Source organism: Medicago truncatula, chromosome 7, assembly GCF_003473485.1.
Source record: "Medicago truncatula cultivar Jemalong A17 chromosome 7, MtrunA17r5.0-ANR, whole genome shotgun sequence".
In the NCBI taxonomy this organism is placed as follows: Eukaryota; Viridiplantae; Streptophyta; class Magnoliopsida; order Fabales; family Fabaceae; genus Medicago; species Medicago truncatula.
Window position 1 is genome coordinate 35003548 of NC_053048.1, and position 144179 is coordinate 35147726.

General features: G+C 32.9%; 12 protein-coding genes and 1 pseudogene across 21 annotated transcripts; 7 read left to right on the top strand and 6 right to left on the bottom strand.

The window, feature by feature from the left end:
- Positions 1 to 704: 704 nt before the first annotated feature.
- On the bottom strand, positions 705 to 2759 carry LOC11432591 (geraniol 8-hydroxylase-like; annotated as a pseudogene).
- A 1527-nt stretch (positions 2760 to 4286) lies between these two features.
- LOC11428720 (cytochrome P450 76T24) lies at positions 4287 to 8962 on the bottom strand. Its single transcript, XM_003623730.4, has 2 exons — positions 8038 to 8962; positions 4287 to 5441 (listed from the first exon to the last, which is right to left on the bottom strand). Exons 1-2 carry the CDS (start codon positions 8938 to 8940, stop codon positions 4833 to 4835), a joined length of 1512 nt encoding a protein of 503 aa, XP_003623778.1. The 5' UTR covers positions 8941 to 8962; the 3' UTR covers positions 4287 to 4832.
- Positions 8963 to 17224: 8262 nt separating this feature from the next.
- LOC11435864 (cytochrome P450 76T24) lies at positions 17225 to 19584 on the bottom strand. Its single transcript, XM_003623732.4, has 2 exons — positions 18611 to 19584; positions 17225 to 18275 (listed from the first exon to the last, which is right to left on the bottom strand). The coding sequence occupies exons 1-2, from the start codon at positions 19511 to 19513 to the stop codon at positions 17667 to 17669; spliced, it is 1512 nt and encodes a 503-aa protein (XP_003623780.1). The 5' UTR covers positions 19514 to 19584; the 3' UTR covers positions 17225 to 17666.
- A 6704-nt stretch (positions 19585 to 26288) lies between these two features.
- On the bottom strand, positions 26289 to 30085 carry LOC11435865 (cytochrome P450 76T24). The gene is made up of 2 exons (XM_003623733.4): positions 29088 to 30085; positions 26289 to 27122 (listed from the first exon to the last, which is right to left on the bottom strand). The coding sequence occupies exons 1-2, from the start codon at positions 29991 to 29993 to the stop codon at positions 26514 to 26516; spliced, it is 1515 nt and encodes a 504-aa protein (XP_003623781.1). The 5' UTR covers positions 29994 to 30085; the 3' UTR covers positions 26289 to 26513.
- A 6684-nt stretch (positions 30086 to 36769) lies between these two features.
- On the bottom strand, positions 36770 to 40100 carry LOC11436451 (glutamic acid-rich protein). 2 transcript variants are annotated; one of them, XM_024769618.2, is made up of 5 exons: positions 39883 to 40100; positions 39750 to 39802; positions 37932 to 38104; positions 37309 to 37435; positions 36770 to 37228 (listed from the first exon to the last, which is right to left on the bottom strand). In XM_024769618.2, exons 1-5 carry the CDS (start codon positions 40031 to 40033, stop codon positions 37094 to 37096), a joined length of 639 nt encoding a protein of 212 aa, XP_024625386.1. In that variant the 5' UTR covers positions 40034 to 40100; the 3' UTR covers positions 36770 to 37093. The 2 variants fall into 2 exon arrangements, with proteins under 2 accessions (XP_024625386.1, XP_003623784.1); XM_003623736.4 differs by having other exon boundaries at positions 37932 to 38113; positions 39883 to 40099.
- An 8847-nt stretch (positions 40101 to 48947) lies between these two features.
- On the bottom strand, positions 48948 to 79781 carry LOC11428722 (BEACH domain-containing protein C2). 3 transcript variants are annotated; one of them, XM_003623737.4, is made up of 32 exons: positions 79613 to 79779; positions 75782 to 77844; positions 74432 to 75219; positions 72817 to 73488; positions 71327 to 71461; positions 69823 to 69927; positions 69562 to 69675; positions 68659 to 68735; positions 67351 to 67432; positions 66731 to 67057; positions 65797 to 66362; positions 65548 to 65632; positions 65260 to 65454; positions 63466 to 64011; positions 63248 to 63391; positions 62450 to 62908; positions 61020 to 61171; positions 60342 to 60411; positions 59849 to 59932; positions 59585 to 59641; positions 59428 to 59496; positions 59241 to 59327; positions 59026 to 59142; positions 56695 to 56844; positions 56471 to 56555; positions 56263 to 56383; positions 55939 to 56035; positions 54157 to 54270; positions 51736 to 52102; positions 50350 to 51116; positions 49893 to 50015; positions 48948 to 49490 (listed from the first exon to the last, which is right to left on the bottom strand). In XM_003623737.4, the coding sequence occupies exons 2-32, from the start codon at positions 77784 to 77786 to the stop codon at positions 49413 to 49415; spliced, it is 8838 nt and encodes a 2945-aa protein (XP_003623785.2). In that variant the 5' UTR covers positions 77787 to 77844; positions 79613 to 79779; the 3' UTR covers positions 48948 to 49412. The 3 variants fall into 3 exon arrangements, with proteins under 3 accessions (XP_003623785.2, XP_024627000.1, XP_039684051.1); XM_024771232.2 differs by lacking the exons at positions 48948 to 49490; positions 49893 to 50015; positions 50350 to 51116; positions 51736 to 52102 and adding an exon at positions 53203 to 53354 and having other exon boundaries at positions 79613 to 79781; XM_039828117.1 differs by lacking the exons at positions 48948 to 49490; positions 49893 to 50015; positions 50350 to 51116; positions 51736 to 52102 and having other exon boundaries at positions 54157 to 54275; positions 79613 to 79781.
- A 15902-nt stretch (positions 79782 to 95683) lies between these two features.
- LOC11432099 (uncharacterized) lies at positions 95684 to 100021 on the top strand. The gene is made up of 7 exons (XM_024769464.2): positions 95684 to 95859; positions 97121 to 97166; positions 97344 to 97626; positions 97748 to 97820; positions 98660 to 98750; positions 98851 to 98930; positions 99695 to 100021. Exons 2-7 carry the CDS (start codon positions 97130 to 97132, stop codon positions 99827 to 99829), a joined length of 699 nt encoding a protein of 232 aa, XP_024625232.1. The 5' UTR covers positions 95684 to 95859; positions 97121 to 97129; the 3' UTR covers positions 99830 to 100021.
- Positions 100022 to 108562: 8541 nt separating this feature from the next.
- On the top strand, positions 108563 to 111877 carry LOC11432594 (E3 ubiquitin-protein ligase MARCHF8). 7 transcript variants are annotated; one of them, XM_039827301.1, is made up of 7 exons: positions 108563 to 108736; positions 109689 to 109727; positions 109914 to 110196; positions 110338 to 110410; positions 111050 to 111140; positions 111240 to 111319; positions 111521 to 111877. In XM_039827301.1, the coding sequence occupies exons 1-7, from the start codon at positions 108703 to 108705 to the stop codon at positions 111524 to 111526; spliced, it is 606 nt and encodes a 201-aa protein (XP_039683235.1). In that variant the 5' UTR covers positions 108563 to 108702; the 3' UTR covers positions 111527 to 111877. The 7 variants fall into 7 exon arrangements, with proteins under 7 accessions (XP_039683235.1, XP_024626094.1, XP_039683231.1 ...); XM_024770326.2 differs by having other exon boundaries at positions 108569 to 108736; positions 111481 to 111875; XM_039827297.1 differs by lacking the exon at positions 108563 to 108736 and adding an exon at positions 108745 to 109505.
- A 3441-nt stretch (positions 111878 to 115318) lies between these two features.
- LOC11428724 (phosphopantothenoylcysteine decarboxylase) lies at positions 115319 to 116523 on the top strand. The gene is given in 3 exon segments (XM_003623747.4): positions 115319 to 115655; positions 115657 to 115977; positions 116153 to 116523. Coding segments are annotated over 3 exon segments (630 nt in total). The 5' UTR covers positions 115319 to 115616; the 3' UTR covers positions 116423 to 116523.
- Positions 116524 to 118086: 1563 nt separating this feature from the next.
- On the top strand, positions 118087 to 118844 carry LOC11435867 (probable phosphopantothenoylcysteine decarboxylase). The gene is made up of 2 exons (XM_003623748.3): positions 118087 to 118425; positions 118548 to 118844. Exons 1-2 carry the CDS (start codon positions 118087 to 118089, stop codon positions 118842 to 118844), a joined length of 636 nt encoding a protein of 211 aa, XP_003623796.1.
- A 2093-nt stretch (positions 118845 to 120937) lies between these two features.
- LOC11435868 (cucumber peeling cupredoxin) lies at positions 120938 to 121986 on the top strand. Its single transcript, XM_003623749.4, has 2 exons — positions 120938 to 121257; positions 121411 to 121986. Exons 1-2 carry the CDS (start codon positions 121068 to 121070, stop codon positions 121845 to 121847), a joined length of 627 nt encoding a protein of 208 aa, XP_003623797.1. The 5' UTR covers positions 120938 to 121067; the 3' UTR covers positions 121848 to 121986.
- Positions 121987 to 125975: 3989 nt separating this feature from the next.
- Positions 125976 to 126463, top strand: LOC112416676 (uncharacterized). Its single transcript, XM_024770992.1, has 2 exons — positions 125976 to 126063; positions 126132 to 126463. Exons 1-2 carry the CDS (start codon positions 125976 to 125978, stop codon positions 126461 to 126463), a joined length of 420 nt encoding a protein of 139 aa, XP_024626760.1.
- A 1294-nt stretch (positions 126464 to 127757) lies between these two features.
- On the top strand, positions 127758 to 135474 carry LOC11435869 (calcium-dependent lipid-binding protein). Its single transcript, XM_003623750.4, has 11 exons — positions 127758 to 128160; positions 129359 to 129460; positions 129609 to 129659; positions 131138 to 131258; positions 132285 to 132403; positions 132488 to 132586; positions 133128 to 133208; positions 133302 to 133387; positions 133594 to 133819; positions 134359 to 134523; positions 134788 to 135474. The coding sequence occupies exons 1-11, from the start codon at positions 128056 to 128058 to the stop codon at positions 135175 to 135177; spliced, it is 1545 nt and encodes a 514-aa protein (XP_003623798.2). The 5' UTR covers positions 127758 to 128055; the 3' UTR covers positions 135178 to 135474.
- The last annotated feature ends 8705 nt before the right edge of the window (positions 135475 to 144179 follow it).

A 144179-nucleotide genomic window follows, 5' to 3' on the forward strand; every position in this document is an offset into this window, starting at 1 on the left:
GTACGGGAGTGAAACCAAGTTACAAAAAATATGATAAGGGAACATTGCAAAGAACAAATAGGGTTTCAGTTTAGCGAATGGATCGACCACCAACACGATATAAAAATCCATGTGCCAAACTCTCTGAACGCAACAACAAGCATAAAAGCTCTTTCAAGCATTAATACATCATGGTGGAGGTATACATGACGCCTTGAAGCATGCATATCTTAACAACTCTGAAAGATCAGAGAAACAAAGATGTCAGACCACCAAACACATGTTTTAATCAGATGCGTAAGAACACAGATCGAGGGATGAGTCCAATACGTTAGTAACCAAATAGACATTTTGTGGTTAATAGAACCACCAACAGAGAAGATCCATCAAACACGAACAAGACCAACAAATCTGCAAAAAGAAATAAAAAAACCCAAAGACCAGCCAAAATAAGTGATGATCCGAGGACCTCCAACGATGGAACTTGCACGAAACCTCTAGTAGACACAAACATAATCCAAAACAAACCAGCTCGAAACTAGCAGCTTTGGATCAACGAGCTATGATCCAGCACCAAAACTCAAACCTAGATCCGAGTTCCAAGATCTAGATTGAAATCAACAACCTCCTTGTTCCATACAAACGGCGGTGAAACTACAATAATTGTCTGCATTTTACCACAATATTATGTTTGTAGCGAAATTACAACTGATTCTGTAATTTCTCTAAGAGGTTGAAATAGCTTGAACTCGAAGAGGTTGAACCCTCTTTAATGTTAACCCAAATTGCTCTTCTATATTCATGTCTTCTGGTTTTAATCCATCAACAAATGTCCATTCAAAATTGCGTAGAAGGGATGTCACAATTAAATGCACTACCCTATGAGCCAATGGCAATCATGGAAAAATTCTTTTGCCTGCCCCAAAGGGTATAAGTTCAAAATTATTACCCTTATAATTAATGTCACACTCCAAAAATCTTTGAGGTATGAATACATTTGGATTTGCCCAAACGGTTGGGTCTCTTCCCATGGCCTACACATTGACTAATATTTGTGCATTTTTCGACACATTGAAACCTAATACTCCCTCCGGTCTCAAATGTAAGAAACAAAACAAAAAAATTGTTGGTCTCAAATGTAAGCAAAAGTATACAAAAGTCATCCTATTAAATGTTACTATTCCAATTTTAACCTCATTTACTTTATCCAATTTGTTTCACATTCTCATGTTTAACGCATTCCAAAGATTTTTCATTGGTGGAATTCAAAAGTCATGTTTCCAAGACAAGGGCATAACAGGAAAAATGATATTTTTTATAATGACTCAATCCACTTTCTTAATATGTGTGATATTTTTTTTGTTTCTTACATTTAAGACCGGAGGGAGTATGTTCACAATTTCATCACTTTATTGGGTACCAAAAATGGAGCTGGTGGGTGCAACCGAAGAGTTTCCTTCACAACCGCTTGTAAAAAAGGCAACTTAAATGTATGTGATTCTTCAATTGTTTCATCTTTACCAATTGCTTCACATAACTCTTTTCTTGGTTTTTTTTAATGTGTTTGGGTTACATAGTAGCTCTGCCATAACCCACTCAATCGTCCTTGATGATGTGTCAATCCCGGCAACAAATAAATCATAACAAAACACCAATTCACAAATTCAATTAAATTTATCCCACGGTATTAGCAAAAGGTGAGGATTAAAGATTAAATGATGCAAATAAAATAAGACAGTGAAAAATATGAAATAAAGTTTATTGATTCAAATTGCATATCAACGAATATATCACTAAACCACTTGAGTTAGCTTGATGGTGTTGTCTTAAGATATAAGAGTGTGCTACTCCTCAAGATTTCAGGTTCGATTCTTTCCGGTGTTAAGGTTCAATTCTTCCTGGTGTCAATTTGGGTTGTCCAATTTACCTTCTTTAGAAGAAAAAGAAAAGAATATATCAGTAACTTTTTGTGAGTAAACCAATTTTTTTTTTTTGTATGCAACCAAAGTTACCTCTCAATTGTTTATTGATGTACCACCTTGTATTAACGACTTATTATCTAATAAAATAAATCGAATTTATTTTCCTTATTATTATTTTTTTGTACCTTTTAAAGAGGTCTCAATAATCGGAGGTTAACCAAGAACCAAGTAAAGTCTACTAAATAATTGTTTTAATTAGAATTTAAATTCAATTTTACCAAACGATATTAAAAAAAAATGGCTTTGAGGTTAGATGTTGTATAACCCACTGATAGTGGAATGGAGAGATCATTCTCTCCTTAATAATAGATCATTGGAAATTGTAAATTGTAGGAACGAATATAATTAATTGTAAATTGTATAATACAAAAAAAATTACTCTAATAATATGTCAAAATTAAACTCTTATAATTTTTGGAAAAAAAATTAATCAGTGGAAAAAATAGTAATTACTCATTGGAAAACCAACACTAACCAGAAACAGACATAACATTTTATTGCGACTCAATTGCGAAGTAGTTTCGCCAATATTGTTGTTATTGAGAAGTGAATCTAACCCATCATTGCAAACCTCATCAGCTTTGGAAGCTCTTGAACAAATTCTTTCTTCAATAATTCCATAAAAAATATCACATAACTTCTTCATGTAACTGGTCATCTTTGCATGCACACCTTGTGGATCAAAGGGACGAAGAATTGGAAAGAAATCTGAAACATTAGGCTTACCAGCTTTTTCCATGATACCCCAAATAATGTTTTCAAACTCTTTAGACTTCATCATGTGTTAAATGAGCCAAATCAATAGAGAACAAAGTGTTTGAAATTGAATTAAAGAAAGTTGTAAAAACAGCATCACCAATATCAAAAACTTCACCTTTGTAGCCTTTTTCTTTCACATAATCCAATTAATTCTTTTAACTTTTGATTGGTCGGTTTGAATTCAAAATATTAATTTGACTGTAAGTTTTGGTTTGTAAGTCATATTTTATGGCCATAAAAATGATTTGGCAAAAACTCTAGTTAGTTTTTTTTATGCTTTTCACGGTAAAAAATATTGGTCAGTTTGAAATCAAAATATTTGGAATGTCTATTTTCAGAGTTCAAGTGCTGCTTGTAATAAGTATACTTTTCCAGTTTTTTCATGATCAATTTAATTTACTCTTGCCTTAGCTAAGTTTATTTTTTCTTTCTTTGTATGTATTTTATTTTTCTTAACATATATAATATATGGCCCCATAAATGTTAATATCATGTATTGTCAACATAATGAACTGTCTTGAATACAAAAGAAACAGGAACAGTCATTAGAAATAGAATACAATATTAAAGAATTTTGATAAACCATAGAAATAGAACAGAATACAATAATACATAGAATACATAGTAAATAGCCAATTGTCTTGCTAAATTCATTATTCCTATTTCTTTTGTCAACATAATGAATTTTTCTTAACCATATAAATCAAAATTCATAATTTTTCTTAATATATGGCCACATAAATGTTAATATCATGTATTTTTTTGAATACAAAAGAAACAGGAACGTGTTTCTGCTATATGATATACCATTTTGTAGCTCAATTTATCCTTCGTGGTTGAATATAGATTGTAGTACTCAACAACTACATAACATTTTTAGAGGTCTGAGTGACTACACTACAAATCATAATTGCAGTCACATAGATTGTAGCTGTGTGCATTTTACCACAGTATATAGATTTTAACTGTAAGTGCAACCCCAATTGTGTTGATAGTAGCCACAATTTAAATTCATGGTAGTGACACAATCACAAACATTAATTAATTATACTCGAATTTTCACTTCAAACATATCCTCAATCAGCACTGCCACGTGACCAAAGCCATCCCATGTTAGCAAAAAAGTGGAGCCAGAAACCTTTTTAAAACAAAAAAGAATTTGCAGGGATGTTTTTAATTTTTTTTTACAAAGACGAAAATCAAAACGCGTCCAAATTACAAAAACGGAATGCATATTTAAGCTTTTTACAAATAATTGACAAGTAGCAAAAAAAGAAATGATCACTTGATAGTAATTTCCCTTGCAATTCAATTTCTAAAGTCTATAGTAGATTAATTTAAAATAATAAGTGCTACAATACCACTACATGTTCAAATTGTCTCCTCCTTCACTAATTTGTGTCTATCCCTCTCTTAATTTTATTTTTTATTCTTCTCTCTTAATCTTCTCACTAAAATATAATAAGAGATAGATATAACTTGAAAGAGGAAAAAAAGAGAATGAGGGAAAGGAGAGATCTAAATTTGCAAATCTTGCAATTATATGGATTCTAGCTCTTCGTTATATTCAATTATTTATCATAGAAAGATGTTTATTACCCAAATCATTAGATGGCTATTACACCATCACTTATTAAGAAATTACAGGGACCACATGTTTAAATTGCAGTATACAACAACAATACAGTTTTAAAGGTCTTACAAACAGCTACATCCTTCGGTCACTATTATAACCAAAAATCTACATTTTAGATTCATTCATTTAATGATGCACATAATTTTTATTATAGACCATATACATCATTAAATGAATGAACTCAAAATATTTTTTTTTACTTATATTAGTGATCAGAGGGTGTACATTGCAACCACCACAACAATATATGCAATATATCGAATGCATATGTTTGCATTTTAGCACGACATAAAAGGTTTGAAATGTAATTGAAACCGTCCGCAACTTCATGGCAGATATGTCAGGATCACAAAGACGCATTGTTATTTTCCAAAAGCTATAATTTGTAACTTCAATAAAATCACGATGGGTCGCCGTGATTCTAACTTATCCACCATGATACAAAACGTTCACATTTATCCTTCAAACATATCTACCTATGCTGATGAAATAGCTTGAACTCGAAGAGATTGGACCCTCTTTAATGTTACCCCAAATCGCTCATCCATACTCATGTCTTCTGGATTTAACCCATCAGCAAGTGTCCATTCAAAATTGCGTAGAAGGGATGCCACAATTAAATGCACACTCCTATGAGCTAATGGCAATCCTGGGCAAATTCTTTTGCCAGCCCCAAATGGTATAAGCTCAAAATTGTTACCCTTATAATTAATGTCACGCTCCAAAAATCTTTCAGGCTCAAACTTATTTGGATTTTCCCAAATAGTTGGATCTCTTCCCATGGCCCACACATTGACTAATACTTGTGCATTTTTTGGCACATTGAAGCCTGATATGTTCAAATTTTCATCACATTTGTGGGGTAGCAATAATGGAGCTGCGGGGTGCAACCTAAAGGTTTCCTTCACCACTGCTTGTAAAAATGGTAACATGGAAATATGTGATTCTTCAATTGTTTCATCTTTACCAATTTCTTTACATAACTCTTTTCTTGCTTTTGCTAATTTTTCAGGATTACCTAATAGCTCTGCCATGACCCACTCAATGGTGCTTGATGTAGTGTCGGTACCAGCCGTAAATAAATCCTAATATGGAAAATTACTATTAGCAAAACCTTGAAAGAAAAATATGAAATTAATAAACAAATTTTATTGATGTAAATGAATATCTATAGATTCACTTGCTGATTTTTTCTAGAAAGTTAAAATTGAAATTTGTATCAAAATCGACTAATATCTATTGTGGTCTAAACCAAAAGGAAAAAGATAGGTAGACATCTTTTTTCATACACCTCTTATGTACACCCCCATATGTTAAGGGTATTTTAGTAATTTTACATCATATCATCACCCTTTTTCATCTCTTCTTTCAATGTTTTTGCCACGTGTCGCAAATGTGTGTGGGTGTAAAAGGGTGTATGCCACCTAAGGTAGTTTATGTATAAGAGCTCAAACCAAAAATATCCGGATATCAAATCAGTCATAATTGTTTTGGGAATTTTTTTTTTTATCTGTATAAGAAAAAACCAAAATCTGATTTCTGGTCCAAACTAAAAAATTGATTTTAATTCAACAGTCAAACTAAGGCATTATAGAAAAGAAAAAAATAAAACTCAACATCAAGGCTTAGTAGAAAAATCATGGGTCCACTACAGAGCAAAATATTCTATGACGATATATTATTTTAGGAAATTACACCCTCTTTTTTTTAGAGTTGCTTGAATTATCCTTCTCTTTTTTCTTATGTTAAAATATAGAGTAAATAACACTCTAATTCTCTCAAAGATGCTTGAATTACACTCCCCTCTCCTCTTATGTTAAAATATATACTTTTCTCCCCTCTTTTTCAAAACATATTAAAAAATATTTCGCTCCCCACCCCTAAGAGAAACATGAATTACATTCCCGTCCCCACTTATGTTAAAATCTACACTTTACTCCATCAATGTTTTTTTTTTTTATTTCTAATAATCTAGCAAAATAATAATAATCTAACACACTTCGGGAAAAAATAGAATTGCGGTTCTATTTTAATATAGTAAAAATTTGAATATATATTTTTTGCTATTTTTTATTCAAAATTTCATTAACATATACTTTTAACCCATATTATAATATATGAAACAACCCAAAATAAAATTAAAATATGTGAAAAATTACTAAATACAATAAATTATGGTTATTTAAAAGTTATTTTTATGCTTTAAATTATAAAGTTAATAGCGAAAAATTTAAATTTAATTATTATTGGCATTTAAATTATATATAAATGAATTTATTTTTCTTAAATGGTGGTTCAAAATTAGTATATATCATAAATATATTTATTTATGTTAAAATAGATTAAAGTGTAGTGCATATTTATTTATAAAGGGATGAGTTTGTAATTCAAGCATCGTATAAGGGAGGGGAGTATACATTTTAATTTTCAAGGGAGGGGAGTGTATATTTTAACATAAGAGGAGATGAGAGTGTAATTCAAGCATCTTTTAGAGGAGGGGGTTGTAGTTTACTCTAAAATATATACACTTTACTCTCTTGAAAAGTCAATACCGTGAGTAAATTATATCTTTCTTTCCTATGAGATGCCTGAATTGCAACCCTCTACCTTAATAATTAAAGATGCACTACACTTCATTTCTTTTTAACATCTTGAGAAGTCACATATTACATCTTTTTTACAAGAAGACATATATTATATCTTTATCTCTGGTGGTATATCCAAATACTCATGTTTGTATTTTATATTTGTCTGTTGTGTACTAAATGCTTTGGCATTTGCCAATCGATAAATACCAATATTTATTACTTTTATAGTATTAGGGCTTGACCTTTAAAATTTATGTTTCAAAACGAGAAAATTGTGTGCAATTCGTGCTAGGCATGGCAATGGGTGGGGTGCGGATGGGTTTTGCTTTTCTCATTCCCATTATACCCATATGGTCATATCCAACGGAAATGAGAAATTAAATCTCATCTCCGTCCTCAATGAGTTTGGATATTTCCGCCCCATCCCCGTCTCCATAGTGAATCAATTTTTTTTTTAATAAAAAAAGAATTTTATGAAGCTTCAATGGTAATGTTGTAATGCATTATGTAATCATTTGCGCTCATTTTAACATTTCCTTATCAAAAAATTTGGTTGCTCCTTCAACTATCAATGAATGTTCTTATATCATGACAATTATCAAACTAAATAACATGACATATCATTATCAACCCCTCAATAAAAACAAAAACATGACATTTCTACATTCGGGTAGGGTTTGGGTATGAGTTCGGGGTAGATACATATATTCCCGTTACCCGTCCCGTACCCGTATTTTGAAATCAGGGAGAACCCAAACCTAGACAAATCGAGGAAAACTCATCAAATCGGGGTTGGTTTGGGCGGATATCCATGGACACGGGTTTTGTTGCCATGCCTAATTCGTGCCATATAGCATTTCAAATAGTTAGAAAAGTCCCCTTGACAAAAAAAGAAGAAGAAGAAAGTCCAAATGTATGTAGTTTTTTTTGGTAGTGTAAATGTATGTAGTTGAATTCGACCACTAGTTGCCAACACAAATTTCTCTTCCCACTAACAAATTAACTATCATACGCCAATTTAAAAAAAAAAAAAAATAGAAAAATAACTAGATTGTGATTTATGTAATTCAGTTATTAAAAAACAAATACTAACCTGAAATAAATGCACCATTTCATTGCGGCTCAATTTATTAGTGGTTTCTTCAATATTGTAATTAAGAAGTGAATCTAACACATCATTGCACACCTTAGAATCAGAATTGGAATCTCTTGAACTAATTCTTTCTTCAATTATTCCATCAAAAATCTCACACAACTTTTTCATATGATTGGTAATCCTTGCGTGTATTCTTTGTGGATCAAAAGGACGAAGAATTGGAAAGAAATCTGAAACATTAGGCTTACCAGCTTCTTCCATGATACCCCACATAACGTTCTTAAATTCTTGAGACTTTTCATCAGGTGTTGAATGAGCCAAATCCATAGAACACAAAGTGTTTGAAATTGAATTAAGGATAGTTGTAAAAACAGCCGCACCAATATCAAAAATCTCACCTTTCTTACTTTTTTCATTCACATAATCTAATAATTCTTGCAACTTTTGTTGGCGAAGGATTTTTGTTGAGTCAAGTACTTTTGTAGAAAATACTTTTGTAGCACAAAATTTCCTTAGTTTCTTCCATGAAGCTAATGTTGGAAGCATCCCAATTGATAATTTGTCATGATCAAGTGCACAAAGTGCATGTGGGACAGTTCTATTAGAGAAGATTTGAGAATTTTCATGTAAAACTTGTTTGGCTAGTTGAGGTGATGAGATTACTATGGTTGTTAATGTTCCTAGTTTTAGTGTCATAATTGGTCCATAGATGTTTGAGAGATTTGTGAGTGTCCTGTGTGGATTTTTGCCAAGTTGTAAGATGTTTCCTATGATGGGAAGTGGTTTTGGCCCTGGTGGAAGTTTTGTAGAATTTTGAGTTTGGTTTAATTTTTTAAAAATGAAGATGAGAATGCTCGCACACAAAGAGGTAATCACCAGTAGAAGTGTTTGGTAGTCCATAGCTTATTGTTTTTGCCTTTTTCTTTTAACACATATATAAATAGTAGAGCACCGATAGATTCGGTTCCAACACCGTCAGAAGTACGTAACAACCGGACCAATGATATCTTAGGAAGAAAAAAAAATCATTGATTAAATCTCACATGAATACAAAATAGGTACGTAATAGTATTAAATATATTTACACCTCAGTCCTTAGAGAGAAAAAAATTCATTGACTAAATCTCACATGAATACAAAATAGATAGTGCTATTAAATATACTTACACCTCATTTCTTAAATATAGGGTTAATAGTGTTTTTCACCCCTGTAATATATGTTATTTCTGATTTTCGTCCCTATAAAATTTTCAGTTTGATTTGCACCTTCGTAATTTTTTTTCTTCGGAAAACACCCCTAATAAGCCATTTTCAGAATTTTTTTTCAAGAAATTATTGTTTTTGAATGGCCTATTAAGGGTGTTTTCCGGTAAATAAAATTTTTACGAGGGTGCAAATCAAACCGAAAATATTATTGGGGCGAAAACTGGAAATGACATATATTACAGGGGTGAAAAGCACTATTAACCCTTAAATATATATATAAAAAAATCATTGACTAAATCTCACATGAATAAAATATAGGTACGTTAAAAAATAGGTACGTAATAGTATTAAATATGGAGTAAATAGTCAATTCCCCCCTGAAATTGTAAGTTTCGTCAATTATCCCTCTGAAATTAACAAAACTTCAATCACCCCCCTGAAATTGCATAACGTTAATCAATTTACCCCTCCGTCAGATTTTTCTGTTAACTGTTTACGGTTATGATCAAATACACCCCCTGAAATTTTGCACTTATGTGCAAAATGCCCCATAAACTTAAAAATTTAGATTTTTTTTCTTACCAAAAATCATACATTTAGTTCTTCAAGTAGTATATTGTACCTATTGTCATAAAAATTCTATTCACAAGAAAATGAATGAATATATGTCAAAGAAATCATGGTTTTGTCATGTGCAGCCTTTTCATTCATATTTCATATTTATCAACAAGTCTTGTTTCTTCTTCCTTCTGCAGATATTAACCTATGAATTTTCTTGTTGGACACACAATTATCAAAGACTTGTGTACTTTATGACTGCATACTCTAACATAACTATCAACTTGTGTAAAAAAAAAAAAGTCTTTTATACATGTATATATTTAAAACACATGAGAGTAACATACCTTCCATAAAGATTTATCAGCAATGCTATATGGTACGAAAAAATGCACGTACGGAAATAGACGAATGCCCAACTTGTCCAATTTTTATGAAATTAAAAACTGATATAGTATGCTTTGACGGAAATCATGGGTAATGGCTAATAAAAAGCTTGGCAATTATAACATGAGAAGTATTGAAAACAACCAATTTACAGAATACATGGCTGAATGGCAAGCAATAACTACTTTCGTTAATTTTCGTGCTCACCGTCCCGTACTATTTATCATTATCCAAGATTTATATGACCAATAGTTGCATAAACATACATTCCATACATATTTATATGATCAATAATTGTTAATTTGTTTGTCTTTAATATCTTTTAAGTCAAGGATAAAAAAAATAAATTTTTAAAGTTTAGGGGGCATTTTGCACATAAGTGCAAAATTTCAGGGGGGGGTATTTGATCATAACCGTAAACAGTTAACAGAAAAATTTGACGGAGGGGGTAAATTGATTAACGTTATGCAATCTCAGGAGGGTAATTGAAGTTTTGTTAATTTCAGGAGGATAATTGACGAAACCTACAATTTCAGGGGAAAAATTGACTATTTACTCATTAAATATGCTAACAAGTGTATATGACTTCAACATATATGAGATTTAGTAACAATTCAAAATTGCAACTAAATCAAAAACAAATGTTACTATTTAGATCTTGTAACATTTCACAAATGTTAGGTAAAGCCCGTGTTACTAAATGATTTCAGTAACACTTGTGAGTTTACTTGTAACGCTTAAAATGTTACTTACTAAGTAGCTAATTTGTAGCAAATCTATAGCTAACAGTTTTAGGAGCAATTGTAGCAAATTTTGTTGCATAAATATTACTGAATGGTGAAGACTTTTCTTTTATTTTAAAATTTAAAAATATTATTCATCGTCGAGAGGATGAAAGATACACCAAAAACTCGCAGAAAGCAATAGAAAATTACATAAAGGCACCAAAAAAAGGCGTCACGCCTAAGCTCCTAAAGAATCATGAGCCGAGGTGGTATACACCAGCTGCCTAATTACAAAGACCAAATCCAGCAATGTACCAAGACAAACCAAGGTACTACCACCAAAAGAATACCCCTGCCTCCCAATTCCCAAAAGTATAGATTATCATTTCTGTGGCACTGTTTTGCGCGCAATTGATTGGAATTAGAATGTTAACAAAACCAAGGGTGTTTTATTAGTAGCTCAATTCAATACAATTATTATCATTTATATAATGGGTCGCCAAAAATAGCATAAATAATCCTACGATAAACCAGTTTTATTATTGCATGCATTAGCAGATTCACTTATAAGGTTTATAAAGTTCACTTTAGTTATACTTGTAGAATATTGGTCACTAGTTTATACGGTTCACTTTATTAAAAAAAAAAAGTTTAAAAGAATCACTTATTTATTTAGCAGTAGCAGCAGTAACTATTTGTTCAACATTATTTAGCAGTATATCTAACTCATTTATTTTATATGGCTTGTGAAAATGCTTTTTATTCCATCTTTTTCATGCAATTTCTTGTCGATTAGTTTCAGCGTGGATCAATCAACTTTTGGTTTTTCGAAACTTTTCAATCAAAATACCAATAAAAAATAACCGTGATATTGCTAAAACAAAACTTTGCTCTAAATAAATATTCCAAATCATGTGGGAAACTTCAGAATGCAACAGAAATATTAGAGTTTATACGTCTTACTACTTTATTTGAAACTTCCACTAACAAAGTTTCAAAGATAAGAATTCAGTTAACTCTCCATTTCACACCATGTACCAAACATTCTTAAATCTTAATCATTAGTTAGAAGAACTAATGCAGCCCTAGCTCAGGAGAAGTTCTAGGAAAGAGCTGGAAGTTGAAATACTTGTAAATTCATTCAAACCCTTATCTATGCCAACGAGAAAGAATGAGTGGTCACTTATTTAATCTCCAAAATCAAATTATTTTAGTTTGATTGCTTCCAATTATATATGCAAGTAGTTCAATTGAAACAATTACTTATGTTTGTTTCTTGTATTTTGATATTGTCTTATGTGTACAGGTAAGTTGGTTTTATTCTGGACGGAAAAATTTGTTTTTCACTATTTAATTTAATCAATAAATCTTATTTAATCTTATGTAATTTGGTTTCTACTTTCTAGTTTTAAGTTTTTACTCTTTTTGTTATTACATGCTTACCGTAAACATCAAATTAAGATTATGTATGACTAAAAATAAATGGTATTCGATTCATGAATTCGTTCAAATTGATAGAGTACATCGTTACAATACATATTTACTAAATATAAAAAGGATGAATATGCAAACAAACTCACAACATCCATGTGAATAGAATAAAATGTCAAAGTACATGAGCGTAGAAATACGACTATAATTAAGTGTCTAGAATGCCTATGTCTCTGAATGTGTAACGTTGAAGACACCATACTCATTGATTGGTTATGCACAAGATCGAAGCTGATCTGACAAGAACAAACATCGTAAATAGATGGAAAAGAAAAATAACATCACATAGAGACGGAAAAACAAACTAAGATCGCACTACGACGACAAAATCACGTAAGAAAAAACTAAATAGATGTGAAAATTATTTATTTAAATAAAAGAGAATGAGAAAAAATTATTTATTATTATAATTATTATTATTGTTATCATTCTTAGAGTTACTAACAGACATTTTACAATTGTCTCATATGTGATTTGAACTATTTCCTAAAAAATGTTTATTTGTGTTTTTCTATAATAGTAAAATTATTTGTTTTATGTAGTCTCTCGTTTACCACATTAATTAAAATCAGATATTTTGAAGAAAAAACATACTAAAAGCAACGTATCATTTTAATAAAAGTTTATTTTTTTTATTCATTTTCAAAAGCTTATTTTTTTACAATTTTTTTCAAAAAGAATGATATAATATATATATATGTGAAGTGAATATGTAGTAATTAATGTGACGATTTATATATAGCAATTTTAAATTAACTTTATACATTTTCATTAAATATTGTTGATAGGTCGAAAGAAAAAGAACACAAAATTTGAATACTTTATGAATTATAGCATTAAACTATTATTTATTTTTTTGTATATATATTAACTTCACAAACCATACAAAAATCACTGCATAGTCTCAAAATGGAAGAACTGAAGATGATGATTGATAGTCTCAAAATTCAAGAACTTAGATATGACGAATTAATAAAATTGAAAGCACTCTTATTGAAGCTCCGAAAGATAGTGATGGATGATATCTCAATCAGAAGAGGAGAGATTGCTTCACATGGTAAGGGATATGGTATTAGATATATATGTTATAGCTTTTATTTAGTAGTAGTAGGATATCAAATGATTTAATTCTTGCTTATTGTTCTTATTTTTATGAGTAGAAATCAAACTCAATCAGGATATGTTTGCAATACACAAATACACTGCATACTAATTGATCACTTTTGTTTGATCAAAATGGATGTTTATTTAGAGTGTGGAAGTTGTAAGATAATATGAAATACACACTATTGATCATGGAAAATATTTAGTAGTAACGTGATTTTGGACACAATTTGTACACACGCGTAAAAATGCATATGACATAATTATTTGAGAAATAAACAATTTTTTTTTTTATCTTTCTATCTTTTTATTTTATTTTTGTAAGTATGCCTAAAACTTGTGATCACATGTTTTTGAGAGATGATTTATAAGTAATGTTAGTTGCTCTCTCAAATGACCATGCTTAATCTATTTTCTCCTTTTCTTTACGTTGCATATCTTATCTCCTTGTTTTTTATACATTTGAATATTTTAATCATGTAGGCATGAAAGGAAAATATGTTGTTGCGGAGGATACCCCAGCGAATAACTCTCTTGTTTTGTTTTAGTCAATAATGTGGGTCCCATTGATGGGATTCAAACTATTATATGTTTTGGTTAAGTTGTGTTTGGTTATGTTTAATGTGTACCGGTACATTGGTTTTGTACTAAGGACGAACAAGTTTGATTTTTACTATTCAATTTAATCAATAAATCTCATTTAATTTATTTGTGAGATTTATTGATTTAATAGTAAAAATAAACTTGTGCGTAATGCAAAACATATCTCATATATACATCATAAAATAAATTTTTATTTGGTTATATTATGTGATTTGGTTTCTAGTTTTAAATTTTTAATATTTTTGTTATTATTTTGATGCTTACCATAATTAAACATCAAATCAAGATTATGTGTGATTAAAAACCTCCATCAAACATATTTTTCACAGACACGCAATACATTATATATGCATCATCACCGTAAGAGTAAATAGCTCCATTAAATAACAATTGATAAGCCACATCCACTAATAGACATAGTGCATTTGAGGCGTATAACTCAGTTAGTTAGGGTTTCTTGGATCATATGTTGAGACATTGATGATAAAATTGTGTCATTTCTTTATGAACAAATTAATGATATACATTTATTAAATGAAAATTTCATGAATAAAAATGAAAACTATGATATGATTGAAACACAGCCTGTTGTAGTGTCAATTCATATTAATCACTTCAAATGAATAATATTCCATATGCAATTTCACAAGTGTATATCCTCTAGAAAAATTGTAATTGAGTGCTTAGATATGGAGACATTGGGAGATTTATGATGAGTTGGAGATATCCAAACCATGGTGTATGAATCGAAGAGAAGAGGTAGCCAGATAAATGAAAGTTATTTTTTTTTTTTTTTGAGATAAATGAAAGTTATTGAAAATATAACTTTTGAATAAACATGAAAAGAATAATGATTATTGAGTGAAGGTGTTTTGAAGAAGCGAAACAGTAGCCACAAAGAAGAGGGAAATTAAAAGAGTTCATAGTAGTGTGAGTGAAAGTGTGAGAGTTAACATAGATATTTAATTCTTAGTGTTAAATTTAAAACTAGAGTTAGGGGTTGTTTTATTATCTATTAAAACCTTAAGGGAGGTTAGTGTAGTTTTCTCATCTTCTTTTATTGGGAAAGATGATGAAACCATTGAGGAATCTCATATTTACAAGTTACCTTTCTTACAAGCAATTGTGAAGAAAACTATTGGATTGCATCCACCACCAGGTCCATTATTGATAATGTGATGAAACTATGAACATTGTAGGCATCAATGTCTAGGCTATGGGAAGAGATCCCATCATTTGAAAAAAATCTAAATATATTCACGCCTGAAAGATTTTTGGAGGATGACATTAATTATTAGGGTATAAAATTTAATATATGAGAAAATGAATTGTGTATAAACTAGTTTTAAACTGATATTAGATAAGACCATGTATAATGGGTTATTGAATCCTACATTCAACATGTTGAAGCCATGCAATGAGGGGTGTTGAAAGAAGGAAAAATCTGAGTTGGAGGAGGGAAGTGTTGAATTGATTCAACTAGTTGAAAGCCTGGCCCAGAAGACACGTGGCGCGCTCGGATTTGGCCAAAAATGGCGCGTGCGTTACACGCGCCGACAGGGCGCGTGTGGGTTTGGTCCGCGGAGAGAGAAGACAGCAATGGATAGTGTAGTGGACACATGGCATTTTGTGATTGGCTGCTTGGATTTTTATCTTCTTAATAATTTGGACCCAATTATTTTATTGCAAATAATTTTATTTTTATTTTTTTTTTTACCAAAATTCGTAATTTTTTTTCTCTATAAATAGAGACTTGGATCATTTGATTTGGACACAGAAAAAAAATCAAGTTTTTCACTCTCTTAATCTTATTATTAGCTTTGTATTAGCCTTTCTTTTGAAGTTTTAGTGTTTATTTAGTGAAATGGGTCCCACTAACAATCAATTCAACACCCAAAATTCTTCTGTTAAGTGTTTCTTTATTTTAATTTAATTATAATCGTTAATTGTAATTTTATGTAATTATAAAAACAAAAATATAAAATTAAATAAGAATAAGAAATAAAAGGTGGTGGGGTAGGGTGTTGAATGAAAAAACTATTGAAGAGTTAAAATTAAAAGGGTGTTGAATTAAGAGAGAGAAAATGATGTGGAGTGTTGGGAATTAAAAAAGTGGATGTTAAAGGTTGTTGAATTTGGTTTACCATTATACATGGTCTAAGGATGAAATATTCGATAGTTACTTTTTACTGCAAAAAAATGATTATTAAATAGACATCTATAACAGGCTTTTACCCACAGATTTTGGAGGTCACTATAGCCTATAGTGCCGGAATTTCTCTGTAGAACAAAATTAAGTTTTACCTACGGATTTGGGACATAGGTTCAGTCCCTAATAGAACTACAAATTTTTATGCCTATGGATTTGAGACGTAGGTATAGAATCTGATGAGAACTACAACTGGTTATTATCTACACCTATTTCCGTCACTACAGACTTCAGCGACACTAATTATTTCGTTGGTATTTTATTTGTAATGTATACTAAAATAAAATTTATTTACAGTTGTGATCAAGTAAGTTTTCCTCCTCAATCAATCCAAGGTGTTGCGACTAAAAGACTGCATTTTCTTTCTAGTAGCATCATTCGTACATGTTCATAAATAAACAAAACTTTATCTTGAAACTAAATATGTCAAAGAAATACTATGGAAAGGGAAATAAACCCAAGGTGTGGTCAAAAGGCCACACTGTGGTCTTTTATTATGATAGGCAATGGTTTTGAGTTTGAAAATCAATTTTGGGGTAAGAAGAATGCCAAAGCAAGGAACAGATTGAAAACATCATACAATTTTATTATTAAACGCAAGAATATAAAATATATTAAGTCAAACATAACATAGAGATAGGTCACTTTGGTGTTAGTGGAGATAGATGCAGCCAAAATATTTGAAAATTCAAACATATTTAATTGACTTTAAATTGTACATATAATTATGTTCAGATTTATAAATGTTACTATATGCATATTTTGGTATAAATTAATTGTAAGATAGGACAAAGTGGCAAACCACAAGAAAGACATAGCTCTTCATTAAAAGTTTTCACGCTGCTACATTATAGCAACTAATTAAATTGAAAGAGACGCATATCATCACCATCAGACTCAGTTTATGCACATGTCAACATGTGAAAAATAAAATTCTTGTTATAAAAGCATAAGCATGTGGTTCATGCACAACTAATAATAATTGAAGTTGAAGTCCACGGAGAATCAAACATAACACTTCTACAATGTCACTTTATTATGTTTGGATTCTCTAGAGCGTCCAACACAGTTTTTGGATGAAGGTGCTCTTAGATCTGAATTTGAAAACTATGATTGTGCAACAATCACAGAAGATGTTGTTATATGACTATAACAACTGAATATAACAATTTTAGTGATCTCACCAATGATATCATGATCGCAACTGCAACGAAATCGATTGAATTTGTTTACATACCACAATATAAACTATTTTGGAGTGTAATTACAACCGCGATTGCAAGTGCAATTTACAACAACATTCGTGACCCAACCATAAACCATATACTCTTTTACCCTTCTCCTTAGGCTGATGAAATAGCTTGAACTCGAAGAGGTTGGACCCTCTTTAAGGTTAATCCAAATTGTTCGTCCATGTTCAATTGTTCCGGTATTAGCCCATCAGCAAGATTCCATTCAAAATTGTGTAGAAGGGATGCCACCATTAAATGCATAGTTCTATGAGCTAATGGCAATCCTGGACAAATTCTTTTGCCAGCTCCAAAGGGTATAAGCTCAAAATTATTACCTTTATAGTTAATGTCACACTCCAAAAATCTTTCAGGTGCAAACATATCTGGATTTTTCCAAATGGTTGGATCTCTCCCCATAGCCCACACATTGACTAGTACTTGTGCATTTTTTGGCACATTAAAGCCTAATATGTTCACAAGCTCATCACATTTGTGAGGTAACAATAATGGAATTGGTGGGTGCAACCTAAAGGTTTCTTTCACAACTGCTTGTAAGAAAGGTAACTTGAAAATGTGTGATTCTTCAATGGTTTCACCTTTGCCAATTGTTTGACATAACTCTTTTCTTACTTTTGTTAATTTGTCAGGATTACGTAGTAGCTCTGCAATAATCCATTCAATTATGCTTGATGTTGTGTCAATCCCAGCAACAAATAAGTCCTAACAAAACATGATTTCCAAATTTAATTATTAAATATAGCCTATGATATTAAAAAAACTGAGGATTAATGATTGAAAAATAAGAAAGTAGTAAAACTTATTGATTTAAATGTATATTCATAGAGTGGTCCAAACCAAAATTAACCGGATATCAAAATAGTCAAAACAATCATTGATTTAAATGCATATTCATTGAATAAGTTGCTAATTTTTGTGAGTAATCAAAATTGAAAGTGACATGTGCCAAACAATATGAGCTAGTGTCTAAAGTGGTCCAAACAAAAACTAACCAGATATCAAAAGTCAAAAAATGTTATGAAAAAATCAACACTAACCAGAAACAGATGCACCATCTCACTGCGGCTCAATTCCGAAGTTGCTTCTCCAATATTAATATTAAGAAGTGAATCTAACACATCATTGCAAACCTCAACAACTTTGGAGGATCTTGAACGAATTCTTTCTTCAATAATTCCATCAAAAATCTCACACAACTTCTTCATATGATTGGTCATCCTTGCATACAAACCTTGTGGATCTAAGGGACGAAGAATTGGAAAGAAATCTGAAATATTAGGCTTACCAGCTTCTTCCATGATACCCCAAATAATGGTCTTAAATTCTTGAGACTTCTCATCAGGTACTGTGGAATGTGCCAAATCCATAGAGAACAAAGTGTTTGAAATTGAATTAAGGACATTTGTAAAAACAGCTTCACCAATATCAAAAACCTCACCTTTGTTACTTTTTTCATTCACATAATCTAATAATTCTTGCAACTTTTGTTGGCGAAGGTTTCTTGTTGAGTCAAGCATTTTTGTAGAAAATACTTTTGTAGCACAACTTTTCCTTAGTTTCTTCCACAAATTTAATGTTGGAACCCACCCAACTGAGAATTTGTCATGATCAACTGCAGAGATTGCATGTGGGACAGTTCTATTTGAAAAGATTTGAGAATTGTCATGTAAAACTTGTTTGGCTACTTGTGGGGAAGAGATCACTATGGTTGTTATGCTTCCTAGTTTTAATGTCATGATTGGTCCATAGATTTTTGAGAGTTTTGTTAATGCCTTGTGTGGATTTTTGCCAAGTTCTAAGATGTTTCCAATGATGGGAAGTGGCTTTGGCCCTGGTGGAAGTTTAGTAGAATTTTGGGTTTGGTTTGATTTTCTAAGAATGAAGATGAGAATGGTTGCACTTACAAAGGAAATCACTAGTAGAAGTGTTTGATGGTCCATGACTTATTGCTTATGCTTTTCCTTTTTGTGATATATATATATATATATTCAATCCGGTGTGTGTAACTTATGGTAATCTTTGGAAGCATAAAAGTAACAACGATCTATAACCTTCGAGAGATTGGGATATCACGTCTCGACTAAAATCTTAAAACATTAAAAATTTACACTTCTGATCACTATTGTAAGCAAAAATTAACATTTTAGATTCATTCAATAAATTATGTATATGGTCATAATAAAGACTATATATATCATTAATTGAATAAATCTAAAATGTAGAATTTTATTTATGATAGTGATCGGAGGGTGTAGATCACAACTTTTATATCAGAAATTGAACTACTTATTTAGTCACATTTAAGCACACGTTTAGACTACACAATTAGAAGATTTTCAATACAATGATCTACTCCCTCTCTTATCAATTATAAACAAATTTCACTTTTTAAGTTCATTTAATTAGTGATGTATATGATCGAGAGTAATATACACAAGGACCTGATACACGAAGGTTCACCACCACTCCAACATAAATTAACGCATAAAAGCAATTGTTAAAGCATGAGGCAAGTACAAGTGCTTGGACTTTAGTGTTGATGCAATTAATGTAGAGGAATTCTGGGCATTCTTTACTGTAGTAGTATTAGTTACGTCTTATCTAAAAAAACAAAATTGAACAGGCTAAAGATAAACACATCGAAATAAGTAGGCACAAGAAATGTCAAAAGGGTTTATCCTTTCACATGTTTTTTTTTTAAAAAACTAGACTCTTGACCCCGCGCTGTCGCGCGGGTCTGTTATAGTTTATTGAGCAATATATTTTGATTACAATCAACTCAAGCAAATTGAAAAATAAGTCATTCTAGAATATCATGTATCATTGATCAATGTGACATACATGAATTTTTTTTATAAGATGTGGACATAGCTATCTTCCACTTCATCATCGATAATCAATATCTTAAAAGTTTTTCCTTGATGTAACTCTTGACAATGCAACATATAGCTACCCATGTCAAAAAATTGGTTGAGGCAAATACATACCTTTGGTTGCCATGGATGCGCTTAAAAAGAGCTCAAGATATCAAATGTTTTCTACTAAACTTTTGTATGCAGGTGAGCTAACTTGAGACAATGGCCAAACAAACCAAATGGTATCACCAATTTATAGGAATAACATGAGGTTCTTAGTTGGCGTGAACATAACATTCAGAAACACAAAAAAACCAAGAATTAAATTATGTCTCCTAGTTGTAGGTTCCAAAGGTGTGCAACTAAACACTTCTAGAGTCCCGCGTCTTGCACATTTTTTCATGTTTGCATTTATTATTGGCATGACTTTAAGTAGCAAAAAACGTGCATAATTAAATTGGTGAAGACAATGTTAAGTAGTAATTAGTTGCTCATTAATGTGATGATTTAGGAGGAAAATGATTTCATATTGAAGGTTAAATTTATCATTTTAGGATGTTAGGGCTGCATTAGGGTTAGGGATTTAGGGAAATCAGACCACCTTAGATTTATAGTAAGTAAGATGCTAACATGTGCCTTAAGGCACATGTTGATCTATTAAACATAAAAAATTTGTATTGTAAATTGTGTTAATTTAATTTGCAAAAAGGTAAACACTTTATGTGAATTAATTTTTTTAAATAAGTACTTATATTTTTCAGAATCATTAACATATGCTTCCGTAAGAAAAAAAAAACATATGTCCTAAGCGCACAATTAACAAAACTTTTTCTTTTTATCAATTTGTCCTTTCACGTGTTAGCAACTAAAACTAGCAAGTTTTTATTAAAAACAGCGATTTTTTATTAAAAAATTATATATTAAATATAAAATGTATAAGTTCTAATATAAAATTATTATTTTAAATTTTTTAACATGTGTAAATTTACACATGATAGAAAACACACATCACTTGATACAAAAAAAACACATATAAAAAATGCTAAAATTGTTATTTTTACTTGATAGTTAATATTTTATATAGATTTTTTTAACTCGCTTTGAATAAATCTGTTAAAAATATATTTTTAAAGAAACTTTGATTACGAATGAATCATTTGCTACAAAAATACAAGATAAAACACATTTAAATAATTTTTTGAAAGATAAAACACATTCAAAACACATTTAAATAATAAAAATGCATGTCACCGTGAGCTTAATTCAGTTGATAAGAACAATGCATAATATATCAGAGATACCAAAATACGTCTTCTTTAATGACCCATTCAAATCCTTTGCTAGTTGAGATTTTTTTATTGGCAGACTTCGGTACCAGACACGACTTTTGTGTTTTGAGTGTTCATGACAATTTATTTTATAAGGATTAGAGTCATAGAACAGCTCTTTCCGGTGTTATCATGTCCAAGAGAAAAAAAAATTATAAACTTTCAATCATTTTATATTGAATAACAACAAAATCCTTTGTATTTGTAATAAAAGCCAAAATACAGTGGGACATGGGGAGCCTCTTAAAAATTGTACATTGCTAATAAGTCGTTATATGACAATATAAGATACCAAGTTGTCGACTCTCTCATCTTAAAAAAGTCGTTTGAAAACAAAAAGTTTAGAGTGGCAAAAATTGAAAGGAAAATTTTAAAGGGACTAAAACTGAAATATAGTATATTTAAAGAGACTAAAAAATATTAGAAAATGTTAACGAGTGTCATAAGGGCACTCTTTAAGAGTTTAAAATAGTAAGATTTTATAAAAATGTGTGCATTTAATGCATTGAAAATTGAATTGTTTAACTTTTTAAATAAATGCATTGGAATAATTTTTTAATTTGGAATCCTTAAAGAGTGCCCTAAGGACACTCGTTAACGAGACTCAAAAATATTTAGTCCGGAATATTTTCTTTTTTAAAATAATATTTAGACATAAAGATAAAAATTGTAAAGTTTCTTCACCAACTTTTTTTTTTTTTTTTTTTTTGTGTATGTTGATGTTGGAAGAAGAAAAGAATATTAAAACTACATTTTAAATGTTAACACCAACTTGTAACCAAAAAAAAATGTTAACATCTATTTTCAATAATAACTATCGATGATATTTTCATTGCCTCTTACATTTTTACTAGACCAATAATAAGGGCAAATAATTGATTGACACATTCAATGGGGGATCAAACATTCAAAAAAATACATTTTTTTATAAAAAAAAAAAAGTTATGTTAACTTGTGTTTTAAGGACACATGTTAAACAATCCAAAAACAGCAATTTTGCATTGGAAAACATAATATATTAAGTTTTAATAAGTTGAATGGACGATTTTTCTCATGTTTTTATATACAAATGTAATTGGTACTCCCTCCGTTTCTAAATATAAGCAAAATTGAATTTTTATGTTCATTCATTTAATGATGTATGTGGTTCATATTATGGATCACATATATCATTAAATGAATGAACATAAAAATTCAATTTTGCTTATATTTAGAAACGGATGGAGTACCAATTACATTTGTATATAAAAACATGAGAAAATACTAACTTGTGTCTAAGAGTACAAGTTAAGAAATCAAAAGTAGAAATAAAATCTTTAAAATTGTGTATTTTTAATTTTGAAAACATTAAATTTTATTTTTTTAACTTGTACGTTTGTTGATTAATTTCTTTTTTAACATTTTAACCTTCATCCTTAAGACACAAGTTAAGGCTTAATACATCATTTGGTCCTTAACTTATTTTTGGTTTTAATTTTGGTCCCCTAACTTTAAAGTATCTCAATTTGGTCCCATAAGTATTCATTTGTTTATTAATGTGGTCCTTTTTGTTAGTTTTTAATCTTAAATGTCTAAGGTGGACCAACTTTGTAGGTGGTCTACCATAGACTTTATTAAAATTTTAAATTTAAACCGTTTGATCTTTTTTATTTAAAGGAGGATCATTGGATTGCGCAAGTCTATTTTATCTTACAGTGAGTCAACAACGGCTAACTTTATATCCCATTCTTCATCTTCTTTCGTCCTCTTATTGATCACTTTCATCAAGCTTCATAAAAAAATCCAGAAAAAATCAAGAGATTCATCAATAGTATCATCATCTCATCACTACACCTCCACCACCATCAACAATAGCAACTAAACTAATGACCATAGATTCATCAACCCATGAACAACATAAACTTTAATTCGTCAAAGACACCCAGATCAGTAACACGCCCAAACCGACAATTCCCATTTTAATAATCTCAAATGTTTTTTTTTTTTTTTAATAAGCAAATAAAAAGTGAATCATGAAATCAAGAGGGAGAGAAAGAATTACAATGGAATCAAATTATCAACCAAATTAATAAAAAAAAATCATTAAACAAGGAGAAAAAATTGAAATCAATAAGGAGAGAAAGTGTGTAACGGCCGCATCTTGAAACATATATACAAGATCTCAAGTATAGATGATGGATTCAGAGATGATTGAGTTGGAAATATCTAGATTTGGAAATCTAGATTTGGGTACAAATCCAAAACATTGAGCAACTCTCATGCGATCCTCTTTAGATTTTGTATCACTCAGCTTCTCCAATGCAAAATGTGATTGTGAAAACTGGTTTTATGGGAAAATTGGTTCAGAGTATAAAAATTGGTATTGAACCGGTTTTGAACCAAACCGAACCAGAATTCCAGAAGAAAAAAAAAACAGCTTTTTGCAGTATGAGGTTATATAAACAGAACCGAACTAAAAATTTGATTTCAATTTGGTTTAGTTCTTAAACTTGCACATCGTAGAGATAATGATGATAGTTTTGTTATTGATTGTTGTTGACGATTTATGGAATTTTCTGGGTTTTGTATAAAGATTGATGAAGTTGATGTTGAAGATAATGAAAAAGAGGAATGAAGAAGATGAAGATATGAGGAAGGAGAAGAGAGAAGATGAAAAATGAAAAAAATTAGGTGCCGACGGTTCACTATTAAATATAATGGACATGCAATCAAATGGTTAAAATCATATTAAAAAATTTAGACATTAAAAAACTAACGGAGAGGACCACAATAGTAAACGGAGGAAGACTTATAGAACCAAATTGAGACACTTTATAGTCAGGAGACCAAAATAAAACCAAAAATAAATTAAGGGATCAAATAATGTATTAAGCCCACAAATTAACATGACCCAAGAAGATGTTCCTATTTGTAGCCACTTACCGATTCTTATCATAAGAATCCCCAAAGACATTAATTTCTGATGTAAATGAATAAAAATTTGTACGAATAAAATTAGTTTTTGATATTGTCCTTGGTGCATATAAGAACCACTATTATTTATAGGTAAATTCTATCGTACATCCAATAATTTGAGTGTATTGGTACACCAAATCCTTAAATTAATAGTTAAATGAGTTATTTTTTGTAGGAAAAAAATATTTTCCATCACCTATAATTATAATAACTAAATCTTTTTTTTGAACAAGCCAAAATGGAATTATATACGAATAGGGTAGTTCCCAACGCACAAGGTGTGCCTTAGAGACTACCACAGAAACCAAGAGTTACAACGGTTACAAACAAAAAACAACAGAAAAACATTAGCCAATACCCAAACAAACAAGAGGGTTTGACCGCCACTGCTGAGTCCCAAAAACAAATATAGCTTTTTTAGCTTTCAACCAACCTAGAGACAGCAGCTTAATCTTATCTAGTAAACAAGGGATGGGGGTAACAACATGATTAAACATTCGGTTATTACGTTCATTCCAAACAACCCAAGCACAAAGAAGCCAAATAAGTTGCATAAAAGAACGTCTAGCAGCACCACCACCTATCAAATGAGTGAACTAAATCTTATTTACAAAAAACGTCAACACAATAAAATTCGATTTTTCTGAATTCATATTACTCATAATAGAGAATTTTGATTATTTTTTACAATAAAATATAGAAAAATTTAGTATGATTTTTCTAAAAAATGAAATGATGTTCTTTTTCATAAAATGATATTTTCTAAAATATATATGTCAACAAACACCAATTTTCTTTCATAAAAAATGATAGTTAATTTATAAAAATTGTAAGCGAGAGGACCGGTACAGCTTAATTTGCGGGTGTACCGTAGAAGTTCCCTTAATTATAACCAATATAAAATGAGATAATTGTTTATATAATAATATTCTCTTCGAGTTTCTCTTTGAACTTATCAATGTCCTTTATATATAGAAGATCAAACTTTTTTTTTTCTCTTTCAACTTATCAATGTCCTTTTTATATATAGAAGATCAAACTTTTTTTTTTGGACAAAATATAGAAGATCAAACTTTATTTTCCCACACAACAAAGAATAAAGCATTGTAATTTCAAATAAAAGAATAAAAAATAATAAAAATGTCAGTTGAACAATCAAATATATTTGGGTCCATTAAAATCAACTCTATACAAAAAGGTAGCTTTTTATTTTGTAAATCTTTTTTTAAGCCAAATTAATCAACCAAAATTAATACAAAATAACTGAATCTGAAACATCAAGAGTGGCACACTCCAAAGTCTCAGATAAACTTATTTTTAAAAATCTTTAACAACTTACAATGCACAACCCTTACACATTCATTAAAATTGAGTTGAGTTGTAAAAGAACTAATTCTAGAATCAAAAGCTATAAATAGTAGTATATTAAAGTATAATTAATTGCTTTTAGTCTTTATAATTGATATCTCAAAAAAATGGTAAACATGATTTTATAGAGTTAGAATTGCTTCTCACACTTGAAAAACAATTCTAAAACATTCAAACATGAAACCAATAGATAGAGACTTAGAAGAGAATTGAGGAGGAAAAAAAAAATGAGACGATCAAATTTCTTAACATTTTTAGAGGTTTTGGAAACGACACTACGGCAACCATAGTCGCAATTGCATCGACAATAATTGTCTACACATTATTACAACATAGACGTTTTCACCATAACTGCAACCTCAACCACATTTTAAACCATGGTGGTGACAAACAAATATTAATTACACTCAAAATTATTCTTAAAACATATCCACCTATGTTGAAGAAGTAGCTTGAACTCGAAGAGTTTGAATCCTCCTTAAGGTTAGCCCAAATTGTTCGTCCATATTCATGTCTTCTGGCTTTAGCCCATCAGCAAGTTTCCAATCAAAGTTGCATAGAAGGGATGCCACAATTAAGTGCACATTCCTATGAGCTAATGGCAATCCCGGACAAATTCTTTTACCTGCCCCAAAAGGTATGAGCTCAAAATTATTACCCTTATAATTAATGTCACATTCCAAAAATCTTTCAGGCTTGAACATATTTGAATTTTCCCATATGGTTGGATCTCTTCCCATGGCCCATAAATTGACTAGTATTTGTGCATTTTTTGGCACATTGAAGCCTGATATGTTCACATTTTCATCACATTTGCGGGGTATCGATAATGGAGCTGGTGGGTGCAATCGAAGGGTTTCCTTCACAACTGCTTGTAAGTAAGGTAACTTGGAAATATTTGATTCTTCTATTGCTTCATCTTTTCCCATTACTTGACATAATTCTTTTCTTGCTTTATCTAGTTTGCCAGGGTTACGTAATAGCTCTGCCATAGTCCATTCAATCGTGTTTGATGTTGTGTCAATCCCAGCAAAAAATAAATCCTGCCAAAATATAATTTCCAAATTAATTTAAAATTTAACCTATATATCGGTAAAAAGTGTGGAATATTAAATACTAAACCATATCTCAAAAAAAAAATATAATTACTAAATCATGCAGTGAAAATACGGAGGTGGAAAAATGGAATAGAGTTTATTTACTGATTTAAATGCATATTAATATTAAATATTTTTTAAGGAAATATTAAATTTATTTTAAGCCCCTGTAAAATTTTAAAATTTCATTGTTTTTCCCATATAACTTTTTTTACTTTTAATCCCATAAATTTTTTCAATAAGCCATTTTTGTTCCTGTTATTAAGTCGATCAACTTCCCTCAAAAATAATTAAGTCGATCAACTTGTGTGTATTGTTCAAATTTTTTACACACATGTTTATTTGTTTAATTTTTTGAGAGGTACACACATGTTTATAACATCATAAACATCCCTCTCACAAAAATTTAAACATTTTTTTACTATAGATGAATTAAATATAAATTTTTGAGGTCAAAATAACAAAAGTACCGATATAAAATTCAAATTTTAAACGAGAACGTTTGGTAAGACTTCTATTGTAACACATGCAGTTATCTACAATGCTTGGTAGCATTCCGATAAGTTCTCAATTCATTTTGATTTTATTGGCAGTGGGAAGCCATAATAGGGCTTGGATGGGCCACGACCTTCTCCATCAAAGAGCAAAATACACACCGAGAGACTAATCTCAGATCATGGGGACTTTAAGGACAGTTAATTATAAAAATGAAATATTCTAATGTTTTGTGACTGAAATGTCAACGCATTTGTAAAAATTTGACGATGTAATCTTAAAGAGATAAAGTTAAAACCTCATCTGCTAAAAAAAAATAAAAAAATCTCAAGATCATGAATGATTGATAGCAAAGAATATATAATTAATATTTTTGTCTTAGAGTAACTGCCGTATTTAAAAAAACAATTGTTAGATTCATTTTTCAATGTAGTTTGTGTTTTTTTATTAGTATGGATCCTGCCACAGTGCCACCGTCGTCGTTATTTTGTTAATTAAGTTGTTATTCTTAACAGTTGGGTTTGTTTATGAGATTCAACGGAAGTTTGTAGTTTTCTTTTTTTTTTTCTTCACAAATTCGTGTTTACGGTCACTCTTCGTTCCCTGGTCTTCAAGGATGTGAGTTTTTGGGTTATGTTGTGTGATGTTTGTGCTCGATCTGGTGTTTTAAACGCCGTGACAGTTTTGGTGGTCGTGATGCTGCCGGCGATTTGGGTAATAGACTAGATATGATTGTGGCTAAAAATGGTCGTGAGATTTCTGTTGTTTAGTATTGTTTGATAATATTCCTAAAATAAAATAAAAAAAGTATTGTTTGGTAGTAGATCGCATGTGTTTTGAATTTGTTACAATATTGACGCTCGAATCCACTCCTCATAATGAAGATCTGGATCTGATGCACAGGTCACCCACCTTTTTTTTTTTTTTTTGCAATTTGATTTCACATTTATGTGCGCATATATGGTGGGATTTGTGGCTTATATATATCCTCTTGGTTATTTTGTTTTATGCTTTTGGTTGTTTTTCTTTTATTTTATATTAGGTCAGATTTTTCGTCCCCCAGTTTTTTTTACTTTGTTTAATTTTAATTTAAATGTTATAGACTCATCTACACTCTATTGGCGTAAAAAAAATAATATGTATGTTATTTTCAAAGTAATTTTCACTTTTCATTTGTGATAATAAAAATACATCAATAGTCAATAAGGATAATTTAATAAATAAAAAATCTTTTATTTATCATTTTTTTTCTTAAGTTGTGTGAAATAGTTAAATGCGATTATTATTATTGTGAGAGATGAAGTATTTCAAAAATTATTGTAATTCGTTGACTCTACATTTTTTTTAAACTGAAAATGTATAAAAATGAATTTCTTATAGTTTATGAAATTTAATTATTTGAAAAGCAAAACTAACCAGAAACAGATGCACCATCTCATTGCGGGTCAATTCCAAAGTGGTTTCTCCAACATGGTTGTTGTTAAGAAGTGAATCTAACACATCATTGCACACCACATAATCAACTTTGGAAGATCTTGAACTAATTCTTTTTTCAATAATTCCATCAAAAATATCACATAACTTCTTCATGTAACTGGTCATCTTTGCATGCACACCTTGTGGATCAAAGGGACGAAGAATTGGAAAGAAATCTGAAACATTAGGCTTACCAGCTTCTTCCATGAAACTCCCAATAATTTTCTTAAACTCTTGAGACTTTTCATCGGGTGTGGAATGAGCCAAATCAATAGAGAACAAAGTATTTGAAATTGAATTAAGAACAGTGTTAAAAACAGCCTCACCAATATCAAAAACCTCTCCTTTGTTGCTTTTTTCATTCACATAATCTAATAATTCTTGCAACTTTTGTTGACGAAGGATTTTTGTTGAGTCAAGCATTTTTGTAGAAAATACTTGTGTAGCACAAATTTTCCTTAGTTTCTTCCACAAAGCTAATGTTGGAAGTGTTCCTATTGAGAATTTGTGATGATCAAGTGCACAAATTGCATCCGAGACTACTCTATTAGAGAATATTTGGGAATTTTCTTGTAACACTTGTTTGGCTAGTTGTGGTGATGAGATTACTATGGTTGTTAATGTTCCTAGTTTTAATGTCATGATTGGTCCATAGGTTTTTGAGAGTTTTGTGAGTGCCTTGTGTGGGTTTTTGCCAAGTTCTAAGATGTTTCCAATTATGGGAAATGGGTTTGGCCCTGGTGGAAGCTTGGTGGAATTTTGGGTTTGTTTAACTTTTCTAATAATAAAGATGAGAATGCTTGCACTTGCAAAGGTAACCACTAGTAGAAGTGTTTGGTGGTTCATGGCTATTTTGTTTTTGAGGGAGGTAGTTTATATCTTATCGCTTTTGCCCTTTCCATTGGTTATATATATTGTTGGGATCAAGGTGTAAGTCGTAGTCTCACATCATTATGAATTGAAAAAATGTTCAATATATAAAAGAGGCTCATGTATATCTATTAACAACTCCTATATTTAAACATTTATAAATTTCATATATCTATTAACCCATTATTTTCTTTTTATCTTTATCTTCTTTCGCATCAACAATATATATCTTCTATATTTTTTAAGGTGTAGATGAATTTTAGGTATTAACCGAACTATTTCCTTTCTTGAAAAACAACATAATCGTTCATATGCTTGTTTAGAAATGTTGTGAATGGGTTATATGGATTATGGAGTGAAAGAAATAATAGAATTTTCAAGAATAAGAAAAGCACCGTTGTTAAGTTACATTCTTCGTAATGGATGAAGACAACTAATATTAATGTTTGTTTAAATTCTCATTTGTGGTTGTCGAGCATGTTTGTTTGTTTGGGCATTGACTAATTTGTTTTGTTGTTGCTTCCTGATTACTTGTTCGGTTGTAGATTTGTAAACTTTTGAGGCCCTTACCGGCACACCTTGTGCTTCTAAGAAGTCTATTTTCATCGTAATATATTACATTTTTTATTGTTAAAAAAAAAACAAAATCGTTCATACTTGTTATAATAATAATAATAAATAAATAAATTCATGGTGGACCATATAACAAGTGGTTTAACAAGATATGCTCTTTAAATATCCCAGTTCAAGTTTTTTTTTTTTTTAAAGGAAGGAATCCCATCCCAGTTCAATATTAACGAAAAATATATGGTCATAGAAAGTTTAAAGATAAAATATTTGAAAATTTTAAAGATAAAATATTGAATATCCCAATCCGAATTGACTTTTTGAAAATTTTCTATTCAATATTTTATCTTTAAAGAAAGAGAATTGCTATATCCCACTAATATTCAATACACAAATTTTATCTTTACCAACCAACGAAAACAACAGGAGAATTGCTTGCTATATTCCACGAATATTGTAACATCTCAAAAATTATATTCAAAGTTGCAAGCACAACTCCATGTTCCAATTTTCCATAATAGTTTATAAAATAATTGCTAGCTTCATGATGCAATCCTACAATCATACACAGGTGATTATTTGTTAATTCAAAATAACACATACTCCCTCTGTTCCGTAATAACTGCCTCATTTGTCAAAAAATATTGTCCTCAAAAAAATTGATTCATTTCACTTTTCAATACAACAATAATTACTTTTTTCCAAATATAACTCTAATTAATATTACTTTCATCACTCCCAATTCAATATATTCTACTTTACATTTATGATAAGAAATAATGCATCAATACTTAACAAGTCACTCAAAACTATTTTTCTCTCTCTTTCATTTATGTGAAAATAAAAAAAGGTTCAGATAAAATTGGATGGGACGGGGAGTATAAGACAAAACATACATCACTTGGAAATCATACAAACAAAAAGTAATGGACGAGTTTTATACCATGCAATACCAATTAAAACAAAACAATGTCAGGTTACAAGATCATAGATGCTAAACTGTTTTAATATACCCCCTTGGGTCCTATTTTTTTATTTTTTTTTTAAAAAAAAAATTCTTGTGTAATTTGGTCTTATTATAAGTAAAGGATACTTATTTTAATACATTTATATAAATTGTTTGAAATAATCTAATTTTGATTTTTGAATGAAATAAATTTTGATAAGATTTTACTAATTTTTTATGGAACTTGTTGATTTAACACACACTAAATTATATTTATTGTTATAGTTCTTTTAATACTCTATTTAATGTGAGATATATGTTTGGGTTTTGCTAGAAGCCACTCATGAAGGTGTCTTTTAGCAACCAACACGTCAAGGTGTGATTTTCACTTTTTAGTTATAACTTTGCTAAAAGACACCTTCATACAAGGTGTCTTCTAGCAAAATCCTATATGTTTCTGAGATACTCGCATATAGACATGGCAATGGGTCGGGTTGAGGCGGGTTTTAGCATACCCGTCCCCGCTTCATTGTACCTGTCCTTGCCCCCGTCTCTAAATTCGTCGGGATAGAAAATTCACACCCAAACCTGCCCCCAGCGAGGACGGGTTTCCCAACCCCCCACTCGCGAAGCTGTAGCAAAAAAACATGTTTTTTTTCTTTCACATATTTAAAAAAAAAAATTATTTAGATATGTACTTGCTATGTTAAGAAGAGTATAGAAGTAATATGATTATCAAATATAAGGGTAAAAAATAATTTAAAATAAACGGGGCGGATGCGGGGATGGGTGCAGGGCGGGTTTGACTATCCCTCGACCCCGGCCCCGCCCCCGTACTAAAGAAACGGATTTTTCCTGCACCTGCATCCACACCCAATTAAATCGACTTTTCTCTGTTAAATACGGGGCGGGGGCGACCGGATCTAGACGGGGGTTCAAATGTCATGCCTACTCGCATAGTGGATATACTACAATTATGCTTGGAGTAGTTTAATTTTGAACATTAAATAAGTTTCTTGGTCTTGTGTTTTTTGATAAATTTTACTATTTTCTTATATTAAGAATAGAGAGAGCAAAATACATACTCAGTCTCAATTCATTAACAACGTTTGTTGCCGTTGACGTGTTTATTATGGACAAGTAAGTAGTAGTAGTAAACTTGTTCTTGTTCATCATACAAAAGTTGACTTTTAACTTCGTATAACGTATTAGGCTAATTATAGGGTGGAGAAGTAGCATACGGTAGATAGTAGTGACCAAAATATTTCCACCATAATCGTGGGATTTCTGAAGCAGCTGCTTGCAACCATACTAGTTACTTCAGGATCCCAAGTAATTTAAGAGCTATAACACTTTTCATATCAAGGGTCAAAGTAGCAAATAAGATAAAAAAAAAAAAATTACTATATACATAAAAGAAAAAAGTCAAATTACCTGTAACCTATCTAAAATATGGGAAGCATTCCTAAACTGTGAAATTGTCATTAAAAAAATATTCCTAAACTTTGAAGCTCATCCCACCAGAGCATTTGTTCAGGGCAAGGGCACAGTTGGACTCAAGAATGTCGGAGACACTAGTCAAAGGGCTATGAATGTCGTATTACATACCTCATTGACAAGAGCATGTCGAACTTGAAAGTTAGTAGGAGAATAAGTAAATAGTACTCAATTGTGATATCTTTTACACTTGAAATGATTGCACGTAGAAAGGGCTTTGCAGTTTGCCCTTCGGTTGTGATTTCCTTAACTCTTCTAAAGAATGTTATGTACGATGTTGAGTTTTTTGTGTGCTAAAATACTAACAATTGCATAAGTAAAGATAAAACAAAAAGATAAATATTAAATCTACGAAGATAGATTAATATGATTGATTGTTTGTGTCGTAAATGAAATGTACAAAGAGGTATTTATAGAGTTAATTTTACGGTCAAAACGTCATGGCCTACAAAATCTCGCCATGACTTCACCTCATTTGGATATTTTTGTGGGTTGTGTGTGTTTCTTCTTGTTGATGGGTGTATGCAGTGCCCCACTTTGGCTTGTTTTCCCCCATCATGCGGCATTTTTCGTTTTCCTTATCCATGTGTGCAATACAGCTCCAGATTATATCTCCATGAAAATAGTTTTTCCAATTATTAACACTTTAAACACAGAATAAAAGTAAAATGTTGAACTGTAAAGTTCATTGTGTCTTTGATTGATTCTGACACTCTCACGACCTTTGTGAACTTTAGTGGATTAAGAAAGATCTTCCTTTTTTGTAATCGACTGGTTTCAGTTCTACTATCATTTGTTCGGCTACCAGTTATTCTGTTAAACCTAAATTAACTATTTTTCGTGTTTGGCTATCAACTTAAATATTTTTAGATGTTGTTTATGGAAGTGTGAAATTAGCCTAGGTTCAGTTAAGTTTCCTCAATTGTGATTCTCTTTGATTCAAGTGTTTGACGTTGAGAGAGGAACTTTGTCTCACATATGTGGGTTTGCTAACTTCCACACTAGAGTGTTAGATACGGTTGTTTGAGTTTTTTAGCTACATGATAAAAGGATAAAAATGCAAAAATAGCTCGTTTGATTGATCGAGTGTGTCTATTATAGTGTATGAACCGAGTATTTTATAGCAAAAATTATGCAAATTAGCCGAACATTGTGGCCTAAAGTGACGAGCCCTCTCTCGACTAATTTTACATTGTACATGATAACTCCCTTGCTCAGAAGATCCTACACATTCAACTTCACCCTCCTCCTGCTCATAGTGGTCTGTTGATATGATCCTTAGTGCGCAGTTTAGTGGATATTGTGCCTTTTTTCTCGTTCCCCAAAATGGTTTGTGGTGCTATAAACAAAGAATTTGACTTTATGGTGCTGATTATGATATGCACTTGTGACATTTTTGTTGGCGCTATAAACAACCTCGCCAATATCTAAAACATCACCTTTGTAAAATTTTCCATTCACGTAATCCAATAATTCTTGCAACTTGTTTGGTTAGTTGTGGGGATGAGATTACTATGGATGTTATGTTGCCAAGTTTTAGTGTCATGATTGGTCCGTAGATTTTAGAGAGTTTTTTTGTGAGTGACTTGTGTGGGTTTTTCAAAGTTCTGAGATGTGTGTGGTCCTGGTGGAAATGGAAGCTTGCTAGAATTTTGGAGTTGGTTTAATTTTCTATGAATGAAAGTATTCTTGTACGGTTTGTTCTTCTTTTTATTGGCCTACACGATTTTTGAGTATTCATGAAAAGTCAGATTCTATTTATATAATTTTAGTTATAGTGATGTCACATGCATGAAAAGTGTGTTTTGATTTTAATTTATGGACACCTTTGTTATAGTTTTTTTTAAAATAGATTTTGGTAGTGTAATGTGATTTTGTTATAATTTTTTAACAAAAAAAAATTTAAAAAAACTTTAAATGAAAAATTTGTTTGAATAGTTTATCTTATCTTAAAATGTCATTCTAAGTATATCATCGTTTGGTTATAAAATTTTTTGATATTGAAATTTTGAAAGAATCTCTAAAAAAAAACTATTTCAAATAGCTTTTCATAAAAATTATTTTTCAAAGATGTCATTGTGAAAAAATATGTGATTTTTACTATGTAAAATCTTGAACAATGAATATTTAAGTTAGTGAATGTCAAAATCTCTTTTTTAACCTATATCAAATGAGTTTGAAATAACTTTTACTATTTTTGAGTAAATTTAAAAAAAAAATCATTTTTAAAAATACAAAGGAAAATCCAGTTTTTTAGAATATAAAACAAACGGGCCCTCAATCATTTTATTAAGGCACAAGTTATTATGCCCTCAAGGGCACATGTTAAGAAACTCATTATAGAAATATATGTATAAAAAATCGTGCAATCAACTTCTTAAAAGTTAAAATACTATATTTTTCAATGCAAAGTTGCTCTTTTTAGATTCCTTAACATGTACCTTTAGGGCATAATTTAACATGACCCTGTTAAATAACAACAAAAACCTTTCATATGATGAGATGAGGCTTATGTTACCCCCTCATGATTAGGGATAATTTACCGTTCATGATATCAACCAATCAAATTATGGTATATGTGTATAAGTATGCAACATTAAATGTCAAATATATCATTTCAAAAAAAAAAATGTTAATAAATTTTAGTACTTTTAATTTTTAATTAATTATATTTAGGTATTCAATCTTAATAAATTTACATTATAGGACTTATATCAAATTTCTTTCATCTAAATCAGTTACATTCATAGAACTTTTTTTTTCTAGAACATGAGTCTAAACACGGCCCCTTCATTCGAAAGTCATCTCCTTCAATTTATGATTCAATCCCGATTTGTTACCATTATTATATTGGAAAGATCAACCGATTCTGATTCCGTCACATCTCCATTATCAAAACAAAATATTAATAAAAAGTCTTTGGATGAAGAAAAGAATTTTTTTGCAGTAGTGATATTGGACAGGCCGTATACAATCTATTTCTTTATTTCATCAAATTGTTTGATAAAGTACTTATATAGTTTTTTGTGTGATATGATTTATAGTATCAAAGAAGCAGACCATCTGAAAAATGAATATTTTTCTGATTTTTCATCCTCATGTTAACATTTTTTTATTAAAATAAAAATAAAAATTATTACTACATGTTTCTATTACTATTATTCAAAAGAAACAATATCTTAGGTTTCTAGTTAAGACTAAAGGCACTCATACTCTTTCTTCTCCAAATGGCTCAACAAAACAACCATCTCAGTAAGCAACACAGGGAGAGCCGTTCATCTCTTTTAGCGTCTGAACGAGATCTAATTTGCTACGACTGCAACGCAAGTAAATTCTAGCTTGTCTGTACCTATATAAATCCGCCCGATTCACCAGCTACCTGATCCAACCACCAACCGACTTAACCAACCAAGGAAGTGGGCGGAAGTAGGTGACATTTTATGCTTCTCGATTTTGGTTGGATTTGGATGATTCTGTCCAAAACTGACCAATGCTCACACCTACATAGAACCTAATCCTCCGAGTTTAATCACACCACCAATTGGACATTGTGACTGCATTTTCTTTCCAGCGTGATGATTTAATTGAAGCATTTCCAAATACGTCATCTTCCACCAGTTTTTATCATTTTGATTGGTGTTTAAAATAATCAAAAATTCAAACAGTGAAATTCCGCTAGTAAATTTAGTTGACATGTCATATTCTTTACTTGAGATTATGAGTCTATAATTCAGATACAAAGTTTAGAGCAAACCAAGGAAAATATAGATTAAAGAATATTTAGAGACACAAAAATACAAATAGCAACGTCATATTGAGTCGATATTTCTCTCTATAGTTATACAAAAATTAATCATCCTAGTAGCTAAGCTATTGGCTTTTCATGGATCATACTTTTTATAACAACCTATCAGTTGCTTCTGAATGGAGAAAAATTCACCTCCCAGGGGGAAAATATGAAAAAACCATCTTTTGCGCAATCTGTTTTCTCTTATTTGTTCATGCAAGGCACAATCTGCTTACTAGTGCATGCTTCACAATACTCCCTTAGGTAAGCAGAGTATCCTTAAGATTCCGATGTAGTGACCGGAGGTGGACGGTGATTTCCTGGCCTCGATGCCCATGCTTTGCGACTCCTGTAATCCTCTATGGCTCGGAGTCTAAGTCTCTCATGAGAAGCATCCTGCGATATCTTGAACCCCTGTATACAAGCAAAACATTTTCCACGCAAATAAGTATAGCATGATACATTGGGTAAAGCTAAGAATTTAAAGTACTTACTTTTGGATTGAAAGATAACTTCGGTGGAGCTTGTACAATATCTCCAAATTTTATCTTTTCTTGCCCAGGAAATTCCAAAATTTCATCTTCTTCGACCTTTTTGTGCTTCTTCTTTTTCGCTTCATACCTGAAGAATTTACCATGAAAGATAAAAATAAGCTAATGTTACGACCTATGAGTTATGTTATTTATTCAGTAAAAAAAATTCACGAGCCCAACATCAAATGCCATATAAGGCACAGCAAAAACAAAGGTAGGTGACATATACTACAATAACAATCAAAGCATTTTCTAAGTAGGTGGCATATTTGTTCATATTCATAAACAATACAGATAACAAACATTGGTGTAATATCGATTTATGCTGACTCCGAATATCATCTGGACCGGTCGTCAAGCAAAGTAAATATTTAACATTAATATCTTCAAACTAAAAGGTTGTTTGTAATTGTTCCGTATTGCCATCAAATCCAAACTGAACAATAAAACCATAGTGCTTAATTTTAACTACATAATATCATGGATAAAAGTATAAACTGGTAATAAAAATCACGTAGAAAGTGCAAAGTGCATCCCTCTAAACTCATTAAAATGGACAAATAAGTAGGTTTTAATTCACTTACTTCTTTTTGCGCTCCTTTTTTTTTAGCTGGGAGTTTGTTTTATCCTCATCCAATGCAAACCTAAGATCTTTAACCTCTTTCCTCTTTCTTTTTTTCTTATTCTTATTATCATCATTTTCACTAAGCTGTTCATCACTGTGTTGTGGTGCCTTCAATTGTTCACTAGTATCACCCTGTTTCACCTGAGCAATTCCATCATTATCTTTGTCATGTAAAGGAAATTTGTGCACAAAAATATATATTCAATACAATGAACATCGGTAGAAAAAATTTAATAATTTATCACTTAAATTTTTCTTAATCTTGACATACCATCACATATACTCTTGTTAGAAGTTTCTTTTTTTTCATGGAGGCCATTTTTAATTTTTGTTAAATACATTGAGAAAATTATTTATATTTTCAGTTACAACTAGAGTCAAGAGTTAACATAGATTGGGAGGACTACATTTTAAACAAAATCAACATCAACATATGTGAAAAACCAAGAAATGCAAACACAGAATATGCAAAGCACAAAAAAGGGCCGGTTTGGATGGGCGTGTTTGAATTTACCAACTGGCATAAGCTCTTGTGAGACTGTTGGGAGAGCTTATGAAAACAACTTATGACATGTCCATAAGCTCTCCAGCATAGCTTCTGAAAACAACTTATAACTTACATGAAAACAGTTTGACTTTATTTTATTGTTTGTTGAAGAAATAGCTTATACATTAATACTTGTACGATAAACACTAATGCTATAAGCACTTAATTAAGCTGTATATCCAAACAGGGCCGAAATCCCATGATAAATCTTCACATGCCATGCTCACCCAAGACAATAATCATCAGTACAACAAAGAAGCCAATGAATGCATCATGTGCTCACACTAACATATCTAAAAACCCCTTTAAGCAACTCAAATTACAGCAAGCCAATGAAAGTGCAAAGTGCAAACACTGAATATGTAAAGCACAACGAGGGACTCTTTGGATGGACTGGGGCATATTAAAGCTTACCAACTGGCATAAGCACTTGTGAGGACATTTGAAAGAGCTGATGAAAAAAAATTATGACACGTAAATAAGCTCTCTAGGATAGCTTATGAAAACAGCTTATAGCTTATATGACAACAATTTGACTTCATTTCATCTTTTATTATAAAAATAGCATATAGATAAGCACTTATATTATTAGGGTCTGTTTGGATTGACTTATTTGAGCTTATCTTAGCATAAATGTGACTGTTTGGAAGAACTTATGACAATTTTCAAAAGCTTTTTCCAGCTTATTTCATAAGTTCTCTAATATAGTTTATACAAACAACTTATAGCATATATAACATAAATTTAACTTTGGTTTATCTTTTGCTATAGAAATAGTTTATACAAGCTTTTCCATAGGTGCTTATCATAAATTCATAATAAGCATGTGCGATGTAAGCTGCAAATAAGCTGTTTATCCAAACAGACCAGGTGTTAAACCATAAGCTCTTAATTCAGATGTTTATCCAAACAGGGCCCCAATCCCATAATAAATATTCACGTGACATGATCATCCAAAACAATAATCATCAAGTCATTCATAATTACATCAAAAAAGCCAATGAATTCATAATGTGCTCACACTAACGGAACAAATACAGCGCAAGCAAAACTATCAGAGGGCAGAAACAAACACAATTTTCCAGCACTCACAATTAAATCAACTACAATTTCATTTATCATTCACTCATACTAACTAAACATCACAAAAGCAATTTTTTATTTTAGAACAACAGTTATGAATATTAAAACCAAAAAATAAGAAGAAGAAAAAAATATGATAAAGCTTACATTTTTTACATGCCCATCATCAAATTTCTTGTCTTTTGATAAACCAGGAGAATCTGAAAACATGGGAAAGCAATGAGAAAGAGAAAGGTTAAAAATATTGAAGCAAAAAATGTGAAAGGGAAAGAGAAAGAACCATTTTGGTGTTTAGTGAAATTCATGATTTGGCGAAGTTTGAAGGGCAAAGCATCGAGTTGAGAAGATTTAGGCGGTGGAGGAAGGGCGGTGGAGCCACCGTGCGCAGCCCTGTAGTTCTTCTCTCTCCTTTTCCTCCCCTTACCTGCCATTCTCTCTCTCCTCTCTCTCACTCTACTGCTAAACCCTAATACTAATTCCTTGAGGTTCTTAGCAATTTTCTTTAACGACGTCGTTTTGAAATATTAGGTTTTTTTTACACAATTTTGAAATATTTCATGTACCTGTTAAATCGACTAATTTTTCTTTTTTGGTAATAGTTAAATCGACTAATTTATTTATAAATAAAATAAAATTATCAATTGGTTCGAAAATTGTATTATATTTGCATGAGTCAAGTTTGAAGTGTTGAAATAAAAATATTTTTTATGAATGTTTTAATGATAACAAACGGAATAAACACTAAGGGGGATGTATTGGATTAGGATTCTATGGGATTTTAAAAGACTTTTTAATTATGAAAAAGTCTTGTGGTATTCAATCAAGACTTTTTGCAATTTAAAAAAAGTCTTGTGGTATTCAATCAAGACTCTTTGTCATTTTAAAAAAGTCTTGAGGTATTCAATCGAGACTTTTCATCATTTAAAAAAAGTCTTGTGGTATTCAAAATCATTCAAATTTCGAAGGATTGTTTAATAAATTGAATTTTGATGGATTTTGTGGGATTTTGTAGTGTAATTTTAACAAGAAAAAGTCTTTCATGAAAAGATGAGATTTCTTGAGATTGTTTTTATTTTAAAAGTTACTATCTTTTTCTTCTCTCTCTCTCTCTCTCTCTCTCTCTCTCTCTCTCTCTCTCTCTCTCTCTCTCTCTCTCTCTCTCTCTCTCTCTCTTCTCTCTCTCTCTCTCTCTCTCTCTCTCTCTCTCTCTCTCTCTCTCTCTCTCTCTCTCTCTCTCTCTCTCTCTCTCTCTCTCTCTCTCTCTCCCTCCCTCCCTCCCTCCCTCCCTCCCTCCCTCCCTCCCTCCCTCCCTCCCTCCCTCCCTCCCTCCCTCCCTCCCTCCCTCCCTCCCTATTCTCTCTTCGTTTCTCTATCTCTCCATTCTCTCCCTCTCTCTATCTCATAAAGAAATAAAATAAAAAATTGTATTGAGAATATTATGATAGAGAGTATGTCGTAATCAATGTTTCGCAAATCGAGTGTTAAATCTCCGAGATTATCGAGTTTACATTTTTAGGTACAAAAATCGTGTTAACTCTGAGGTAAAACCGGTTTCTGGTAAAATTGGAAGGTTTAACGAGTTTGACTGAGTTAACACTCGGTAAACTCGTGTAACTCGACCGATTTGTAATGGCTGACACAATATTTTTTTTTGAAAGATTTGTAAGTGCTGACATAATTTTAAATATGTACAATTGAATTTTATGGGAATAACATTTTTAACAAATAAAAAATGTGTATTGAGAATAATTTGTTAGAGTGTTTTTTAATCCCTTAAAATCTTATAAATTCCATAAAATTCTTAAAATTTGAAAATCAATAGTAAAAGAATTTTTTATTGGTTTTATTTTTCTTTATTCAAACGCTAGAATTTATTTGTTCATTATTTTTATCATTCACGCTTGTAAGTTTGCTCTTTTTCCCCTAAAATTTATTGAATCTTTTGAAATTTTAAAATCACATGAAATCCTTTGAAATCCTTAAAAGTCTGTGTGATAAATCCTTTAAAATCTTGAGTGTATAAAGTCTTTTACATAAAAAGTCTTTTAAAATCTCACAGAATCAATACAATCTCACACAGTCTTTTAAAATCTTAAAGACTTTTTTTATTAAAATAGTCTTTTAAAATCCCAATCCAATACACCCCCCTAAGTTTTATGAATGGTGATTTAACTGATGTTTGCACTTGAGTATTTTCACAGAAGTTCACAAGAAAGACGTATATACTTATTGAAAGAATACTAAAACAGTAGTAACACAAGCCCAAAGAATATATAAAAAGAATATTGTTTCAATCAAATGAGTGTTGATCGAAGATTCAACAAGAAGATGAATTTTATGATCAATTGACTCATCCTCTTCACCACATGGTTTTCAACAAAGTCTTAAAGATTCGAGAAATAAAGGGTTAATATTTGAAATGAATGATCTTCAAATAGCTTCTAAAAGAGTTTAAGGAAAAGGCACAAAAGTTTCATTCAAAAAAATGATTGAACATACCTTCATGATTACATGGATGTCCCAACAACTCTTTTATTAAGTGGGCATCATTCCTATAAAGGAAGGCATTGAAATCTAAAACCAAGAGTTTTGATTTACAAAAGCTTTGATATCTCTTTCTCTCAAAGCTAAAGAAATCAATCCCTTCATAATCTTTTTCAATCACAAAGCAAAATCCATAATTTTTCACTATATTTATCATCTTTATCTCTCATTGAGAACATCTTTCTGAGTTTGTATTTGTAAAATGATAGTTTGTTGGAGACACAAAGATCCAAACAACATCCTACATTTTTTTGTTTGAGACGCTAGATCCAAACAACATCTTTCTTATTTTTGTTTGAGACATTAGATCCAAACAATCATCCTACAAAGTGATAACTAGATCTCAAGTCTATTGGGCTTAATAGTTTGAGATATAGGAAGAGTTCCAGCCTTTCTTGTGCAAAAGCAAATAATTGTAGAAGTCTGCTGAGGATAACTCTCCTGTGTTATTCTTCTTTCTCTCTCCCTGTCTTTTATTTTTACACGATATGCACACACTATCACACACATTAATATTTATTTATCTCCAGAATATTTTGATCTTAATTAATCACAACCAAATTAATCCAGAGTTCTCTGATACTTAAATAACCATTAATATTGTTTTATCATTCAGCTGAATAATTAATTATAACTGCTTTATATTTATCGAGAGTTCTCTGATCCTTAATTAACCATAATATTATTTTATCATTCAGTTTAAATAATTAATCTTATAACTGTTATCCAGAACATTCTGGTCCTAATATAACTGCTTAATATTTATATTCTTTCAGAGTTCTCTGGTCCTTGGTAATTATTAATATTGTTTTATTATTTTAGTCTCTTTATTAATTATATAATTAGTATCCAGAACATTCTGATCCTTCGTAAAACTGCTTAATTATTTAAACCTTACTCTATCCAGAACATTCTGGTCTTTGATAAAATAACTATTTAAATATCTAAATATTTTATAATTTTTTTTTTCTAACATTTACCAAGAATTTTCTTGAGTACATAAACTTGTTAAGTTTCAGGATTAAATTTAAAAATGGTCACAATTCAAACCCCTCCTTTCTTGTGACTATTTCTTCCACTTCATGAACAACTCCAAGTTATTCACCTTAAAAGTGAATTTCCAACCATTAAATTATTTCATAATGAATATAATAAAAATAAATTAGAGCCAAAGAACTAAATTGTCAAAGGAAAAACTAAATAAACCATCTAATTTAGAGGCAAGATAAATAAATAAATAAAACATCCAATGAATTTGAAATGAGCAAACCACAATTTTGATCATTGTCGAATTAGTCTCTAAATTTATCGAAATTACAAACACATTTAAAATTGTTTTTTTATTACTTCGGTCCTAGATTCTATTTGTAGATAGTCAATTTAATCCATAAAATTAATAACAAAAGAGATATTATAGATGTATTTGCAATTTTAATAAAGTTTGAGACGAAAGTCACAGTATCTTACATATTCAATAAACAAAATGTTTTTTATTTTATTTTTTATCGGTAATGATTTTCATTCATGTTCTTCCTAATTGCATTATGAATTTGTTTGGTACTATAACAAAGAATAAAAAGAAAATGCAGCTAACAATTAATATTTCTCCTATAACAAAGAAAATGAAGCTCCTTAATAATTAACATGAAGTTTATTAAATTCTCTCCAAAAAAAAAAATGAAGTTTATTAAATAACTAAAAAAAAAAAACTTGTAACAATAAAAAGAATTAAATATGTCTACGCCACTTTGTTTGGATTCAGATTCACTGCAGTCAAAAAAACAACCTCCATTAGATGTATCGGATGATAAAATTTTCCACATGTGTCCTCCAAATGAAAATTGTCTTTCCCTCTCATACTTGTCCACTTCTTATTTTTGTTCCTCTTTGCAACTTTTTCTATGTCAAAATTTTCATTTGTAACTTCCTCGTTTCAAGACTGATTTCATTTGTTGGTTGTGTTCATGATTAGAGATTTGTTTGAAAACATGTTAAATGTTTAGTTTTATAATTGTTGGTGGTTTATGGCTTCCCCTTGTGTTTGATTCAGTCCAATATCTCACATAATCAGTGTCTCCTTTGGGCAATTACTATGCAACTAAACAATGGATGATGTATAATAATCCATATATGAGTGGATGGAGCTTCATGAACACCGGGAACAAATAAGTAGAGTAGCAGAAGGCAATGATCTTTGAGTACTATTTTTCCCTCACTATAGGATTCTCGTGAGCCCTATTTTTTTTTTCTTCTAAAAATGCCTTTGAAGTTTCTGAATTTCATAATCTGGAATGATGTTTTCCTTTGTTAAAGAGAAAAAAATGAGTTACGGATGTTTCCGAATTTTGTAATCCAGAAACTTCAAAAAGTAGGGTTCACTACATGATTTTTTTCAATAAAATTGGGTGTTATTGCTAGGATTCTTGGTGTGATGCTTTGGTTGTTCCTATTTTGCACGAACAGGCATATGGTGTTCCTATTTTACACCACCAACAGGCATCAAGTAGCTATTACCTCTTGATACATGCTTTTTAAGAGTGGACAAATTTCCAACGTGATGTTTGATAGAGAACAGAAAATTATAGCTGTGAAATTGACCAATCATATGGTGTTCGTGACAAATAAAGCAGCACCAAGAATCCTAGCAATAACACTCTATTTTATTGAAAAAATCATGTGAATTTTTTTTTTTTCTGACCCTTTTTGCTAAAAAAAATTTCAGGTCTGACCCCCTTTGAAAAAAAAATTTCAAAATGACCCACTTTTGGTTTTTTTTTTTTTTTGTCTTTTAGCGCGTTCCCGCCATCTGAAATGGCGGGACTGGCCGCCGGTCTGACAGCCGTCGCGTCATGACTGGGCGCTGCTTTTTTTTTTTGTCGTTCCCGCCGTTTGATCTGGCGGGACTGATTTTTTTTTCTTTTCGTTTTTTCTTTTTTACAATTAAATAATGATGATATATATGATAAATAATAATAATAATGATAAATATTTAATACAAAAACTACTTTCTCCGCGGAAACCAATTACGCCAATGTAAACTATGACCTCCCGTAGCACATAATTTATCTTTTTTATTCCGTACGGGTCGTTGGTGTTGCTCTTCCTCTTCCTCTTCCTCGTGCTCTTCCTGTTCCACATCCTCGTCAAGAATTTCAACATCATCATTAGTTTCCATAGCGACTTCATTTTGCACTTGTGAAGCTGAGTTGGTCCAGATTTCATTAACGAAGGCATCGTCATTAAACCCTGCTGCCAGACTTTCTATGGGATTAGTTTGTGAATTTGGCCATTGAGGTGCGTAGGTTGTTTGGGGATAGTTTACAAAGTGTGGAGGGGTTGGTAGGTTGTACGAGGAGTATTGTGATTGGTCTGGATAACTGGTTTGTGTGGTGTGTTGAGTTGGATTGTAGTCATCAAATGAATAGTTTGATGTTCGAGAGCTTTCTCCATGATGACTTTGTTGAGAATAGCTTGGATATGGGATTGGGGTGTTATGTAAGATTTGGTTTGTGGGTTGTGGCGGTGATTGGTAAGTTTGGTTGTAGTTGTAGTTGGTGGATGGGTTAAAGGTTTGGTCAAAGTTAGTGGGTGGAGGTGTCATGAATTGGTTATAGGGTGGAGGTGTATTTGACCACATATTTTCATCTGGCACCGTATAATTTTGTGGGACTGCAGGATAGTCACGCGGCAATCCTGGTAAAATTGATGCACATGCTTGCCTTGGGTTTGGCAATAATACTTCTCTAGAAAGCCACAGATAATCTCCGAAAAATTTCCAATACCATGCAAAATATTGACGATTTGGATAAACCTGATGGTTATACCGAACGCCTTTGCGCTTGTCGAAGGTGAGACAAAGGAGGGCTGAAGTTTTTTTTTGAAAAATCTAAGAAGGCACGTCACAAAGGTAATATCTGTCTGCATGGTCTCCGACAGACATGAATCAATTAAAAGCGCATTCAATGACCCAAGGAATGGTTGGCAAACAACTGGTTCAGCTCATGTGTACTGCATTCGACACATTAAGCAGAATTTCATGAGGACAATCAAGGATGGAGATCTTAAGGATGTTGTCAATAATATGGGTAAGAATATTATGTTACAGTTTTTTTTATATCGTGCTATTATTAAATAGGTTCACTATCTAACTAATTGTTTTTTCTTAACATGCAGGATATGCCCTAAACGTACCCTTGTTCAATTACTATCGTGGTGTAATCCAGGAGGCAAATCAGCGTGCATTAGATTAGGTGGACAATATTCCGAAAGAAAAGTGGACTCAAGCATATGATGAGGGTCGACGATGGGGCCACATGACAAGCAACATCGTTGAGTCGTGGAACTCTGTGTTTAAGGGAACACGCAACCTACCTGTTACACCTATAGTTCAATCAACCTACTATAGGCTGGCATGTCTCTTTGTTGATAGGGCTCAAAAAGCGTTTGCAAGGGTAGGTTCCGGAGATTTGTTCAGTGAATATTGCCAAAATGCGATTCAGGATGACATTGTTAAGTCCAACACCCATCATGTCGAACAGTTTGACCGAGAAAGGTATACCTTCTCAGTCCGTGAGACCGTCAACTACAGGGAGGGAAGGCCAATGGGAACTTTCAAAGTGGACCTACGAGCGGGGTGGTGTGATTGTGCGAAATTTCAAGCTTTACATTTGCCATGTTCTCATGTCATAACCGCGTGTTCTTCATTTCGCCATGACTACACAACCCTTATTCCACCTGTGTTCAAAAACGAGAGTGTTTACTCCATCTACAACACAGCCTTCAAAGTAGTCCACGACAAGAGTTATTGGCTTCCATACGACGGTCCCGTGCTTTGCCATAATCCAAACATGCGAAGACTAAAGAAAGGTCGACCCAATAGTACCCGCATAAGGACTGAAATGGACGAGGAGGTGGTGGAGAGGACTCCGACACCGAGACGGTGTGGGTTGTGTCGGCATACCGGTCATATCAGGAGAAATTGTCCGAGTTTAAATAATCGGTAGTTAATAACGTTATGTATTATGTGTTCAAATAAATTAATATATTTTTATCTATCATTATTATTTGTTGTGTTTTATTTAATGTAAAAAAATGCAGCCAAAAAAAAGAAAAAACGAAAAAAAAAAAAAAAGGAGTCCAGCCATTTCAATTGGCGGGAATGAGAAAAAAATAATAAAAAAAAAAAGGACGGGCCAGTCATGACACGACGTGTGTCAGACCGACGGCCCAGTCCTTCCGTTTCAGGTGGCGGGAACGCCCGTAAAAGACAAAAAAAAAAAAAAAAAACCAAAAGTGGGTCATTTTGGAATTTTTTTTCAAAAGGGGGTAAGACTGGAATTTTTTTTCGAAAAGAGGGTCAGAAAAAAAAATTCAAATCATGTAGCACACCCTATTTTTGAAGTTTTCGAATTACAAAATCCGGAAAAATGAAGTTTTCGGATTACAAAATTCAGAAAAATTCGTAACTCATTTTTTCACCATTTAACAAAGAAAAACACCATTTCCGATTATGAAATCCGGAAACGTAAGGGTATTTTTGAAAAAAATAGGACGTGTGAGGAAAATCATAGGGTGGGAAAAGTAAAATTTATGATCTTTTTAGCATGAGGAAAAAAGAGTTGGCTAAATTGCATTTTTGATTCCTTAACTATTTAATTAGTATCACTTTGGTCCTCCCTCCTTACACATTTTGGTTCTTTCCATTAATTTTAATTCAAAAACGTTAGGTTTTTGTTCATTTTATTCTCTTTTTCATCTTCATATCATCTCTATCAACCTTCAACAACAAAAATCCGAGAAAAATTTCAAAAGAAAATGAAGAAAATCTAACGTTTTTGAATTAAAACTAACGAAAAGGACCAAAATGTGTAAAGAGAAAAGTTAAGATACCAAAATAAATTAAATTTTAATTAAGGGACCAAAACAATACTAATTAAATAGTTAAGGGACCAAAAACATAATTTAACCAAGAGTTTCAATAGGATTTTGACCGCTCAATCCATTTTGGGTTGCAACGGCCCCATCTGTTCTTTGAGCTTCCATGACTGTTGTAATTGTTGGAGAAATTGAAGGGATGGGAGAAGAGAAGGGTGGTAACTGGTGTGCACAATAGAGTTTTGATTACATGCGTGGTGTTACAGAAGATGACACTAAATGACAACCCTTTGATGAATTGAACGGTTTGATTTTAGCCGACTGCAGTGGCTGTGCCTGTTTACGCGACTCCGGTGAATCCAGATCCACTCTGTTTCCATTGTCTTTTTTTAATGCCTTTTTGTTTGATGTAACAGCTCATGTTCACCAATAATAACTTAAAGGCTTAATAGCAGTTTTAGCCCCCTAACTTTCACGAAGTTACGATTTTGGCCCCCTAAGAAAAAAAACTACAAAACCGCCCCCTAAGTTTTGCCCCTATGGCAGTTTTGGCCCCCAAGACCAATTTTGACTCGATCTACGCTGATGTGGCACTCACATCACTTAAGTGAGGTGCCACATGTCATTTTTTGAGGTGTCACGTTAGCGTAGACAGAGTCAAAATTGGCCTTGGGGCCAAAACTGCCACAGGTGCAAAACTTAGGGGCGGTTTTGTAGTTTTTTTCTTAGGGGGCCAAAGTCGCAACTTCGTGAAAGTTAGGGGCGATAACTTAAATCATGAAAGACCATCAACAAAATGCATTTCTCATAAAATAAAATAAACACCAACAAAGTAATTTGATATTACTGCCAGAGTCTATCGCTGTTTACAACATCAATGTTTATTCATGAAATGGTTCCTAATTAGAGAAAATGAGAAATAAGATATAAAACAATAAATCAACACTTTACAGCATTAACAACAAAAAAAAATACTTTACAGCAAACAATATAACATCTAATTTATTCATTACACTCAATATTGAACACTCAAAACTCAGCCAAATCTAATCGATCTAAACATCTGAAAATCCGTAGTATTACAAGAAAGAATGGCCACTATATTTTCATTCTCAAATAAAAAAAATATGGGACAAAAACGGCTCAAACCTCAGTAGGAACTCGGAAGCTTGTTCAATATCAACACTTTTACACAACTGGAGGAGCAAAGAACCCTCCACTAAATCTATGAACCTAACACTGGTTGTATTAATTGGAAGTGTCACATGACATCTCTGAACCATAAAGAGGCAACCAAAAATGCTTACAAACGAGTGTCACAACCTCAACCTAACTTTCCTAATTGATACTATGTATAGATGATCTGTAATCCACATATGTATAATCTAAAAGCTATGATTTTATAAGAGGCTGAAGTCCATTACCTTCCCAGCCAAGCTTGAGCATTTGATCTACCACTTTCAAGCTTAACTGCAAGAAAAGTTGCAGTGTTAATAGCCATGCAAAAGAGAAGGAATTAAAACAACATAGGCGTAATGAGGGATTGGAGGTACAATATTTTAGTTTAAATTCACTTCATACTCAAATTTTACAACTCATTTAGGAGACTGACTTCTTGTTAAGAACATAATACATTCTGCCAAACGGCATCAGTAAATTTTCGGCTCCAAATAATGCGCAACTTTATTTACAAAAGCAGACTACATGGTAAATACAAGAAGTTTATTCCTTCTACAAGTTAACAAAAATAAATAGTAGGGGGGATAGTCAGGAATGGGTGGAAGCCTTCACTTCAAGGACCATTGATATTTTACAAAGACTCTGTAACTTGTGATATTTCGGAAAGCACTTAACAAGAAAGATTTAACTTACAGATGGATCAGTGAAGATTATCAGTTGTTTATCCAATGTCGAAACCAAAAGATTTGTGTTATCCTGGTTTAGAGTCAGAGCTGTGATATCCTGTCCTTCTCCAAGTCTTAATATATGAAATACCTACAAAAATTAGAATGGAAGAATGATTAGTAAGTAGTGAAGAACAGCTTGCTAAAGATGATAATACAAGGTAATAGTTACTAAATATTGCCTAACAAGGCATGGGAAAATTGCTTTGTTTCATTATAATTCAATTATTATATTTGAAAGTTCAAATACGCAGAAGAATTTAATGACGATGCTCCCAATAAAAAAGGAAATATATCTTACTTATTGGTTTTTCCTGATATATTGCTTTCTCATGGTGTATAAACATGAGGAATATATAATCTAGAAATTTAATCCGAGATCAATGTAAAATGGTAATTTTATCTTTGGCATCTTAATCACGTACCTCCAAAGTGTGCATATCCAGGAAGCAAATTGATGGTGATGGAAGATCTGTTCTGCTGTTTTCGTCAGTTTCTTCTGATTCTGAATCAAAATCAACACCTGACTTATTCAACTGTGAATTTAAACTGCTTCCATTTTCTTGAGAATTAATTCCAATCAAAGCACTCATCCCATCATTAGAAATTTGCATGCAACTGATACTGCAAAAAAAGGAGAACTGTGCTCTTGCAATCGGAGTACCATTGAGAGTAAAGGTACTAAGACTATGCTGTGATTCATTCCAAGTCATCACAACCCCTTCAGATGAAAGACAGACAATATGGGCCTCCACACCATCCAATCTTCTTATTAAACGTCCTCTTCTAATGGAGTGCAAGAGGACATCTGATGAATGAGAGCAAGAAACAACTATTCCGAGATTTGAGTTAACACAACAACTGATTATTTCACTGCGGTGCCCCCGAAGTACCTGTATAGGACCCTCAATTCGACGTCTCCGATTCTTTTCAATCAAGTGTGATGAGCTATTGCTGGTTGGAGAGAGTGTGCCTGTCCCGGTGGAATGTTCCGATACGACATTTGAGTGAGACACAAGAGCTCTATGTATTCTCCAGAGTAATATTGTTGTATCTCGGGATCCTGTTACTAGGTAGTTACTATCAGGTGAAAGACCAAGGCAAGTTACAGGAGCACAGTGTCCATAAGCTGTTTCTAAGGTCTTGGCTCCATCTGATGATATTAGCCTAATGCTATTATCAGCATGCCCCCCTAATCAACAAATATTTCAAATTAGATGTCAAATACACAGCTCAGGAAGCAACTACTACAAGATGAACTACAAGTTTCTAAAATTCTGTGCAACAGATGAAAAGGTTTTACTAATTATACACATCCAATGCTTGGATGTATATCAATTCATGTTAGCAATGTTACACCAATCAATTTTAAGGCATTACAGTAAAGGCCAAGAAGAAAAGAAATGTAAAAACCAAATTATTCGGATTGTGAGTAATTGTTTTCTAATTTTCTATCCAATTCATATTATCCTCCTTATTCTAGCACATGCATTTTGTAATTATCAATTTTCCTTTTCCATTTCTATTGAACAAAAATGTTGCACATGCCTAAGTGCTCCAAGATATCCAGTTTTCCATCTGTTATTTTTCCTTCGCAAATAATGGAGCAAAAGCAAGTGCTACATAAGTAAATGTTATGACGTAAGTGTCTAAATCCCATGCTTAGGGGTCACGTCTAGGAGAGATTCCATATAATGGATAATTAACTACCAATGTTACAAAGCAAGAGTACAAATCAATCACAGGAACTCTTTTCATAAAATAAATACAAAGGCAGCATATGCAAATAATCTCGGGTCTTCTAGAATTACCAGTAATAATTTCTTTGTCACATGTTATAGAAACGATAGCTTGGCTTCTAATTCCAGAGGCAGAAAATGCTACAGCTTGTGGGAATCTCCATTCTTCACCTGATGAGACCGGTGCTTTGAACATCCGCATAAGTGCACCACCAGCAGAGCCTGCTGTAACCTTTCTATGTTGAAAAAGAAAAGGAGTTCCATGGCCATCAGGTGTGTTGGGTTGCCACTTATGTTGTGCAACATGTGCTGCTGGTGCATTCATATCAACAACCACAACAGCATCTGAAGATGCATGAATTGCAGCTGCAGGAAGATTGCAACGTTCAGGTGATGGAACAACATAGGGCTTGACTTCATTTGGGTTGCGGAATATTGTCTGATATGAAAAGAAATACATGCATCAACAATGAAGCAAACATGAAACAACTTCATATTGTATTGATATATATTCTACCATTGAACATGGCAAACTTTCATGAACAATGAAGCAAGTATGAAACAAGTCAAGGGCATCTTATCACAAGTTCATATTGTATTCGCATATATTTAACATGGCAACACTTTCATGAACAATAATATTTGCAACATTTCAAAGATTAATTGTAACAAATATTAGTTATATTGTTTTACCAAAATTGTTCATATTAGTTATATTGTTTTACCAAAATTGTTCATTTAGATCTCATGTCCCAATACCTCCAAAATCTCAAAACGATTATTGGGTAGGTTTGGTGATTAATATTAAGTGAAAGTTGTTGATGGAGGAGGGAAATTGAGAGAGGAACTGATAAGGAAATGTTTCTGAAAGAGTTACTTTTTGTATTATGAATCTCTAAGTTGTGAACTCAGGTTTATTTAGTACTTAAAAGTCAGTTACAAGCTCTAACTAACTTACAGTATAGTGTATTGTATGGATGTTACTTTATGTGTCAACCAGACATATAAAGTAACATCCATACAATACAGTATACTGCACAGAGTAGCGAGATGAAATTTTATTGAACTGTATGTATGTGGTGAGCAAGCTTCTCTCCTAACAAACTCAACAAACTTTCTTAATGCCTCACTCAGTAAATAGGCTTCCCTCTCTTTTATAATATAGCACTTAAAAGTCAGTTACACGCTCAAACTAACTTACAGTATACTGTATTGTATGGATGTTACTTTATGTGTCAACCAGACATATAAAGTAACATCCATACAATACAGTATACTGCACAGAGTAGCGAAATGAAATTTTATTGAACTGTATGTATGTGGTGAGCAAGCTTCTCTCCTAACAAACTCAACAAACTTTCTTAATGCCTCACTAAGTAAATAGGCTTCCCTCTCTTTTATAACCGAAATTATCCAAGATTTCAAAGAATATCCTAACTACTTTTACAAGCTTCTAGATACCATGCTTGTGGGTTGGGCCCAACGATCGGGTCATCAACCCTATTGGACCATGGCGTTCTATAATTGTGCATACCATAAACCATACAGCAGAAACTATGTACTTCAACATCCCCCCATCCCCACTCCTAAATCTCAGGGTGACTGATAACTGTTGTCAAACCTGAGTTTGCATCTGAAAGCGAAGAATCTGAGCTTGGATAATGTTTGGCAAGGATGTCTGCAAGCTAGTCCTGAGCAGGAACATTAGTAATAAACAAAGAGTGATCAAGCACCACCTAGACAGAGAAAATGTGCAATTCCAAATGTTTTGTGTATGAGTGTCACATGGGTTTTTGACTCAAAATAGACCGTGCTTTGGTTGTCACGATAAAAATCTAGTGTTAAGCACTCTATTTTAAGATCCTGAAGTAAATACCTAGTAGGGTTGACACAGCTCAATAGCAATTCCCTTGGAAAAATTTCGTGTTAACCCTACTTTGATAATAAAACCATAAAATGATGACACTTTAACAGGAATTTTTTTTAGGGAATTGCTATTGAGTTTAAACTATTAGGAAAGATTTATAGGTTAATGAGGTGGATCAAAATATGGTTTATGATAAAACATTATGGCGGAATTTGATCCACGTAGTCTGACCCCACTTAGTGGGATAAGGCTTGGTTGTTGTTGTTGAATTGCTATATTAAGGTCCTCATAATCGATTAATTTGTACTCTTGAAGCTAAGTTTACGGAAGTATCACTATTTAGGGAGAATATAATCCATTTAGTGCTGTATATATTTTGTTTTTATTTGAATAGATGTCATATATAATTAGTTTCCATATATTGCAGATTTACAGATTAGCCAGATGTTTTTGATATATAAGTTTCAGTCATTACATAAAACTAAGTAAAACAAAAGGATGAAAAACAAGTTGTGATGGGAAGAGGCAGAGCACACTCAAGCATACATGCATGCTCAGTGAAGAACTCAAGGGTCAAGATGTAATTTATCAATAAAAGCTTTTCAACCAAAAGTATCAACAGTTACCTGCAAATGCAGAACTTCTGCTAACGGCATTTTCTTCAAGTGGGGAACAGTCAAAAGTTGGGAGGGTGTTTGTCCAAAATATGCAATTTGATCTTGTGTGGCACACTGTTGAACCTTTACTTATCATGTACAAAAGTAAATAGTAAGTTACATAAACAATGAATAAAATTTGCAAATGTTTCCGAAAATTCAAATTTAAGATAAATCTCTGATGAATAAAGTTTCTGCATTTTTCCATAAAATTAGAAGACTAGAGTTGAGTGATAGTGAAGTTAGAAGACCAGAGTTGCTGCTAGGCTTGCATGAATCCATTCAGCTTATTGCCAACCCAGTCAGGAGTATTTAACACTTAAGTTAATTCCTGTAAATATTTTTCCTTATGATGATATATAGGACTAGCATATATGTCGCATGTTATACGAGGCGTCACAAGTCTTTCATCTTAAAGGTGTAATGTGTTGCTCTGGTTCTAAAAAAGGTTGGCATTTGTACGGACAGTATAAGGCAATGACTTTTTATTGCAACAACTTGTTGGAAGTACTTGGTAAATAATAAAGGTAGATAATCCAATATAATGAAAGAAAACATGAGAAAGTAGAGAAAGCAGAGAAATCCCTCCTGCCAAACTGCCAGATGGTGGTGGTTTCAGTCAATAAACTTGCCCAATTACTTTCCTGGTGGTGGCTAACAGTGGCCAGAAAGGTTTCAAATGCAGGAAGAATCATGGAGTTCAGGAAATCGGCGGTGGTGACTTGTGACCAAAGAAGATGGGTCAAGGAAAACGAAAATAAGAATCATGGTTAACATCAGTATGGTAGAATTTCAAAGTTAACAGAACTCAGTAGGATAATAGTTCTAGGACAAGTCACTGATACCATATTGAAGGTATGACAGGTTTTAAATAAAGGAGGGAAGAGAAACAAATAAATACTTTGAATAGTAACAGAAAAACGTGAAAACCAATCCTTAGAGATAATCTAAGATATTCTATGATAAAATTATGATACAATAAGATATTTTCTTATTGTTTAACAAATTAGTTATGCTGACTATCGCAAACATCGCTGAAGAAAATATTATTAATGTGAAATTTTTGCAGACTTGAAATCTCAGATTTGATCGTGCATAGATTTCTCACTTTATTTGAAGAAAATGTCTATTTATTATTAGGAAAAAAAAATATTCATGTTTCCTTTATTTTATCCAATCATTCCTGAACCCGTGGAATAGTCTTTATCGTAATTGTCCTATTTAAGCAGTACATATCCTGCTGAATAATATGTAATATTTGCCAGCTACTTTATACAATTAGAAAGCCACAAGGTTCGTAAGTTCAACCTGCCAGCACTTAATAAATTTGTTGTATGTCAATGAAGTGTTTTAGTTACTGTTTCATTCATGATAGGGCATTTTAGTGTTATTTGATTCATATGGTTGACCCCACTTAATAGTGTTGTAATGCAGGAATGTGGTGTAACAATAAACTAAGAGATTTTGCCTCTTAATTTTTCACCAACTCCATCTACAACTTGATTGATGATACAATAAGACCAATTATTTTTCTGAACATGGATTGCATTGCATCATTGATAGACTCATTGTAGGATACAGATATAAATTATGACTCAGTATAACTATCATGTGCTTCAACCCTTTGAGTGAAGGGAATCATCAAATCTTAACTAAGAAGAATATGTCATTTTTTAATGAGCTTTCTCAGGGATCGCATTTTACTCAAACGAAAAATTGAGTTGAAAATATGGATAAGAAAAGGAGACATACTGGGTCAGAGATTTTATCAATATCCACTGTCCCTTCATAGGTAATATAGAAGAAAACATTATTTGCAGCAACAGCTTCTTTGCCCCGTTGTTTATACCTGCATGGTCCAACTAATTAATGTAACAAGATGTACAATGTACAATACAAAGGAACTATTATAAAATGCATATTCATAAAAATAGTTCAAAAAAATATATAAATTGGTGTAGCAAACTTATGAAAAAGGGAAAAACAATACAATGAAAAGAGGAAGCAGTCTAGAACTGGGACAAACATCAATACCCGAAAAACAGAGGTAAAACTGAAAATAGTTAAAAAGCCTACCCAAATATAAGGTCAATCCATTCATGTAAATGAGAAGATACATATTCACTCTCCAGAGCCTTCCGATGCTTATGAATAAAATCAATCGGATTTTCAGCCCAAGCAGGAAGTTTTACAGTATCTGGTATGGCAGAAATAAGATTAACAATGACATGCATTGGAATATAAATTGAAGTCAAACTACCGCAGAAAATCATAATAAATATACCAAGCTTTCCTCCCAATTGAGTTGTGCCAAAATCAATTGAGTTTTCGTTTGTGAGGACTTCAGGTTGGTAAAATAGCTCAGGAACCTAAAAAAGAGAATTAAATAAACTCCTTATGATATAAGTTAAATAAAACCATAATAAGAATTAAATCTTGCTAACAATATTAAAAGAAGCTAGTCAAGGCGTATCAACCAGGCATTTCATTGTAAAGGAATATACATACCAACTCCTTAACATCACTCATGTCCTCAAGAACTCCATTCCAAGTACCAGAAATATCAGAAAACATCCGATCTGCATGGTCAAATTTTCCACCTTGCAGTTGAATAGCAAGGGTAGTGAATGGTTCGACCCTAACAAGATAATACAAAACCTATAAAAAAAGATAATAACACTAGTTATTGCAGAACCAGCAACTAAAAAATTAACCAATGACAGCAGCATTACATTACTGGACAATTACTTTTGCTGTTTAGAAATGAAAAAAATAAAAGTAAATATCAGGCATCAGATGTCATGGTGGTCCAAAACACAAAAAACAGGAGGTTTGAATGCAATAGCAAAAAGAAGCTAAACAGACAGAAAAATATAAAGAAAACGTAAGTTTAAAGATGATATTCTTTCAGATGTTAAGTTTTCGTTTTGGGCCTGATATATTCCACAAACCTCACTAAACCTAAATTTTGATAGTATTTGATCAAGTTGTTAACTGTTAGTCCACGTATGTGTAAGTAACTGTATTTAAGTTGCTTTAATGTTACCATCCGTATTGAACCATTATTATTAGCAAGTATATTTCTATACAGGATCAAAACCTGCTTTCCCTTTATTAGAAAAAAAAAATGAGCTCTACTGGAAATTCCGCATTCATTGTGGTCCGCCCCTAGTCATCTAATTGCGGCATTTGGGTTTCCTTCATTGCAGCCTCCAACACCTTCATTATTTTGGGTGTGAAATGGGTGGATTCAGTCCCACATTGCCTAGAGATATAGCCTGTGTAGTGTTTATAAAGCAAGGGCAGCCCTAACGTTAAAAGATGGTTTTGTAAGGATGAGTTAGGCCCAATATAAAAATCTAAGCAGCTCAATTCAAAAGGATGTAATGCTTATTCCTTTAGTGACAATTTTATGACAGCTCTTAAAATTTGGGTTTCGGCTAACTTTACCACAAAAACTAGCTTGTGGGTGAAAGTTGTAAATTGTCAGAAGGAAAGGCAGTAAGGAGAGTATATCAGATGGAGGGTAGTCAAATCACTTAGAGGTAGAGAAAGTCCTAGAAAAATTATAAGAGAAAATATTAAGATCTAGAGATTAATTAATTGGATAGAAAAATGGTATATGATAGAACATTATATGGTCGTTTGTCCATAAAGCCGACCCCAATTAGTGGGATAAGGCTAGGTTGTTGTTGTATGGTCAACTAAAAGGCCGTCATTATAATAGTCCGGTACAGTAGCGTTTTGAAAATCATTTTCCCCAAGGGCAACATATCTCAGTTAGGGGCCAGTTCATAACTGAATAATTTGTCTATGCAATTACAATAATATGTTGGATGAAGTAAGCCAGCAGCAACTGGACATACACTTCTAATATGTTGAAAATCAACATTATACTTTTTGAAAGTTAAAAAAGTGATATTTTCAATGCAAAATTTGACTTTTCTTTCTACTTTTAGTTCCTTAACCGATGCTCCGGGGGCACCGGTTAACAAGACCCGTATATGTGTTTAGATTTATTTACTAAAAAGACATCACGTGACACTCGCTCTGGAAATTTAATCTGTTTGGATTGTACTCTCTCATGACTCCTCCAATTTTCTTCTGAAAACTTGATGATGTCAATGCTTCTGTCTTGAATATTTGATACAGAACCAATATCCCATTTATGTCGATGCAAATAAAAAAGTAGAATCAGTGTGCCAACTACACAACCAATATCCCATTTATGTGAAATCAGAATTTTTGAATAAACAATAGGTCATCCCTTTGAAACAAATCAGGTTGAAGAAACTATGGAAGTCCAAACAAGATCACTGATTGTGACCGCAAAAATTGAAGATTTAACCACAAATTTATATGAAGAAAGGGGAAAAACAAAACAAAGGACTCTGTTGACGATGAACACGTGCTCTTGTTTTTAATTGATACTTCAATTTTGTGTGTAAAAGAAACAACTTCAAACAATTGTTCATCCTAATCAAAATGAATCCAGTAGAAAAAAATGCAGAGCGCAAGCAATTGTTCTATAAATTTGAAGGGCAAGTCGGCAACCAATATCTTTGACAAACGAGGGCGATGAAAATTGCAATGTGATTGTCACGTGATATTTTTAGTGGATAAATCTAAGCCTTTAGATTCAAAGAGATCAACGGTTATTAATTGGTGTCAAACTAAACTTTGACACCTGGTGTCAACGGATCCTATATATATATATATATATCAAACTATCTGCCTAGGACTCAAACATCATCGAAGATACCAAAAGAACCTAACAGCTAGAATGCTAACGAACTATAATGATTAAGAATGACTGCAGGTAAAGAAGAGGAGACCCACCGTTCCAGCACTCGAGTAGTGTGATCCGTAGTGGAATTTAGGTATGAGTGGATCATCGAAGCTGGCATATCTCTCTTGAAATCTTTTCAGACGATCTGGGTTCAGTGCCCCAACAGGCTGCATCATATCAAAAGGTTAAATTATGAACTTACATATAAATTAAATTTAACACACGTTTTTATTTAATCTGATTAAAGCAATGCAATACATAACACCTTTGAAAGGTCTCGAAAAGAAGAAGGATTAGAAATATCCAAGCTCTCTGAATTGTAATCGGAAAGAATCCAGGGGAACACTGGGTACTGCCAAGATTAGATAACAATAATGAATAAAAAATTATGTAGAATTAAAATGTTAAAAGAAGGTGTGTGTGTGTGTGTGTGTGAGAGAGAGAGAGATCACCTGGGTAATATCATTATAACTACGCCCAGCCAGTGTATTGAGTTGCATTAAATATTCAAAATTGCTGATCTGCATAAGGGAAGTACAAAACTCATACATAAGAAATGAGTGTGTTATATAATACAAACTATTTTTCTTCATCAATTAAGAATCTTACCTCCCACCTAGCCCAGCGCTCCATAAGTTGAGTTCTTTTCAAAAGTTGATCAGGTCTCTGCAACAAGGAGGTACTTCCTTTAGGTTTTTGAGCCACAACATACAGCATAAAAACTATACCACAAAATAAAAATATAGCAGGGACACAAGTGTAAAATAGCATTAACATGAAAATAAAATGTTTTCAACTTCATTAGTATTTACTTGTACCGTAAGCCCATGTGCAGAGAAATTAACACAAATTAACAGTCAGAACGTGTATTACCTGAGTAGCCAAATATATGTTGTTTAAATGAGGAGGCCGTGCTTGAACAATTGCTCGATATGCATTTCTTCGCCCTTCACTACTCTAAAGAGAAATTGAAAGGGAAATGTAAGATATATATTAAACCATTATTCAATCTCTACCTACCAGTTTAAGAATTTAGAGGACAATATATTTAGCATCTAACAAACTTAAGACCAAGTGGTCATGAATCAATCCTTGTCGGCCCCAATGGGCCTGTGCATTACCCATGCGTCGAGACTAAAAGGCTCTTGCCAGAAGGATCATGCAAGAAAAAAAAAATTGTTCTTGAGTCTCCAATAATAGCTTAAGCTTTTAAGGATGTGTTTGACAAGGATTATAAGAGTACAAGATTGATCAATCAGTGAAGTGTTCAAAATTAAGTCAGCATTGAGAATGGTCCCAGATCCAAATGGACTTTTACTTCCTTAAAAATAGAAGGAAAGAAACTAGCATATGTGAGAAATTATACCCCAAAATCAAAAAAGAAGTTTGAACGATCCACCATAAATAGCTCCAGTGCACTTCTTCTAAGGAGGTACCTGTAAAGGAACTAACATTTGTAAACCACTAATAGCGGGTATATTATTCAGAATTTGTACAATGCATATGAACAATAGCTTTACGGGCCGCCCGGTGCACAAAGCTCCCACATATGCAAGGTCTGGGAAGGGGTCCCACCATTTGGTGTATTGTACGCAGCCTTACCAAGTTTTTTACACAAGAGGCAGTTTCTAGGACTTGAACCTGTGACCTTTCAGCCACATGACAACAACTTTACCGTTGCGCCAAGGCTCCCCCTTATACGAACAATAGCTTTGACAGTAATAAAAACAATGAGGCAAAAAACTTAATGAAATTATACAAAAAGGGAAGATGGTGCTTCAAGAGAGACAGGTATTTAACTCTTTCAAAACTATAGTAAATAATAGTATGAATGAGATCAAAACAGCTCATAGGCAAATATCAACTACATCAATGGTACAATGCACGTCCAACATATAACAAGGGGGCAGCGGCCAACATCCACTCTCAAGATTCATATTAATCAATCCATCTCTGTGTCCAGCTCATGTATACTCAATCTTACCATACTCAAGATGACAACAGAATAATGTGGATAGTAACAAAATCAAGAAATTGAGCTCACCTCCGGCTATATATTTGATGGAGAGATGACATTAACCAGCTACGATCCTTTTCTTGGTTCCCTGCCTCAAAACTGGAATGAAAACCATCTGTTGCAGCACTGGTCTCATTGCTATTGTTATCAACTATAAAATTTATCCTCCTACTGGTGACCTATAACAAGAGTATACTGCTTCGTATGAGTGAAATTATCATACCTAAGACAAGAAAACTGTAGAAATTATCGGGTTTGGGAAGGGATGGTGATACAAAGAGAATAGAGTTACATAATATGATATAAAATCTATATGTAGTATTGTAATGTGCTGTGAAACAGAGTCAAAGTGTGTGAAAATCATCGTTTCCAGGGTTGCATTGGGACCCCTTGTCATATGGGTTTGAATGCTGATATCCATGATTATTTATTTTTTTCCTTTATTTCCTCGTTTATGAAAATTATTTTTTCTCTCTTTTTCCTTGTATCTAGGGGTGTTCGTATGTGGGTTTGGCCAAACCCAAGACCCGAACCATATAGGATACTCCGGTTTGGGTGAGATAAAACGTCCACCCGTTATATTAATTAGACTTGTTTTTTAATATAGAGGATTTGTTGTGTCAATTTTTGAAATTAGACTTGATTTATAACCAATTTTTTTTTAAAGAAAGATTATAACCATAACCTTTGATATTCTCCTTCGTCCCTATGAAAATGAAAATGAAAATAAAAATATGAACATTATTGGGTAAGTGGGTTTATTGGGTCTAGTTTTACCCAAAACCCGTTATTTTTTATGGGTTTATCATTTTTTAAAACCATATCCACCCAATCACCCAACCCGACCCACTTTTTTGTGTTTTTTTGGGTGGATTTGACGGGTATTTTTGGGTTGACCCAACCCATGAACACCCCTACTTGTACCACGCCCCATTGACCTTTCCGGTTATTCATGTGTTTATTTTGTGGTTGAAGAAAAAAGCAGCAAAACCATTTTCAAACCTCTGTTTCCATTAAACCAGCCAATAGTTCTAACTTTACTAAAATTAAACCCCTAATCAAAATTAAACAAGAGAAAAAATAACTTCCTAAATAGCATAAACTGTCCGCATGGATTGTGCATCGTTCTCTGCCTCAAAGGCCTAACCGTTATATATAAGCAAAAAATCATCATACATCTTTCCCACAATAAGAAACATTAAGTGAAAAATTCTTCATGCTTCATAAATTTTCTTGTATGTCAACTCATCCCCTCAGTATGCTCACATAATCACATTTTGCTAAGTGGATATGAAATGCAGAAGATATATGCCGATACAGTACACATTATCGACAACTCATATAAGAAATATCATCGCGGTAGTTTTTGCATCAATGGAGGCATTCCCATTCATAACTTGATACATACATTTTAGTAAAAATTATAATAATTTCAAATTTAGGCCCATAATACTTACTTGGAAGGTTCCCCGTATGACCTTAAGTGGTCGGACCATAGATGTCGGTAACTCGAGAACAATTCTTTCATCAAGTTCGCTAGGAACATACCCAGGTGCTATGGCTGAAGAACTCTGATCAATGTGTTCATCACTTGCATGTTGTGGACTGCTGGATTCTAAAGATGCCTGAACAGATTGCTCTGCTGATTCGGAAATGCTAAGCTGGTTGTCTCCTTTATTTTGAACATCATCAACCCTATCAACCAAATTCTCAGCATCAACCTGTTCTTCATCTTCATTGACTGCCTCCAATGAGATTGCTTCGGCAGATAAAATCGGAGTGCTTTGGTCTTTTTTCTCTTCAGAGTATTCCTCATAATCAGCTGCAGAACCTAAATGATCAGATCCTTGATAATTCCTCCTCAAACATCTTCTCATCCTGGAAGAACTTTCCATTAAATCTAGTTTCCAAAAAACCTACAAAATGAAGAGAAAAAAAATAAGCATGATAAAGTGAACTCATACTCTGTCGTTTGATTAAATTTTAGCAAGAGTAAAAGCTGGCCAGATAATATATCCTCCAAATATGAGCAAAAAACAAGGAAACAGATTAGTTGAACAATCATATTGTTCAGCAAAACCAAAAGCCCCACACAAATACCAGTGACACAATACAAAAAGCTGATTTTTCTGTCTTAAAATTCTCTGGTTTACTTCAAGAATAAACATGAAACAACAGCAAACAACTAAATGCACATCTCCCTGAAGACACAAAAATTTGTGGTTGATAATGACAATGTGAATATCATAACATACACGAAGCGGACTGTATAAATTATCTGCGGAAGGCCCAAAAAGACTTCTCATCTCTATTAGTTGGTGAATAAGTTTGCGCCATGCATGGACTCCGGTACTGATTCGATGTCGAGTAACTATGTCCACATAAGCACGCCTGTCAACCTGGCAAACATAAAATATTTAACAAGCAGCTTCTCAAATAATCTGCATGTCATAGAAACAATTAGCAAACGAACCTCAGACCGTTGCATATTCCTTGCTAGTGCAAAACTGGCTACAAGAACAGCAATATATTTATATGAAAAAGCATTAAAATCTTTCCCATACACTGACTTTGTGCCAACTGGCTGCAAACATTCCATCCAGGCAACTCCCATTGCTTCAGAAACATTCCACCTGTTGACCCTCTCCATATCACTAGCACTCCTTCGTTGTGCAGATGTAGCCATTGCAACAGCACTAAGACCCCTTCCAGAACCAATTTTTGCAAATCGCTCCAGATCACGAGCAGCTGCCAAAGCAGCAGCTTTCGCAGCTGCTTTGTCCTTGGGAAGAGGTGGAGTTTTGTTAGAGACTTCCAAAGGTCTTTGAAAGCTTGAAAATGTATGAAGTCTAGTTTGTTTGCGTTCAAGCAATGAAGTATCACGCCTAAGATGGGATGTTTGTGCAGGAGCTTGGCTTTCGCCACCTGACGCACCGGCTGCAATCATCGCCAATGCCATTGCAGCAGGTGGAGATGCAAAAGCAGCAGCCCAGGCAGGAGCTATCATTGCAAGAGCAGCCTGAAGAAAATAACAATTATCAATTACACATCTAAAATAATGCGGCAAAATCATGTCAATGAATACATGTGTCAAGCACATTTGTATAGGGTTTATTAGAATCAGAAAGATAGAGGATAGGGAATACTTCAGCTATAAAAACAAATTGATAGAAACAGGTTTAATAAGATCAATCGGTTTATAAGAGTTGTCTAATCCCTTTGCATATGGGAAATACTGATCCCCAGAAATAATCCATGTGGAAAGACCCAAGAGAAGACATACATAAAATTCTATCCAACGCAAATTTAAAGGCAACAACCACACCCTTGAAAGATATATTTCTTTTCAACAAAAAATATAATCCTGTACAAACAAACATTGGCCCGATGTATTGTTTTCCTTCTTGTTTATCTTCTTAATACCAAACCCTTACACTCCATTTGATTGGCAAAGAAAGTATTCTTTTCAGCGCAAAACGGCATGCATAAGCATCCCAATAATGACTGCAATTCCAACAAAGTTGCAACCCCAGCCATTACCTATCATTTCCAACACACCATAAATTTATTAAAAATAGAGAAAAGAGTAGGAAAAAATGAGCATCTGACCCATCACCAACTTATTTGAACCAAAAAATTGTAAGAGCAGGTCAAAGGAAGTAAAAGGAGAGAAAATTAAAAAATGAGGATAGAAAATGAGACGATTTTCTAGTTGTTTGGAAAGAGAAAAAAATGCAACTGTTCTTTTTCCTTGTTTAATTGGGTAGAGATTAGGAGAGAGAGGGGGGGGAGCATATTTTTGAAATGACAAAAATATCCATCGGTAAAAATGAAAAGAGGTAAAGAGAACAAAAAGAATAGAAAATTAAATATTTTTTAAACACTGAATAATATGTAATGAAAATTTACTATAAATTAAAAAACATAATCTATTCAACTAGGTTGTGGAATGCAGCGGACATGAAAGGACGCCCAAGAGTAACATAACACAATGTCAAAGTAGGAAACGGATCATGTAGCACATGCTATTTTCGTCATTTATGTTCCCTCATGGGCTGAACCGGAGAAAAATACCACCTTTTATGTTTCCTTTTTGCATACCAAAACAAAGGAAAATAACATATTTTTGCACTTCCTTTCCTTTGTTTTTCCATAAAACCAAGCATTGTGTTAACGTGAATGTGAAGGTATCGATATAAAATAAGCCAAACCATTCTTATTACATATGTTTTAACGTGTGTATTTAAAGGAATGGACAGTAAAGCACCTCAATCGGCAGGGAATCAGCAGCTAATGCACGGTCATCGGCAACAAGAGGATTCAAACCATCAGCAGTAGCAAGTTCATGAATGCTAGCCAAAAGAGGGCGCCACCTCCTTAAGACAGCAACAAATGGTGGTAATATAGCCTCAAGGTACTGTTTGCGAAGAGGCTTTTGGTCTCTGCTAACAGCATGGTAAACCTGACAAAGAGTAGTATTATGGTAACTACATCGTTGTATACAAAAAGAAGACAAACGAGAAAGAATGAAAATGGACTAGCTGAAAATACAAACCTCGGCATATAGCACGCAAGATGCAACCAATACTCTTTGCCTCTTAGAATCAGAAATTGGCATGTTGAGTACAGGAGAGAGAACACTGTTGAAATTATATAATAAAAATTAAAAGACAAGATCAACCCATCAAAAATCAGATAATGAAAATAAATATGGAATTATGCAATTAACATGCTAGGTTAATGAAATTTATCTGTTAGGACAGAAACATGCGCACACAATTTTAGATTGAAGGGATTGTTCTACCTCCATAAAAGAGCTGATCGCGGTTTTCTTCCTTCAGAAGCCGCATCGTCAATACTTGTATTTCTCATCAGCATATAATCTTCACCATTATCGTCTTCCCTCATTGATAGAAGAACCATTCTAAGCATGCATAAGAACGGTTGGTCACTGTCTAGTAGCTGGTACAGTGCAGCCATCCCTCCCATTCCGGTGCCTGATCCTCCACCTATACCAAGACCACCACCGAGTCCAGACTCATCTAGCAATAATGCTTGGAGCATTGCCACAGACTTTCTCACCAAAGGAAGCTCAATCCAGTTTCCATTGGCATCTTTCTCCAAAGTTGACTTCCAAAAATCCCATCCACTTCCCCCACCACCAAATGCAGCTGGATTCTGTGGAAGGCCAACACCATACCATAAACGGCTCCGATATTTCCAGCCATCAGCTAAATCCTTTGCACATGACCCATGTGACACAAAAGCACAAGATACAGATTCATAAGGCTCAGCTGCTGCTGCAGCCGCAATCTTTTCCATCACTGATGTAGGGATCTGACCGGTTCCATCAGCCATTGAAGAAAGGGCCTTCAAAAATCATGAAAGTGTGAGTTCCACCAATATAGAAATATATAGAACAAAAACGGCATGAGGAGGAATAGACAAATCAGACAGACAAGAATGCAAATGCAATGGCAATAAAGACAAAAATAAAGCTTGCACATATTTTCGTAAATCTGAAAGACAGATACAAAAGTTAAGAGATAGATAGTATAAAACAGGGAATGTTACAAGAATTAAAAGATATTTGGAGAATAGAACAGTATGTCGCCAATGCATTAAATTTTGGAGGAATAACAGAAGTGGCATTGGAGATACACAAAAATAAAAACAAAATACTTATCTATTTATGACAAGTAGCATGCATGTGTAGTTTTAGATTACTATAAGCATACATCTAAAGGGTTTCCCCCTGAGCCACCGGATAGAGAACTTCGGCTGTCCGCGACTTCTTCTGCTGACTCGTCAATTGTTGACAATGACGTTGAGTGATCACTTATTGGATACAAAGTAGTAAGTGGAGATGGAGATATATCTGCAGTTCGTGAAGAAGATTGTTTGCTCTGCAACCGTAAATGGTCTTCAACAAGCATAAGTATCACAATGGCATTCTCAACTAAGGCCACAGACAACTGGGCAGCATTATCAGCCTCAGCCTTAGCATCTGTTGGAGACAAACCCTCAGCAGCAACACCAGCCGCAGCTGCAGCAATAATTTGAGTCTGCAGCAAGGGAAAGCTGTATGTAGACGTCATTACTGTTTTTTCTTCCACTCTTAATAAAATTAGAAACATAGAAAATTGTACTTATCATTTTAGCATATGATTTTGGTATCTATGTGTGCTTTGGCATAGTTATAGAGTTTTTGTTTCCCAAGTGTGATATACATTTCAAAACAAAAATAATTTGGTGGAGGAGGTAACAAAAGCAAAAAGAATATCATTACCATGGCAAGTCATATCATGCACGGAACTTTTTATAAGGAAATCCTGTAAAAATAGAAAACATGATTTACCTGAACCTGCAATTCTCTAGCGGCAAAGTCCAACAAGACACCTAAGAGTCTCCTTTTAAATATAGGCAACGATTCTTCACGCCTATGAGGAAATTGACCCAAAAAAGAATGATTATATAAATAAAATGAAACTAAAAATTGTAAACTACTGCTCGATACTTTCAATCAAGATAAAAGAGTAATATGGTAGTATAAAAGAATTTATAAAACTCTTCTTCCTAAACTTTTATAATATGTTCAACAAACATAGACAGTGGCATTATGGCTCTTGTTAAAATTAAGAATCTTTAGATATTCCTTTAATTGTACAACTTCCTAGATTGATTGCCATTACTCCTAGAGTATACAACTTCCGAGGCTAGTGCTTACTAGTTAAGCACTCAATGTATTTATTGTAAAACCATTATAAATACAAGGTCTGTGATCTCATTAGACACAGAGTTTACATATTTTTACAGCTCTAAATGTTATCTTTGAGTATCTCTCAACGTAATTGTCCTCTTTGAATTACCGTCAACCAATGTAAAACATATACCTGCAAAGCTTCTTCATATTGCCTCATCAAGTTTACAACTTTCATCAACTTTTATCAAATTTCAAAATTTAGCAAAAGCTGATTCAATCAAACTCAATTGGAACATACAATTTTTCCTCGTGTATTTTTTCTTCGCTTCAAATTTTATAATCTCGAAGTTACGATATTATGAGCAGTTCAGTGTATACTTTTCCACATCACACCAGAATAGCTAATACTTCCTAAACAATTTAGAGAAAAGGTCACTTCAAAAAAAAATTGGTGATGTCAAAAATATTCTGTCAAGTAATGGAGATCAACTAAAAGCTTAAGTGGTCAAGTAAAAACTGATGAATCGTTATATACTTAGCAAAAACCCCTAACTCAAGGGAGATATAAGGTGGTTGGGGTGGGGGAGTTAAGGAGTGGGAGGATAAGGAGGTTGTGGGTTCAACCCCCACCCATAACAAAAAACTAACATTTGCCATTAAAAAAAAAAAATAATACTAACTCAAGCCCTTAGAACTTGAAGCATGGACAGTGGAATGGGCCACCAAACCTTATGCTGAGCAGTTAGAATTAAACTCCTAACCACTTGATCATAAACGCTCTGGTAGCATGTCAAGGACTAACTCTGCTAAAGACTTAGGCTGTTGGGTCAGAGCTCATGAATGATTTTAACTCAAACAATGCCAAACAGCATCAAAGTAAACCAAAACCAAAAAGAACAGAATACTCAGAGCAGAAGTGATAAGTAAATGCTTAAAGAGATCATAATGGATGTATAAACTTACCTTACTCGCTGTTCCCCTGTGCTAGATCCACCTACAATAGAAAGCCACTCTGCACAATGAATTGTTGCTTCAATATCCTGAACAGAAGGAGTAACATTAAGTAGCATGAATCAGCCTGATAAAACCAGAACTAATGCGAGCAAACAGATATGGACATTGACAACAGAAGTTAAATTCCAACAGAATGATGACTAATAAGTTACATAACATTTCAGCAGTCAATTGTGGCTTCACATATAAACTGCAGGATAAAATTTACTTCCTCTTGATGACCACAATTATGTGATTAGTAAATAGAATATTACAAAATGTCTTAAAACTCATTTTTAATATTTTCTAGACAAGTCATTGCTTGAAACCAACAAGTATGGGAAACATCTAAAAGATTCTCTTTTAATCACAAATGTCGAGATGCATGTTATCAATATGACAATTCGGCTACATTTTTAAGCCTCGTTGGTTCCAGTATTCATTTGATTTCTTTATTTGAAATATGTTATTCAACCTAACCCCCTTCCCCCCCAACCCCCCACCCCACCCCCGAAAGTTTTACTTTTTTCTTAACTTGGAATAAAATTCTTCCAGTACAATAAAAGGGAGGGGAAAAAAACAGCCTTCTTCACATCTGCAAGCCTAAGGAAACTCCGGTGAATTAAAAAAAAAACTTACTTACAAATTCATTGAAAGTTCAAGCCTAGTTTAATGTTTGACGTTCAACAGTTAAAACCTCAGACAAAAAACAAAGATTTAATAAAGAGAACAGAAAGCGGGCAAACAAACTATTGCATGTGCACGCTGTCATCAGCAACATCATGACTCATGAAAAAGCAAAATGGACAAGAATTGGAAGTAACATGAACTATTTCCACATGAAAGAAGTTAAAAATCCAAACAGATATTAACCTTCCATCCATCCTTTTGGCGCATTGAGTGCTCTAGCATGATAATTAGGAAGTTATGAATCAGGTCTTCTACGTCTCCAACACTTGTTGAATCAGACAATTTGCTTGAACCCACCTGTTGCCAAAGAGTGTGCAGTTGACATGGTCAAAGAATTTCCCACAAGAACCACACCGAAAACAAATATTATACAAGTTGGCATTAATTTAATGCCTGTGAAAATTGTAAAAGAGACCAAACAAAACTACACACACATGTTATTACCTCATAGTTTGAGATCAGGATTTCCAAAATCCATTCAGGCCATTCCTCCATGTTGATCATACTGTTTCTATTTTCAGGATGACTGCAAGCCAAGAATAGAAGATCCTGAAAATAGACACGAACAAGCAGCTTAAAGCTAGGTGGTATAGAAAAATCCCAAGTAAGAACTGTATGCATCATTTTTTTTTTTTTAAAGAACTGTATGCATCGTTGGAAGTCTTATGTTAGACCTCTCATTAGTAAATATAATTAGGCAGATATATGTTATTAGAGGTAGTTATCATATTATTAGGAGCAGTGATGTTAATTAATCGTGTCAATTAATTGTGTTAGTAATGTTTTAATAGGCGTGTGATGTAACTTTAAAAACAGTAACTTGTTATTTGAATTAAGTGTGGAATTATTTGCTATAAACCGGTTGGTTAAGGAGAGGACAGGCTCTCAAATCCTTGTCATTAGTGTGTAACTTCTTTAACTGTTTCTCAAGAAACTGAACCTATCAGTTTCGGCCAGAGGAAACTTCTTTAACTGTTTCTCAAGAAACTGAACCTATCAGTTTCGGCCAGAGGAAGAACCACTACATACGTAATCATTGCTCTTTAGAACATCGTTTCAAGAGTATTTCATCGATAATATTCTAGTAAATTCAGTATATTTTTATTTAGATAATAATTCTAACATCTTACTTCCAAAGGTAAATTTTTGTAAGAAAACTTTTTATATTGTTGTGCTATATACATGGACATTCGTTGAAATAACTATGACATAAAAAGGTAACTAAGACAATAAACAAACAAAACTGCTCATATAGTACCAGAAAAAAATTGAAAGAGAGGTTTTGCAGAACTTAAGACACAATAACACTTATTTTTATTGTTCTATTTGAAAAGGGTGGAAAATATCTGGGAAAAAATAAATGTGAAGATAAATAAAACGGTTGAATAAGATAGTCTCCTTTCTGGTCTGGTCCCTTGGTGTATCTGCCAGTGAGACACTATGAAAGAACCGACATGTTGAACATCACCAATAAGCAACGATAAATGTCAGGTAAAGCAAGTCTTTCAAATACAGAGTATATAAGACTTTTAAAGGTTTCCTTTTCAATAGAAAAATAACATGTCAATAGGTCAAAATAATCATGAGTTAAAATAACAGAAAAAGTGGACAAAGTAACAACCTATCCTGTAGTTAGTTTCACTTTATACCAGACTAGGTGAATATACAATCTTATGTTTCATCATTATCTTTAACATCTTAAAATAACAGCAAACTTAAGCCTTTAAAAATGAGTAAAATGTAAACATGTAACAAGAAAACCAAACTGCTAAATTAAACAGCCCATCCATGAAGAAGTAGTAAGGTGAACTGAGTAGTTCAAATAAATGAATCAAGGAAGTATAAAAACACATACTGCAAACATCTAATTAATAAAATAAAATGCAATATATCAAACACTATATGCATATGAGAAGTAATGAGGATATGAGAAGCAATGAGCTATTACCTGCAATGCCCTGCTCTGCAGTGACCTAGGTGCAAATGGAAGGGAATGCAACAGCACCAATAAGAGTTGTGAATGCTCAAAGCGATGACCAGAATCGTAGAAATTTAGTCCATCCTCTAAAGAAGAGGCGTTGATCTGAAATGAAAAGCCAAAAAAATAAACTAATGAGCATAATTTAGCCATTTCGGCAATTTCATTACAAGATTTTTCAAGGAGGCTTTCATGTTTTTCAGTTTTTTATGCAGTCTGTTGTGGCTAACATGGGAAATTTTTTGCATTTGTATTAGCAAGTTTCTTTCTCCGTTCAATTAATGAACTTCCTTTTTCTAATAAAAACAAAAAAGCTTTAGTCAATGTATAAAAAAACTTCCTCCGACAAAAGATGGACTTTTAAGAAGTTAATTCAAGAAACTTGCATGACCACTGTCACAGAATTTCGGGAATGATTTTTTAAATTGCAAACATAAATGTGAAACAAGACAGTAGCATTTTGAACAAATACATGCATCATTCAAACAACATCATGAGAAAAGATTCAAATAATTCCAAACAGAGACATATGGTGGACCAACTTCTTCACAGAAGTATGTATGGCATCCCTATATCGGTATTCAGTGGTTTTAATTACAATCTAGAACAGTATTAGATAACAAAGTATCCCTCCCAAAGAGGAATACCAATGGAGTCTTAAAGAATGATGACAGAATATCCCATAGAGGAATAATATATTGAGTCTTAAGAACGAAGGTGCCCACAGACACAATAAAATCTAAAATGCTCCAAGAGTTATGAGACATTACAAAGCAGAGTTGCAACTTGCTCAAACTGCCTTGCAGTGTACAGGTGAACAGAGACAATATCTATGAATGTTTTCACATACATGACACATGAAAGGACACAAGAGCACTGTTGTAAATCGCAGATTGCGGAAAATAGCAGTAAGTTCAAATTTTGCCATGCGACCGCGTTATAGTCATTATTTGACAAATTTTGCACTAGACCAAGTATCACAGAACAATAGCGGTTTGTTAAAATATCGCTACACTACAGCCGCTCTATTGACAACACTGCACAAGACAAGAAAGAATAGCTAAAATTGCTGATTTCATGCATTGAATGATAATTCCATAATTCAGTTAGAATAGGTAGCATGTTGGCATACCAATATAAACAATATTTTTGCCTAATCCAGTCAATGAGAACTATAAATTTTGCTAGTAAAATTTATAAATGTAAACACATTCATATTTTCAATATTGATGCATATATGCTAGTTATGAAAATATTCACATATAAGCTTTTAATAATGACCAAAAACAAAAATTACGACACCGTGAATAAAACATGGTAATGACATTGAAAATATAACTTCCAATTCCAAAGAAAAAAATAAAATAAAATCTACTCGAGTAACAGTATAGGAGTAACTGCCACTAATATGTTTCCATTGAGATATGCAGTGGGTATATGCGAGAGGAAGTTAGCCATACCGAGGCAGCCAACAAAGCTGTGTAAACATTGTTAGTCATTAGCCTGTTAGGTGCTGCTTGAAAAGCCTTCTGTAAAGCATAAAGTAGAAGAGAAACCTTGTCTTCAAACATAGTACCACCCCTGTCATGGAGTCCAACACCATAAAGGTTGCTCGTTGTATCAGGACTAGCACATGAAACAAATCTCAGTTGTCCTGAAGCTACTAGAGCACCTAAGAGACCTATGATCCCTACAACAATGCCATCACTTTTATCAATATTGTAGACATTTTTCCTAGCACTGTCAGCACTAATGGATAGACTTATGCCTCCAAGATTCTTGACAGAAGAAGTTTCAGAGGCAAATGCCATCCTGTCGCTGTTAATATCTGGAGAACTATGATGAGGACTATTGCCACTGTCAACAGATTGAGAGCGTTTATCCTCTGATCCTTCGTCGTCCTGGCTTCTTTCGGTGTTCTCATTACTACCATCAATTTCTGTTTTTTCAAGTTCAGGATTCTTTGAGGATGATTCCATTACACCACTATCACCAGCTTTAGCTTCCCTCTGGAGGAGAACAAGAAGAGTTTCTATCCCACCACCTGCTAGAAATTCTTCTGCAAATGTGTTAGCCCTAGATGCATTAGGCTGGACAACCATCCTGTAGAAGAGATGCAACACCCTAGCAACCTGAAAAATGAAGCAAATAATGAATGGGTGTAATTTTGTTTAGATGATTAACAAAAAAAATTAAAATCAAATCAAAGCATTATAAGTTCATGTTAAATGTCTCAGACTACATAAAAACCACTAAAAATAAGATTATTAATGCCAGAACATGCATATTACTTGCATCCAATATATTAACTGGAGCTAGTTCAGGTATGTAGATTTCAGCAAGCTAGGGATTTCTACATTGATTAAACCATAACCACCAGGACCAGGTTTGTGTCAAATACATTTGATGATGTTATATCTGTGTCATTAGGGAGGATAATCATGGTTATTGGTCATGAGCTCCAACGTAAGTATGAGTTTTGGACATTGTTCTACGAGTTTTTGTTTGAGATCGCCTGGTTGGCATAGCTCTGAGGTCTCAAGTTATTTAAAAAGGAAGTAGGAAGAATATATAACATGAGAAGACTGGAATCTTGTGCATATTTAGGTGCAGCAGAACGGGGGTATGATGGTGGAACTGACTGGTACCTAACTAACCTATCAGGGTATGAGTACTGGTGTCACGGCTTTATGTTGTACTGCTAATGACATTGCCTTAGTAATGGACTGTTGGCTGAAGTTGGAGGTGTAATTCAATTAGCATAGTTTTGGTGTACTTTTCTTCTTTAACATAAGTTTGGGCTCTGGTTTCTGTTATCTCAGCAACTGGATTGATAGTATAGTGCATTGATCTAGGCGCTACTTGTGCGTGGGACCTTTGTTATCCAATAATATGTATGTTTCCTTGTCATGACAGAAAATGATCTATGTAGCTGACTCTACCTAATGAGAAAAGGCTACAGTGGTTGTTTTTGTTGTCACTTTAGCATCATATCTAACTAACAATGCCTTCTTATTACTCCCTCACAAACAAAACAAAACAAAAAACAAAAAGCATTCAGTGTCACTACTTTACCTGATTGGGTTGTGGACAGTCAACCATGAAACCAAGTAAGCATCGGACATCAGCTGAGACCAACGAAGGAGGAGCTGCCACTATTAAAAGTTCAACTACCACTAAGAGCTCGTCAACCAATGCATTAATTTCACCCACAGGACGTGTTGCCCCAGCTAAAGAAAAAGAATCCACTGAATCAATTTCACGAACAATCCAATAACATCGTCTGCAGCCATCAAGAAGCATTTGAATGGCATTGGCATCACGCATTACTGTTGACTCAGTGAAAACCATGTCTGCAAGTGATGATAGAAGCTTCTTTTGTATGCCATAACTACACAAACTCCAGATTTTTAAATCTAACAGCAGTGTGGCGAAGAGCTGCACTTTAAGTGTATGGTTGATCTTCTGAGATTGACAAACAGAAACAACAGCAGCAACAAGTTCCTCATCTCCTACGCCCTCATGCTTTCCAACATCAAGTGAAGATAGAGTTTGGAGAAGATAATTCAAAATTTTTGACAGAACCTCAGGCCCTCTGCCACGAGATAACTCTTCATTGTTCCTTGGATGTTGAATAGCAATGGATATAATTCTAAATATTGGGGCCGCAAGAGATGTGGTAGCTGAAGAAAGAGATAAATTCCCTTGCAGTGGTTCCAGAGTGTCTTCGTCTATATTGCTTATTGTCACGGGAAGCAAAGACAAGGGACCGCCATAGGCCAATGCCCACAAAGCATCCCCTGGTCGCATTCTTGTAGCAACATGGACTTGCCCAAGAACCTCAGCTGGACGTCGAAGCACTCCTGAATCATAATGAAGGGACCATAAGAAAAGCAGAGATTGATGCAGCAAATTAGTCATGTTTTGGTGCATAAAAAGAACTTTTGTATTGCTGACAGGAAATACAAGTAATTGTTGATCCCGCAAATGGTTGGCTGTACCATATTAAACACTGGAAATAGCTAACATTGTTCACAGGAAATGGTCTATTAAGAAAATATGGAGAAGTAAAGAAACAACAAAGGAGGGGTAGATTACATATAAGTCACAGGCCTTAGCAAACAATTTGTCTATCAGTAAGACTAAAAGCTAAGAAAGAATGAGAGAAGCAGAATAAAATCAAATAACTACATATATTCCCTAATAATTTAGGGAGTAGACAATTAAATAACAACTTCACTAGGGAATAGACTTATGACATACAGGCTGATCAATGATAAGTCTGTTCCGTAATGAATTGTATACTTTTTACCTACCCTTTATATTAATTGATAATAATTGTGATACTTTTTGTAAACAAATTTGCAGTGAATAATTATCCATATATTATAATACAGAAAAACAAATCGATCAAAATTTTCTAACCCGAAGCACCAGAAGGTGAAGCATCTGGACAGAAACGCCCATTCAGCAAACTAGGATGATAGAGCAGATGAATGCAACCTCCAATTTCTGCATCTAGAAGCACACTCTCCTCTGCCTTGCTGTGTACATAGGCATTTGTTGATAGCCATGGTAGCCCAGCTGCATTACCAAAAGAAGGCAATATATCCCCCCCTCTAGAAGCCAGACCTGCCATTCTTTCCGGGCCAATTGGTTCCTTGAAGATGTAAACAGGGCCCATCTCAGCAAACAAAGGACACTGACGACGACGGCGTTGCAAACCAGCCATAGTAGGAGGTGGGTTAGTTCCTATGCAGCAAAACGCGAGGGGTTTGGATATTCGAGGGAACTCAAAAGGACGACTTTCATATAAAGACCCATCCACATATAACCTGACTTCACTTTCTGTATTCCCAAGAATTCCATGCTTGCCTATATGCTCAAGCCCAATGAAGTACCAGCATTGTGGTTTGAAGGCATAGGTAAAATGCAAAGATGACTTTTTTCCCTTTCCACTGGCAGTTTCAACAACCAAAAATTGGGCATGAAAATAAGCCTCTATACCTTGATTATCACCAGATAAAAAACTGAACAGTCGTGGCATGTGCACCGTACCTTCACCAGCAAGCGCACTAGCTGCAGCAGCAGCTGACATGGCTGATGATTTACCAGACCTAGCGGATGCAGCTGCAGCAATCGCAGCAGCAACTGTAGCTGTATTCAATGTGTCTGCAAATGATTCAATATAGATCCATGTTGCAAAAGCATATCCACTCACAAACGGCCAACGGCTCTCACCTGGACCAAGCAAACCAGAACTTTCACCATCAAACTCAAAGGTAGAAGCTGGTCCTCTTGACTCCTTTCCACTTATTGCTTTCTCCAATGCTAGTGTTAGTTGTGGAGCCCAAATTGTTGTAAGTGTTTTAGTAATGACTTGAAACCATCTATAGAGATCACTAACACTAAGAGAATGCCCCGCTAAGAATTGTATACAGTGGCACAGAGGAGTTCCATCCCACCTCATTTGTCCATTTAAGCCAACATCCACTGTAAAAATCTTTTCAGCTGTTCTCAACAGTACTCCTAACAAACCAGCCGATGAGCACATTGCTCTATTTCTAGTACAAGCCCTTATTATGGCAAGTAGTCCCCTAACCATCCTTGTCCTTGGTGACATGACATCATCAGTATCACCTATGTAAGGAAGCCAAGGAATAAGCTCGCCTGACACAATGGCAGCCCGGGAGTTCAGCATTACACTAGGAGGATTATCCTCATCCTCCTCGAAACTTTCAACACCACCCATTGTTGCAAGAAGTGAATCTACAATTAGGAAAGGTACGCTATCCATTTCTTCACCACTCTCAAAAATTTCTACACCACTTGCAATATTCTTTAGCTTATCAATACCTTCAGGTTTCCCCATAATGGCAGAATCAACTAGATGCAGTAATTCTGGAGACACATTTGGCTTTGCATGTTTTTGCCTGGGATTTGGTGGAGATTTGACAGAAGAGTATCCAGTAGAATCAAAACTAAATGATGGAGCAAACTGCTTGTCCTCTGACCCAGGGCTATAAGACAGATTATCGAGATGCAGGTCAGCAACTATGGAAGAATCATACTCTATTGAACATGACCCAGATGAGTATCGAGAATCCTCTGCATATCCATCATACGGGCGATGTATTTTATCAGAACCTGGTGATTGGTTTGAATACTCAGACTCATTATTCTTGTCTTGATCTTTCAAAGATACTTGCTCAAACTGGTCTTCACTCATAACTGTAGTTGCACACTGAACGTCTTGATCTTGCAAGTGTACCCTTTCATCTACATGTTCAACCTCAAAACTACTGCTACCATTTACATTTTCCTCATGAGGACTCTCAACAAATCGTTTTAAATCACTATCTACTACTCCATGAGAATCTAATTCATTACCAGATATTTTCATCTCTTTTGGCTCATCCTCCTCTTCCATTATTCTATTTCTGAGAAAACTAACAAATGTTCGCTTGAATTATGAAAGCTCAATCCACCTGCAAGTAATAGAGTAAATTCAGAGAGAGAGAGAGAGAGAGAGATCAACAGAACAAACTATTCAAGAGTTGGATACCATGGTGATCTGTACAATTAAAGCACCAATGTGCAGGCAGAGCTGGGGGAAAGATTGGATCAGATACAGTCACCACGATAACAAATTATTGATAATAATGAACAGTGGATTTTACGGCAAGCCTTTTCAAAGAATGGACATTATGTCGAATTTTCAAACAAGAACATTGTGGGTCCGTATGAAAAGACACCAATCACAAAGATAGAAAAGGAGTATCAATATGTAAACCCGTGTTTGTAGGTGTGTACATAAAATGAACCTAAAAGGGTATTACTTCAATGCCCAACTTTTTCTACATACGAGAGACTAAATGAGTTGTGAAACATTTAATGGTCTTGATTAACTAAGAGTATTTCCAACGGGAGTGCCTTTATTATCATGCTGTTTAACTTTAATGATCCCTATCAAGTTTCACCATCAGAGTGTATATATGTGGCAGCCACAAGAAAGGACTGTTAATTGACCAAGAATCAAAAATCAATTTTATGTAAGAATGTGTGGGACCCATTTTAAGCTCATAATAAAGAAATTGGATTCCCTGCAGTCGGGTTGTTGCCGCATTCACTAAGTTAGGGACACTGGCAGTTGTCGTCCGATCTTGATCGGGTAGCCCAAAAAAAAAAACTTCAATTTTTATTTTATATTCTAAGATACCAAGCTCAAAACCGGATTGTCCGATCTTGTTCATACGACTACTGATGACGGACTACCTGAATGCGGGAAAATTTTGACCGCACACAAATGTGATCTCTTGATAAATGCATATTCAGAGTAGAAACATGCTAAGTTGCTTAAAGTTAATGTGGCGTGATAAGACCCGCCAGAAGTGAGTTAAACAAAACCACAGGCAAACCGAAAACATTTGACAACAACAACTCATCAAGTATTCTAACACCAAAGGGGAAAATTAGAATCTCAATCCGCAACCTTTAAGGCGGGAAAGGCGACGTGTCTTTGTCTATCTCTCTCCTATCATTTCTCTTTCATCTTTCATCTTTCCCTCTAATTAAATTAAATACACAAAATGCACTAAAGTCGTGGTGATTTTCCCGCCACCAAAGTCACTAAATCCAGATCTGGAAAATTAGGTCCAGTGCTGTAACTTAAAAGTAATTAATACAAGCTTCAGTATCACTAAACACACCATAAATCATTACACAGCTGGACGAAATCTTCTCGAATACGAAAGTCAACAGTACACTATATGAAAATTCATTATTAACATTCTAAGAAGTAAAGTTTCACAGCTTGAAGCTCAAAAGTAGTGACACTGATAACAAACTAAACTAACTTACTCCATTATTAAGCTAAGTTAATAAATACAGTAATCGTGCCAAACACAGAATCTTAAGTAACATCTAAACACAATTCAAGTTCATTCAACTATATCCTAAGCAAATCAACAAGAACACAATAAAATCATGTAAATCAATAACAATTCAAATTGAACAATGCACGAAAAAATCACCGGATCTTGCTGGAAAGAGAAACTGATGAAATCAAAATGACTTAGATCGACTTGCATTGCGAGTACGAGATCGAGAAAAAGCAGATCGAGAAAGATGATCGCGTCGTGTGCATTCTGAATCGATTCGAATCGGAGTTTGGTGAGTCCGAATAACAGAATGCACGGATCGTAACAGAATGCGTGAAATGAAGAAGTAATAGATAACGGTTAGAGTTTCGCGTACCTTCTAGAAGATTCCGGCGCGGAGGTTTCTTCTGGTTCGTCGTGCGGCTCAGATCGGCGATTGCAGAGAAATGACAGAGAAAGTGTAGAGAGAGAGAGAGAGGGTTGTTGGCGTTGGCGTTGCCGTTTTTTGTTAATTCTTACCGATATCTTCTTCACTTGTCAACTCCGGCTTCGTCTTCTAATCAAGATCATTTCTTAATCTTATTTTTAATTTTTAATTATTTTTTGAAAGAAATCTTATTTTTAATTTTAATTATTTCTAATATTTACATCACTTTTTAATATATTAACCAGTAAACATACCTTTCACTCAAAAAGAAAAAAACAGTAACATACCTTAATTTTAATTATTTTTAATGTTTACATGTCTGTGCGTCAGCATGAGTACTGGTTGGTTGTGGGCGATTTTTGTAGTTTAAAAATCGGTAATTAGTGTTTGTATAAAATGATAATGTTAACCATTATATATAAAATTTGAATATAGTTGAAATATATATAAAGTGTATATTTCCTATTAAATATGAAAAAATAGACAATTTTGTTCATATTGTCAAATAGTTTGGGATAAATTCAGAATTGTGTATACATGATAGATTTATTAAATGTGAGACAAAATGAACACTCAAATGCTTAGGGTTTTGGTTGAAAGCAGAAAAGGAATATAAATAGAAACCAATATACAATTAAACATACTAATAGTAATAAAAAAATACAAAAAGAAATTAAAAATTCAACATACAATTAAAAATGCTAATAAAAATAAAACAGTACAAAAAGATAGGTAATATTACACATAAGAGATTGAAGCATAAGTGATGGTGCTTCAACAAATACATGACACACAGAAGGATTAATGACAGAAAATTTGAAGCGATAGGTGTAGTGTAAGATCCCGATATTTTATTTTATTATTATTTTTATGCTAAAGTATTTTATCATAATTTGACGCAAAAATATTTTATCGGTATGATTTATTGAGTGATGATATTATTTCTCTTTTAATAAAAAAATATTTTCAAATTGATTTTATTTACTATGTGATCAAATCATCGTTCCTAATTATTTAGCTGATTTCTGATTTATTTTATCTTATTTTGAAAAATTATATGAATATTTAGTTTATTATATTATTATAGTAGGGAAAAAATGGGTGTCATTTAATAAGTTACTAACTTAGTTTTACTATAATTATATATTGTTTATAGTTTTATGCTAGTCACTAGTTAGAAAGCACACGTTCATGTTCCTTCAATATTAGAAAGTAGGAGATACAACTTTTAGTTCAACTGGCAAAATGCCGAAATTGTTAGGTCGGATGTCATGAACCCCGGTACCTCCACTTCTGTGTGTGAGTTTATAATGGCTTTGCCATTTCGTCTATCTACCCAAAAAAAAAAAAAAAAAAGTAGGAGATACAACTTCTTCCCTGTTCATATGACCGTGACACACCACTTTCCACTCCATGATTTAGTTCCACTATTTTAGGAAGGAAGTTGGTAGGGGGTTGCACTCTATGAATAACTGTCGGTTTCCTTTTTCCCTCTCAGTCATTCATTACTGATAACACATTTAAAAAATAGAGAGAAACACGTAATGAAAGATATAGAACTTGGAAGGAGAAACAAGAGATGGGACAAGCAAATAAGAGTCATTTCAGGGTTAATCCCCAAGTAAGTACTACATTATTATCTTTCTTAATTATAATTCTAGAATCAATGTTAGTGGAGCCAAAGCCTTCCTTCCCGTAGAAACCAAATTGTAACATGCCTTATGAAACCCTTAAACTTTTTCTTGGATGCTCTTTATTATTTTGTTTGAAGAAAAAAAAACAGAGAGAGAATATAGAAGTAAGGAAGAACAGTTAAAGAAGAGCCAAGAGAGAGCATAAAATCTTAACATAGTTATCATCACCAAGTAAGAATCCTACTAATATTTTTATTGTCCTTTTTATTATTGGAGAATCAAAATCACCCCTCTTATTTTTGTAGAAAATGTAGCATGTAGAGTCCTTAAACTCTTTCACTTTTATAAATCCTTATGTTCTTATTATTACGATCTTAAAGTAGTAATTTTGAAAATTTGAATTGAACGAAAAGATGGGGTTAAACAATCAGTGTTGCTTTGTTGAATTTTATTCCAATTTTCATTACAACTAAAATTATACTTGATCATTCTTTAAGTATTTTGAAGAAATTCTATTTCAACTGGCCATATTTTTATGAGTTTAACCATGAGCAAAATCAGCCCCTGTTCTAGTAATCCTGGATGAGTTAAAATGGTTTATTGGAATGATTAGTCGATCAACATTGTATGGCTAAAGCAAATATAATTTAACATTTTTCTTGAAAAAAACAGGACCTGACATGACATTAGAGTATGCTACTATATATCTGTTTGATTAGATGAATATAACCTTGAGTCAAATATAGAGTTTTATTCCCATAAGTATAATTTTCTTAACTTTAAAATGATTATTTGAAAGCATTGTTTATTTACGTGTTAAAGTGTTAGCCAAACCCTTTACGTGTTAAAGTGAAAGCATTTTGAACTTAGCCAAATCCATCAGCCTAGAATGTTAAAGTGGTGGTTAGTTTTGGCATTAAGACTTAGTGGTGGATTATTTTGTGAACGTAGAGACGTAGTGGAACAAAGAATGCTTCATGGGAATTTTAAAAGTTTCCATTGTGAAGGTAAGAGTATCACTCCACGCATTTCGGTACGTGTATGTATATATCTGTGTTTTGATAATTATCATAATGTTGTTGTTTTGAAATGAATGTTATGTGTTATATATTCGTGGTGTGGTAATTACTTGGTGGTGTTGTTTTGGCATGAACATTATGTGTATTATTTTTTTGGTGTTGTTTTAACATAAATACTATTTGTTTATGGATAAATAACCTTAAGCAACTAAAATGGTAATTCAAAACTATATCCAAAGGTGGGATACTAAACTTTTGATTTTAGGAAATTACCCAACGGTGGAGTATTTACGGATACTTTCATGCATTAGATGACTCAGACAAATGCCCAATGGTGGGGCACTGACCATCGAGTTTTAGGATTTATTACCCAGCGGTGGGGTGGTAGCGATTCATATGCATTAGATCATTCAGAATAATGCCCAATGGTGGGGTACTGAACATCGAATTTTTAGGAGGTATTGCCCAATGTTGGGGTATATTGTCCAATGGTGGGACATTTGGATCCGTTTAGAGGTGAAATCCGGATCATGAGCATTTGCATATAGACTAACCAATAGGGATTAACGCATTTTAGTCAGGCTGTAACTTAAGGTGAGCTGTGGTGATTATGGAATTGAGTAATGTGTCTTGTACGGTCTATTTATTTATTTGATTATCTTTTGTGTAAATTTATATATGCATGCATATTTGTACTATGTTTGTTAGTTTGAGATGACCCTTACTTTTGGACAGATGACCGTCAATCCGTCTTTCCTCCTTGGCGGTGACGCCGGGAGGTAAATGATCTAGTAGATGAAGACGCAAGTAAAACGGTTGCGCACATTTGGAGGCTTGGTATATTCCGACACTGGTATTAGCCTTGTTGAGAAAACTTTTCACAAGCAACCAGAATTTTGACCAGTTAGGTGTAGTCTTGGGTAGAAAAAAAAGTCAAGTGTCTTGTTATTAGGAATAATATATTTTTGATGTAAAATTTACTATTTTGGAAATTCAAACATAATATTATTTATTGTTTATTTTAGAGTTGATCAGTTTCACGTTACTAAAATTATTATTATTATTATTTTAAAAAAATATTCATTTTTTTCATTAAGAATTTTGTTAATTAACGTCCGAAAAATATCGGGTGTTTACATTTGGTATGAGAACAGTTCGATCTAGTTCAGACCGTTGGAATGATTGGGTAGTTTGTGTAAGTCGTCTTAGTGCTGGTCATGTGGTCAGAAGCTTTCAGGAGAGGGTGTGTATATTTGTACACCACCTGAACCTTGTTTGAATGTTTGTTTACTTACAGAAACATGTTTGTCGATCTCAATCTTATTTGCGGTAAGTCGAGTTGGATCTGCGAGAATCAGGAATCAATAATGTTTGGTGTCTGCAAGTGTTTTGAGCATTTTGTCTCTGTAGTCGGGATCTAAGTGTTGGGAAAACTGACGGAAACATAATTGACCTTGATTATAAGAGTAAGTTAATGGTATAATATTGGTTTAGGACAACCTATTTCACTGTCATAGTAATATGGCTAATTATTGACAAATTGTGAAACTTATCTACCTCAACCTCTTGTAAACGGGATCATAAGGACTGAAATTGATCGACCTTACTAGTTATTGTAGTGTGCGAAGTCAAAATGGTAGGCGGTAATCTCTCTATGTGAACCTAAAGGAAATGGATTAGTAGTTGTTGAGATTAGAGAATATCTCACACAAATGAATACATTCCCCACTTGAGTTGAAAATGAATTATGCTGTCTCTACTTGGAAATATTAGGTATTACGGAAGAAGCACCAGATTAATTATGGAAATTGCGCCGCTAGGTATCATTTGAGAAGTTTTTGAGAGGATCACCCAAATGAAAAAAGTCTAGGTACTGGATATTATAAATCTAAGGAGGTAGAAATTTAAGAGCTTGACATATAATATTTAATTTTTATCAGTGGCACCCTTGAGTGGTTAAGTTGTGATGAAATACATTTTCCTAGTAGTGTCGTCCAGAGAAAATAGATGACTCGTTAGTAGAATGAATGCCATTGAGTTTAATTAGTTTGAGGGTTAGCAAGGTTGATTAGAAATGATAATTTTGAGGAAGTAGCTGTATATAATTTGGAGAGAAAATTTAATGATGGGATGAGATAACGATGAAGTGACTAATGTATGACCTTGCACGGAATGACTTTAGGCAAGTGAAACTTGGTAGTTTAGGTACATATTTTCAATGGTTAGATGAGAAAGGAGAAGAGTACATAGAGTTTTGTCAAAAATACTCCATAATGGTTAGAGTTAGGTCTTGCGGCTAGCTGAGAGGAACTTTTGAAGGAGATCTTGGGAATGGTCTTCAACGGTGACCACTAGGATTTTAATTGATGATGCTTTACATGTTCATGTCTTTGAAAGTATGTTACTGACTCACCCATGTCTCTGAGCCAGACGCGATAAAGTTAATGGAGGATTTATTTTTAATACCCTTGTAAGGATTTAAGGTAGAAATTTCATGAGCTAGGGAACAAAAGTATCTTTGATCAAAGTTATCGACAACCAAGCTACATATAGATCTAGATGGGAGTTTGAAGATAATCTAAGGAACTAGTCTCTCGAAATCTTTGAGGGCGTTAGTTTCGAGGACGAAACTATTTTAGGTGGGTAGAATGTAAGATTCCGATATTTTATTTTATTAATACTTTTATGCTAAAGTATTTTATCATAATTTGACGCAAAAATATTTTATCGGTATGATTTATTGAGTGATGATATTATTTCTCTCTTAATAAAAAAATATTTTCAAATTGATTTTATTTACTATGTGATCAAATCATCGTTCCTAATTATTTAGATGATGTCTTATTTATTTTATCTTATTTTGGAAAATTATATGAATATTTAGTTTATTATATTATTATAGTAGGAAAAAATGGGTGTCATTTATTAAGTTACTATCTTAGTTTTACTATAATTATATATTGTTTATAGGTTTATGCTAGTCACTAGTTTGCTCAAAAAAAAAAATGCTAGTCGCTAGTTAGAAAGCACACGTTCATGTTCATTCCATACTAGAAAGTAGTAGATACAACTTCTTCCTTATTCATATGACCGTGACACATCACTTTCCACTCCATGATTTAGTTCCATTATTTTAGGAAGGAAGTTGATAGAGGGTTACACTCTATGAATAATTGTCCGTTCCCTTTTTTCCTCTCAGTCATTCATTACTGATATCACATTTAAAAAATAGAGAGAAACACGTAATGAAAGATATAAAACTTAGAAGGAGAAACAAGAGAAGGGACAAGCAAATAAGAGTCATTTCAGATTAATCCCCAATTAAATACTACATTATTATCTTTCTTAATTATAATTCTAGAATCAATGCTAGTGGAACCAAACCCTTCCTTCCCGTAGAGACCAATTTGTAACATGCCTTATGAAACCCTTAAGCCTTTTCTTGGATGCTCTTTATTATTTTGTTTGAAAAAAGAGAGAGAGAGAGAGAGAGAGAGAATATAGAGGTAAGGAAGAATAGTTAAAGAAGAGCCAAGAGAGCAAAGAAAATCTTAACATAGTTATCATCACCAAGTAAGAATCCTATTAATATTTTTATAGGTTAATTAAGTTTTCAGTCCTACAAAATAAAATCACATTTTTTAGTCTCTATAAAATTTTCCATCAGCATTTTAAGTCCCTATAAATTTTTCCATCGGCACTTTTAGTCCCTGTCAAAAATTTTCATCAACAGTTTTGGTCCCTAAAATGCTTAAGGAAAATGTCATATGGACTAAAAATTTATCATTTTATTTTGTAAGGACTAAAAATTAAACTGTGAATATTTATAGGGACTAAAACATAATTAACCTTATTTTTATTGTCCTTTTTATTATTGGAGAATCAAAATTACCCCTCTTATTTTTCTAGAAAACGTAGCATGTAGAGTCTTAAACTCTTTCACTTTTATAAATCCTTATGTTCTTATTATTATGATCTTAAAGTAGTAATTTTGAAAATTTGAATTGAACGAAAAGATGGGGTTAAACAATCAGTGTTGCTTTGTTGAATTTTATTCCAATTTTCATTTACAACTAAAATTATACTTGATCATTCTTTAAGTATTTTGAAGAAATTCTATTTCAACTGGCCATATTTTTATGAGTTTAACCATGAGCAAAATTAGCCCTTGTTCTAGTAATCCTGGATGAGTTAAAGTAGTTTATTGGAATGATTAGTCGATCAACATTTTATGGCTAAAGCAAATATAATTTAACATTTTTCTTGAAAAAAACAGGACCTGACATGACATTAGAGTATGCTACTATCTGTCTATTTGACTAGATGAATATTGTAACGTCCTATTTCTATTAAAGCGATAAAACACGCGAATAATATAATATTCAAGAAATAGACGCCACGTCCTCAACAAAATCCAAAATAATATGCATCTATAAAAATTCTCAATAGTTGCAGCGGATATAAATCATACACCTCAAGAGTATACATGCCATGAGATCGAATACATCATCATAAAATTCTCCAATACATAAATAAATCCAGGATAGACAATCTATAATAAGTCATAAGACAACATCCTAGATCATAGTCTATCCTACGACTCTACCGAACCGATAACGGAGATAGCTCCCGTTATCCAAGCAATCACCGGGCAACTCACCAAAGCAACTAATCATGCACTTCGTCTACCCATCCATATAAACAGGTAGGCGGTCAAAACCCCTGGGGGTAAGCTTTACATCAATCATAATCAATAAAATAAATTAGAACATAAATGAATCATTTCAAGTAAATAATTAACATGAATATTTAATCTCAATAATAATTCATAATGATAAATCCAAGTATCACAGCCAATCACTCACAACTACAAGTATATCAATTATTTTCACAATTAGGACTCATGCCATAATATGATATGCCCATAGACACGACACATAAATGCATGCGGTACCGTCGTCACCAACGTCTAGGCCGTCGCCCCATGATGCCAACAGAACACCATAATCACCTCAATTGGATATAAAATCCGTCACCATCAGTCATGAATGCATGAACATATGACTCGACAACAATCCATATGTTCACACAAACCATTCACCACATTGAATATAATTCCGTCACCAAACACTTAGCATATATGCATTCACCAACAATTCACCATCACATGTCATATATGCACTCACCAACAATTCACCATCACATGTCATATATGCACTCACCAACAATTCACCACAATCATTCAATATCAATACATGAATTTTCACATTCCAAGTAAGGATGAAATACAATAATCTTATGAGGAATATCATTTCCAACACTTAACAAGTCACTCACATAACTTCATTCAACCATACAAAGTTATTCACCAAAGATTTACAAGTTAAACGGCTTTAAAGAATCATTATCGATAAAGTCCGTATCAAGTGGCAAAACGGCCAACATTGATAATTTTCAAAGCTAGGTAACTTATTCAAGTTTTAAAACCTACAACTACATCTTAATCAATCATGTAGTCATGAGCTTAAGCCACTTACGAGCTATTAAGCATTAGTTCAAAGATTAGCTTAAGTTCGTGTGAGAAAACCCAAAGTTCACATTTCCACATTCCCATCCGAATAATGAAGTTTGACATGATTAAGACATTAAACCACTATACAAGCCTTGCCTAAGTCCACATGGACTCTAGACTCAACTTGTAATCTATTTCAGTTCACAAAAGTCCATTTCCGGCAAAATTCGAAAATTACCAAAAGTTCAAGTTTCAACTAAAATAGAAAATCACAAATTCGAATGAGTAAATCATGTTCCAGTAGGTTTAGGAGTACAAACAGAGATTAAGCAAGTTGAAATAAGCATTTTACAAAGTTTGGATTGACCTCCTAAAGCTCAGAACTTTAATCAAAGGTTGCTGAAACTGGGCTTATTTGCTTAAGCGACCACCTGGTTCGCTTAAGCGACCAAGTTCCAGAAGCTACAGCAGATGTTCGCTTGCTATTCGCTTACCGGTTCGCTTAAGCGACCGAGTTCCATAACCTATTGTGATTGTTCGCTTACGCGTTCACTTAAGCGAACAGTCATCAGTTCTGTAAAAAAATTACGGGTTTCAACCCTTTTCACCCAAAAATCCCAATTTTGATCTCTCAAGGTTCAAATATGTTTCCAAAGTTTGTTTACAGGTTATAGTACTTAAAATGACTCTCAAGAACACATCAAACATTACAACAAATGTCATTTAAACACAATTCACCAAATCAACCCATTTCAACAACAACAACTCATTTCTCATCATCAATTCATGATTTATGAACACCCAAACTATGAATCATCAACAACAATATCTCTTAACAACAACAACATCAATTAAACATGATTATCATCACAATTCAACAATAACATAGCACAATTCAACATTTAGAGCACAATTCACAATATACCATTTTCACATACTATGAACATGCAATTTCACCAACAACAATTTAATTATCACCAATTTCATGTACTCAAACATAACATCATAACAAGAGCACGAATTTGAACAACTAAGAGCAAAATAATCACTTACTCAATTAAGCACTTAAGCATGCAATTAATGAAAAATTACAACTAATTGATTATGATTCCTTACCTCAATTAGCAAATAATCCTACCGAAAGCTTCAATTTAGCTCCTAGAATCTCTATCATCTCTTGAGTCTTCAAACTTTTCTCCCTTCTAACCATTTTCTCTTCTCTTGAACTTTCTCTCTCTACCTCTCTCAAAATTCTTGTGAAATGAAATGAAGACCTATTTTCTCTAAAGTCTAGAACTTATATAGGCTCTACTCAAATGGGCTTAACCGTAATGCCTTAGTGGGCTTAACCCACTCATTCACAAATTCTAAAATGTTTTTACACTTAACGGTAAAATAAATACAACGATCACCTAACGGCTCACTGTTGAGATAAATTCCAAGAATCTCTTTTTAAATTGTTTTAATGATAACAAAACATTTAAATTATATTAAAAGAATTCTGAGATTATTTGTTATTTAACATGTGTTCTTGAGTGTTATTAAAGATAGGTTTAAAGCAAACAAATACCTTTTTCAAGAACATTCTCAGAACAAAGCTCATCACACAATCTTGGTATGCCACGCCAAAGTCAGCTCAAGCAAAGACAAAATAAGAGATCTTGGCTTTTAAGAAGAAGTTATGTGTTAAGGATCTTTGTGGAAATATGGAACAAAAGGATCAAAGGTTCTACACTACAAAAGGAACATATTTATTATTGTATATCTTCAAAGGAATGAATAAAAATAAATAAATATATATCCTATAAGAAATTAGAAAAGGAACCCATAAGAATTAGACAACACATCAAGAATGAAGTTCCAAAGCAAATGAGAAATGGACAACACATCAAAGCAAAGGAATAGATAAAATCCAAGTCTCTTGTACTTGCTTTCTTTCTCTCCAAGGCGTGAGAATTTGACAGCTTAACAAAAGCAATCTTGGTTACCAACAAGCAAACAAGATTTCTGCATGCCACTATTCATGACGTCACATCTTTAAGCAAGCTGTCCAAAGCAGATTCTTGAGAACGTTCTCAGAATTTCGAGAACAAGCTGCCAGGCATTTTTTTCACAAGTATTTCTCACATTGATGAGTTGGCAAGCTTTATTATTTCTTCCTCTTATGCCCCCAGGAGCGTGTTTTATTTACTACAACAAAGGACTCATTTCATCTATAAATACAAGGGCTTGCAAAGAGGAAAGGCATTGAGTTTTTAGGCAAATATAATCATACTTGATTTCCAAAGCATCAAAAATATTTCAAAGACTCTTTCATCACAAGAAAACAGCAAAAATCCAGCAGCAACTCTTTTACTTGAGTTCTTTACAAAGGCAACAAAAACATTGTATAACAAAAGCAAAGATATTGAAAAGAATCACTGAAAGTGTTTGGTGATCATTAGTTGTAAAAATCTAGTTAGTGAAACTAGTGAAAGACTAGGAGGTGAAAAGAAAGATATTGTATAGATCAAGTAAGTGATCTAAAAAGAAAAGGAGGAGTTGAGGTTAAGTTTTTAACTCAACTATCTAGTGGATAATCTCACAGTATTGTGGGGACTGGACTAACCCACATTGGGGGAACCAGGATAACTTCTTGTGTGTATTTATTTTTCTCTCTCTATCTCTTTTACTTTAAAACAATATCACACACCTCACAATATTATTATCTCATCATCTAACACACTAACCAATTTCCAAGTATTTACTTGAGAATTTTTATTTGGTAATTTTTATTAGATCACAATTCAAACCCCCCTTTCTTGTGATATTATTTTACTTCACTCACAACTAATTACCACACTAGTAATTTAGTAAAATAATGGTTCTCACTTGAAACACTAAAAATAATCCTCGCCATGAAATTACTAAATTACCCTTACTCACAAAACGACCAAATTACCCTTCTAACACGAAAACCCATTAAAATGCACCTAACGATAAATAATCACACACAAGCACATAAAAATACATATTAAAACAATTGAAATAATTCTAGCGAAAATCGGACTGTTACAGATATAACCTTGAGTAAATTGTGAGTCAAATATAGAGTTTTATTCCCAAAAGTATAATTTTCTCAACTTTAAAATGATTATTTGAAAGCATTGTTTATTTACGTGTTAAAGTGTTAGCCAAACGCTTTACGTGTTAAAGTGAAAGCATTTTGAACTTAGCCATACCCATCAGCCTAGAATGTTAAAGTGGTGGTTAGTTTTGGCATTAAGACTTAGTGGTGGATTATTTTGTGAAGGTAGAGACGTAGTGGAACAAAGAAGCTTCATGGGAATTTTAAAAGTTTCTGTTGTGAAGGCAAGAGCATCACTCCACGCGTTTCGGTGTGTGTATGTATATATTTGTTTTTTGATAATTATTATAATGTTGTTGTTTTGAAATGAATGTTATGTGTTATATATTGGTGGTGTGGTAATTCTCTTGGTGTTGTTGTTTTGGTATGAATATTATGTGTATTCTTTTTGTGGTGGTGTTTTGGCATGAACATTATGTGTATTATTTTAGTGGTGTTGTTTTAACATAAATACTATTTGTTTATGGGTAAATAACCTTAAACAACTAAAATTGTGATTCAAAACTATATCCAAAGGTGGGATACTAAACTTTTGATTTTATGAGATTACCCAACGGTGGGGTATTTACGGAGACTTTCATGCATTAGATGACTCAAATAAATGCCCAATGGTGGGGCACTGACCATCGAGTTTTAGGAGTTATTACCCAACGGTGGGGTAGTAGCGATTCATATGCATTAGATGATTCATAATAATTTCCAATGGTGGGGTACCGAACATCGAATTTTTAGGATTTATTATCCAATGGTGGGGTATTGCCCAAGGTGGGGTATATTGTCCAATGGTGGGACATTTGGCTCCGTTTAGAGGTGAATTTCGATTCATGAGCATTTGCATATAGACTGACCAATAGGGATTAACGCATTTTAGTCAAGTTGTAACTTAAGGTGAGGTGTGGTGATTATGGAATTGAGTAATGTGTCTTGTACGGTCTATTTATTTATTTGGTTATCTTTTGTGTAAATTTATATATGCATGCATATTTGTACTATGTTTGTTAGTTAGAGATGACCCTTACTTTTGGATAGATGACCGTCAATCCGTCTTTCCTCATTGGCGGTGACGTCGGGGAGGTAAAGTGATCTAGTAGATGAAGACACAATGATTTGGATCCAATAACGATTCACCATACAAGGATCTTTGACCTAAGTGTAAATTTCTTGAATTGAGATAGAAAATGAAGGAAAATGATAGAAAATCTAAGAAAATTGACCAAACTAGGAATAGAAAGAAAACATACAAATGGAATTAGATGAGAAGTGGGAAGAACGATCGTCACATTCAAGATGAATGATAAGATCGAATCGCGGATCCGCCACAAGAATAAGATGCTCTTGATAAGGATCTAGGTTTGGTTCATCCAAGAACCTAGAAGAGCAATTTTAACTCTCCCTTCAATCAAAGATTGAAAAATATCAAATTGTATTAACCTCCTTCAAAATGATAACAAAGTTGTTATTTATACCTACTCATTGGCCATCGCATATAAGGCCCAATAAGGAACTAGAAAAAAAACAAGGAGCATTATCCAACACTAAAATAAAAGTAATCTAATGTTTTTAAACTAAACATTATTACAATTAATATTCACTAAAGAGAGTGTAAGATAGTATGGATTATTTTTTATTTTGAAAATTAATTTTCAGAATTATATTTTATTCGAAAATATAATCCAGATGAATAACATGATACAATAAATATTGACTGACACCGGTGTATAAGTCATGTTATATTGTTGAATAACAAGTCCTTAATTCTGTTCTTCAATATTTTTATTTTTTGTATAAAAAATATAAAAAAAAAAAAACAAACTTTTTGATTTTGAAAGAAAAATCTGAACTTTTTTTAAAATATTTTGAAATATATTTTCTTATTATATTAACTAATTTCAAAATATTTTAAGTTCATGAATTTTTCATTTTTTTATAAAATAAAACTTCTTACTTTCGAAAAAAAATGGTATTTTTTCCAGAAATTTTTTATTTATTCAATTTTTTAAAATATTTCCGGTATTGAAAAAAAATCTAGAAATATATTAATTTTTTCATTTTTTTAAATTTTTTCATAACTCTTTTCATTTTTATTAATTTTACCGGATTTTTTTTTTCATTTTTATTAATTTTTTCAGAATATTTCTCATATTTAAGATTTTTTTATTAAAATCATAAATGCCACGTGTATCCCATAAAAAAATAATAATTATACAGTCGGCGGGCCACATTATTAAAAAAAGGTGACGCAGCGTGCCACATCAGCGAAAATGCATAGTCAGTTGGCGCCAGGGGTGTTTTTTTGAAGAATCTTCATTTTTCAAGATTGGAATTTAAACAAAATTTTTTACAGGGGGTAAACCGGAACTCGCCCAAATTACGGGGGGTAAATACGTATTAACCCCTTTTTTTTTTCAACTTGAGGCTACGATTTTTTTTTTTTTTACAGACTCGGGACCATGATCATTAATTTTCATTCCTAATTTCAAGTATTAAATATTATCATTTATCTAAAAAATTATGAAAGATAAGAAATTTTATATTTGATTAGATAAAAACCGTAAAATTATAAATTTTGTAGTTTAAATAAATGGCAAAAAAGATGCAAAATAATTAAACTAAAATTTGATATGTATGTCTGTATATATTAATAATTATGAAAGTGGTGATGTTAAAAAAATTGCTGGAAGATGTTAGATAATAGTTTAGTCGACTTATGTTATTGACCTTTTATAAGATGAGAAAGGTATTCTTCCTAAGGTATGTTTTTTCAGTTGAAATTGAAACTGTCGATCAAAATCTGAGTCATTCTATATCATAAGATGATAGATACGTTCTTTCTAAGCCATGTTCAATCCCATATACAACCCCCACATTGGAGCATGTAAGGTATCACACACACCAATTTTATTAGTGTAGACTTTAATCGTTCAACATGTAAGGTATCGCACGCACCAATTTTATTAGTGTAGACTTTAATCCATACTTGAATCATGAAAAACTCTTGACATCAAACAATTTATCCCATATCCTTGCATGCGCCATCACTATTGAGCTTGATCCAACCTTCTTGTGGTTGCTTCCATCATATGTAGATAATGTCCTTCAACTCAAGACCAATAGGAAAAGGCTTTAAGTTAAAACCCTCAATATTTTTTACGAAACTCCAGATCAATAAAGTTGGGTTGTTCGGTTTTTCAAAATCAACTTTAAAAATAGTTATGTTCCTCCACTTCCACAAATGCTAGCATGTCATCGCGAAGGTGGTATGTCATTTGGAGTTAATGTTGAGATCGTTGAAAAATCAATCTTGCAGTCAAAAGAAAATAAATTGTTATAAAATCAAAAGGAACAATATGAAGCCATACCTCACTAAGGGTGTTCAAATAATTCAGTTAACTTAATCAAAGAGTGAACTAAACCACATTGAACCATATTTGAATTAAACCATTCCATAAAGTTTTGAACTAAACCACTTTTTCGATACCAATTTTATTATTTTTTACTTTTGTACCGGTTTCCGACCCACCAAAGGTAGACGACTAATCCGGCTCATGCGTAAAGGCATGCGCACCAGCTAAGCGTTGTTCCCCCTGAGAATTGAACCCGATATTTCCCGGATACGTTCTTGAATTCGATATCAATTTTAATTCAGCTTCAAATCAGTTCCAAACCGGTTTACATTTATGAGTTAGTTTAATATTAATGTTTACCCTCTCACTCACCCTCACTTGCTACACCCCCCCCCCCCCCCCCCTCCACCTTATGTCTCTCCCTCTCATTCTCCCTCCTATCAATTTTACCCTCTCCAACAATTTTCAATCTTTCATAATTTATTAACAAAATCCTATATTTCCTCATCAAAACCTCACTTCCGCAATTAAGATAGCCTTAGTTTTTTACCCAAATTTCCTTGGCATCCATTCCAATACCTTTCATTTCTCCCCCTTTTTTGATCGATTACATTATTGTGGTGGCTATCACATAGGTAAGATTCTCTGAGAAGCCATGAAACCATCCTCCAATTAGTAAGAATACGATCATGCGGAGCCAACCAAATCTTAAAGGCAAAAGTTACGATGCATAAGGAAATCCTTATGCACCGTGCATAAACATTTCACAATCATCAGATCTAGTGTACAAGAGTAATAATCCTAGGCTTCATCTCTACAATTCTCCCTCTCTCTCAAACATTTCTCTCAATAAAACATAAAGTTCTCCCTCTCTCTCTGCAATTCAGATGAGTCTTCATCTCTTCCGGCCACACATGATGATTCCGGCACGGCGGCCGCCGGTGGCACCACCGCGCCGGAGTTCAAAACCCCGTCCAATCTTAAATGAGTTTTTGTCTAAGAATATGATACCAAACTTAATATCCAAGAATTGTCCATAATTAATACAAAATATGACATTATTTCAATAATAATAATGGATACACATTACCATACTTAAAAAATACAATTTTGTCCACCTTATATATATATATATATTTAAATAGTCCATCTTATATTGTGAAGTGTGTTATTTGAACAATAATTTATATAATAACAAGTTATAAAACAACCATAAATTTATAAAAAATAGATATTACTACAAAAACCAAAACAATAAAAAATAAAAACATGATATATATATATATATATATATATATATATATATATATATATATATATATATATGTGTGTGTGTGCGCAAAAGAAAAAATTGTGATAAAAAAGAAAAAATTGTGATAAAAGTACAACTATCATTTCTCTTGTATTGTTCACCTTATTCAAACCGTAACCTTTTCCTTTTCTCTCCTATTAAAAAAGCGTGACGTTCAACTTGGCGTGTCCCTGTTCTTCTGATTCTGAATGCTACAAGAAAGGGAGGGAAATAGGGTTCAGTGAATCAGAAGAGATAGAGCTCACAAGGTTACGACTTACGAAACTTCTTTTTTTACTTCCATTATTTCTTTCCTTTTTTGTTCATGAGTTTTCACCACCCCCATTACGATTCTTTCCTTTTTTGTTTATGAGTATGATTTCCGATCATGGCTCAAGATTCAACTCTCCTTTTTCTTGTTTTGATCATAAATGGCTTGAATGTACCTTTGCATTGTTGGTCTCAACTCCACTGCGTTATTTATTTATGTTGCTGTTTGTTTTTAGAGTAAAGTTCCTAGCTTTATAGCGCACTTTCAAATAGTCTTTTGAGGTTATAGTATTTCATAAAGGTCTTCGACTCTGTCAAATTTTAAAGACTAAACTGATAGTAAGCAGTGAAACTTAAGACTAAATTGAACACCTAGTTGGCCTGATGGTGTAGGTTTGCTATTTGTTCTGACTTTAACTGGGGGCCCTTACTGGTGGACGGTGGGATTACTCCACCAGATTAGTCGGTATTTGGTCTAGATACTGAATTTCCAAACAAATTAAAAGAGGGACAAACTTCACATTTTAGTAGAGTCAAAGATCTTTATAAAATACTCATAATCTCTTGCACTTATTGGAGAGCACCCTACAAAGTTAGAGACTAATTTGATGGTTTTTTTTACGAGTGCCAACAACACATTCTCTTTTAGTAATTAAAATTCACACGATGAGCCCCACAAAATAATGTGGGTTCTGTATATATATTGAGGGGATCCGTATAACTTTTGATCAATAAAAAAGTGTGTTTTGGAAAGGGTTTAAGTCCTTTTTAATCTCAGAACAATTTCATGTGTGTATATGAAAGAACTTGTGATGGTTGGTTTTCTGATATGTTACATTGCATTCATGTGGATACAAATTTTGTAATCCTTACCTTTCATATTGAGTGTCACGATAGCAAAAGAAAAATGTAGTAAAATAAGCACTGTTTGGATACATGTTTTGGTTACCTCTCATATTTTCAAAGCAACATTAGTTATTTTATTACAAATCAACCTCATATTTACAACTTTTCTTAGTCTATTAGCATGTTTGGATACATGTTTTGGTTGCCAAATTCACGTCCCAATGCCATTATGACTCTGGAATTTAAGAAGCTTGAAAGTGTAGAGTTTGATAGACGTATGGTGCTACCGTGATTTTAAATTTTTCCAAACAGAGTATATGTGAAATAACTTAAAGTGACCAAGCAAGATGCGACATAATTGTTTATGATTTATGAAAACTGAGTTATTTATTTATTTATTTATTATACTGACAGATTACAGGCATGATGTCAGCAGAAATTACCGAGACCAGCGAGCAAGGTTTGAAAAAGTCGTATGTTAAATAGACAAAAGGACATCAATTTGCATGTGTATCAGACTGATGGACTATTTTTGACTTGTTCACTTGTTATCAACATTGAGTTATTTTCCTTTTTTGCAAATTTTTTAATCTTATTTGAACTTTTCACGCGAAAACAAACTTTCTTGGAAAATCAGATCAAATAACTCCCGTGCCAGTAGAAGTCAGTACCAATGAAGAAATTACTGAAGAGGCAGCAGTGTGCAGGATATGTCTTGATGTGTTCGATGAAAGAAATATCTTTCAAATGGAATGCAGTTGCAAAGGTGACCAAAGATTGGTGCATGAAGAATGTTTAATCAAATGGTTCAGCACAAAAGGAAACAAGAAATGTGATGTATGCTTGACAGAGGTTCAGAATTTACCGGCAAACTTGGTCCATGTGTCCCGCTCTGTACAACTAAGAAACATACAATTAAGGTGGTTTTGAAATCCATATTTTCAAATTAAGTTATCAGTGTTAATCCCGCTCTGTACAACTGAATATAGGTGTTCTTTTATTTAACTTGTTTAGTATTAATTTTGCCTTTTTATTTTACAGTGCTTGGCAAAAATTTGTGGTGCTTGTCCTGATAAGCACAATAGGCTATTTTAACTTCCTTGTAGATCTACTGGTATGTCTATTTTGCCTACTTTCAAAATAATTCCAAAGCAATACTTTGTGTGTATTAATTAGCTGACTTGATTGTTTGAATGCTATTCTTACTTTGTGGCATCTACTTGATTTTTAAACCCGTTAGGTTCCGTATAAGTTATAAGCATTACAATTCAGATATACTGGAACGAACCTTAAATACATTCATGTAAATGTTGTTATATAGCACAAACAAAGATCACATACTTCCCTTTCTGAAAAGTAATTAGGACGACCAATCTTCTGATTTTTGACTTTGAGGTGCTACTAAGATATCTTTCCTTTTCAGACATTTCTATACTCAATAATAGTTGATTTTATGTCTTTAGTTGGAAGGAAATCTTGCATTTCACCAGAAACTTCTGCACAGCTCAGTGTTTGAGCGGAGACACCCTGTTGAGAATGAGGTCTAGGCTCCCCTACAAACATAACTTACTAACATTTTCCTATAGTATAAAAAATTACCCTCTGTCTCATGTTAAGTGTGGTTTAAGGTTCTGCACACTTCTTAAGAAAACATTTAGTATACTAATTTCTATGACAAAATAAGCTTCATTTACTACAATACCCTTATTAAAAGATAATTAATGCATTATTGGTATTTTAAAATGACTGATATTATGAGATAAACAAATAGTATTTCAAATGTGAGAGTATTAAAAATTACTGCATCTTAGTTAATTATAGGAATTGCCTATTTTTTGTTTCCTTTTACATTTCTTTGTTTAGCCTATATATGTCTTGTTTGAACAATTGAACAAAAGTAGATAAAAATACAGTTTCTCCATACTCTGATAATAGTTTTGTCTCTCTGTTTAGTGTCCTGATCCGAAGACTCGATCCATCATTATACCAGCGGCAGTTTCCTTTACATTGAGCCTCCTAGCATCTGTTTTTGCATTTTTCCTTGGTATAAACTATAAAACAGAACTGATTTTTTTCTTCTTCTCTTGATATAATATTGTTCCTTCTTTGAATGTTAAATGAATGCTTACTCATGTTGTATGCAGCTATCAGGGAGTATATGGCGCTATATGCTCTTCTTGAGTTTGGACTTGTGGATGTAACTTTGCGACTGTTTTATACTTTGGTGAGTTAGCATGCTGAGATTTTTTGTTATAAATCACATGCCTCCTAACGGTAACAACTCTTGCCTTACTCAATCTCCTAAATTGGTGCTCATTGCTTCTTGCAATGTTGCTTGTATCTACTGTACGCATTAATCTTCCTATGCGTTTCCTTGGGGTGGAAACATCGTGTCATTGTTTTAGAGGAGAAAACATATATGGTTTGACAATGGAGATGCTAACATGTTGTCTACAGTCTAATACTCACATTTACCAATTTTATTTAAGGTTAAATATGTTTTTAGTTCCTATAAAAAATTTAACAAATTTTAGTCTCCATTATTTTTATAAAAACAGGGTGGTTGTAGTTCCTACAATGAGACTAACAATGAACAAAATTTGTATAGGAACTAAACTTGAAATATGTATAATTTTAAATTGAGCAAAACATATTTAACTGACACAGATAGTGATTAGCCCCCAATGAAGCACGGATACGGACACGACACGGGCACCAACACGTCGACACTACTAATAATTTGAGAAAATCACATGGGACACATCTAATCTGAGGAGGGTTCGTGCGTCATAGTTAGCCCCCCACTCCTTTGTATATTATGGCTCGTCAACAATGATTGATTTAGTAAATCATAACCACAATAACATTATTGGCATCCTATTTGAAACAAATACAATTAGTTCTAAATACTTCATCTTTTGATTATTAATTTGACTGTCTTCTTTAAGTGTACCCTTGATGTGCTTAAGCTTTGTGACTTTGTTGCAGTTGCATTTGGCGCCAATTTACTCTGTACCACTTTCATCAGTCTTAGGTTTTGGAATTGCTATGGGAATCAACTATTTGTATATCAGGCATGCGAATCGAAGACTTCAGGTCTCTACTAATGATATCCCAGTATGAATCTCCTCTGAAAGAAACCCCATTTTCTATGTATATTTTTTCTAATATGGTAAACTAGTGCTTAGTTGGTAATCATGTTCAAATTGATTGAGCTTGGATTTTTTTATTTTTTTTAGAATAGACTATTTTCCTTGATGTTGTAGAAACAATGACCATTAGTTTATAATTTCATAGACTAAGAAGAATCATATATTTGGGATAGTTTTACCGGAGAAGAAAGGCTCTAATGTCGGTTAATTCATCCGTTGTTAACTAAATATAGTCTACGCATGTGTTTGGTTTCATTTCTTTTTGCGGCCACCACACATTTAGTGTCCCATTTGCTGCGAAAACAAGAAGCTAATAGTAGCTTTAAAAAAACGTCTGCCTAGCCTCATCTCCACCGCGGTTCCAAACAAGAACAGTAGCTACTAGCTAAGAATAGTTTTTTCCCCTCATTTTTTTTAAAAGAAAAGAAAAGATGGGTTTCACATTCTTGCGAACACCTTTCATGCTATATTTTATGTTACGATATATTTTATTTGAACAAAAAAAAAATTCAACAACAAAGACAACACATCCATATAAATTAAACACATTGTCTCCACTTCAAATTCTCTAAGATCAAAACATATCTCAAATAAAGGGAAGAGAATTTTTTTCTAGACTTAACTATCAACCACAGAATTCTTTTCTTTCATACATACACCAAATGATAGGTGTCACAATCAACTACACACCAAAACAAATGCGACCACATTGGCTTGTGTTATCTCTATGTAAAGTAGCTTGCACTCCAAACTACATGAAGCACAGTGACTGAATCTTTGAGAAATAAGAGCATTAAGAAAACGTGTGATGTTGTTTTCAGACCATTTAAGCAGCCAAGAGAAGTCACCTTGATGCATTCATAAGCACTTTATTTTCAAACATTCATTCAACACTTTTATGTTTTTATTATAGGGCAGTGCTATTTCACACGAAGCAAATCATCCCGAGCATTTCACGAAGTGCTGCCACCGTTAGATTTATATTTGGCTAAGACCATGGGCAGTTGGATTGAAAAACAAAATAATCCTCCACATTCACGCTTTATACAAATACAGGGTCGCGATATTTTTGCTATATCACCTCTTGCGATAAGAAACATTACCCTTTTTTATAATGCATTCAACAAGTATTTTTTCTCTATCTTTCTTCGTATCACATCACCAATTTAACACATCTATCATATCACTCTCTTTATCTCTCTCAAAACTTATATACATCTAGGGGTGTCATTCAAACATTTTCCTTAAATAAGACATGCATGGTTATTACATCAATACTTGATACAATTAATTTATTAAAATTAACATCATTTACTATATTTATTAAATATATGTGAAATGAACAAATGTGGCATTCATTATGGTCTTGTCATGTGAAGAAGAAAATAAATAAGAATAGAGTATGGGTAGTGTATTAGAAAAAGTAGGAGTGCTAATATGAATTGCTTGGAATTAATGAAAGGTCCAACACAAGGCTATAAAAAGCCGCTATTTCATAGATTCTTCTAAGAAAATTCAAAAAACTTTGCTTGTGTGTCTATGTTCTTCTGATTCTGAATGCTAAGAGAAAGAGCTAATCACAATCACAAGGTTATGATGCTTTCATTCTTTTTGGTTTTTTGTTGATGAGTTTTCCAATCATGGTTAAAATTTCAAAACCGTTTCTTTTATTGAAATTTATAATCTTTTCCAATCATGGTTCTTGTGGCTCAAGATTCAACTCTACTGTGTTAGTATTTATTTCTGTTAGCCCAAACTCATCACAAACAGAATTTCTTGATCATCAGAAATGACTCAATATATTCATTTGATCTGTAAGAAATGATTTATGCATTTTGATAAATTTATGAGATGAGATTTTGATTGTGAATCCTTGAAAGAATGAATCTTCTTGTTCTTGATATTTTTTATTTTTTTTATGTACTCCCTTTTGTATAATAAATATGTTTCCTGTGATATTGATGCTCTAAGGTTATAGTCTATTCCATTTTATTCTCAGAACAATTATTTAATATTCAATAATCAATATGATAATTACAGTTTTTGATCTGAACCATTTGTGTATATTAAAGAACTTGTGATGGTTGGTTTTGTCATATGTTGTATTGCATTCATGTGGATACTAACAAATTTAGGGCATGATGCTACAGGCATAAGGTCTTTTGAGCGAGCTACGTATGATATAAGAACTAGGATTAAAGACATTGTTAAAATATCTTGGTGATGATGGCTAACTCAGACTCAAAAAGTGCAATTGGACATGTTAATGCTCCGAGGAAGCCTCGAATTCTACTTGGTTGTTGTGGAAGTGTAGCTGCTATGAAATTTGGACTTGTTTTTAATGCTTTTTCAGAATGGGCAGAAGTAAGAGCAGTTGTTACAGAAACATCTTTGCAATTTCTTGTTCATGAGAAAGCAGAATCATTGTTCACACACAGGCATGACATATATAAAGACGATTCTGAGTGGAAAAATTGGAAAAAGATAGGTGATTCTGTGCTTCACATTGAACTTGCTAATTGGGCTGACATCATGGTCATTGCTCCCTTATCAGCACATACTGCTGCCAAGGTAACTAACTATATACAATTTTGGAATCTTTTATGGTGCATTGATGAATTGAAGGGTTTCAGTACTTTTTTAATACGCTAAAAACAAATTTATGCCCCCGTTTGAAAATTTTGAATCAAAATTTTGCTTTATAATTGAATTGAAATTTTGAATTATTGACACATTGATTATAGTATATAAGTATATATGTGATGTATACATTACAAGTCGATTTGACATAGACGAAACAAGTTTGTCCTTGTGATTTTTACATCCTTAACTGTTTTGAGGAATGGTGTTGTGTTGTAGATTGCTGGAGGGTTGTGTGACAATCTGTTGACAAGCATTGTGAGAGCATGGGACTACGAGAAGCCGATGTTCGTTGCACCATCAATGGATGGTTGTATGTGGAGAAACCCTTTCACAGAACAGAACTTCATGAGCATTGAAGAGCTTGGTGTTACTCTCATCCCACCTGTTCAACACATGCCAACAAATATGAGAGAAATGGCTGATCCTTCTACCATTTTTTCGACCGTCAAAAGCTTTTATGATTCAAATATTCTGAAAGATAAATAAATTGTTGGTGAGGTTTAGGAAAGTTATAACCATTGTACAAAACAAAAGAATATCATTGTCTCCTAGAGTGTTGCTTTGGACAGTAGCATGCATGCTCTTGATCTCATGTACACATTGGAATATGTTCATGTAGAGTTATTTGATATGAAATTTTAAATATAAGTTTTGCACTTTGTAGCATACTCTTGACCCCTTTTACAAGTTATCTCTTTTGGTTTGCTTAGGATTTTTTTTATTTTTTATAACATAGGTAAAACATTGATCTAAATATATATAAATAACTTTAGTTTAATTTTATAAATATCATTGAAACCTCCACTCCTCTCCATTGTTAGCTTTTGGAGTTTGTACTATATAGCCTAAAGCTTGTTCATGATAAGGTGTAGTACACTACACCCTTTCTTGTTCTTCAGTTGTTTTCGTGGTTTTATCCTTTTATAAAACAACTTTTTTTCTCATGTTTCATGATAGAATTGTTTTCCCTAGTGTTTCATTAAGGTAAAATATGTATTTATACAATGATGTTGTCTTGGGTCTCAATTATCTCTAACTTGAGCTCAATTACCTCTAACTAATATACAAAAGTTACAAATTAATTTGTTTTGCAATTGAAAATAAAAACAAAAAACAAACCAAATGTAGAATAAAATTGATGTTTTCATCTCTTGGAATTATCATTAAGTTATGTGACTTCCGGCTTTGGAAGCTTTTTTATGGCTTGTGAACTGACTTTTTAGTTAAATAGACTTTTAAAAATGTAAACTTTCTCTATTTATAAAAAAAAAAAAGTCTGGCCTTATGGATAGGCTGGCCGTACGGCCAGCCTATTCCTATGCCTAACAATATGTTCTTTTTTTAGTTATAAGTAAGTGTTTTGATTTATGCCTGCCTGCCACTTTTCGGTTAACATCACCCTTTCTTCTAAACACACCAGCTTTTTTCATTGTTTTGAAAAGTTGGAGTTATTTAATGTTCCAAAATTATAGTTCCTGAGGAAGGGAGTGGTCTTAATAGCAACACCATTCGACCATTCTCTGCATTTGAATAATATCTCTAAGCAAAAATATTCAGAGATTCGTCTATAATTCAGATTAGACAGTACAAAAAAGTAATAAACCAAAGGAAAATGATAAAAGGCACTTCGTGCCTAATTGCACGAACTATTCCTCTTAATTTTGTCAGACAATAATGCTTTGGCATTTGGCACTTGATCTCATGATGATTTATGTTTAACTAAGCTGATTCACCAAATAAAACATTAATTTGGAGCATCTTAATGCTTTTATAGGTGCTTTTATAGGTGCAACATTGACAGGGAACATGATGGTCCTACTAACGACAACAATTTTATATTATCTTAATTTAGTATATTATATTATATATATCTTAGTTCATCTTTATCTTATAAATCCATAAACCAACTAGAAGAAGGTTCTTCACCAAACAAAGTGTGTATTTTGAGCATGTCGTGCATGAGTCGTGCATAACCATATAGCAACGTTCTAAACCAAAATATGCATTTTGTCCATGCAATTAGAAAATCACAACACAGCATGCAACAAATATCCAGAAAATGAAAATCCTAGATTAAATGTATGGATTCTAGTTGTAAACAAGAACTTAGTATAGTTGTAATCAAAACTGAATAGCAAACATTCTATCATAAAATAATAGTCATCTTGATCCACTTCTCAACGTGGCCCTTTGTCGTGATCGTCTTTGTTGCAACATCTGTATCTGTTTCTATATGAGCATGGGCTAATGTCTCTTCAACTTCTGCTTGCTTCTTGAAATCAGCCTTCATAGAAAGAACAAAATAATGAGTTGGTTAAAACATTAACATGCAAGCATGTTAAGAAAAGATCAGTGCATGGTTACATGAAACCAAGCAATGCATGTCTGCCTAGAACATGAACCCAAATGCAATTAAAGGATCTGACATGGATTATACCTTGAGCTTGCGAGCAAAATAAGCATCCAATATAAAACTAATATTCTCGATAGAATCACGTTCGAATCCAAAACTAACCAATCTAGAAGTAATCTTCTCGCGAGAAGAATAACGATCATCCAATCTAGAAGAAGAAGAAGGATCTACACCAACAAAAGAAGTTATAAAATAAATAAAAAAATAAAAATAAAAAAACTAGATTATCTACCTTGAACACAGGGGTAATAAGGGTGTTCTTGACGGAATTCAATCGCAGCTTCCTCAAGCACCTTCTTCACAAAGGTGGAATCTTCAAGTCGAGAAATCAATTTAAGGATCAGGCTTGCACTGTTCACAGCTAGAAACCAATTACCAAAATATGTATCTTCAGCAGCGGAATCCACGGATTCAGATTCGGAATTCTCATATAAGTCGAGATCTTCGGTTAGGGTTGGGTAAAGAAGTTGACAAAGCTTGACCAATTCATCAAGGCGAGCGTTAACCAAAGGTTTTGAATGGAGAAGTTTATGTTCTTTTTTGCTGATTTTATCTCCCATAAGTTGCGATTCTTCTATGGATTCAATTTGGTCGGATTTCATACGGAGTTTTTTGATGCGATTGAAGATAATGACGAAAGGTTTTGAAACATCCATTATCAAAGGAACACCGAATGGGTTTGGGTTAGATTGATGTGGTCGTGTTGTTTATATGGGAATGTTCGTCGGGAGCGACTGCTGTGTGTGAGAGAATCGGTGATATGGAAGATTTTGTTTGTGATTTTGAGAGTGGCTGGTTTCGGAAACTGAGTATGGTATATATACAACGATATATATAACAAAATCAAGTTCTATGATTTTAGAAATTTAGGTGTTTTAAAAAATATTTTATTTGATAAAAAAGTGTTATAAATTCCTTTAGAGGGAGGTAAATGTAAATACTTTTGTAAGTGCTCTTTGAGCCCGAAGGTCAAGCCTTGGATTGGGGCACCATCCCCTCACCCTAAAATTTTGTAACAAAAAAAAAAGAAAAGTGTTATAAATTCAAGGGTTAAATATGTTTTTGGTATTTTTTTTTTTTTTTGATAAAAACAAAACGATATTCATTCATTCAAATTGATAGAGTACATCAAATACAAACATCGCTAAAAACATAAAGGGTAAATCTGCGAACAAACTCACAGCATCCAAGTTAATAGCATACAACGGCAAAATGTCTACAAATAATATGATAAAAGTAGTGACTAAAAATTTTTATAAAGATTAAAAATTGAAGGAAAATTTTAGAGGGACTAAAACGAAAAATTTATATATTTATAAGGACTAAAAATATAATTGCATAACGTTTAAAGATCAATATCTTTTTATTCTTATAAAAGAAAATATTTTTTTGACAGATATATTTATATCTTGGAAAAAAAAAATGTTTACTCATCATGTCAAAAAACTAACGTTTAAACTAGTATTGATATATAAACACATGGGATATATATATATATATTTTTTTGGGTACTAGGAAAAAGAAAATAATGTTTATGCTATTTTATTTTATCTTTTGAGGTTGAAAAATACTCCATCCGTTCCTTTTTAATTGTCACTCTTGCAAAATAAAATTATGACAAAATTACACAATTAGCCCCTTAACTTTATTTTAGGTAACACTTTCGTCCTTTATCTTTTTTTTGTCATGATTTAGTCCTTTATGTTATAAAATGACAATATCTTATCATTTTTTATGAGATTTTTTTCAAAGAAATTTGATTTTATATGCGTGTATGATGAAGATTTACGTTTGCCTATGAGTTTGATGATTTTTTTTTGGAGTTTTTGATTATTTTTTTCATAAAAAAGGATAACTATGTTGTTATTTTATAACATAAAGGACTAAATCGTGACAAAAAAAGATAAAGGACGAAAGTGTTACCTAAAATAAAGTTAAGGGACTAATTGTGTAATTTTGCCTAAAATTATTTATAATTAATTGTTACTTTCAAAATTCAATACAACATTAAATGTTGTTTTGCCTTTATTACCCTTGATTATTTATTGTAGAATTTCTAAGAGAGAGAAGTATATGAAATGCCTTTATTGTAGAATTTCTAAGATATGCACTTTGATAAGAAATTATAAGTGAACTTTTGATTGCAAAACAATTTCAGTAGAGTTTTGGCACTTTGTAAATTGTTGTTGAGTCCTTGCCATTCTCTAAGTCTTCACTCCTTTATATAGAGGTGTGAAAGAGACATTGTGAATTGCCAGCACATCAAAATAGAGTCGTTTGAAGCTTTGATCAATCACCAATAATCTTTTGTCTGATATGGTTATTGTCCTCTAAAGGATCAATTTCAAATCCATTCCAATTGAGAGGGAACATCGTTGCATGCAGAGTTGCTTTTCTTGTCTTGTAGTAGAGACAAAAACAGAGTAGTGGAGGTAGTGGTTGTACACTTCGTACAATTGTACTTTGTCAACGCTCTTTGAAGAACAAACATCCAATGCCTTCAAATCCTTTCAAAATAATTGTTGCTTCACTCTTCTAGTCTTCTGCAATGTTTAGACGAGATTAAATCCATTGAACAACCTTTGAAGCCTTATGTCTTGCATCTCTTGATGAACTTTAGCTTCTGGTGACTGTTGCTTCTGATGAGATGCTTCTGATGAACTTGCTTCTGATGACGTCATCACTTCAGGAGCACTTTTCAATAGCACTTCTCTTCAGACGCTTCAAACTTCCTTTTTGTCGATTCATTTGCTCTCTTTTGTTCTTACAGAACCTATTTAAGATGTCAAATTTTTGTCTATGGTCCAGTACACTTGAACAAATATTAGCATATCCAATTGACAATTTTTAATACCTTGTTATCATCAAAACTCTTAAAGGGTAATGTTAAACACATTTTGTTCCAACAACTTATTCGGGAAGGAGTTGAATTAGTAAGTCGTACTTCCTCAGTTGTCAATTAAAAACAAGTTTTAACTTTTTAGATTCATTCAATAAATGATGTATGTAGTCCACAATATAGATCATATATATCATTCATTAAATGACTCTAAAAAAAATGTGAATATAGATAGCGTTTTAGAATAAAGAAGAGGAAACGATTGTACCAAACTAAAAAAGAAGAGGAAACAATAAAAAATTGATTCACCTTGTAAATTTATATTACCTCCGTCCCTAATTATATGATATTTTTTAAAAAATAATGAGAAATTGAAAGCGGTAATAAATTTGTTTGTAACCAATATTGCTTTTACAATTTTATCATTTAAGAGAGATATTTAATCTATATTTTCAACATAATATTTAACGTTGATTGAAGAAAAAAATATAAAATTAATAGAGTATATTGATAAAGGATTAATTAATGTAGTTTGAAATACCATGAAAATCTTATAAGAAGAAACAAATTTTTTTTCTAAAATGATCTTATATTTAAGGACGGAGACCTTATGTTTTTATTTTTATTTTTTATGGAAGAACATCTCTAATGAATGACATTGATAGTATGGGAATAGTTTTGTAAGTGTTGTTTAAACTTTAAAGTCTCTAATCCACAAGTTTAACTCACCTAGATTTTTTAATGTCGGTACGAAGTGGTTGGAGTATTTTGTCAAAATGGTTTGACTTAATTTGTGTGAATTTAATGAAAGGGCCCACAACAGAAGCCATAAAAAGCAAGCAGCGATTCGTATGAGAAAATTAAGAAAAGCGTGTTACTTTCGAAATGGCGTTGGCGTGTCTCTGTTATTCTTCTGAATGCTTCTTGCTACGAGAAAGAGAGAAAATTAATGATCACAGTTCATAGAGCTTACAAGTTACAAGGTTATCAATTTTCCTTCTTTTTTACTTCCATTCTGCTAGCTGTTTCATTCTTTTTCATTTTCATATTTTTATTTCATCCAAACTCATCACAAATTACTCATTAAACAAATGGTTTATGCATTTGTATATTTGTTAAAAACAATGATTCTCTTAGTTGTTGCTATTTGTGTTTAGAGAAAACCACCAAATTTGTTCTTGGCTTTATAGAACACTCCTAACTGGGAGATTACAAATGTTTCAAAAAGGTCTCTCACACCCTCAAATTGATAGTCATTAGTACAATATGAGGACCAAATTGATAGTAACTTGTTAAAATATAGAGACCTGATTGATAGTTAGTGGTTAAATATAGGGACCAACTTCACAATTTAACAGAATCTATATCTTTTTTAAATATTCATAATCTCATTGATCTATTTGAGAGCAACCTGTAAAATTAGAGACTAATTTGATGGTTTACTCTTGTTTTTACGAGGACCATCACCACATTCTCTTTAAGTGATTAAAAGGTCCAACAAAATCATGTGGGTCCTGTGTAAATTTGGTAGAGGGCCATGTAAATTTTAATAAATACTCCTTCCGGTCCAATTTTTCAACCACATGCATCAACTTTTATTGACCCGAATTTCCCTTATAAATAGGACCGAAGGAAGTAAAAGAGAATGTGTTGTTAGTTTTTGTATTTTCCGAACTTGTGATGGATGGTTTTCTGATATGTGGATACAAATTTTGTACTCCTTGAGTGTCATGTTAGCAAAAGAAAACTGGAGTAAGTTAAGCACTATTTATATTTTCAAAGCAACATTAGTTATTTTATTATAAATCTAACTTAAACTTACAATTTTCTTAGTCTATGTGAAGTAACAGAGCAAGATGAGGCATGATTGTATATGATATATGAAAAATGAGTTATTTATTTTTTAAACTGACAAATTTAAGGCTGATGTTACAGGCATGATGTCAGTCGAAATTATCGAGACCAGCGAGCAAGGTTTGAAATCGTCGTATCTTAAATAGACAAAACGACATCAATTTGCATGTGTATCAAGCTGATGGACTATTTTTGACTAGTTCACTTTTTATCATCATTGAGTTATTTTCCTTTTTTTTTGTTGTTGCAAATATCTTAATCTTATTTGAACCTTTCATATGAAAACAAAATTTCTTGGAAAATCAGATCAAATAACTCCTGTGCCAGTAGAAGTTACTACCAATGAAGAAATCACTGAAGAGGAAGCAGTGTGCAGGATATGTCTTGATGTGTTCGATGAAAGAAATATCTTTAAAATGGAATGCAGTTGCAAAGGTGACCAGAGATTGGTGCATGAAGAATGTTTAATCAAATGGTTCAGCACAAAGCGAAACAAGAAATGTGATGTATGCTTGGCAGAGGTTCAGAATTTACCGGCAAACTTGGTCCATGAGTGCCGCTCTGTACAACCAAGAAACATACGATTAAGGTGATTTTGAAATCCATGTTTTAAAATTAAGTTATCAATCTTATTTTTTGTGCTTTTGGCACGGATACTTTTTCCATAACTGATTATAGGTATCCTTTTATTTAACTTGTTTCGTATTAATTTTGCTTTGTTTTTTTACAGTGCTTGGCAAAACTTTGTAGTGCTTGTCCTGATAAGCACACTATGGTATTTTCACTTCATTGTAGATCTACTGGTATGCCTATTTTGCTTACTTTCAAAATAATTCCAAACCAATACTTTGTGTGTATTAATTTGCTGACTTGATTGTTTGAATGTTATTCTTACTTTCTGGCATCTACTTGATTTTTAAACCCGTTAAGTAGATTTTGGATGTACCGGAAAGAACCTCGAATACATTCATGTAAAGTTTATATATATCTTAACACTATGCATAGCACAAATATATATCCTGTACTAGATGCTGAGTTTAAGCAGAAAAGAAGCAGCAATTATCCTTGCATTACTAAGATCACATACTTCCCTTTCTGAAAAGGAATTAGAACGACCAATAATACTTCCCTTTTAGAGGTGCTATTAAGTTGCCTTTCCTTTTCAGACATTTCTATATCAATAATAGTTGATTTTATATGTCTTCGTTTGACGGGAATCTTGAATTTCACAAGAAATTTCTGCACAGCTCAAGTGGTTGAGCTGAGACACCCTGTTGAGAATGAGGTTTAGGGTCCCAAACAAATATGAATTGCCTATTTTTTGTTTCCTTTTACATTTCCTTTATTTAGCCTATATATGTATTTGTTTAATTAGTTGAATAAAAGTAAAGAAAAAATATAATTTCTCCACACTCTGATCATAGTTTTGTCCCACTATTTAGTATCGTGATTTGAAGACTCGAGGTATCATTATAGCAGCAGCAGTTTCCTTTACATTGAGCCTCCTGGCATCTGTTTTTGCATTTTTCCTTGGTATAAACTATAAAACAGAACTGATTTCATTTTCTTCTCTTGTTATAATATTGTTCCTTCTTTGAATGTTAAATGAATGCTTACTCATATTGTATGCAGCAATCAGAGAGTATATGTGGCTATATGCTCTTCTTGAGTTTGGACTTGTGGATGCAACCTTCCTACTGTTTTATACTTTGGTGAGTTAGCATGCTGAGATTTCTTGTTATAATTAATTTCCAAAGATTAATGCTATATAAATCACATGCCTACTAACAGTAACAACTATTGCTTTACTTAATCTCTTGAGTTAATGCTTATTGCTATTCTTGCAACATTGCTTGTATATACTTTGTTGCAGTTGCATTTGGCGCCAATTTATTCCATACCACTTTCATCAGTTGTAGGTTTTGGAATTGCTATGGGAATCAACTATATGTATATCAAGCATGTGAATCGGAGACTTCAGGTCCCTACTAATGATATCCCAGTATGAATGAAAGAAAACCCATTTTCTTTGTATATGTTTTCTAATACGGTAAACAAATAGTATATTTCCTTTTAGTGCTTAGTTGGTAACCATGTTCAAATTGGTTGAGTTTGGATTATTTTTTTAGAATAGACTATTTTCCTTCTTGTTGTAGAAACAATAGTCATTAGTTTATAATTTCATAGACTAAGAAAAACTATGTATATTTGGGATAAGAAATGCCCCAACAAATTGTTATTATTTTTAGAATATACTATTTTCCTTCATACATTGTTTTACCGGAGAAGAAATGCTCCAATGTCGGTTAATTCATCCATTGCTAACTAAATAGTTTACGCATGTGTTTGGTTTCAATTCTTTTTGTGGCCATCACACATCTAGTGTCCCATTTGTTGTGAAAACAAGAAGCCAAGAATAATAGCTTTAAAAAAAAAATGTGTGTCTAGGCCTCATCTCCAAAATGCGTGTCTAGCCTCGTCTTCACCGCGGTTCCAAACACAAGCCTAGTTTCCTCATAATGTAAGTCATATTTTGCAATTTAGTTTTACATAAACATAAATCTTTTATTTTGTTGGGTTGTGTAGAGCCACATGTATGGGAAGGGTTGGGAAAGGGGGAAAAAACTCACAATAGCATAGAGCGAGGACGAGCATGGGAAAAGTTGGGGATAAGAGAGTGAATGTTAAAGAGTGTGTTGAAAAAGTGGCTTGTGTTATCTCTATGTATAGTTGTGTTATCTCTGATTTTCTAAATTAGTGTGTTGCTACCATGACTTCTTTTACAAGTTATCTCTTATTTTTATTTTTTGCTTAGGAAATTTTTTCTATGACATAGGTAAAACATAAACCGAAATATAAAATATAAATAACTTCAGTTTACTTTTAGAAAATCATTGAAATCGCAACTCCTCTTCATGTTGAGTTTCTAGAGTTTGTAGTATATATCCTAAAGTTTTCCCATGAGTTCTATTTTGTCTCACTTCTTGTTGAGGTAGACTTCAAGAATGCGGTTAGTTTTGTCAACAATTGATCTCTTATTACTGCAACTCTCCAGTCTCTTTTAGGAATTGTTTCTTAATTGTTTTCGTGGTTTTATTATTTTAAAAAGAATGTCTAATTTTCTATATAAAACATGTAAAAAAAATTAAAACATTTAACAGATTACGTCAAAAATAAAAAATTTAACAGATATTAGTCTTACTCGAGAAGTTTCCACTCACACCATTTTGATATTTTTTTTTTCTTCAAATTATATTACTAGTAAAGTTATGGCTATCCTATACATGGTATAAGTGGTATTCCAATGTTTACAAATAAATTATGCCGTAAAGATATTACCTAAAAATTCAAAATAAGGTAATTTTATTTGGAATGGGTACGTTTACTATAAGTATATGTTTGGTTTGACGGACTTTGTCTAACCATATAAGAGGTAAAAGTTGTTGATCTCTTATGATGTTCCAAAATTAACTTTCAAATCAACGTATTTTTGTAAGAATAGAATATAGGGAAGTGTATTGGAAAAACCGAGGGTGCTAATATCAAGTACATGGGCTTAAACTAATTAGTTAATTTTGGAAGATTTTTCAATTAAAAAAAGAAAAATCATTTTATGAAAAATCTAAAATTGTTAAAAAAAGATATTTGGAACACGACTACAGTACGTATATTTCTCAAAAACTAAAAAACTAGAATAATTTTTTTTTCCTTCATAAAGTGACTTTATATATATATATATAATTTGAGTAGCTTTTTGGGGTATGAAGCCTAGCTTGAGTAGCAAGAAAGCTTCATTTTATAAAGTTCAAAGACAAATTCCAATAACCCAATTGTCATACCCCAATTTTTTACCTAAGGCCCCGCTGACACATGTCACTCGACTCTGATCGATCTCTGATTTTTCAGTAAAAAAATTTGGCAGGGAGGTATTTTAAAATACCTCATTTTTTAATTCCGAGTCGGACCCTCTTTTCTCTTTTTATTTTCTTTCCATCTTTTATTAATTTTAATTTTAAGATTAATTACTTTTTTTATATTTAATAATTTTTATTTTCCATCTTTTAATTTTATTTTACTTTAAATAGTTTAGTTTAATTTGTTTTTATTTTATTTTTATTTTATTTCTTTTTGATTAATTAGTGTCCAAAAAAAACAAAGTGTCAATATGTCCAAAATAAAATGTACAAGGTCTAAAAAAATTTCAAGTCAAGTGTCAACTTTAACATTCCTTTTTCAAAATTCACCATAATTGTCCATCATTTCCATTAAACCAATTTTCCATTTTTCATCAACCTCCTCACCTATAAATAGAGCCCTCATTCCACACAATTTCACATATCAAAAGTTCTCTTGAGTTGTCAAAGAACTTTTCTCTCTTCTCCCTCTTTAGCTTGTGTTGACGAGCTATTCTTTTCTTCTCTCTCTTTTTTCTGTCCCTTCGGAAAAGTCCCTTCGGTAATTTTTGTCCCTTTGGTTGTCAATTTCTTTTATTTTCTTGCATTTTATTTCTTTTTAGCATTTTTGCATTTTTTTTTATTTCTATTTAGCATTTTAATTATTGTTATTTATTTTCCAGCAATTAGAATGTATTTAGGTCCAATGTAAATATAAATGAGAAAAGTGTGTGGGTGTGTGTGTCCTTTTATTTCTTTACCGCCTTATATATATTCAAAAATGCAAAAAAATTAGATCAGGGATTTTGTGGTGATCCAACGTCACTACAAAAATCCACGCGCTTTTATTTTTATTGCTCCGTTAGTTTAATTTTTATTTAATATTAAAAAAAAACAACAAAAAACATGCAAATAATCAAAATCATAAAAATATTTTCATAATAAACCTTGATCCAAATCAAGTGACCGCATTTTTATTTTCTTTTCTTAATCAAACTTCAATCAATTTAACTTTACTTTAAGCCTTTTTTTTCAATATTAAAAAACACAAACAAATACTCATTTGCCACTTGGCTTTTCATTTTAAAACCTTTTTCAAAACTAATAAAAAACACTCAACCAATCAAACGTCAATTTCTACCCCGAACTACGAGGTTTTGATCCATCACGGGTACGTAGGCAGAGGACCATGTCCTTCCAAATCAATAAAAAAATGTAGATAATTAGGTCTTTATTTTTCCACTTTAATTCCTTCTTTTCAAAAATAATAAGCAAGTTATAGCACATTAATTAAATAAAATCAAGAGGTTTCCGTAGAGTACTACGGACATAAAGGGTGCTAATACCTTCCCTTTATGGAACTAACCCCCGAACCCTAAATCTTTTCAAATAGGGGTAGTTTGAACTTTTTTCCCCTTTCTTTTTAAAAATTAAATGTTCAGTCGTGAAATGAATTAGTGAGTCAAAAGCTAATCAAATAGCATTGATCTCCAAAAAAATGACGCGACACCAATTCACAAGGCATATATATAAATTCCAAACAAGGTATGATTTGTTTTTGTTCTTCTGAGAAAATTAACTAAAAAGAAGCTTGGAGAGTCTTTGTTCTTCTGTTTCTTAACTCACAACAAGGTATGATTCTTCTTCTGTTTTTGTTGTTATTCTTTCTAAGAGAATAATTTCTTGTTGTTATTTCTATTTGCTTCATTTATCAAATTTCTTGACAATCATTTTGCTTCAAGAATATGGTTCAAGAATATGCTTGTGTTACTTCATTTTGTTTTCTTGTAAAAAAATGTAGAAACTATAGAAAAGTAGTCTACGTCATGCTATACCTTTTCTGGCATTTGTAATGTTATTTCATATGATAATTTCATCCAAAATGACCCGATATTACTCGCTTGATTCCTAGCATATTAATTGTTCATGAATTTGCGTGTTATGGATCTGTAAAAAGAATGAATCTTTATTGGCTAATGCCTCCATCTAGGGTGATCTATGATGATATTGCTTATCAAAATCACATAATTGTATTATGTTACAGGAATCTGAAATTTTGAGCTGCGTGTGATATAAGAATCAAGATTGAAGGCATTGTTAAAAAAATATATTGGCGATGATGGCTAACTCAGACTCTACAAGTGCAATTGGAAAGTTTGTTACATATGATAATGAATTTTGATGCTAAGAGGAAGCCTCGGATTGTACTTGGTGCTTGTGGAAGTGTAGCTGCCATGAAATTTGGACTTGTTCTTCGTGCTTTATCAGAATGGGCAGAAGTAAAAGCTGTTGTCACAAAAACAGCTTTACAATTTCTTGCTAATGAGAAAGCAGAATCAATGTTCGAAGTAATATTCTGCGACGATCATGACTGGAAAAATAGGAAAAAGATAGGTGATTCTGTGCTTCACATTGAGCTTGCTAAGTGGGCTGATATCATCGTCATTGCTCCCTTATCAGCACATACTGCTGCCAAGGTAACTAACTATATACAATTGCAAGCTTCTAAGGTTCATTGATGAATTGAAGGGTTTCAGTACTTTTTTAACACACTAAAAGCAATTTTTGTCAATTTCATTAGACTGAAAATATTTCAAATACATTAACAATTACCATATCTTAACTATTAGAGACATCTTGTTTGTGTTGTAGATTGCTGGAGGGTTGTGTGACAATCTATTGACAAGCATTGTGAGAGCATGGGACTACGAGAAGCCGATGTTCGTTGCACCATCAATGGATGGTTGTATGTGGAGAAACCCTTTCACAGAACAGAACTTCATGAGCATTGAAGAGCTTGGTGTTACTCTTATCCCACCTGTTCAACACATGCAAACTAATATGAGAGAAATGGCTGATCCTTCTACCATTTCCTCCACTGTCAAAAGCTTTTATGATTCAAAGATTCTGAAAGATAAATAAATTGTTGGTGAGGTTTAGGAAGAATGTTTTAACGACTGTGAAAAACAAAAGAATATCATTGTCTTTTAGAGTGTTGCTTTGGATAGTAGCATGTTCTTGATCTCTTGTACACATTGACTTTTTTTATATGAAACTGTAAATAAGAGTGTGTTGATTTGTATCATGCTCTTGACTTCTTTTACAAGTTATCTCTTTTGTTTTGCTTAGAATTTTTTTATTTATGACCAAGGTAAAACATATTGATCCAAATATAAACAACTTCAGTTTAATTTTAGAAATATCATTAAAACCTCTTGACTTCTTTTACAAGTTATCCTCTCCATGCTTAGCCTTTGGAGTTTGTACTATTGCCTCTGTTCTTGTTGAGGTTTTACTCCACGAATGTGGCTAGTTTTGTGAACAATGAATCTTGTGCCATTGCGACTCTCGGGTCTCTCCTTATTGAAGTGGTTCATCTGCTTCCTGCTATGGAGCACATGCCTCTCTTTCTCACATTTTCATGGGAGTGTGCATTATAAGTATACCTTGGTTTGACATCCAACAATTATTTCTCATGTTTCAAAGCACTCTCACCATGAAAATACAAAAGCTATAAATTGTCACTTCAAACTAGATGTGTCTTTAATACAATTCCGCCTCATAAACAAATATAGGCATTGACGAGACATGTTAATAAGGGCAACAAGTTTTTTTTTAAGGGGATAAGTACAACAACTTAGATACCTCGTACAATTTATAGACATCACATCACATGAGATGTTGTTGATCTCTTACAAATGTTAGATCCCTCGTACAAATGCTTAATGTACATTCATATGGGTGGGTATATACACCCTAAGAGGGAAAGACATGAGAGAAAATGATGTAATAAATGTGATAAGTCGATGATGCGTCGGAACAGAGATAAAAATAAAATAAGGTGTTAAATTGATGTAGGAAAATATGAAATGTTTAAATATAATAGTTGAAATCAAAATTCTATAACTTTATATTTAAAAAAATAATAACATAAATAAAAATCTAACATATTTTTGCAATCAGTAAGGCCTAGCACAACTGATAATACAAACATGGTCAGGGTAATAAATGACATTTTATACCTAATTTTATGTAGCTTTGTGGGGGTATGATGAATAGCTTGAGTAGCAAGCTTCATTTTATAAAGTTCCAAGACAAACCTCTCACAACACAACTCACAAGGCATATAAATCCCGCGATTCGTCTTAGAAAATTCATTAAAAAAACTGTGAGAGTCCTTTTTCTGAATGCTAGCTACAAGAAAGAGAAAGAGAGATTAGTCTTTGTTCTTTTGTTTCTGAACTCACAACAACAAGGTCATGAAACTTTTTCACTCTCATTCTTCTTCTTCTCTTTTATTCTTTCAACGGCTTGCAAGTGTTTAAGAGAATATATAGTTTCTTGTGATTCAAGATACATCTCTCTTTCTTCTTTCTCTCTGTGTGTGTGATCATAAATGGTCTATAAAATGTGTCTGTGTTATTTACTTATTTCTATTTTATTCATGTTATACTTTCTTGATGTTATACTTTTGTATGTTATTGAGATGTAATTATATATGGTTGTGTAAAAAGAATGAATCTTTATTGTATATGTATATTAACAAATTTAAGGCATGTATATATGTTACAGGCTTTTGTTGAAATATGGCTTCTACAAGTGCAATTGGAAAATCTGTTACACATGAATTTGATGCTAAGAGGAAGCCTCGGATTGTGATTGGTGCTTGTGGAAGTGTAGCTGCTATGAAATTCGGACTCGTTCTTCGTGCTTTTATGGAATGGGCAGAAGTACATGCAATTGTCACAAAACCATCTTGTCATTTTATTTCTGAAGCTTCAATCCCAAAGGGTGTGATTGTATTTTCTGATGAACATGAATGGCAAGCTTGGAAACAATTAGGTGATACTGCTGCTCACATTAAGCTTGCGAATTGGGCTGATATCTTGCTCATTGCTCCCTTATCTGCTCATACTCTTGCCAAGGTAATCAATTTATCCGTGATGGCCGATTAATTAAGATCGGAAAGTCTAGATTTAACTTCGTCCAATCTTGAAAGAGTTCTTTTATATCTTATATTAACTATTATACAATCTTGGTTTTGTAGATTGGTGGAGGGTTGTGTGATAATCTGCTAACAAGTATTGTGAGATCATGGAACTATAAGAAGCCAATGTTTGTAGCACCATCAATGAATGATGCAATGTGGAGAAATCCTTTGACAGAAAAACATTTGAAGAGAATTAATGAGCTTGGAATTACTCTCATCCCACCACATGAGTCAAGTGATGGAGAATATACAAATACTGGTTCAATGGCTGATCCTTCTAAGATTTACTCAACTGTTAGAGTCTTTTATGATTACAACATTCTGAAAAAGAAACCTGGTGTGGTTTATTGTTGACAAATCAATTGTACCATATACTAGTATGCTTATTGACCTCATATCTATACACATTGGATTATTAGATGTGAATTTGTATCAAACATGATGGATATTTTGTAGTTATGAATCAGAAATTACTGAATCCTTATGTAACAGTAAAAAGCTACTTTCAAATATCTTTTGTAACGAATTTTGAGTTGAGTAAATAAGTAAGAGCGGAATGCAAGTTGAGTTTACTGCAGTGATTTGGGTATAAAATTTTAATTCTTAGTTGCTACTAACATTTTCCCCTCTTCTAATATATAGAAACTAGTATTTGCTAACATTTAGTTTACTCTATCATTTAAATTTGTGGTTTGTAACAAGTTACCTTAAATGTGGAGAAGTAAAAAATCAGAAGATCATGTTGGAAATTTAGCTCTTGATATAAACAGATTTCATAAAACATGTTCAACAATTATAAATCAATAGCGGAAGCAAACAAAACATTGAACATGATTATGATCGGATCTACGACATGTTTGATTTATCAAGGATATTAAGAATTAGGCTATTAGGAATACCTGGATAAAGCTTTCAAGGCAGCCCTCTCATCAACAACGATAACCAAAGAGAGGAGATGATCTGAAACACACAATAGAGTTAGCGGCGGCTGATTTGGTTCTTCCTCAACCGGTACCTTTATGCCTCAAGTTCTCTTCAGATGGGGAGAAGAGAGAGTTTGCCGTGTACGGTGTATTGGGGACCATAGCCTCTTTTATATTGGATGGCCATTAGGGTTTCCCATTATTCCGTTAATGGGCCATCCGGACATCCACTCATGTTGAGTCCATATCAACTAATTAAATAATTAATTATCCAAAATAGAAATCTAATTAGCCTTATTACTTAATTTGATCACTAATCAATTAAGGCTCACAATTGATAAATAGCTAATATAATTATTATTACGATATTTGCCCACATAATGATATTGGAATATTATTAAATAATAAAATATAATAAAATATTCCAACAGATCAAACTCCAACATCTATATATTATTCTTACTGTAACTATTAATCGAGTTGTATTTATAACGAACAAATTAGTCAATTAATTCATAAAATTTTGATCTTTTTGTTTTGTTAAAATAGCTTAATGTCTAATAATTTACTTTTTAAAATGAATAAGTGAAGTGTTGAGATCTAACTCCAACTCTATATATGTCCTTGCCGACCTAACTAAGGAGGGTGTATTGAATTAAGATTTCAAAAAGATTTTTTAATAACAAGAAAATTTTGTGGTATTCAATCAAGATTTTTTTATTCAATGCAACCAAATACCATGGTATTCAATTAAGATTTGTAACAACTTGTAAAATGTTTATAGGTATTAAAAAATCTGCAGATTTTAATGGTTTCTTTTTGTAGAGTGGATTTTGTGAAACTTTTTAGTTGAAAATACACATGAGATACTTATTCAACAATCTCACAGAAAACCTGAGACTTTTCGAGACATTCATGACTTTTGTTTTGTCGTTACTTATTAGTCCTTCATCGTAATTATTCCTTCGTCTTCCTTCATCGTAAGATTTTAAGGGATTATTGCTTCCGGTCAAGAAAAATATCGGTGTCCACCTTACATACATCTATTTCACTATTACAGATTCATAGGTATAATTTTTTTTTAAGTCAATGTTTTTCTTATTTATTATAATTATTTGGTTTTTTAACATATATTTTTTGTTATTATTATTTTACCTTACATTAACCGGGCAACGTTCTCTTTTTTTTTTCCTTTCTAACCAACAATTATCATCATCGTCATTATCAGTCAATTCCATATTACAATTTCATAAATTTTTTCATTCACCCTTATAATAATGAATTTTTCTTGAAAATCATACAATCCTTTCAAATTTTAAAATCTTAAAAGTTTATGTTATAAATCCATTTAAATTTTAGTTTGATAATCCAAGTGTTTCTTTCCAAAAAAAAATTCCTGGGTATGAAAAATCTTTTAAATAAAGTATTTTAAAATTCTACAAAATCAATAAAATCATACAAAATCTCAATCCAATACACCTCTAAGATTGAGACTTAGATCTTATAGAGTGTATGAACTTTTTTAATGCATTAAGCATGTGAGAAAGAAAAAAATGATTCCTAGGGACCACTCACTTCCCTCCCACGATTTCAAAACAAATTTACAATGTGAAGTCTAATCACATCCACACAGATCACAACACTTCGTCACAAAATGGCGCCGTACCTCACGCTCCTTTTCTTATTCACAACCATCATCTCCGCCACCACCGCCGCAACCGGTTACAAAAATCACACAGTTGGCGGCACCTCCGGCTGGCTTTTCAACTCCTCCACCAACACTTCCGCCACCAATTACTCTTCTTGGGCTTCCTCTCAATCTTTCAACCTCGGCGATTATCTCAGTAAGCTCAATCCCTCTCTCTAGATCTTTAAATTCATTATAGAAAATCAGTATCAAATTAATTAAAACCATGATTGCAATCAAATTAAATCACCACATAATTATATTGAATCATGTCATCTGTGTCCGGTGATTAATCTTTTTATTTTTGTAGTTTTCAACACGAATTCAAATCAGAGCGTGATTCTCACGTACAACAAAACCGCATACACGAGCTGCACCGCAGACGACTCCGACGTTGGAACATTCATCTACAACGGTGGAACCAATAATTTCAGCGAAACGTTGACTATTCCCGTTCCGTTGACTATTGTGGGACCCAACTACTTCTTCTCCGATACCAATGAAGGTGTTCAGTGTCAACACGGTTTAGCATTTCAGATCGATGTTCAGCGTGGTATAGGATTGCCGCCGAGTCTAAATCAACCTCCTCCGCCGCCGTACGCGGAGCCGCCTGGTGCCGATAGTGTTGATTCTCCGCCGATTACGATCCCGCAGACACCTAGCGGTGGCGCGTTTGCGAGACGCGTTGATGTGCGCGTGGTGGTTTATGGGTTTTGTGTGGCGATGTTACTTGTGAAATTTTGGTGATGCATTGGTTAAGTTCACTTTTAGATTCTTACAGGTTAGATCATCTTCAGATGGACAAGAGAATCACTTACTTGTACTTGTACTTGTTTTTGTTTTATTTTATTTATTTATATTATATAGTTTATTTGAGTTTAATTAACTTTTACCTTTCACTGCTATTTAATTTATATTCTGAATGATAATTTTACTAGGTCTTTAATAAATTGCAGGTTAATTCCTTAAAAAAATAAAATAAATTGCAGGTTAATTTTATGATGTTTTCTTGTAAACACCACGTAAACTTAGCACAAAACAGCGAGATTCTGAATTTGAACCCGATAAAGGTGTTCAATTTAACAATTTCAGTGTTATTAGTTGAGATACAAGATGGAATTCTGATATGAATATGGAAACTAGCATGATGCAAAGCCACTCTAGCGAAGCTATGAGCGACTTCGTTGGCTTGTCTCCGAATGAACCTAACATCAGAGGTTACTAAATCAGAAGCTAACAGAAGTCTACAATCATTAATAACTGCATATTTCTGTAAACTATGTTTTATGAATAGCATATTTCTGTACATAATAATAAAACTTAAGATGATTTTTTGGAACTTTTCTAAATTATTTTAAAAAAATTAAATGTGTATGAATTTAGAAGAAATTATAATTGAGTAATTCGAATTTTACTAATTTTTAATTATATCTTCAAGTTATCCCAATTTTTTTTTCTTCTGTTTTGTCAAGTAGTCTAGTGGTTAGAGCTCACACAATTTAATTGTGAAGAAGTGGGGTTTCCGGGGTTCGAACCTCGTCCTCTGCATATAATATGCAATTTCCCTACAAACTGAGCTAAGCGACCAAGTTATCCCAAATTTACAAGAATCGTACAAAGCAAAGTTGTTAAAAATTTGACCCATCCCCTATAACCCAACGTGTCTAATTTATTCTTGTAAAATAAAGCATAGTACAATATTCATTGTGAAATTACCTGTGCTACTTTTAATCAAAAAAGTTACTTGTTCTTCAAAAAAAAAAATTAAAAATTACTTGTGCTACTTAATAATACGTGCAAATCCAATGTGATATCGTACTTGTGGAAAAGAAGTACTAAACTCTTTCAATACCAAAAACTAAACCAAAGAGAAATGTATCAGATTAAGATTATTATCATTGAAGCTAGAGAAGTTGGATTATTCTTGGGTGTTTATCAGGTTAAGATTATTATCATTGAAGCTAGAGAAGTTTAACCTAAATGACTATTATACATTAGATATATAGGCTCTATTTGGTAAAAATAGCGGATGACTGATAAGTTAGCGAATAGCTTATAGCATATAACTAATAGCTGATGGTTTATAGCTGATAGCTTATAGCTGATGACTAATAGCTGATAAGCTACTTGAAGTGTTTGGTACAATTAGCGGTTCAATTAGCTGATAGATGTAAAATTACATAAAATGACATTTTTAATTCATAATAAAGTTTATATCAATTAATGTTTAAAGTATTTAAAAATTAAAAATTGTTAATTTAATATTATTATTAAATTAATTTTTAATTCCTAAATGTTAATTTATATTTATTTTCATTTGCCTAAAAAAATTAGATATAAAGTGTAAAAAAGTTTAAACATAACAATAAATAAAATATAGTTTGTACAAATATATATATATATATATATATATATATATATATATATATATATTTATTGTCAAGGTAAACATAACATTCTCATTTTTTTTTTGTTGGAGAAAATTATTGTCCTTGTTCTTATTCTCTACTATTCTGATATATCACACAAAAATAACGTGTCATTTCGCAAAAAAAAAGGGTGACATTAAATATTGAAATAGTCACACAAAAAAAAAACGTAACAATTGTAACGAAAAAAAACTTAAACATAACGGTAAAAAAAATATCTTTTTCTATTGATAAAAAAAAGGATCTTTCATTCATAAAAAAATAGCATTCATATTTAAAACATTTACTTTATAATATAATAAATGATTAAGGGTAAAAAATGAAATTTAGTTAGAATAATATGGCTAAAACTAGAATTAAAAGTGAGAAGCTATAAGCTATAAGCTCAAACACTACTTGGAATAGCTTATGAAAAATAACTTATAAGCTCGTGAAATAAGCTATAAGCTCATGGTGAAAAAAAGTTACCAAACAAAACATTTTTTGTCAAACGAGTTTATAAGCTATAAGCTATAAGCTAATAGAGGTGTCTTACCAAACGGATATAAACAATTTAGTGTGTATACTTGGATTAGTTTTTGAAGGCTCATTATATCTCAACGCATTTGCAACGTGAAAATTGTAAAGCAACAATTAGGCATGACAGTGAGGTTCTAAAATTACGGCAATCATCGTAATATCAAACATACACTTAATTTCATTTATTGAACTAAGTGAATGTAAGTCTTCATCTCTATTCCAAAAGAGGGGTTAACATAAATGTGAAATGTACATTGATTATTATGATACAAATTTTACCTTAAGCAGTGAAGCACTTGTAGCATCCACAATCCGGTGTTTTTTTTGGTACAACCACAATCCGGTGTTTTATTACAAATTTATGTGATTGGATACATATAAAAAATTATGTACACTCACATTACACATAATTAACATTCTTATAATAAAAATTATAAATTCATTATACCTATTAAATTTTGCTATAAAATTTAAAATGTATTAGAAATTTTAAAAGGAAAAAAAAAAAAAAAAAGAATTGCTCTTGAATAAAAAATGCTGCAGTTTAGTTCTAGCTAAATTGACCATTATAATATTGCGAGACAAAACACGTTAACTTAAGTTCGAATCTATGACCTTGAAGTTTCTTTTTTTAATCGTATGTGATCTCGTAGTTGTGTGTGAGTTTCAATTGTTGTTTGTCAATTCTTCTATTGAAGTCTAGTTTAATTAGTTAATGATTAATATTATAGTTTAATTTACATAGATCATAAGTGAATACAAAACTTACACATGCACTCAATTATATATTCTTACTTCAATTAATGAAGTATGACAAATCATATATTTTTAACTCATAGATTGATGTGGCAACACATCATTAGAGCATGTCTAAAACTTTTTACACTCATGGTCTTATAAATTAAACTTTTTTTTTTTTACAAAAATAAACTTCATTCAAATGCTAAAATAACTAGAGTATAATCAAATTGTCTATGAACTGAGACATGGCCCTTAAATATTTTAAAAGTCAAATACATATTATCAATAGACATGATTTCAGAAGCATAAAGTAAATTAACCAACCAAAGTTTTTATCCTAAGAGCCAAACTAAATCCTCCCGCATATGATCAATGGTCAAAAATAATGAAAGAACCACAATCTTTAATTGTAGTTTTTGGTATAGCCCTTGGCTAGACAAGAAACATATTTGCACTCATGTGCCTTATGTTCACTATCATGATATGAACTGGAGTATCAAGGACCTTGTTGATGGGAATGATTGGAAACTTTCTCGCCTATATTCAATACTTCCCACCAACATTATTAATAAGATTAATTTGGCTCCTCATTTTCTTGTGCATGGTGTTCCTGATGTGTGGGTGTGGACCAACTGCACATCTGGCATATACTCTGTTCGAGAAGGCTACCAGTGGTTAATGAGAGCTCAGACTTCATTGCTTGGGGAAGAAAGTTGGAATTGGATTTGACGCCTTTGTGTTCCTTCAAATATTCAATTTTTCTTATGGCAATTGTGCCATGACTCTGTTCCCTTCAGGTCCGTTTTATTATATCGTAATCTTATCTCTTCTGACCTATGCCCTATTTGTAATCAAGGTAGTGAAGATATGTTTCATGCTTTGTTCTCTTGCCCGCGTGCCAAGGAAGTGTGGTCCTTTTGTCTCCACAAGTCGGTCACTCCTCCAGATCGAGATAATTTGCGTACTTGATGAAAGATTTTATTTCAAATATTGGGCCAATTGGTCCCATTATCATTTGGAAGATTTGGTGTTCTCGCAACAAATGTATCTTTGAGGATATCAAGCATTCTGTCCAAGAAATTAGCACTCAAGTGTTATCTTCTCTGCATCATATCTTGAAAGCTTTTGCTCATCCTACCTCTCACAGTGTTCAGCAGCCTGCACGTATTGTTGGCAACGTCCTAGTATGAATTCAGTAGCTCTTAATGTTGATGGCAGTGTATTCCTTGATTCCAACTTGGGAGGTTTTGGTGGTCTTATTCGGGATCATACAGGTTCTTTTTGCATGGTTTCTTTGGAAAAATTAGTAGATCACCTTGAATTCTCGATGTTGAGATTTTAGGTTTATACCATGGTTTGAAGCTGTGTTGGGATACTGGATTTAAGCATGTGGTGTGTTACTCTGATTCAACTACTGTTGTTGACCTCGTCCAAAAAGATTTGAATGTTCATCACAAATATGAAAATTTAATCATGGCTATTAAACAGCTTCTTCGTAGAGATTGGATGGTTAGTTTACGACATACATTGCGTGAGGGTAACACTGCAGTTGATTTTCTAGCTAAAAAGGGTGCTCTTAGTGATAGTAGCCTTGTTATTTTGAATGAAGCCCCTCCTGATATAGCCTCTGTCTTCTTAGCAGATGCAATAGGTGTTGAGTTTGTTCAACCCTAGTATGGGTCTTTTTTAGCTTCTCTGTTTTTTTTTTCCTTCTTTTTTTTTTCTTCCCTTTTGTTACCAAAAAAATCCTCGAAAAAATCGTTGTTGGTGTTCGTTCATTTTGACTATAAAATGTCTTTGAAATGACCGATTCTATCACATATAGACAATTCATTTGTAAGGTTGAAAGCATGTTGAAGTTTGTGATAGCCACGTCGAAACCCTCACTACGATACTAATAAAACGAACCTCTCTCAGACATTTTAACAAACACAGGGTGCACACTTGAAGCAAGTTGAAAAAAACAATAGAGAACACGCAAGAAAATAAAACTATATAAACTCCAACATAATTATTAGATCTCAAACTGAATAGTGATGGAGTGAACGAAATACAAAGTTTTCATGGTGGTTTTATAGGAGGGCACTTGAAAATCCCTTTTTCAATTAGGATTGAAACCATGGAGGTTAGGTTTAAAGGTGGTGGATGAGGTGTAAGACGATTAATTTGAGAGAGATGTGTAACGGTGAGGGTTGGTGGTCGAGAGAGAGTTCGTGATTTGAAAACACAATAGAGAGGGGAAAGAAAAAAAAGACAAAAGAGGAAGACGACGACATAATAACACCCTGAGCACTTAGAAAAGGATGTGAAAACAACAGTAGAAACACGATAGATAAGCACGAGAGAAAACACTATTGTGCCTTATGTGTTGACATCAAGGAGGAATTAGGACAAATGTCATGTTTGATAGTTATGATACGAAGACATGATATGATAAATTTATCACATCATGTTTAAATCTTATGTTTAATGCACCAAAGAAATAGGATAAAATAAATTATTTTGTAATCTTATCCTAACTTATCTTTGTAATTTATATTTTAAATATATGTTAGGTTTGAAATTATCCTAATAGGATTATAAATTCATTCCTTAGTTATTATCATGATATTCTGCCATTTTTAAAATATTTCTCATTTTTAAAATAATGATATTCTGCGTTTATTGTCATTTTTAAGAGATGTTTTAACTCATTGTTGATAAATGTAAGAAATGTTTTAACTTATTTTTTAAAAAACTTTAAGGTTGAGTTTAGTCCAAAACAAACAGATAATTTATAAACGATAGTCTCCATGTCTTTTAAAACATTTTTCTTAATATTCATATTTTTCTTAAAAAAAAAGAGCATGGTTAAAAGAGGATGTCATTCACATTCTTACCTTAAAAAATAAGAAAAAAGTGAAAAGGCCATAAATGTGCACGATGACAGTTACACTTTTCATTGATGCTGACCGATCTCAACACTTTTCATTAAAATCGTACGTCTGAAGAGACAAAAGAACCTTCAATTCGACGTTACAATCAATGAAAACCATATTTCAGTTACAAAGTACATATACTAACATAGTTATATATTATATATAGAGAGAGAAACAGAATCACGTTACTTATAAAATCGAAATTAAAACTTTCTTTCTTTTTTGTGATCTTTTTCTTAAATACCATTATAAGTTTCTAAATTAGCTTCATTACTATTACTATTCTGTTCATTTGCATGCTTCTATTCAAAATTGAATTAGGCGTAGCTGTGATTGGAATTTAGGAAAATGGGTTTGTTTTTTGGGATTTTTCTGGGAGTATTATTCGGTGTAGCATTGATGGCTGGATGGGAACGAATGATGACATACAGAAGCCGTAAGAGAATTGCAAAGGTATGTTACATTCATCAATGTTTTGTATTTTCTTCCAATTCGCAATGTGGAAATAAAATTGATGAATTATTTAAGATGTGATCAGTTGGTGAGTGATAATGATAATATCATGTGTTTATTTAGTAACGAATGGTGTTTGTCGAAATCAGAGTGAGTCAGCATAATTTTTCAAAAGCTACATAGTGTAGCCTTTGCAGAATCATGGTGGCTCACTTCGATTTCAGCAAACCCACCATGATACCAAACATAGTTCATGGAGTGCATGTTTGGTTCTGCACATAACAAAAATTGATCACGTTGGTTCTACAGTGAAAACTTTAAGTAAAAGTGGGTTCAAGTGTTCAACAATAAACTTCAGTGTAAAAATCACGCTGAGACTCAAATACTCTGCATCCTAGCTTAAAGTTAGAATCAATTCTACTCAAAAACAATTAAACATATCAAAATCAATTTTACACCTTCAAAACTATTCCACCTGCGCCAAACATGGAACCAAACATAAGCAGAATAGAATAACCAGTAAGTAACTGGAATTTGAACAATCAATAACCTATTAGTGGAATTTGACTTATTAGCAAGGCATGTGATATAAGAGTGTGTAATCTATGTGAAAAAGAATCATATAAGGCTGTGAAAGGGGAATGCCTTATCATTTTAGGATAATTGATGTCCTCTATTAACGGGTTGAAACAGACCTGGTATTGGAAACTTTTCTCAGCGATTTATAATCATAATCACACACAGAAGGAACACCTGTTTGAGGAGACTTATATGAAGATCACAATTTATAGTTATTATGACTCAGTGACAACTTAAAAGTTGTAAAATCAAATTTTGGAAATTAGTTTTTTTCACAATTCTTAATTTCCTACAAATCCTCAGACTTTGTTGTCTCTTTGGTCTTAGATTGTTGCTATTCAACTTAGGGGGACCATTTAAGCTGGTTCAATGCCTATTCTGTTTTTCCTTTCACTACACTAAAACTTGTGGCATTATTCAAGAGAATCTATTCACAGGAAGAAGACAAGAAAAACAGGGAAATGAAAAGGGAAACCTAGTAGACTTAAATACTACAGTGCTAACAACAATTTATTATTGTGTGAGCTGTGGCCATTTTATTTAACAAATGAAATGACATGTATTAATTTGTGGATATATTTTTTCTTCTTGTCTTAACATTATTCATTTTTCCCTGCAGGCAGTTGACATTAAACTCCTTGGATCCCTTAATAGAGACGACTTAAAGAAAATTTGTGGTGAAAATTTACCTGAATGGATATCTTTCCCTGTATATGAGCAGGTGTGATTATGATCTGTTGTTGTGGCTCTTAGCCTTACACTGAAATGATTTTACAAACGATCCTATCATAGGCATTGGCAATGCATCAAATGAAGCTACTAAATTTATATTTAGAAACTCTATTTATTGTTTTTTGGGTTTTATTCAGGTGAAATGGCTAAACAAGCAGCTCTCCAAATTGTGGCCATTTGTGGCAGATGTGAGTAAACTTATTTGTATAATAATCTAGAGCAGTCTGTGTGATGTTTATTGATTTCTTACTAGATTTATTTTCTATTTAATATATTTTATGCAATAATTAAAATTAGTTTGTTTATTTGTTATGGTATGGATTACATTGCTTCAAACACCCCAATTGTTCAGTTTGAACGAGAGAAAGTGGATTAGAACTGTTGATTATGGGTAGACACTAAATCCCGGATTCGTAATTGATTGCCAACATAGTTCTGAAACTCAAATCAAAACCACAAAAACTTGATTCTGATAAAACCTATGCCGAGGAAAGAGAGAGAGAATATAATCAGAAAATGATTTTCTGAATTGATTGATTTGCATCATAGTTCAGTATTATTATCTATTTGTACATCGTGTGGTTGCCTCTCTGTGACTCTGATACAGTTATAACATACTTGAGACAGTTGCAACTACTTTGCTAATTGATAATTAACATTGTAACTAATAACTAACTCCGCTTCTCTACTGTATACTCTAGTATGAAACTCACATAGCCGTGTCTCAATAAAAAAAAATCAGCTGTACTTGAAGCAATGCTTTGGTATTCAGCTACAATGATGGATCTGGCCACAATGATCTGCTTCTTGGATCACCACGAGACTAGATTAGGGCGAAGAGGAGGAATTGCAATTCATGGGTCATCCTCATTTGCCAAAAACTCTAGTTTGTGTATAACTCAGACAGAGTTGCACATAAGGACGATTGACCGAGTCTAAAATATAATGGTTATTTTCCATAAGACACGCCTAAGATGCACAGCTTAGAATTTTTAAAAACCCAAAATGCAACAGATGAATGATAAGGCTTTGTAGTGCATAAGACATTAACCTCAGTTACAAGTTGCAATACTCAACTCCATAAATGCATCTACAATTCCAACGGGCCCCATGTACTAAGCAGGTCAATGGTGCTTTATTGAGTATCAATCCCATTCCCAGCATAAACGAAGTCACAAAACAGATAACATGAATAAACCTAACGTAGTTGACATGATTGTAATTTGTAACAATATTATAGCTTCCCCTTTTGATCCCCATGTAGTGATGTAGATTTACACTGAAATGAACAATACGGTAATATATGTATGATTGCGATTACGCTAAGGAGGTCAATGTCTTGTGCACATCTAGTGTGCATAAGACATCAGAAGGAACCTTACCTTGATTTGAGAGGCGGCTTCTGTGACTACTAACTAGAACTCGTGACCCCTTGGTCTTAAGGAAGCAATGCATTTTTTCCTTTGAAAACACTGTATGTTCGAAAAACAGTGTATGTTCTTTGCAATATGCACCTTGCATTCCTTAAACGAAAAGACTCTTGCGCTCAAGCTCCAGGAGACCTTTAAACTTTGGCTTTCATTCCTAATCTTCCTTTGGGAAGGGTATTCATACTTTGCATAAATAACTTGCTTTATCTTGTTTTTGTTTCTATTTGCTTGTTTAGGCAGCAACTATGGTGATAAGAGAATCTGTTGAACCGTTATTAGAAGAGTATAGACCTCCTGGAATTTCTTCGTTGAAGTTCAGTAAGCTGTCCCTTGGAACTGTCGCTCCAAAAATTGAAGGTACCAATCCACACAGATTCCTTTCTTCATTGCTTTTCCTGTTTGGACAATATGGTGCTGTTTGATCCGCGCGCGTGCATGTGTGTGTGTATTTTATATTTGAATCTACCTGGTTGGAAAAAGGCTTCGGTTGTTGTTGGTTTTGATTCTTTTCCCTGCTGAGTTTACGAATGCTGTGTATAAAGTCAGATAATGTGGTTGATATGTCATTTATTTTGATTTTAACAACAGTTCTTTAAGCCTGATTCGTGTAACATGATTTTCACCGATGCAAGTTATCTAGATATTATATCCATGTTTTTTGTTTTTTCACTTTTGAGAGTTCTTTACGAATGATATTGGAGAGTTTTGGTTCACTTTTGAGTTCATTTTATGTTTAATACAGTTAATGATCAATAAATAATAATAGTTGATAAGGAAAAATTTGAGTTCCGTTTTTAAATTTTAGAGAGGAGTTCATGCATAGATATAAAACGAACTAGAACCAATGCACAAATATAACCTAATCTTCCTTGTGGAAAGAAAATCTCTATCATCAATTCTAGTTCATAATGAGAAGGAAACTCAGTCTTTTTTGAAGAAAACCTTCTGACCATCAACTGTTATGTCCTCTTATGGTGGAAACTACTTTTTAATGTATTTAAAGGATAAAGGCCATGATCTTTTTAAACTAACACCATGTTTTACATCTTTATGATAAAATACTATTAGACGAAACAGATAAATAAAATTTGGAGCTTGTAATTTTATGATAAAATACTTTAGGTTTCTTATATGCAACATAAGCCTTGTAACAACAATTTTGCTTTTTAGGATCTACGAATATATGAAAATGTTGACAGCATTAATAGGATTGTTATTAAAATGTTTGACTTACGAGTTACCCCCGTCAGTATTGTTCAATAAGGCAGAACAAAAATGTCACAAAATGCTACTTTTATACCCCTTGTCTTTTCTATCTATTTTTCTGTTGCGCCTTTTGGTATATGAAGAAATAATGCATGCATAGTTTGTTCATCCATGCAGGCATTCGTGTTCAGAGTCTTAAAAAAGGTCAAATCATAATGGACATTGATTTCCGTTGGGGTGGTGATCCTAATATTGTTTTGGGCGTTGAAGCACTTGTTGCGTCAATTCCTATTCAGGTTAGACTAAGCTGTGTTTCTATATTGCATTTCATGTCACTGAGGCATTTTCAAAATTTTGATTGTTATTGTTTCTCGCTTCAGTTGAAGGATCTCCAGGTTTTCACCATTATCCGTGTCATATTCCAACTCGCAGAAGAGATCCCCTGCATTTCTGCTGTTGTTGTTGCCCTACTTGCTGAGGTAACCTTTGAGGGTGGGGGGTTGATCTACCTGAGTTTCTTAATTTGCGGTTTACAATTTTATCTGCGCAAACCCTTTTGTGGGAACCGGGGTAAATCAATCTAAAATTAGTGAACAAAACATTGACTTGAAGTTGGATATGCATGTTTTCACTTCATGATTGTGTGGCATTAATTACTTGTTTTCTCACAAGATGAAGTTGATATAAGAACTAGAGCAATTGTTTAAGCAAAAAACTAGAAGAGTTACATAATTGATCCCTTCATATGGAACTTATGTTCACCACATTTAACTATCTGCTTCTGTGGTTTACCAATTTATCATTGTAGGATGTTGTTAGGGCCAACACTAATTGGGCAATGCCCTTAGATTTGAATTAAGTGGACTGGGACATGATTCTTTACAATTTCTGTTTCTATTCCCTTGGCCTTATTCAATATTCTAATTGAATTCGGCATTACTTTTTTCGGAATTACCTGGGACACTAATTTTTAATTATCGCACTTATAATTACTGACTTTTCCATGAAACATTTAATCAGCCAAAGCCTAGAATTGATTACACTCTGAAGGCAGTTGGTGGAAGTTTGACGGCACTTCCTGGACTTTCAGATATGATTGATGTAAGTTCTAATTTGTGAGCTTGCCCTCTTTCCCCTTAAACTGATTTTGAAGAAACACTCACAATCCACACTGTTTTACCCACCATTTCATAGGATACTGTGAACTCAATTGTTACCGATATGCTCCAATGGCCTCATCGGATTGTTGTTCCACTTGGTGGTACTCCTGTGGATACTAGGTAGTGTGGATCTTATTTTGTTCTGTTTGTTACTTTTCTTCCTAATTGCTGATCAAAACGTATCTAGGGTTACTTACTGCTATATCTGATAATCAATATTTCGAAATCGAGTTTGAAATTTTTGTGGAAGTAATTAATCAAAAACAATTGCTTCCTTTTCAATATTTCAAATATTTTAAACTGCTTAAGGACCTTGCCTTTTGCAGTGATCTGGAGCTTAAACCCCAGGGACTGCTTAAAGTGACTGTAATGAAAGCAAATGATCTAAAGAACATGGAAATGATTGGGAAGTCTGATCCTTACGTAGTTGTGCATATTCGACCACTGTTTAAAGTCAAAACAAAGGTTATTGATAACAACTTGAATCCAATTTGGAATGAGGAATTTGACTTGATTGCAGAAGACAAGGAGACCCAGTCACTCACTCTTGAGGTTTGACACATCTAATACTTCACTTTCTCTTGTGCTAGTTTATTCTACAACATTACTTACATTTCGCTTTCATTAGTTCTAGGAAGTAGAATATATCTTCCTCACTTATGCTTATGGAAGAAATAAGAAATTCATTAGGAATTTATTTTTTTTGGATCCATTAAGTATATTAACATGAAAATACTCTACATCTAGTCTGTTCAAATGTTTTGGTTTGACAAGTAATTGAAGTTTTTCAAAATTACCGTGCAGTTATTATCACGTTATTCTGAGCTTTTCTTGCAAGTTTTTGTAACAATTATAGTAGATACAATTCATTTCCCAAAACTATTCTATTATGAAAAACAGTCAAAAGTGTTTACTCAAACCGAAGAAGCACTTATCTTCTCCCCATAATCTTTTATTGATTTGTTTCTACACGGCACATGTTAATATTTAGGTTAATTTTTCTTGTAATTACACAGTCTCGTCAAACTGTTGCTATGCCATGATTGATTCAATAAAATAAAAATAAACGATTCTCATGACTCTGCGAATAGGTTTTTGATAAAGACATTGGGCAAGATAAACGATTGGGAGTAGCAAAATTGCCACTTATTAACCTGGAAGCAGAAACTGAAAAGGAAATTGAACTGAGGCTTCTGTCATCGCTTGATACATTGAAAGTAAAAGATAAGAAGGATCGAGGAACCTTGAGAATAAAGGTATAAATAGACATGCATCTGTTGAGTAGAGATTCTCTTCATTTCTCAAAAGAAGTAGATGACTCTATTACTATGATTTTGTGTGTATAAAAGCCTAATTACATTACAAGTTTGAAATGTGTGCCTTTATACAACCCAAACTACAAAACCTTCTTCTTTTCTAATCATGCTTACGCCGACATATTTTAGTCCCTTGCTATTCTGTATACATTTACTACATGTTGTCTCAGTTGATTGAAAGTTATAATTTCATTTGAATTTCAGTATTTCTATCATGAATTTAACAAGGAAGAACAGATGGCTGCACTAGAAGCAGAGAAAATGACACTAGAACAAAGGAAGAAACTGAAAGAGGAAGGAGTTATTGGAAGTACAATGGACGCACTAGACGGAGCAGCATCAGTAGTTGGTTCTGGTGCTGGACTTGTAGGAAGTGGGATTGGTGCTGGAGATGGAATGGTGGGACACGGATTTGGTGCTGGAGCTGGAATTGTTGGCAGTGGGCTTGGTGCCGTAGGCAGTGGACTGAGCAGGGCAGGAAAGTTCATGGGCAGGACAATCACAGGGCAATCTGCATCAAGAAGGAGTGCCAGCGGTTCATCTACTCCTGTCTTTAATGTGGAGGAAAGTGGGGGTGGCGCAAAGCCACGGTAATTTTTTCTTCCTGGACACGTCAAGATAGTAATGAAATGACCTTAATATTTTAGTTTTTGGGATTTTACAGTAGATATGTTGATTTCTTTTGTTGCTTGTTCTCTTGCATCATAATATGATGCTTTTTTCATTGGAGATAGATTGAACACTAATAGCAGGAATTACGATTTAGTTTTAGTTTTACCCCATCTTTTATCTGTAAAGTATTTTAACCTGGATGTGTAATAAAACTGAACAAATTGTAAAAACTGTTCTTATATGTTGGAGGTGAAAGTGATTGAAAACAAAAACATCATGTTAGGCAAACTCTTGCTCCATTAGTTTTTCTTATCCTGTGTTCTGAAATCTAAATTTATGTTGCAGATTTTTTGAGTGTACCACAATACCTTTTTGGGTACTTCGTAATTCACCGCACGAAAGACCAAAATACACCTGCATTTCTGCTATGAAAGTGACTTTCATCAGGCTTTGTTTGAGAGTTTGGAGGGGAAGGGAGGGGAGGGCTTTGGGGGGTTGGAAATATATAGAAAAATGGACAAAAAAATTCACATTTTTTGAAAGAACAATTTTTTAGAGAATGATAAACTAATATTTATGATTAATATACTTTTAATTTTAAGAATATTATAACAACATAGATTGAATTTGAAAAATTGATATAAACCCTCCATAACCCCCCAAAATCCACCTCCAATACAATTTTTGAGTTCCCCCAAATGAGGGGGATTTTTTATTATGAGTAAAAAATTAACCTCCAAAGCCCTCTCCTCCCAATGTCTTTTATTTCTTCCACTTGCTCCTTCCTTTTTTTTCAAAACCCTCCCCTTCAAACTCCCAAACAAAGCCTAAGAGTACTTCATCTGAGCCGTAGCTTCTAGATTTTGAACGATCATCAGAAGAGAGGTCTTCAGCTTCAGGTAGAAGAATTTCATCAAATGCTTTTTCCACGAGCTCAATTACATTCTTCTTTTCATCATCCATATCCGAATCTGTTTCATTATAATTGTGACAAGAAGAGTTGTTTCCTCCATTAAACGCGACATCGCCTTGCTCTCTACCTTCTTTGTCCTTCCCAGCAAAGGGATGCTTATTATCACATTTTCCTGTGTTACTTAATACTGCATGCTTATACATCAAAATGCAACTTTTTTTTTTTTTTATATATTTCTGATCTCTTTCCTGCACTCCATATGCCACACTAGTAGCACTACCAGGTTTAGGCTCTTCTTGTGCAAAATTCTTCTGCAGCACTTCATAATCTGGCTCCATATTCTTCCCTTTAGTTGAAGTGTCACATTCATTAACTGTGGATGGAGGAGTATCATGAGGCTTAAAAGGCGATGTTTCTCTAGCCACATTTTTCACATTCTGAACTTGAGAGTTACCTTCTTCGCTGTGGACAGTTTTGTTAATCTGAGTGGCTTTCCTTGCATTACCAATTTGCTTTGATCTTCCATCCTTTTTTGTGGACTTCTGTGTCTTCAACTGACGTCTTCTCATCGACACAAAGCGCTTCAACGGAGGCAAATCACCGTGGTGACGACCATGAAGAGAGCAGTAAGTATATGGACAAACCTTAACAGCCAATACTCCTTGAGAACCACTTCCCTCTTGTGGGAGGTCAATGTGATCAGGAAAATGGGAATCCTTGATTGTAGAAGAACGTGTGGCTTTATGCAAACTTGGTTTTTTTTTTATGAGATCCTCACAGGTTTCAAGCTTAATCTTCTACTAAAATTCAAGTTATTATTTATTATTTTCCAACTCCATTCCATGCGAGTAAAGCAATATATATATTGTTGCTTGTTTACCAAGCAAAGGAGTGGATTCCCTAAAAAGGTGTCAACCTACTGAATGAAGGTTATCTAAAAGCAGTGAAACCCGACAATATTTCAGATAGCCTTTCAATTTTTTATGGAGGAGTACAGCAATATTTACCAATTAACAATTTTTAGTGTTTATACGTATATTGAGAGAAACCCGATAAATAGTTTAAATTGTATTACACGCCCAAATAGAATATTAACCAAGTGGCTCAGGTGTTGTCTTCAAAACAAAACAAAAAATAAGTGGCTCAAGTGTTATAACATCCACCAAAATATGAATCGTTACGAAAAACACGAGTTTGATTTGTAAATGGAACATTATTGATTAGACCGTTCTTATCTTTGATTGTGTGTCTTTTCCTAAAAACCGGAGAGCTAACGCCAAGAAAATATATTAACGAAGTATATAGCCCATGTACCATTTGCAGGAATGATAATACTCCAATCTAATTGTCTACATAACAGAACATGAACTTGTCCAGTCAATCGATATCTTGAAATTTAATGTCTAACGTTGTGTGTGTGAAATATTGTTGGAATGTACAAAATCAAACTCAACAAATTGAGATTCACATTGGCATGATAAATGTTTGTGATTCAAGCACTTGAACATGGAAAGACTATAGAAGCAAAGAAAGTGTTGCAGCAGAAATATAAGCCTATCTACGATAGCTGATTGTAAAGTGCAAATTGGAGCCAGTTCTAAAACTATCTAAAAAACCATGTTTCAGTGCTTATTTTTCACCTTCCAAAGAGCTTAAGTTTCCAGAGGCCCAAATCTGCATTCAAAATTGAAAAGTTAAGCCAATCCAAACAACCCTACAGGAAAACAGCCTTATTTCCTCTTGAATCAATAAATTGAAAAGTTATTAGTTTTACTTACGTAGCTTAAATCAATAAACTGATATCTGACAAGTTGCAGATGCCCTCTGAGAAGAGAATATTTCATCTTCAATTAGAACTTTGTTTATAGCACTCGAGCTCCAAATACTCATGGTGTTTAAAACACCTGCATTGTTTAGAATGAATTTGGAAAAACTTATGTCCCGCTTTAGGTCCATAGCTCCAAAATCACGGATAGAGCAGCTTATGAGATGTGATCCAATACATGGTGGAACGGATGCTGGGTCCACCCATGCTTCTGGCAGTTCGCACTCATTAACTTGTGGTAAGTACAATGGCGGAGGGGGCAGATGGGTGGATTGCCTGTCAATTATCTGTTGAAAAGTAAAATTTAAAAATATTCAAGCATTATGAACTGGTCCATACATAAAATTTTCAACTAATATTATAAATTGGATTGGGCCATCGCTAAAATGTTAAATCAACCGACCTGATACAGATCTAACATCTGAAGATTTGGACAATGCTTCAGGACTTCAATAGTCATCTCATGCCAGTCGAAATTAATTACCAAATGTGTCAAGTACTGAAAAACTGGGAATTCAGAAGGCAGAGGGTGATATACCTGAGATAAAATATGTACAATTGTCAAAAACCAACTAAATAAATCTAGATATAGACTAAAATGAAGGGCTTATAAAAATAAGTTGAAAAAAACTTATAAAAATGTCATAATCCCTTTCTTTTCTAAGTTCTCCCAGATAAGTGTTGTCTGGACTCTGGATAAACAGCTTACTTTGCAATTTATATAGCATAAACGCTCATCGTATAAGCGCTTAATAGTAAGCTATTACAACTTATTTTGTAGCATAAACACTAATCATATAAGCGATTAAGAATAAGCTATTTCAGTAACAAAAGATAAAATAAAGTCAAATGGTTTTCGTATAATCTAAAAGTTGTATAAATAAGCTATACTAAAAGTCTTATAGAAATAAGCTGAAAATCGTTTTGCAGCTTATATAGTATAAACGCTCATCATATAAACTGAAAGTTTCAGCATTTGACAACCGCCATTGTGTGTTTAAGAGCCTTGGAACGTGAAAATACAGAGGCTACAACTTGTAGCATCTATCCGAACGCATTTATACACCATCATAACAAACAGAAACTTCTGTACATATGATAAGATAGACAAACAGCAAACAGCTTTTGGATATGTCATAAGCTTTTTTCGTAACATGTGTTTAATTATAAAGGACACAGAATGATGCAAGAAAGATCACATACCTTGCTAAGTTGAAGTCTCAGAAATTTCATGTTAGGGAATGACTGCATGGGAATGTGAATGTACAAGCCTGTCATGTCGGCTTTCACCAAATGACTAAGTCTCAGATCACGAAACTCTTCATGCAGAGGCGCGTTCTTCTTCCTGAAACGACGATAAAAAGCCCTTTCTGTACTATAAACATGAGAAACGAGGTAGTCTTCAAGCAGAGGAGAAGCAGCAAGAATCAGTGCAAAGTCTCTATCTGTGTCAAATTCCAGGAATTCGACATGAAGAATTTTAAGTACCGGAAAGTCAAGCTGTACTCGAGAAAAGATCGACCCAGAACCAATTATTGTTGTCGTAAACCATCGAAGCTTGAGAATAGTAAGCGTCTTGCATTGCAAGACGGTTACCGGCAACCTCGGTATGAGCAGGTAATGTGCCTTATCCGGATAATAATCCACGTCCGGAATGAATCGCTGAATTAAAGAAAGTTCTCGAACACCTCGTTGGACCAGATGATTGCACCAGATTTTGATATAAGGTGTGAAATTCTCCATATAGCAGTTGTGTGTGAAAGTAATTTCAAGATTAAATACACCATCGAAACAAGCTAGAAGATTCATACCAACAAAATGAGCGAACCTCTCCACGTCCTCCTTTGTAAGGTAATGAGAACCGATCGTGAATGTGAACTTGTGAATGGGGAAATTGGACAAACGAAAGGAAAGATTTGAGATCTTGAAAATATCTTCCATTGGAAGAAAAGATGTAATGTGTGTTAGAACTTGATCGGGTAATGCACTGAATCTGTCTTCCGCCGGAATTCCTTCTTCCATGGTGAATGGAAGGGTGGTTTTGGCAGTGGAGACGATGGCAGGGTTTGGGAGAGAAGATGAGAGATGAGAGGGTAGTGCTGCAGAGGGTTTTGAAAGTGGAGGGAAAGTTGGAAACAGTTATTTATTTAATTTAAAGATTTAGGCCCATTTGTTTTAGATTTTAAAAAAATGGATTTGGTTATTAAAAAATATTTCAAATTCATCCTCTTAATAGATAATTTAATATGCATTATACTTTAATCTATTTTAGCATAAATAAATATTTTTATGATATTTGAACCACCATTCATTTAGGAAAAATAGATTTGGTTTCTTTATGATTTAAATGACAATGATGATTAAATTTAAATATTTTTTTATTAATTTTATAATTTATGGTATAAAATTCACTTATAAATAATCCTACTTCATGAAAATCACATAATCAAACATGACTGATAACCACTCTATCACTCATATTATCTAAATGGTAAATATAAACTCCCCCCTTACCTTAACCTTCCAAATCTAAGTTTTAATCTTCAATCTACTCCCGCTCTTGGGTTTTCCTCCAAACTAAATATCATTTTCTTGAAATTCTTCTTTCTCCCTCTTTCTCTTTATTTTCTCTCTTCTCCCAACTTGCCTCTTTTCTCTAAAAGTGTTATAATGAGCCCTTGAAAAAATGTTGCTCACACTTCACTCAATGCTAGGAAACTGATGTAGTATTTTTGCATCAAACAATTGTAAGTATTTTATATCGTCTCCTCAGGGACTGGTGCGATATTCTAAGCAGTTCAACAATCGATGTCGTTCTGAGCTAAAGTTTCGATAATGGTTTTTGTTCATAAACTATAGAACTACAGAAAGGTAAATGGGACGAGAGTTAACAGGGAAATGATTATGTTGGGATTAAACTTCATCAACCTATTCATATGTATTCTCGGATTAGTGTTGCATATCTTAATTATCAATTGATATTATCACATATCGCTCAACAACATCATTCGTGTCCAAATAATGTCGTGAATTCTATTGAGTCGTTCAATCGTTGATTTCCCAAACTACTGAACGATCCACTAGTCGATTGTATCGTTGTATAGTTGATTTCCCAAACTATTCAATGATGCAAAAGCTTTAAGTTCCAATAGTCAAAGTGATTACCAAAACCTAATTCCATGTCTAGAACAAGAGATTTGATAGAAGATTATTCTAACCTAAATTCAAAAGGTATTTTTCAATCACGATTCAAATCCATAAGATCAAAATGGAAAACAAGAATAACCTCAATGTCAAAAGATAACTAAGAACAAACAACATCATAATCAAAAGGAATACATACTAATAGAGTTGATTACATCTAATCCCAACAAAAAGAGTTTAGCTACACATTGTCATGGTAACCTTACAAGGAGAAAAGAAGAGATGAAATGAGCAAGCCATGATGTCTCAATGATCTTGGAGATTCCTTCAATCCTTGTGCTCCTTGCTCCTTAAGTTCTCTCTGGTTTTCCCCTGCTCTTTCTCTCCCTCAAGTGGTCTATGATATGATAATATCTTAGATATATCTGCTGATCTGAGTGAATGGTCTTTATATAGTTTTGATCTGACTCAACTCGCCTCGCGAGTAGGTGTTCTCGCCATGGCGAGTTGAGCTTTCATCCCCTATAGGTTTCTGCCACGTCAGCTTGAAGAGGTTAGGCCGCCTTAGCTCGCCTCGCGAGTAGTTTTGCTCGCCATGGCGAGCTCTTGGATTTCCTTGCTCGCCTTTCACTCGCCATGGCGAGTTGGAAGCGAGTGAGAGATGGACTTTCTGCCTCAGCTCGCCATGAAGTCGCCTTGGGCTCGCCTGGCGAGTTGACCTTTTTCATTTCTTCATGTTTTCTTGCTTTTTAAGTATCCAGGCATGCATTTTCCTACACAAACAGTTGGCATTAGATGTAAAAAGCATAATTGAATGATTCTTCAATATTTGTGAGCTTTTTCACTAGATAACTTGCAAACCAAGTAATCAAAGTGCCTAAAATGTATGTCCTATTTAACTGTTTTCTGACACTTATCAGAAACACGAGTAATTTACTAATATAACCTCATCGGCAGTTACCAGCGAACATTTACGTCTTTTTCTAGTGTGTTTCAGCCTTGTTTGAAGTGTGAACAACAATTATCGAGCTCTTGACCTACTTTCACAAAGAATACTCCTCTTGTATACTCTAGGGCTTAGTCATACTCGCTAATGAGCTTAGTAACTTTCTACTACTCATAAAATATCTCTGCTCACTAGACCAAAAAAAATATACATCTCTACCCAATTACTTCATGACAACCCCCACTATTACTCATACACAACTTATTCTTTTTTTTTTTTTGTCATACTCACTAATGAGCTTAGTAACTTTCTACTACTCATAATTGTGGAGAAGTGGAGTGTCCGGGGTTCGAACCTCGGCCCCTGCATATAAAATGCGATATCTCTACCAACTGAGTTAAGCTCACGGGGATCACCACTTATTCTATTAATTACCCCAAGTTACTACCAATTTTCTTAAATATTCTCCATACTCAAAATAATAAAATTCTCTTCATTATAAAATTACTAAATTACCCTTACTTCTTCAATGACCAAAATACCCTTATCGTTTAAAAATTCACTAATCCCAAATCAAACACATGAAATAAACAATTAAATAAATATAATATATAAATAAATAATCCTAACGAAAATTGAGGCGATACACTCTCTTTGTTAATTTTCGTCCACTTTGTCATTTTTTTGTTTTAAGTTTTTTATGTTTTCAAATTTGAAACTTTACCTTGTTACATTCTCTACCGTTGTCATACTCTCCTATATATGTATACATTGGCGGAGCCACATAGTGGTCAGGGGTTCAACTCCACCTTCTCAACTTTTCAATTTTACACCTATTTTACTATATTTTTAGTGTTTTGAACCCCCTCAAAATAAAACCTTGCACCATATCGCAGTTGGGTCTGTGCACATACTGTGACCGTAATGCAATGCAGACTGTCTAAAGTCCAAGTCCAAGCAGAAGATAGAATTTTATATTATAATTGATGATGATAGATTGGAATCAAAACAAAATACCTTAAATGAAAATTGAATCTGCTATAATAATGAACATGATATCTATAGTTTCGAGGCCTTTTCTTTGGGGGTTATAGGAATTTTTTTGGTAAAAGAAAATGTATAGGATACTATTGTATTTTCAAATTTTAATTGATAAAATATTCTATAATAGAAAAAAAAAAATGTAGGATGTGGAAATTTTTCTTAAATAAATATAAATATATTCTCTGATTATACTCATTGACTATCTAAAAACTAATTCGTTGATCAAAGATGTGGAAATTTTTCTTAAATAAATATAAATACATTCTTTGATTATACTCATTGACTATATAAAAACTAATTCAATTTTGATACATTTAGATATTGTGGGGGAGTTTGGGGATCGTTTTGGAGCGGCAATGGACTAACTCTATGAACCGCTAAGAGAGAGACACCACACTCTTATCCAAAACACTAAGGAGGCAATATATTTATGGGTCTTCTCTCTTATATATCCAATATTTGCTCCATTCTAGTCGATGTGGGACATTATCACTCACAGTTGATTTCCAACGGATATCAATATGATATCGAAATACACATTCTAGGTAAAAATTTGGTAGTTTGAAATTTTGAACCCCCTGACTCAGAGTTCTGACAACGCCACTGTGTATATATTTCTTCAATTAACAGTATATAAATATAGATTACATTTTAAAGTGAGTAAAAAATAAATAAATTAAAGTGTGAAAAGATTAGGGTTTGTCTGTTAAGTTATTCTCAACTTGTCGTATTCTTATATGTATCATGTATGTGCACGTAAGTTCTCTCTCGCTAACAATCGCCATCTTTTAGTTTTCATTGATCACTCACTTACTTTAGTTTTCATTGTCATCATCAGGACCGTTCTTGTGAAATTGGAGGCTTGATTCTGAAAGTAAAGATAGGTTCCTAAGAAGAAGAAAAACAATTTTTTTTAAAGAGGAAAAAAGTGTTTTTTTTTTTTTTTAGAGAATTATATAATGTCTATGAGGGGCACACCTCTTCAAGTTGGAAAATACATAATTCATCATTTTGTGTGGATCTGATTATAAGATGCAAGGCCTTATGTATGTTCCCAATTTCCACAAGGCTAGAAATCTCAAATTGCAATTGTCCATATTTCTTCTTGTGCA

What these genes read in the sequence shown, in the direction of transcription:
- LOC11428720 (XM_003623730.4), bottom strand. Translation starts at nt 8,940, where the DNA reads ATGGACTACCAAACACTTCTACTGGTGATTACCTCTTTGTGTGCGAGC. An exon ending in AAATGGTGCATTTATTTCAG is followed by an intron (nt 5,442 to 8,037) that starts GTTAGTATTTGT and finishes TTTCCATATTAG; the next exon opens with GATTTATTTACGGCTGGTAC.
- LOC11435864 (XM_003623732.4), bottom strand. Translation starts at nt 19,513, where the DNA reads ATGGACCATCAAACACTTCTACTAGTGATTTCCTTTGTAAGTGCAACC. An exon ending in AGATGGTGCATCTGTTTCTG is followed by an intron (nt 18,276 to 18,610) that starts GTTAGTGTTGAT and finishes ATGTTTTGTTAG; the next exon opens with GACTTATTTGTTGCTGGGAT.
- LOC11435865 (XM_003623733.4), bottom strand. Translation starts at nt 29,993, where the DNA reads ATGAACCACCAAACACTTCTACTAGTGGTTACCTTTGCAAGTGCAAGC. An exon ending in AGATGGTGCATCTGTTTCTG is followed by an intron (nt 27,123 to 29,087) that starts GTTAGTTTTGCT and finishes ATATTTTGGCAG; the next exon opens with GATTTATTTTTTGCTGGGAT.
- LOC11436451 (XM_003623736.4), bottom strand. Translation starts at nt 40,033, where the DNA reads ATGGCAGGTAAGGGGAGGAAAAGGAGAGAGAAGAACTACAGGGCTGCG. An exon ending in ATGATGGGCATGTAAAAAAT is followed by an intron (nt 38,114 to 39,749) that starts GTAAGCTTTATC and finishes GGAATTGCTCAG; the next exon opens with GTGAAACAGGGTGATACTAG. An exon ending in AAAAAGGAGCGCAAAAAGAA is followed by an intron (nt 37,436 to 37,931) that starts GTAAGTGAATTA and finishes TAAATTCTTCAG; the next exon opens with GTATGAAGCGAAAAAGAAGA.
- LOC11428722 (XM_003623737.4), bottom strand. Translation starts at nt 77,786, where the DNA reads ATGGAAGAGGAGGATGAGCCAAAAGAGATGAAAATATCTGGTAATGAA. An exon ending in GCCAAAAGGATGGATGGAAG is followed by an intron (nt 68,736 to 69,561) that starts GTTAATATCTGT and finishes CCTTCTGTTCAG; the next exon opens with GATATTGAAGCAACAATTCA. An exon ending in CAGGGGGAAACCCTTTAGAT is followed by an intron (nt 66,363 to 66,730) that starts GTATGCTTATAG and finishes TGATTTTTGAAG; the next exon opens with GCCCTTTCTTCAATGGCTGA.
- LOC11432099 (XM_024769464.2), top strand. Translation starts at nt 97,130, where the DNA reads ATGATGTCAGCAGAAATTACCGAGACCAGCGAGCAAG. An exon ending in TACCGAGACCAGCGAGCAAG is followed by an intron (nt 97,167 to 97,343) that starts GTTTGAAAAAGT and finishes TTGGAAAATCAG; the next exon opens with ATCAAATAACTCCCGTGCCA. An exon ending in TGTTTTTGCATTTTTCCTTG is followed by an intron (nt 98,751 to 98,850) that starts GTATAAACTATA and finishes TGTTGTATGCAG; the next exon opens with CTATCAGGGAGTATATGGCG.
- LOC11432594 (XM_039827296.1), top strand. Translation starts at nt 109,337, where the DNA reads ATGCATCAACTTTTATTGACCCGAATTTCCCTTATAAATAGGACCGAA. An exon ending in GTTAGCAAAAGAAAACTGGA is followed by an intron (nt 109,506 to 109,688) that starts GTAAGTTAAGCA and finishes CTGATGTTACAG; the next exon opens with GCATGATGTCAGTCGAAATT. An exon ending in TGTTTTTGCATTTTTCCTTG is followed by an intron (nt 111,141 to 111,239) that starts GTATAAACTATA and finishes TATTGTATGCAG; the next exon opens with CAATCAGAGAGTATATGTGG.
- LOC11435867 (XM_003623748.3), top strand. Translation starts at nt 118,087, where the DNA reads ATGGCTTCTACAAGTGCAATTGGAAAATCTGTTACACATGAATTTGAT. An exon ending in CTGCTCATACTCTTGCCAAG is followed by an intron (nt 118,426 to 118,547) that starts GTAATCAATTTA and finishes TTGGTTTTGTAG; the next exon opens with ATTGGTGGAGGGTTGTGTGA.
- LOC11435868 (XM_003623749.4), top strand. Translation starts at nt 121,068, where the DNA reads ATGGCGCCGTACCTCACGCTCCTTTTCTTATTCACAACCATCATCTCC. An exon ending in CAACCTCGGCGATTATCTCA is followed by an intron (nt 121,258 to 121,410) that starts GTAAGCTCAATC and finishes TTATTTTTGTAG; the next exon opens with TTTTCAACACGAATTCAAAT.
- LOC112416676 (XM_024770992.1), top strand. Translation starts at nt 125,976, where the DNA reads ATGAATTCAGTAGCTCTTAATGTTGATGGCAGTGTATTCCTTGATTCC. An exon ending in TCTTATTCGGGATCATACAG is followed by an intron (nt 126,064 to 126,131) that starts GTTCTTTTTGCA and finishes TTGAGATTTTAG; the next exon opens with GTTTATACCATGGTTTGAAG.
- LOC11435869 (XM_003623750.4), top strand. Translation starts at nt 128,056, where the DNA reads ATGGGTTTGTTTTTTGGGATTTTTCTGGGAGTATTATTCGGTGTAGCA. An exon ending in GCCGTAAGAGAATTGCAAAG is followed by an intron (nt 128,161 to 129,358) that starts GTATGTTACATT and finishes TTTTCCCTGCAG; the next exon opens with GCAGTTGACATTAAACTCCT. An exon ending in TTGTTGCCCTACTTGCTGAG is followed by an intron (nt 132,587 to 133,127) that starts GTAACCTTTGAG and finishes ACATTTAATCAG; the next exon opens with CCAAAGCCTAGAATTGATTA.